This window comes from Chrysemys picta, chromosome 21, assembly GCF_011386835.1.
Source record: "Chrysemys picta bellii isolate R12L10 chromosome 21, ASM1138683v2, whole genome shotgun sequence".
NCBI lineage: Eukaryota > Metazoa > Chordata > Testudines > Emydidae > Chrysemys > Chrysemys picta.
In genome coordinates this window covers 13,143,967-13,287,380 of record NC_088811.1, presented here as the reverse complement: position 1 = coordinate 13,287,380, position 143,414 = coordinate 13,143,967, and the positions used below count along the sequence as shown (strand labels likewise).

General features: G+C 44.2%; 5 protein-coding genes across 5 annotated transcripts; 1 reads left to right on the top strand and 4 right to left on the bottom strand.

Moving 5' to 3' along the window:
• Nucleotides 1-16,388: 16,388 nt before the first annotated feature.
• On the top strand, nucleotides 16,389-42,249 carry LRRC38 (leucine rich repeat containing 38). Its single transcript, XM_005292791.4, has 2 exons — nucleotides 16,389-17,288; nucleotides 41,862-42,249. Exons 1-2 carry the CDS (start codon nucleotides 16,526-16,528, stop codon nucleotides 42,110-42,112), a joined length of 1,014 nt encoding a protein of 337 aa, XP_005292848.3. The 5' UTR covers nucleotides 16,389-16,525; the 3' UTR covers nucleotides 42,113-42,249.
• A 49,717-nt stretch (nucleotides 42,250-91,966) lies between these two features.
• Nucleotides 91,967-99,990, bottom strand: CFAP107 (cilia and flagella associated protein 107). Its single transcript, XM_042852932.2, has 4 exons — nucleotides 99,718-99,990; nucleotides 97,170-97,283; nucleotides 95,236-95,413; nucleotides 91,967-94,147 (listed from the first exon to the last, which is right to left on the bottom strand). The coding sequence occupies exons 1-4, from the start codon at nucleotides 99,826-99,828 to the stop codon at nucleotides 93,906-93,908; spliced, it is 645 nt and encodes a 214-aa protein (XP_042708866.2). The 5' UTR covers nucleotides 99,829-99,990; the 3' UTR covers nucleotides 91,967-93,905.
• Nucleotides 99,991-100,775: 785 nt separating this feature from the next.
• LOC101940544 (arylacetamide deacetylase-like 4) lies at nucleotides 100,776-110,511 on the bottom strand. Its single transcript, XM_005292792.4, has 4 exons — nucleotides 110,132-110,511; nucleotides 103,646-103,862; nucleotides 103,159-103,222; nucleotides 100,776-101,832 (listed from the first exon to the last, which is right to left on the bottom strand). The coding sequence occupies exons 1-4, from the start codon at nucleotides 110,306-110,308 to the stop codon at nucleotides 101,058-101,060; spliced, it is 1,233 nt and encodes a 410-aa protein (XP_005292849.2). The 5' UTR covers nucleotides 110,309-110,511; the 3' UTR covers nucleotides 100,776-101,057.
• Nucleotides 110,512-119,808: 9,297 nt separating this feature from the next.
• On the bottom strand, nucleotides 119,809-133,999 carry LOC101948681 (arylacetamide deacetylase-like 4). Its single transcript, XM_005293015.2, has 4 exons — nucleotides 133,823-133,999; nucleotides 127,974-128,190; nucleotides 125,168-125,231; nucleotides 119,809-120,583 (listed from the first exon to the last, which is right to left on the bottom strand). The coding sequence occupies exons 1-4, from the start codon at nucleotides 133,997-133,999 to the stop codon at nucleotides 119,809-119,811; spliced, it is 1,233 nt and encodes a 410-aa protein (XP_005293072.2).
• Nucleotides 134,000-138,274: 4,275 nt separating this feature from the next.
• On the bottom strand, nucleotides 138,275-142,440 carry LOC101948960 (arylacetamide deacetylase-like 4). Its single transcript, XM_005293016.3, has 4 exons — nucleotides 142,258-142,440; nucleotides 140,698-140,917; nucleotides 139,547-139,610; nucleotides 138,275-139,168 (listed from the first exon to the last, which is right to left on the bottom strand). The coding sequence occupies exons 1-4, from the start codon at nucleotides 142,438-142,440 to the stop codon at nucleotides 138,388-138,390; spliced, it is 1,248 nt and encodes a 415-aa protein (XP_005293073.2). The 3' UTR covers nucleotides 138,275-138,387.
• Between the last annotated feature and the right edge of the window lie 974 nt (nucleotides 142,441-143,414).

Genomic DNA, 143,414 nt, shown 5'->3' with positions numbered 1-143,414 from the left:
CATTTTGCGTGTCTCCATGAGACACCTTAAAAGATGCCTCACTTTCAGAGGGTGTTTCCCATTCAGCACCCAAAAATGGAGACATCCAACATCACTAGTTGATTTAGAAATTGTAGGCCTAAGCATACATGTTTCAGAGCATTCCAGGATTGCCACTTTTTTCTTACAAAGACCACAAATAATAATTCCCTGCCACCATTAGTTATGATCTTGTCAAATCTGACCAGCCAAATGGGTTCAGGCAGAGTCAGTACTTGGATGGAGGCTGTCAAGAAACGCCAAGGAGAAGTGGTGTTCATTTATCAGTAGATAGCATTCTATCTGGGTCAGTATGCCCCAGTCTGGTGCTAGTGCCCACTGTGCTGTTGGAGATGCTCCCTTTAAGCATGCAGAGCTGAAAGCAGGACTCATAGTAGGAATGGGGTATGTCTCAAGTTTGTGCAGAGTACAGGATGCTTTAGAAGGACACATACATGAGTGTGGCTTCAATGCGGCTTTGTCCAGGTACAGGGAACTTCCTGGGGAGTGTCAAATGCAGGACAAGGACCTAAGTAACTGAGTGTTGCAGTGTTGTTGTAGCTGTGCTGGTCCCAGGATAGGAGAGAGACAAGATAGGTGAGGTAATATCTTTTAATGGACCAAAAACAAAAAAGCTCCATACTTGTGAGAGGATCCCAGAAAGACCATGATGGTACCTGAAAACTATACGGTAGAAACTGCCAATCCAGGAGAAAGATCTTTAATTTCATCAATTTTCTGCAGGGCGGAAATTTGGAGTTTTGCCATTTTGGGTGAATACTTTGCCATTTGAAAAGATAGTCACCTGCAGCAATATCTGCCCCTCCTTTAAAAAAACCAAGGCAACAATAAAAAGACTTAAAAGGAGTTAATCCAGATATGAGTAAAGACATATAGACAAACATCCTATTACACTCCCTAGAATCTACTGGTTTTCGTAATGTATACTTGTATGATACCACCAAGTACTAACAAAATACTACTAGTGAGTTCTAGTATAATACCACAAAATACTAATATAGTACTACTGAGTAATGGTACAGTAACACCAAGTAGATTAATATAGTACTTCTGACAAATATTAGAGTAGCGCTACTAACAAGTGCTAATTTAGTGTCACCAAGTGCACGTGTAATATTACTGTAGAGGACATTGTGTAAAATCACTGAGTACAAGGGTGGCACCACTGATTACTAGATATTGGGATAAGAACTTTCTGTAACAATTATGAAAACTGGTAATTGTAACAGTTAGGAATGGGTAACAAATTGTTTTAAAAAGCAAATCCAGAGAAAGTATTAGAACTCCAAATGTTCCCCTTTGGGGGATTGCTGCACTCACTGATTTAATTTCTCCTGACATTTCACCCATCTTATTAAGAAGGCGAGTGAAATGTCAGAAAACATTAAGTCAAAATATGTTGCATTCCCTGAGGGGTGCAATATTTTTGTGGAGCCAGAGAAACTTGTTCAGAGGATCTTCTTTGTGTGAACATACTTGAGTGACCGGTGCAGCATGCCATGCACAGCACTGCAGATACATTTCAAACTAACCCAGAGAATCGTAACTGAACTAATTAATCAATATGGTCCCCACCCAGCAAACACTCAGGTCCCTGTCCCTATACTGGCTAGAGTCCAATTGGCTTCCATAAGACTCTACTCCTGTGAGTAAAGGCTGTTTGTGTGACTATGGATTTATAGGAGCAGGTCCTATGCAAAGCTAAGTGAATAATTAATTTTTTGGTTTGGTGGCACACAAAAATTTGGTTTGTTTCAAAGTGAAACTGATTTCCCCCCTGTTTTTTCTAACTGAAATAAAAAACTGAAAGTTTTGTTCGGTTCAAACGAATCATCGTTTTAAAATGAAATGTAGATTCAAAACGACACTTTGAAACAAAACAGATCGTTCCGAAACAAAATGTCAAAACGGTTCATTTCCAAAAAAGTCAAAACAAACCATTTTGACTTTTTGGAAGTTTTTCCCTACTTTTTACTTGGCTAAAGTTATTTGCTGAAGTCAGCCTGAATTAGCAAATAGTTTCAGTTGCCCTGAAACTCCATTTTTCAATTAAGTTGACTATTTTTTCAAAAATTTACTTCCAACTCTTGTCCTATGAGTGATCCATCACTCAAAAATTTGGGCATTCCTAGGCCCCTGAAGTGTGGTGCTGGAGGAAATGATGCAAAGACAAGGGAGTGTTGAAAAAGAAGTGATCCTGTAAGTTCCCCTCAGGTTGGCAGTCCCAGATCCTCTGATCAAATCAATCCAGCCTTAATTCACCATGGGGGGAAATATGGTCCCTTTGTGAATGCACAGGCCTAGCCATCACTTAACTCCCACTAGCATTGTAAAAAAACAGGCTTTTTGCACAGGGTTGAATTTCACCCACTGACCCCAAGATCTTTATGCAGCCATTTTGTTTTGGTCTCTGATCGTTGTGTGGGTGTGAAAGAACAGAGGTTTGACAAGTTTACAAAAGTCTTTAGTAAAACTTCAGGGAGGGTATATTTTTTAGAATTTTGTAAGTAGCATTAAAGAGTTTGAAGGGTCAGATGATAGAAAGGGCTCCTTATACTTAGTGGACAAAACACTTAGGCCCAGATTTTTAAAGGCATTTATGGGTTGTGGTGCTCAGCATTGCAACCGCCCACTGATTTAAAATCCTAAATCTCATTTTCCATAGGGATTTAGGAGCCAGAATCCCATTGACAGTCCTTTGGTTTGTTTATTAGAAATAGATTGCTATTTAATCCATGATAACCTGTGAACATTAAGAATAAAGCCACTTCACTCTTCCTCTCAGGGTCTTGGATTATAGCAACATTTTCAACTATTGGGCAACCTTCATGGAATTTCCCCCCTTTCTTTCATGTGCCTGCAGTTCTTGCGATTCTTTCCTTCACTCACTTTTGATTAAGTGTTTAAATTCTAGTTTGTTTAAGGGGCTAGGTCAACTTGTTTGTGTTTAATAGCATTTTTTGTCTCTTTATCTATCAGTTCATTGCCAGCTATCCCTGCATGCGACGGGATCCGTGCTATTACGACGGCCACATTCAATTGCGCAAATTCGGTTATTGGCAGTAATATTTCCTTAAGTATATTGTTTCTGCTGTTAGACTTACCATTGCACAGTGCCTGCAGCTCTGATAAGAAATCAGGCAGGATGGCCGTAGCAGCTGGCCGCAAATCTAAGTCCCAAGTTAGTGCCAGCAATATCCCTGTTAGCTCAACTGTGAAGGTGGCGATAAAGTTAGATAGTCTTTCAGCTTTCTTGAGTCCGAATGAGGGCACAGAGAAAGTTGTTCCCACTCTACCTGTTCCTTCCTCTTTGGAGCTTTCAGTATACTTTTGGTAATAGCACCCCCGCTTGTCATAGATATATTGAGTTGCTATATTCTTCTTGTAGATATATTCTTCTTCTCCTTTTGTTTATTTTATTATATAATTCCATGTCTGTCTCGGGGGGAGAGGGGATGGTTTTCAAGTGATAAAGTGCTTTCCCTCTTTTAAGCCTTTCTTTTCATTGAGATCCTTAATCCACTTCTGTGTCCTAATTTCATGAGGAATTTTGAGATTTTGTCCTACTTCCACTTAATTTCCAACAATCAGTCTATATTAGCGCAGTGTTAGCATCTTCACTATTACCTAGTACTTTGGCCCAAAAAGTTAAGTCTAAGTCTCGGAGGGTCATTCTAAGAGTGACAGGCATTTCTCTGGCTAGTGTCCACATTACAGACAGGGGCACAGTAATGAAGGCACCACATGCAATATGCAATGCCTGTACGTGGATACCGTCTAGTTTTGTCACACTTGTTTTCAATACTGACCTAAGAGCCTGGCAGCCATACTCAATAAAAGATCTGATTAGTACGCTGTATAAATCATCATTTCTTCAAATCATTGCCCAGGAATGGGCAAAAGATTTGGCCCGAGGGCCCCATCTGGGAATAAAAATTGTCTGGCTGGCCATGAATACTCACAAAATTGGGGTTGGGGTGTGGGGCCAGAAATGAGGAGTTCAGGATGTGGGAGGGGCTCTGGGCTGGGGCAGGGGGTTAGGGTGCAGGAAGGGGTGCAGGCTCCGGCTGGGGGTGCGGGCTCTGGGGTGGGGCTGGGGATGAGAGGTTTGGACTGCAGGAGGGTGCTCTGGGCTGGGATTGAGGGGTTTGGAGGGCGGGAGGGGTATCAGGGCTGGGGCAGGGGGTTGGGGAGTGAGGAGAGACTCAGGGGCGCAGGATCTGAGCGGCGCTTACCTCAAGTAGCTCCCAGAAGTAGTGGCATGTCCCTTCTCCGGCTCCTATGCAGAGGTACGGCCAGGCAGCTCTGCACGCTGCCCTGTCCACAGGCACCACCCCCGTCCCTAGGAGGTTCCAGATATAGTCTTAAGTAAGACAATTCTTCCTTTGCACTTATCTATAATATTTTCAATTTGGTCCCTCCAGGTGAGCTTGTTATCAAACAGCATACCTAAGAATTTGTACTTTTTCACTATACTTATCTGCTGTTCATATGTAGATCTGTAGGTATATAGATAGTTTTCCCTCTTCTTCCGTGTTGTGAAGATCATTCCCTTCGTTTTGTCAATGGAGAACTTGAAGCTCCACCTGTTTCCCCGTTCTGTACTCTTCTGAAGTGATTGTTCTAGATGGCCCGAAAGCAGAAACCTTGAAAGTGCCAACAAAAGAATCATTAGCAAATAACGTGGTGCCTGTTGCACTCATCTCCTCTGGAAGCTTATTTCATGATGATGTTAAAAATGGTTGGGCTAAGGCCATACACTCGGGAGTTCCATTTGTAGTGGAATATATGGTGGAAAAGGCTTTCCCTACCCTTTTGCCTAGGACATCCCTTATCCATCTGCACATTCTTCCTACAATATCCATGGTTGCCACTTACATAATGGACCCTTTCTCCATAGCACATCATAGGCGTTTGCTATGTCCAGGAAGACTACTGTCATGTGTTCTTTGGCTGTCAAGCTTTTTTGTGCTTGTGTCTCTACATATGCAACGTGGTCAGGTCAGTCACACTCCTGCCTCTTCTGAACCCACTTTGTGTTCCATCTATGAGCTGTTTCTTTTCAAGTGTGCTACTAACTTCTCTGTCACCAGGTTTTCCATAGTTTTACCTAAACATGCTGTGAGGGCAATTGGTCTGTATGCCTCAGGTCTAGAGTGAATCTTGCCTGGTTTCCTCCCTGGGACAATAATCACATGTTTCCAGTCCTTAGGCATTTCCCCTTTTCTCCATATGCTATTGTAGAAGTTTAGTATGACCCTCAGGCTTTTGGCACCTAGGTGTCTGAGCATTTCAGAGCTTATTTCATCTTTGTCTGACGGCTTATTATCACTATTTGGAGTTCTCTTATACTGAAGAGCAGCCCCCTTCTGCTCGCAGCTTTCCTCTGTTTATTGTCCTGTTCCAGAGCCTCCCTCCTGAGCTTCGTCCTCAGTCAACCTTGGCTCCCCCTCCAGGTGCAGACTGGTATATTAATTGGCCTCTTAGGCCAATATTAACTCTTTTGGAGCCCGTTTGTGGAATATACTCCACACACTGCTCTAAATTATTATGCAGTGTCACTTTGCACCATTAAACAGCTGCTGTGTTCCACCTCAGATGGCAGATGCACATCAGGGAACTGTACGCCTGCCTTACCGGTGTATGCCAACTGATGAGGGTGCAATCCTGCGGGTGTAATTTCAGAGACCAAGTTTGAAAATGTGGCCTGTCATTTTGATACTCTCTTAGGCCTGGTCTACACCTAAAACTTCAGCCCTCCTAGCTGCATTGCGCAGGGGTGTAAAAAAATCACATTGCGGGAGACTGAGTTAAGCCACCCTAAGTCCCGGTATAGACATTGCTACCGAAGAATTGTTCTGTTGAATAAGCTACCCCCTTTTGAGAGGGTGCATTTACCACAAGTACAGAAAAAAAACATCTGTCGCTGTAGGTAGTGTCTATACTACACCAGCGTAGGTGAAGCACTGCAGCTGTGTCTCTGTAGCACTTGTAGTGTAGACACAGCCTTAGTGAAGCTTGTAACGCACCTCTGGGTGAAAGACACTGGAGAAACGCAAGATGATTATTCGCATTACATCTCTCGCTCATCTCGTGCGTGGAATCCCCATTGACACAAACAGGCAGTATGCACATGGAGTCAGTGAAGAGTATGCAATAGTAAGCCGTATGGTGGATGGGAGAAGAGACTCCAGCTCACGGATTGCTGTGTTTGTTTCTATTTACTGGAAGAACCAAGCTGTTTTCTTCCATTGTGATTAGGATGTATCACATCAAATAAGGTGATTTAACACAGCAAAATGTGGTGGCTCAGAACGTCTTATGTTAAATAAGCCCCTTTCTTGCAGTAGAGAGAAGTGCCCAGGAACAGCTATAAAGACCTTGGCTACCCATTAATTTCCCTGTGTCCTCATTTACCCGCAAAGAATTTTTTTTTCTAGCTGGGTATATAATGTGGCACACAGTTGCACAAAGCCACTACCATAGTGCACGATCTCCTTCAGTCTCCAAAAAACATTTCAGTCCATTAAAATTACAGCATTAATGGCAAAGTGAATTCAAGCCCTTCGGAAATAAACGGGAGCTTCTCTCTTAGTGCTCTGCTGACTTAAAGGGCTGTGCGTCCTTGGTGATCGCAAAGTATAAAGGACGTGCATGTAACCCCAGCAATCACAACATCCACAATCCGCACGCAACTCAGGGTCGGGGAAGGGGGCTGCACTGCACCCATTTTGCATTCCTCCTCCCTTTGTCATTGATGCAGGGTGTCATTTGGGTGACTGGATCTGCATAATTGTGGATCCACTAGCCACTCGCTGGTCTGCCTCCAGCATTATCCTCTCTGAAGGCCTTTTCAGAGCCAGGAAGAAGCCCACCTTGCATGCTCAGGAGGTGAACAGAGCTTCCCATGGGGGTGCACTGCCCACCACAGCCCCCTCTTCAGAGGTCAAGATTTGTTAACTTCTGGATACGCTGCAAGTCCCATCTTTCCCCCTAGGCATGTGTGGAGGGGGCGGTGGGCACTGGAGAAGTTTATTTTCTATGGGGAGCTCTAGGGTGGGAAGGGTTAGCTGCTTCATGGAATGAGCAGCCTGTTCTTTTCCTGTTTGTGGATGAGGCTGAATGATCCTGTTCAATGTTAAAGAGACAAGGTGGGTGAGGTAATCTCTTTTATTGGACCAACTTCTGTTGGAGAGAGAGAGAGACAAGCTTTTGATCTACACAGAGCTCTTCCTCAGGTCTGGGGAAGGCATTCAGGCCATGTCTACACGACAAAGTTATGTCAACCTAACTTACCTCAGCATCCAGCCACCGCAGTTATTAAATTGTTTGTGCATGTGCACATTTGGCTCCTCGTGTCAGCGGTGTTGCATCCTCACCAGGAGCTCTTGTATCAATTGTAGTGTCAGTGTGGGGCATTGTGGGATGGCTCCTGGAGGTCAGTAACAGTTAATAAGGCAGTGTCTACACTGACACTACGTTGACCTAATTACATCAACTGCGACTCTACGCCGCTTGTGGAGTGGTGTTACTAAATCAGCATACAGAGAGACTTATGTTGGCGGGAGCCAGATTTAAGCGAAGACACTTCCACACCCAGGTCACTGCAAGGTAGCTTACGTTGACCTAACCATGTAGTGTAGACCGGGCCTCAGTGTCATAGCTAAATCCAAGGTCGAACAGTTTAGCATAAGTAGTTAGCACATATTTAAGATGAAGTGGTCCATTAACACCCCTGTTGTCATGGGACAAAAAGGAACGTTAGTGGGTTAGAGATTGTCGTAATAAACCATAAATCCCATGTCTTTATTAAGACAATGATTTTTAGTGTCTAGCAAAGTTATGAATTTAAGCTCCCAGGCTTGTCTCAGGTGACAGGGTGGTTTTTGTCTCATTTTCCTGTGTGAATTCATTTGCGAGCATAGTGATTGCCTGGTTTCACCCACATAGTTGTCATTGGGGATGTTCAAGGTTGTCCCACAGCATGAGATGGGTGCCTGTTAGCAGAAAAACACCTTTCCATAAATCAAAATAAATAAATCCCATTGCTCATCTTCTTATGTATTTCAGTCTGGGTTGGGCTTAGTCACCATGGAGTCAGGGCACAGGGGCCTATCCAGAATGTTTCATAAATTGCTCAGAAAGGTAATAAAAATGAGATATCATCCCCTTGAACAACACAAATTCATCTCCCGATTTTTCCAGATTAAGTTCTTGTTTTCCCTTTTCCAAGAGCTTTTTTGCTCCTTCTGCTTCCCAGAACATATACAATTTGTCATACTCTATGACTCTCAGCTTAGCCAGATCGCAGAGTGACACGGTCAGACTCTGAATGCTTCTATAAAGTATTTGGAGATTGCTGTTTCCAGAAAGGTTAAGTAGAATGAATGTGGAGGGTAGGGGTTACACTTGGAAAAAATCAATTGCACAAAGTCCTTAGAATCATGTTATTTGGAGCAAACACGACATCTTTATATTGGCAACAGTGGGTTCAGATCATCTTTCATGTAACTTTTAACTAAAGCTGCAAGAAACTCGGTGGTTTCAATTCCTAGAGGTTCAGTCAATTTTTTTTTTCCATTTTGCTTCTCATGAGCTCTCTCCACTTGAGTTTCCCTTTGAGTTTCCGGTTCAAACAAGCCTCAAAGCAACACTCAACCCAAGCTGCTGTTTAAAAACCAGTGAGATCCATGTGTTTTCCAGTGAAAATAATAATGTCACATAAGGTTTACTGAAAAATTTATCTCCAGATTGCGGAGCAAGCTCAGACCCCAGGTTTGCTCCAGATTTTTCAAATCTTTATGAGCCTTTCAATGAACGTGGCTAGAGATTTGGGGGTTGTGAAGGAACCTAAAACCAGATTGTCTACGTTGCACACAGCTCTGTTTTTAACTTAAACAGCAGAAGAGAGAACTGATGCTTAGTTGCAAGCTATTTTTTAGATTGTCAACCCTTTGAGATAGTGTCAGGACAGTCTTCTCTTCTATGTACAGCACAATGGGGCCTGTTTCTGGGTGGGGTCTTTAGGTGCGACTGCACTATAAAATATAATAATGGAAATTCACTTGAAACAAACAGGGAGATTTATCCATATGCATACACTTCACAGATGAATGTAACGGAGATGTTTGAAGTTAAACATTTGTTAACAGTGAACAGAAAAATGTCATTTGTTGCTTTAAAAGAAGCTAAAACATGTTGAAAACAGCTATCTCTGTAAGGCACTTGGACATCTTTAGATAGAAATCAGCTGGAATAGGCAGAGAGCGGAGTTATAAACTGACCCATCCTTAGAGCTCTTGCAACTTGTCTGCAGATGTACGGTGACTGAGTGTATTATCCTGGACGAAAGTGAGGTAGATTTGCCTTATAATGGGTCAACTTTAAGTTGGAGAAATTGGGTAAGGCAAAATAGAACTTCCTTTCCATTCTAACCTTTCCGCTGTTTTGAGAACTGAGCCCAAAGGTAAACCTTTCTGAAGGTTCTAAAATATTTAATCTTTTGTCTCCTCCTGTCCCATTATGTTGAATAGTTGTGCTTCTCTGCATGTCCAGGACGACACTGGGATGCACCATGATCCTCCAAGAAATGCTCTTCTTGTCATATTTCCAGCTTGACCAGATGCAGTGTGCTGCAAATCTCATGAGAAGGCCTGTTCTTGTGAGAAGTCCTGGCCAATTATGCAGACTCCAGACATGGTCCAAACTGCTTATCCGAACCAATCCTGGAGGTGAGCAATCCTTTTAAAGCAGGAATTCTCATTTTTTCTCATAGTGGGGAGCACCTTTTAATGGAGACAGAATGTCGCATAGATACCTCCCTTCCAGGGGTGCTGGAACAATTTGTATAATGGGGGTGCAGAGAGCCATTGAACCAAACTGTAAACCCTGTATATGATGGAAAACATTTCAAGCTAGGGGGTAAGACAGCATCCCTAGTTCCAGCACCTATGCTCCCCTCTCACTTGGTACCATGCGGGTCCTGTCCTCTTTCTGTCACAGTTGCATAACATCTCTGTAGCAATTACATAGAAAAGTAACTGTAGGGAAGTATTTAATGTATTTTTAGCTGTCTTCTAATGCAGTTGAGTAGCTGGATATAAGAAAGAAAGCCCGTCAGCTTTCTCCAACCACTGGTCCACAGACCACATTTTGAGAACTAGTACTTTAAAATTCATGCAATGTTTGGGGGCCCCATGCCAGGTTTTTCATTAAGCCATGGGCATGCCAGGACTGGACTTTGGAAGCTTAGGTAGTGCTGTACGGATACCTGTGTAGAACATCATGAGCCATAATACTCATAATCCTGTACGTCACTGACTTAATGAACTCCCAGTAACCAGAGACACAACAGTTCACTCATCAAAGTGCAATGAGGACACACATTCATTCCTGTTAGATAACAAGACAGTGTTTCCCATGAGTTGGCAAGTTGCCACGTTTAGTTGCCTTTAATTCCCCTTGAAACCCTGGTAATACTGGGCCAGCATGTCCAATTACCTGCTACTGCATGTGACAGAGGCTGGGCATCTAACTACATGTTGGTAGTTGTGTACCAACCCCTTTTTGGGGTAGGGAAACAGAACTTACAGGGTTCTTTGGTCCATGAATGGTTGTGTTGTATTTAAAGGACTTGCTAATAACATAGTCACCACATGCCTGTCTAACCCACGTTCCCTGTGGAGCAAATGATGGAATCATTCTGATGTAGATTGCTGGACTCGTTTGGCTGCTGAACTGCGGTGTCTAAAGTTTTCAAATTCAATCATTGCCACTGTGAAGTTGATTAATTCTGAGATGTTTTGTCTCCCAGTGGAGCAGCAGTAGCAGCAATGAACGATTCGGAGCAGGTATAACACAAGCTTCAGTTCCATTCGCAGTTCCCGACATTCCTTAGGAGTTAAACAAGACAAAGAAGTTTCCCTTTTCTCCCTTTTTTTCTTTTGATCTTACATCTAAGAAAGAGTGAAAGAAAAACTGTCCAGTGGTGTTCATCTGAGCATCAATCATCCCTGCCCAGAACGGTTGCAAATATTTGTCATCAGAAGGAACAATCTGCATCAAAATGTTAGGCAACTAAATAAGAGATTTTCAGAGATGTCGAGCACTTACAAATACCATTCATTTCAGTGTTTAATTAATTAATTGGTTTAAGTTAGGTTCTTAACTTTGCCCATCCAAGTTTGAACATTTGGGCCCCGGCACACATTGCTGATGGATGATAATGAAGAGGGAGGGAGATGGTGATCATCAAATGCACCTAGTACAGCAGCCCCAGGGCATGACCCATACCTTAGCCCAATAAAGCGTAAGCCTGGAATAACAACATCCTTTAAAAAGATTGCTCCGTTAACTTTTCATGGACTTCAGTTAGGATGGGCAGCTCCCCGCTTCAGTCTGTTATACGTAATGGTCTCTTGGTTGAAATATCTGTGTCCCTCAGGCATTTCCGAGAGATGGCTGCACCTGCTCTTCTCGTTACTGAGTTACTGAAATTGGCTGGGGTTATCCTGTACCTTTAAGGCATAGTCAGTTGTTGTAGGCAGTGAAGCAGGGGGAACACAGAAATTGTGCCACCTTCCCCAAGGGTGCAGAATACACCCTCACTCTCTCTGGTGGCCAGTGAAGAAAGGGTGTAACATTAGCAGTATCCAGATGGCTATTTTGCTATTGATTTTATGTGGGAGGCACTGAGATACTACAGTGATGGTGATGGACGGGAGTATAAAACTCCAAGACAGACCAACAGATGGATGGCCTCACCCCACCCTGGTTCAGTTTGGGATAGGCTGCTGCTGACAGTCCCTTGCACGGAAAGCAGATTTGCACTCAGGTCCTTGTACAAGGTCTGCCATTGTGCCCAGCCAGTGCAAGTAGGTGGTGAGGGGAGCTCCTTATGCCTTCTTTTTGTCCACACAGGGGCTAAGCACAATAACCCCCTTCATTATTTTGGAATACTTGCAATGCTGGTTTATCATAGGTTGGTGTGCTTTACAATGATGAGTTATATGATAGTAGTGCTTAGAGGTCCCAATCAGGGATCATTGTGCTCAGTGTTGTACAAATGGGTAAAACAGACAATCCCTGGCTTGGAGAACTAAAAATATAGGACATTGACAAGGAATTTGTGACTGTGGTAACCTTCCAGGCACACTGCAAAGCCCGTCTTTCCCCCTTGGCCTTCAGGGAGCTTGGAAGTGGGTGTTAAGGCTGGATGTTGAAAGATGATTTGGGGCAGGAGGTGTCTCACCATGTGCTTGAGTGGAGCAGCTTTGGTTCTTGCATGACATGTACCTGATTGGAAAAGTTGTGGTTTTTCAAAATTGGATTAATGTAAGTTTGCCCCTAGAAATTTTCGATTCCTAGGGGTGTGGCTTTACCTGTTGGGAGGTGCTGGATGGACACGAGAGAAATGGAAAATATAACGGAACCCTGTATACTCTGAAAAACCGTGGAATATTCATGGAGCAATTTTATTTTCTAGCTCCTTGGCCTCTGGGGCCAAAGGAAAAGTGCTGAGGTTTTGCTTTACCCAGCATCAGATGCTTCTACATTGACTTGAAAGCTCCAGATCTGCCAGATGACGTTCAAAACCTAAGCCCACCGGTTCTAATTCCTGGAAGAAATGCCCAAGAGAATTATTGAACTACCCACAGTGGGCCAAACTGAGATCTAGTGTGATTCCAACTCCACTAGCTTCAGCGACTGGAGTTGCATTGTTTTGCCATGTGCTTGAATTTTGGCTCCTTGTACTTAGAGGCAGGGCTGCTGGCAGGGAAATAGAAGCTGTAGTATAGAGGAGAACTTTATTCACCCATTCTGCACAAGTCTGTAACTGTGATCTGGCCAGTGCATAGGCCACAGAGCTGGAAGAATTACCTATGGGCAGCATAGTTATTTCAATCTATGCCTCTGTCTGATTATAGTGCCTCAAAAATAGCCAGTTGAAAGGGAGACAGCATGAATTAAATCCTGTTGTTTCATTTTGTAGCGTGTTTTTGGAAGGAAGGGAGGAAGAAACGGAGCTCAGAATATAAACTGCACATTAGAATCGGTAATAGGTGTAATATAGTGATAGAATTAACTATATAATGGCCACTGACATGTAGGTCACAAGAGGGTGCTATATACTTAGCAGAAAACTGGCTATGTAAATAGAACAGGGCAACTATGTCTGTGTGATACAAATAAAGGACCAGACCAGTCACTGTAGTAACTGTGTCTTACTGGATTATTAGTTAGATAATTCTGCTGCAGCTCTGTCCCCATAGCAGGAGTCCTGGAAACGTTTTGAACGTTTAAAATATTAACGATGAAGGAAGTTTCAAAAGGAGGAGAGAGAGGCTTTCGATTCTGAGGGAGACGGGTGAGAAACCCAAACAAGCAAAAGTCAAGGAAATTGCTGAGCAAAGCCGCAAAACAAAGAGACACAGAAATGTCAGACAGATTAAAAAACAAGTCAGGAGGAAAAAGCGGAAATCACGGATAGTACAGGAGAGGTAGCAGGGTGAGGGCTCAAGAAACACAACAGCTGCTATTGTACAACCAAAGCGTAACATTGTGATACACAACCATCATCTGTTAAACTTTGTTTGGTTTGGCTGTAAACTGGTTGGGACAGGGCCTGCGTGCTATATGTTTGCACCACACAAGAACAGGCGTTCTCCTGTCTGCTAGCGCCCCACAATGGGATACAAAGCTCGATTGCAGTCTCTAGGTTCCTGCCTTGCTCTGCATATGGAATGTCTCGGACATGAAGTCTGCCTTCAGGCCACATGGAAATCTCAGACCACATTGATGTGCGTGAGGTACAAAATGACAAGCTAAGGAAATCTGCTTTCGCCACAGGCAGCATCTTCTATGCTAGGTAAAGGAAGTTTCTGATTTAATACCAAAGGGGAAGTTTCTTTAGGGAAGAGGACTGTGGTGGGACCTAGGAGTCAGGAGAACTCAGTTCTGTTCTTGCCCCTACTAATACAGTGACCTTTGGCAAATCAGGGGTTAATGTCTCTAAGCTTAATTTCCCCTGTGTAAAATAGGACTAATGAAAAGCATTATGGTCCTGATTCTGAACTGTACAAGTCAATATTAACATCAATGAGCATAGGAACATGCCCTATGTAAATGAAAGAAATTAATTATTATTATTATTTATTTTATTATTGCTTACAGGGACGACATGACCAGGTATGGTGACAGCTCTGTCTTTTGTACCTGAAGATAACAGGAACAGCACCAGCTCTGACCTAAAACACACGTGTTAGGCTAAATATAGAGAGGTACCTGTAACTCCCAAAGGGACTACTTCCTGGTTAGCAGTTGTTTGCAAGACTGGGCCTTTCAAGGTTAAAAGCCTGTAATTCTGCATAAGAAATATCAGTTGTAGTTCCTTTCTGATGCTGATTTGTGGAGGAATTCCAGGCCAGAAGGGACGTGCATTTTGTGGCAAGTTAACAGCTGTTCATTCGCGTTTTAATTTGGTTATGGAATTTTTTAAATCACAGTTGTAACAGTTTGTTGGACTTTTCTCTATCCTAGTGATATTTAAAGAGCTAACTGTGCCCACTTAACTCTGGGTGGCTTTATAAAGGAAATTCTAAGGGTAAGACCTGAGGGATGGAATAGCATAGGGGCGCTACACTAGCAGAGGGGCCTAGGGTGACCAGATAGCAAGTGTGAAAAATCGGGACAGAGGGTGAGGGGTAATAGGAGCCCATATTAAAAAAAGCCCCAAATATCGGGACTGTCCCTATAAAATCGGGACATCTGGTCACCCTAGAGGGGCCTAGCAAGTGCAGTAATAGAGGACATTGCAGGACAAGGTAGCAGTGTTCACGGCACCTTGCCCCTCCTTTGTCTCCTCTTCCTACTTGCAGTTCTGTCTCTTTCCATACGACCCCTTACATCTGAACAGCCTTTCCCATCCCCTCTGCCCTGAGCGGGGACAGCCTGACTGTGCTGGTGCTGAGCCCAAGGAGGGGGAGTGACTTGCGCCTTCCATTTCCTGGGGCCGCTGGCAGCCAATATGGCCCCTAGTGCGGGCTAGAGCAGCCCAGAGGGATGCCCTAACTTGTGCCCTAGGTGTAATATCGACTGGGCTGTTCGCAATCAGGGAATAGCCAGTGTTGGGATGTCCGACTAATGCCTCCTCCCTCTCACAGCCCACTCTTTCCTGCCCCCAACACACCTCCTGCATGGGTGCAGGTGGGGATTGGTGCAGAGCTGCCTGAATTGTCTTTAAACCACGATTTGAGGACTTCAGTAACTCAGACATAGGTTAGGGGTTTGTTACGTTAGTGTAGACAAAGCTTTAGAGGGAAGGGCACGTGGGCAGCCTGTGTTGGGTAACAGTGACTCTAAACACGTTTCTCTCGTGTGATAATAAACCATCATGGCCAGCTCCCCTGGAGGTTTAGGGAAAGGCAAAACTGGCATTTAGGTGCCCAATTCCAATCGCTCTTCCATGGGAGTTAGGCGTCTAAAGATCAATTGTGCTTTTGGAATATCTCCCCCTTAGCCCTTAAACTGCTGATCTAGTCTGCCTCCTTGTAGGACACGCTCAGCTCCCTGCAGCCAAAGGGGAGGGTATGTCCTTGGGGCAGTGATACTTGGGATAGTGTCCGAAAGACACACATGCTTCTCTGCAAAGGCATGTCTGTTGGGGGTGGGAATGGGGAGAATGTCAGATATTCCAAAACCCCTGAGGCCAAATTTTCAGCCGATGTCAATCTGTGTCGCTCCACTGCCTTCAGTTGACTCCATCTGGCCCATAAGACATGTTTGTACCTGGCCTCCTGGTGACGTGGCAAGGGCAACATTAAAAAGTAGCAGCTGTGGATCATAAAAAAGGGGCCATATAAATGCCTAACAGATCGAGTGCCCCTTCGTGCTATTATGGGTTCTATCCCCTTCGTGGAAGGTAGGTCGACTCGTATTTAACTGAGGTTACACTTGATCAGAACCAAAAGAAGCCAGTACTTTCAGGAAGAGCAGTGAGATAAAACATAAGTCAGTGTTCCCTGCCCCAGCTGGTCTTTGCCCCCCTGTTTGCAAATGGAAAAGAAAGAGACTTTAGCAGCAGTCCAGGCTGGTTCCCTCCCCTCCCCCTGCCTGGCTGTCTTTAGAGCTAGGAACACAGCCCGGTGAGGAAAGAAATAAAATAACTGACTTCATCAGGTTTCATCACATTCACAGCTAGTTAACCATGAACTGGTGACTGGTTAACTGCTGCTCGCAGAGCCACGGGAGAGAGTCTGATTTCCCTTTTGCTGGAATAAGCAGCAAACACGCAGACAGGCTCCCTGCTTCCTTTAACCTGCAAAAACAAGGGAGTCCTTCAAAGATCATCCATCCACTCAGTCCTCTCTCTCTTCCCTACAGTCTAAATCCCTGATAGTGTAAATCCTCACATTTGCTTCCCTCCCTCTCTCCCTCAGTCACACACACACTCTCTCCCCCTCCTCCCTAGTCGGCTGCTATCTGATCTATGATGATATGTGATCTCTTGGATACAACCACACACACACGCACACACACACAAACCACCAGGCATTGCTGCTACCCAGCTGAGCAAAATGTCTTTCTCCTAGCAGCGGTGCTCATCATAGCTTTCAAATCCTTGACGATGTGGCCATGCTTTTCCCTCTGCCTTCTACTTTCTCTCTGTTTCTGCCTGCTCTTCCTGCCCTTGGGGCATCTTTGCCCTCCTCTCTGTAGCTGTATGGACTCCCACACTATAGACTGCAGGGATCAAGGACTCCCCAGGGTTCCTAATCTGTTTCCACTGGACGTACGGAAACTTCTCATAGCTGACAACAACATTCAGGCGATACCGGCTGATTTCTTTATATTTTATGGAGATCTAGTCTACTTGGACTTCAGGAATAACTCAATCACCTCCTTAGAAGAGGGCACTTTCAGCAGTTCCACCAAGCTGGTGTTTTTAGACCTAAGCTACAATAATTTAACGCAGCTTGATGCTGGGATATTCAAGTCGGCAGAGAAGCTGATAAAATTAAGCCTTGGGAACAATAACCTAGTGGATGTGGACGAGGCTGCTTTTGAGAGCCTGGAACAGCTCCAAGTGTTAGAACTGAATGACAATAACTTGCAGAGCCTCAACGTGGCTGCCCTGGATGCACTTCCGTCCCTTCGGACTATACGTCTAGAGGGCAACCCATGGGTCTGTGACTGTGACTTTGCCAACCTCTTCAGCTGGATACAAGAGAATGCATCCAAGCTTCAGAAAGGTAAAGCTAAATGACTTGCAAGGCAGCTAGTGCGTGTGTGTGTGTGTGTTTGTGTGTGTGTGCGCGCTCACGCTGTTCCTGCTGGTCAGCTTGTCTGTCTGGGTGTATTGCCTGCAGTGATCCAACCTGTGAATTCTGCTCCTACCACAATTACACATTTGAACCAGCGAGTCCCTTAAAATGAAGCTGGTTTCCTTTAGTAACAACATCCCCTCCCAGTAAATGTGATATTTTGGTCCTGAGACTAAAACCTATCCAAGTTGAGAAGGAGCCTTTTCAATTAGGGTAACCCAGCACTGATTCTCTTCCAGGCTTTGGTTTCTATTAAGTAAATAAATATATTTCCCTTAATAAGCCCTTTGAATGGCTGAATATTTGTGCCAGCACATGGGGGAACCTGATCTTACCCTGCCTAGATTTTCTGTGAAGCAGCACAGGATAGTTCAGTCCGTGCATCCTATTTTATACCACTGTGGTTGTTGACCCTCTCCTGGAATTAGTTGCTTTTGATTGCCTGCATTAGGATCTCAAATTCCAGCTTGGTTGTTGCTGGTTTTCATACAAATAACATAGCTTTTAGTTTTGGAAGCCAATTTACACGAGAGCGCAAGCTGCAAAATTTGGAACGGCATCCAGGTTTGGATCTGGAACCACACCTCAAATGGCGTTCTGGGGTTTTGGCCAGTTATTTTTCAGATGTGTATTGAAATAATATTAAAGCAGCCATGTGCAGGAATCCAGACTCTCCCTGCCCAAAGCTCTTCTTAATCTTGCAAGCCTTAGCTAGAGATCAACCACAGTTCATGGTTCCCAACAAGCACCGGGTCATAAACTCATGCCACCAGCCCCCAAGATGCACGTGAAAGACAAACTGCTAGGAGCGTAGGTGCTAACAGTGTTACTGGGGGTCCACAAAGTAACACCCTTAATGAGATCACGGCTGCCTAGTCTGCTTCTGAGCAGAACTATGTTTGACTGGGGAGGAATGGGGGGCGGGGTGATAAAAGGTTGAGGCTTGAGAGCCAGGGAGAATGGGAGGAGATGGAGAAAGAGGGAGAATCCATCCTCTAAAGAGCATCTCTGTGTATTTCATGGAGTGTCAGAGGCAGAGGGAGAAAAACACAGAATGAGCCAAGAAAATGATTTCAATAGCTTTTCCCCTCCTCTTCGTTACCAGAGAGGCTGTAAGCACTTATGTGAGCTCTCCCTGTGCTCGTGACCTTGGGTGGCATTTTTGATACATTAATCTTGTTTGCCCTAGTTGCTCAAGGATGTAATGGAACCAGCTCCTATTAGAGATGAATGAAGTGATTTGGGGAGAAAAAAGGGTTGATCTCCCCACCCCCGCCGGGCGTGAGCCGAATCTCGACCTACTTCCCCCACGATGCCTGGGGCCAGCTTTGGTCTGTCTCTGAGCGGAGCGTTGGCAGGATCTGAGCCAAACCCTGGCCCATCTCTTCCCTGTATCCAAGCCAAACCTTCATCCATCTGCCCCTCTGTGTCCCAACGGAACCTTCACCCATTCCCCCCAACTCCTTGTCTCAATGGCATTTTAATTTTTGTCCCCGAACCTTTAACTGAGCAAAAGCTGTGATCATTTCCCCCCCACCCACCTCCTTACCTGAGCCAGCATTATCCCTCATTCCACCCCTTTTTCTTAGCAAATCTTTCTCCCATCCCCCCCAAACCACCCCAATCTGTTCCACCTTCAAAAATATTCAAATAATAAGAACATAAGAACATAAGAAAGGCCGTACCGGGTCAGACCAAAGGTCCATCTAGCCCAGTATCCTGTCTACCGACAGTGGCCAATGCCAGGTGCCCCAGAGAGAGTGAATAATGAGACCCTCCCCTCCCCAATCTGCCTCCCTTCCCAGAATACCTTCCTCCCCCCCTCCACTTTCACCCTCCCATTGGTCTTATGCCTGTTCCTAAGTTTACCTGTGGTTCTTTAGCCTGGAAATCCCTAGAGATCAAGTATCAGAGGGGTAGCCGTGTTAGTCTGAATCTGTAAAAAGCAACAGAGGGTCCTGTGGCACCTTTGAGACTAACAGAAGTACTGGGAGCATAAGCTTATGCTCCCAGTACTTCTGTTAGTCTCAAAGGTGCTAGAGATCAAGTTTTCTTACAGGATTTCCCGTGCTTCCTGGGGTCATCGAGGCTAAAAACACTTTGTCACAATGTTTTGTCTCAGCCATTTCCAACCCCAGATGAACCTAAAAATATCTATATATTTGTTCTGAGCTCCAGAAGGAGGTGAGAGATGGAATCTCCATCCTTAGAGGTTTTTAAGGACCGGCTTGACAAAGCCCTGGCTGGGATGATTTAGTTGGTGTTGGTCCTGCTTTGAGCAGGGGGTTGGACTAGATGACCTCCCGAAGTCTCTTCCAACCCTAATCTTCTATGATTCTATGAGAGGAAGACCACTTGGAAGTCTCTTGATAAAGATAAAAGAGGTAAATAACAGGGGTAACATCATGGTAGTGGTCTACTATAGACCGCCAAATCAGGACGAGGAGGTGGATGAGGCATTTCTAGAACAAATAACAGAGATATCCAAAACACAAGACCTGGAAGTAATGGGGGACTTTAGCTATCCAGAGATCTGTTGGAAAAGTAATACAGTAAAACAAAAAATTTCCAGTAAGTTGTTGGAATGTGTTGGGGACAATTTTTTTGTTTCAGAAAGTGAAGGAAGTAACCACGGGGCAGCCATTTTAGACTTGATTCTCACCAACAGGGAGGAATTGGTAGCGAATCTGAAGGTGGAAGGAATTTTGGGTGAAAGTGATCATGGAATGATAGATTTCATTATTCTAAGGAAAGGAAGGAGTGAGATCATCAGAATAAGGATAATGGTCTTTGGAAAAGCAGACTTTAACAAACTAAGAGAACTGGGAAGTAAGATCCCATGGGAAGAAAATCTAAGGGAAAATGGAGTTCAGGAGACCTGGCAGTTTCTCAAGGAGTTGATATTAAAGGCAAAACTGCCAACTATTCCAATGTGAAGGAACGATAGGAAGAATATAAAAGAATATGGCTCCCTCTTTAATGGCCTGTAAATCAAGAAGGAATTCTACAAAAAGTGGAAACATGGACAAATTGCTAGTAAAAAAGAATAGCACAAGCATGTAGGGACAAAATTAGAAAGGCTAAGGCACAAAGTGAGTTACACCTAGCAAGGGACATAAAAGACAATAAGAAGAGGTTCTATGAATACATTAGGAGCAAGAGAAGGACAAAGGAAAGTATAGTTCCTCTACTTAATGGGGAAGAAAAGCTAATAACTGATGACATCAAGAGGGCTGGGGTATTTTAATGCCTATTTTGCTCCAGTTTTCACTAAAATGGTAAATTGTGACCAGATACTTAACGTAATTAATATTAACAACAAGGGGGAAGGAACAAAGCCAAAATAGGAAAAGAACAGGATAAAGAATATGTTAGATATACTCAAGTCAGCAGGGACTGATGAAATTCATCGTAGGGTACTTAAGGAACTAGCTGAAGCAAGCTTGAAACCATTAGCAAGTATCTTTGAGAACTCAGGGACTATGGGTGAAGTCCCAGATGACTGGAAGAGGACAAACATAGTATCTATCTTAAAAAAGGAGAACAAAGAGAACCTGGGGAATTATAGACCAGCCAGTTTAATGTCAATATGTGGAAAGATACTGGAACAAATGATTAAACAATCAATTTGTAAGCTCCTAGAGAATAATAGGGTTGTAAGGAATAGCCAGCATGGATTTGTTAAGAACAAATCATGCCAAATCACCCTAGTTTCCTTCTTCGATGGGGTTACTGACCTAGAGGATAAGGGAGAAGCTGCAGATGTGATATATCTTGATTTTGGTAAGGTTTTGGACCACAAATAGAATACGAGTCAACAATGTTATGCAAATGCGAAAAAGGCTAATACCATTCTGAGGTGTATTAACGTGAGTGTTGTATGTAAGATCCGGGAGGTAATTGTCTCACTCTCCTTGGCGCTGGTGAGGCCTCACCTCAGCTGGAGTACTGTGTCCAATTCTGGGCACCACACTTTAGGAAACATGGACAAATCACTCTTCTCTGGACTCTCTTCAACAAAAGTGATAAAAGGTTTAGAACACCCGTCCTATGAGGAAAAGTTAAAAAAACTGGGCATGTTTAGTCTTGAGAAAAGACAACTGAGGGGGAATCTGATAACAGTCTTCAAATATGTTAAGGTCTGTTATAAAGAGGATACTGATCGATTGTTCTCCAAATCTGCTGAAAGTAGGACAAGAAGTAATGGGCTTAATCTACAGCAAGAAAGATTTAGATTAGATATTAGGAAAAATTTTCTAATTATAAGGGTGGTTAAGCACTGGAATAGGCTTCCAAGGAAGGTTGTGGAATAGCCATCACTGGAGGTTTTTAAGAACAGGTTGGACAAACTCGTGTCAGGGATGGTCTAGTTTACTTGGTCCTGCCTGAGCACAGGGAGCTGGACTTAATAACTTCTCAAGGTCCCTCCCAGTCCTACATTTCTGTGATTCCACGATTCTATGAATCAACAGAGCAGAGGAGCTCATCAACTTACCGAAAAAAATTCACTAAACTTTTTCAAGCTTTCAGAAGATTGAGTTTGCAGCAAAGGTTTGGGCAGGTTCTTATTTTATCTGAAATGGTCTCCCTGTCCCTATTCCCCAATCCTGTGAACACCTGCTTAACTTGCCTGACAGGGCAGTGCCATTGACTTCACAGGGACAGTTCACATGAGTGAATTTAAGTACATACATTCAGAAGGGGTTGGAGCCCTAGTTCACATTGCCTCATCGAAGCTACTGCTGTTAAAAGGCAGGCTGTCTATTTCATTAAACTTAGGAAAGTATTACTCAAGGCGGTGAGGGCAAACCCAAGCCACAAAGGGCAAGATTTTCTCAACAATACTTTAAAATCATTGGGCTCCCTGCCCTCACTCTGCCCCAGGCCCTACCCCTACCCCACTTCTTCCCCAAGACCCCATCCCTGCCCCACCTCTTCCTGTCCCCCGCTCTGCCCCTGCCTGACCTCTTCCTGCCCAGTTCTGCCCTCTCCCCCGAGTGCGCCCCGTCCCTGCTCCTCCCTCTCCCCCTGCCGCTAAACAGCTGATCATGGTGGGCGGGAGGTGCTGGGAGGGAAGGGAAGGAGTTGATCGGTGGAAAGGAGGTACTGGGGGGAAGGGGAGGAGCTGGCTGCCTGGGGATGCTAAGCATCCACTAATTTTTTCTGTGGGTGCTCTCAGCCCTGGAGCACCCACGGAGTCGGTGCCTATGCAAACAGCAATCCACCTGGACATTTGGCGATCCGACTAACTGAATTCCCTGATGTGCTGCTGCAAGTTTGGAGTCACAGAGGCGTGTTCTTGCTGTCAGCACATCAAGATAAGTAGGGCAGCCAGCGTTATGCCTGGAAACAGTTTAGAAAGGAAAGCCAGAGACAAATTGTGCAAGTTTCAAGATAAAGGTCTGAATTCAGCACCATGCTTTTCCTTTTCACTTCTAGAGCAATTCCAGTGTTTGAATATCACAGTACACGCTAATGGGGAAAGCTGAGATGTGGCGAACTGGCTGGTGATTATCTCCACTTGAGATTGTTTAGGTATATGGTGGGATTAACAACACAGATTGTCCAGGGACTGAGCTGTAAAGTTATTGAGCCTGGGAATCTCATATGCCTTTCATTCAACAATACTGAGTTCCTGTTTAAAAAGAAAAGAAAAGAAAGACACCCCCTCCTGAAATACAGGTGGAAATTTAAGGGGGGAGGGACTGATTCATCAGTGCCCTATGCCTCTTTGCACCAGCTATAATGCCGCATCCATTTCAGTGGACCTCCTTGGCAGGCTCAAAGCTGGTTCAGGGCATCGGGGTGGATTGGAGGAGGAGAAAGCATGCCAGAAGAGACAGGAAGTACACGTCTGCTATTCTGTGGCTGCTATAACAACCATAAGGATATTTTTAACCTGCACTAAGGACTGAACTGGGGCTCAGGACTGCAGCTTTCAGATACTACTGTGAAATATGGCCCCTGTAAGGATCAGAGACAGGTGGAAAGAAACAGAAACTAAGTGGCTGGGGGAGAGAAACTTCAGGATAGTCGGATGCTGTAAAATTACTCTTGATTGTGAGCTTAAAATAAGACTGTTGAAAATGCAGTTTAATGTGCCCTGCCTCTCCAGTATAGCAGAGAATGACACAAACTGGAACGGTGTATCGAGACCACCAACTACCCCACCCCTGAAATTTGGGCATTTCGTTAAAATGGGATCCTGATCCAGGTGGGGCTCTAGCTTTTTTGCCGTCCCAAGCACGGCAGGCGGGTTGCCTTCGGCAGCCCGCCTGCGGGAGGTCCCCGGTCCCGCAGCTTCGGTATACCCGCCGCCGAATTGCCACCGAACCGGCGGACTCCTACAGGCATGCCACTGAAGGCTGCCTGACTGCTGCCCTCGCAGGGGGACTGGCAGGGCGCCCCCCGCGGCTTGCCGCCCCAGGCACGCGCTTGGAGCGCTGGTGCCTGGAGCCGCTACTGTCCTGATCCAAAAGTGCCTTGGGTTTGGGTTTTGCAAAATAGACACCCAGCTGATGAAGTTCAACCCCTAGTTCATGAGGTTTGAAAAACATTCAAACCACTTTGCAGTGTAGCCCATCTGAATAGAAATTCCATTCTGCTGCAGCAGATATGGGCCAAACCCCAGAACAATTCATCCCAAACACCCTCCTTCCCCCTACACCCCAAATGTTTGGATAAATCGGTGACCTGGATATGAACCACAATTCAACCCATGACATTTTGCAAAACCTACATCCATTGTGCCTGATTTCTAATTAGCTTGGCAAGTGCTGGAAAAGGCCTCTGAAGTTACTTTTTCTGCTGATCTGTCTTCAACTGTTTGACCAGAAAGTCTCTTCCCAGCTATGCTGCTCCTGCCTATCTGGCTCTGTTGCTTCGCACAAACAGCTGACATTTGATTCCTTTTATAGATCTCAGCCTTTATGCACCTAACCTTTATTTCTAAATAAAGCATTACTCAGCAAAAAGTGCTTCTTCTCACACCCTAAATTGCAGGCAGACTTGTGACAGGAGCTGCATAAAATGTTTTGCACTCAAAACAAATGGCTGCTGATCACTTTGCCAATTTTATGGAAGGCAAGTACTTTTTTTTTTAATGTAAAATGTTGAATTTTCATCACAATCCAGAACAAAGGGCAATTTCCCCCCATCTAAATGGTTCCACGTTTAGTGAAGACAACTTGTGCAATGCATTAAACTGTCAAAAGAAGTGAAGGTCAATGTAATAATAATATTTGGATTGTATATAGCAGCTTTTATCTGAAAGGATCCAAAAATTGCTTTCCAAACTATGGAAGAAATTCAACCTGAGGTTTAAAACTGGTGCTGGCTCGATGCACGGGGGATGAATTTCATTGGATATACATGTGGCACCATTGAATCGCAGCAACCAGTTAGATGACGGGTGCACAGAATGCTAAGAATAATGAGGGAGAAAACCAGGGCAAATGTCTGCTCTTAAGAAATCCTCCATCAGATCTGTAGAGTCTATGCAGAGAAGACAGGGTCTCTTCCATTAAAGGTCTCGTTTGGATCAAGGGCTGAGCTGGCTTTGCCAGGATTTGCCTCTGTTGGTTGAGGGAGTCAAGGGAAGTGCACATTTGAGGCTTATACCATTATAGCATCCTCTCTGCTTCATTCTATTGGCTCCATAACACATTTCATTTTTTGCTTGCTGGGTTTTACCAGAGGTGATTGACAAGGTCCAGATTCACCAGAGTGGAAACTTTAAGAGGGAAGGAGCTCACCTGGGCTCCTTTAAGGAACCTGATAGAAGTGGGGTAAGAAATGTGCTATTAAAAAAGCGAGAACTGATGCAGGGCATTTGGAGGGTTGGTGTGAATAACTTTCAGAGGCCGATTCAAACCACCCAAGTCTGCTGGGTCTGCAGAGCTGGTCTAGGGAGATCTTGGGACTATTGGGTGAAATCTTGACCCAACTGAAGTCAAAGGAAATTTTGCCCTTGACTTCTGTAAGGCCAGGATTTCATCCATAGTCTGATGAGATTTCTGGTATTTGCTGCTTCATGTAGAATGAAGCAATGCCATGAAAATACAACCCTGCTGCTCCTGCTATCTGTAACAACCTTCCTGTATCTCTGGACCTCATCTGCTCTCTCTCTCTCTCTCTCTCATGTCCCATCTCAGCTGAAAAGGCCTAAACTTCTTAATTTCACTCTTCTAATGTTATTATTTACTACTGCAGGCCCTGATGCTTTGCTGCTTGCAGGTGCGCCATGAACTGCAGGATTGGGGCCTAACTCTGCCATTTCATCATTTAAACCTATAAAACCTTCTGGGCACACGGCTTGGAAGGAAGATGCCATTTTAAAAATTAAATGCTGTAAAAGGAACCCGTTGATTCTCCCCACTTGCATGCAAAAGTTGGGTTCCGATGAAATGCAGGTCCCTGAAGGGAATTCAAGTAGCCTGGGGTGCCCATATTTAATTAGTGCTTTGTAGAGGTCTCTATTGCTATTTTATACCTTGCATGGACATGTCTTGGGTAGCTGTGAGTGTGACCTTGTTTACTAATGGCTAATGCATTTTTAACATGACTTTTAATTAGAGTTTAAATAGTCCTTGAAGTGTGACTGTGGTGTCTCCTTTCTGTCATCTTGCCCTCTTTTTTTTTTTTTTTTTTTTTCCCTTTCAGTGTCTTAGGAAAAAGCCTTTTCAGGAAGGGCGAGGAAGCTGGTGTGCTGCATTGGTCTTGCAAAGAGCAGCCACTGTGCCACTAAACCTAGTGTCAATAGTACAGGCATTCTCATCTTGTTGCTATTTAATGCATATCCCACTTAACTCCCCCCTACATTTTATAGGAACAAAAGGCGTTGATGGTCTTATATGCTAAAACTATATATGCTAGGGGGAGGGATAGCTCAGTGGTTTGAGCGGTGGCCTGTTAAACCCAGGGATGTGAGCTCAATCCTTGAGGGGATCATTTAGGGATATGAGGCAAAAATCTGTTGGATGATTTCATTGGGGATTGGTCCTGCTTTGAGCAGGGGGTTGGACTAGATGATCTCCTGAGGTCCCTTCCAACCCTGATGTTCTATGAAAATGCTGCAGCTGTAGAACTATGTCAACGATTTGCATCAATTTAAGCAGAAGGTAGAGACTGTGAATGACGACTATCAAACCAATATGGTCTGGTATAATCCCTGTGATGCACCACTTCCTTTTCTAGAGTAAGATGCCTGCTGTGTTGGCCACTCACAAACTCCCTAACCGATTTTCAGTGGTTATAAATGTAGGAAATCAACGGTCCCAACAGAGGGCGCTGTAGTGCAGCTAGGGAACTGGTTTTCATTGGTGCACTATTTACCACTGCGCTGAACGTGGTTAGCTGACACAGTAGTTTAAATGACAATGCTGTCTACACTAGTGCTTCTATCAATGGTCCCACCAGTGAGAGAGCAACAGTGGGAGATTGCCCATCTAAGCCTAGTAGAGTCACCGCCACATCTCCTGTGCTGAAGTAACAGCGGAATCAGAGCTCTCTGGTTCCCTTTGAAAATTGTTGGAAGGGACCCCACTGGTGGCAGGAAATCACACGTGAAAATACAAAGGCCCCATGTCATTCTCTTGTTTGCCAGGCATTCTTTTGATCAGCTGTTGCTCCGTTTTAGAAAACTGTGTGCACAAGAGTCACATATGACCTTAGGAGAGCCAAAGGGCATTGGCTTCATATCACAGCTGACGTACATCCTGCTGTGCTACTGCAATGAGCAGTTTTGTAGTCAGCCACCTCCCCGATATAGACCGCTTAGAGATGAGCTGCACAACAGAACTGGGAAGCAGGCTAGGGCTGAGTGAGGGAGTAGGAGAAAATGGGAGCCGTGAAACACAGTAGGTGGAGATGAGATTATGGGCAAGTTTTCCGGAGTGAGGAAGTGGAGGTTGAATTGAACAAGAAACCAATGTGGGATTCCAAGGGTGGAGCAATGGAAAAGAACAACTTTAGTAACAGTGGGTTTTTTGTAGAATGGAGTGGGGTGAGATTAGAGGGAAAGGTTACAATGGATGAGAGTCAAGAGATGACCAAGTCATGGTATGTAGTCCAAAACAGTGTGCTTCAATTTATCTGCACTCCTGATGTAGGTTCTTGCTGCCACCAGCCAGATCCTGGCCACGTTGACATCAGTGGCCCTAATGGACTCAATGAAAATGGTAAATGTTAATTTCAAATGGTGCCCTATATGTAAAGGCACAAGTTTTATTTAAATTTCTAGTCAAGTGGAAAGTCAATGAAACTACTGACCTTTTTGTCACTCCTGTCTTCCTGCCAGTAGTTCCTGTACCTGTTTCTCTGCTATACACACAAGGCTGCCTTTACACTGCATGCTAGTGTAGAATTAGATCAAGCTTCCACCGAAAAGGCAGGAGACTACAGTCCATTTCCACAGCACAGCGTTTCATCGGGTATCAATGCATATACTAACACATCAGTAGCTTAGTACATAACATCCAAGGCCAGGAATGGAATTAAAAGCTCCGAGACATCTCACACATTCAGCAGCTTTTAGTCTATTCATGCAGAATCCCCTAACAGAAATAAGATTCCTCCACAAGCACCGTGCATGGGTTTTTATTTATACACTGAATCCTGCTCCGTTGCAGTAAAACGATCGGTTACTGGCTTCTTTTGTTCTGTTCCTCATTCCTTAGGATTTTCAGGAGAATTTTGGTCATTCCTATTTTGCAAATTCGCTCTGGCCAAAAGTTTCGGGCTCAATCTACATTTAGGATCCAAAACAAATAGTCTTAGGCTTGGTCTACACTACCCCCCTAATTCGAACTAAGGTACGCAACTTCAGCTACGTGAATAACGTAGCTGAAGTCGAAGTACCTTAGTTCGAACTTACCTTGGTCCACACTCGGCAGGCAGGCTCCCCCGTAGACTCCGCGGTACTCCTCTCGCCGAGCTGGAGTACTGCAGTCGACGGCGAGCACTTCCGGGTTCGACTTATCGCGTCCAGACTAGACGCGATAAGTCGAACCCAGAAGTTCGATTGCCAGCCGCCGAACTAGCGGGTAAGTGTAGCCAAGGCCTGATTTTCAAAGGTGATGAGCAGTCAGCTCTAACTGAAGGTAAATTGAAGTCAGTAGGAAGTGTGGGCACTCGCCTCCTTTAAAAAATGTAGGCTATTTATAGGTCTCTAAATGTGGAATTAGGTGCCTAACTATAAACACCCAGATTTGAATTTTTTTGCCTTTCTTTTTTGGTAGCCATAGGCAGGAACCGAGTGGCAGTTCAAATCTCTTCAGAGCAGAAGTCTCTCTCAGTACTTATTACTACAACTAAGACATTAGTGACAGTGTTAAAGTAGAAGAAAGGGATCTATAACTAGAGGCAAAATACAATATAAGGAATAAAATGCCACATTTAAGCATTTCAAGGCTTTGTAATCTCAGTAACATCAGCAAACAGCTACAATTTTACCCAAAATGACAAATATCAATTTTACTTTTTTGCTAGGAAAGTTGGGAGGGATAGCTCAGTGGTTTGAGCATTGGCCTCCTAAACCCAGGATTGAGAGTTCAGTCCTTGAGAGGGCTGCTTAAGGATCTGGGGCAAAAATCAGTACTTGGTCCTGCCTCCTGAAGACAGGGGACTGGACTTGATGACCTTTCAGGGTCCCTTCCAGTTCTATGAGATCAGTATATCTCCATATATTTTTTTTTTAATTCAAATGCTCTTGCAATAATCTTCAGTAACTCACTCATGCAGATTAAAATAGAGTTGAGGAAAATATTTGCAGTAACCAATAAAGTTTTAGTCCCTCTTTCTGCTGGCTAATTGCCTGCCAACATATGTTGGTTTTTACAAATTTATCAATTATTCAATGGATAGTTTACATGTAATATTAACTAAGGCAACAGTAAGTTTCTGGTATTAGGGAATTATAATGATTAGTAGAAGAAGCAGTAAATATTTATAGTATGGTAGCACCCAAAGGGCCCAATTGGGATTTGTGTAGGGTGCTGTATAAAGAAAAGGGGCAATCCCAGCCCTAAAGGGAAAACAGACTAAAGCAGCGGTATTGCAATACTAATGGGCTTCAAAATATTCCGTATAAAAGGTATAACTAATACAAATATTTCCTACAACATCCTAAGTATTAGGAATAACCAAGGACAGAGCATGTACTCAGAAGGTCTTTTAAAGCAGAGTCAAGTTACCCTGAGGCCAGTTATGCTATTTGCTGCTTATCTCGAGCCAGAGGAACATAAATCCAAATCAGAAGTTACCGGACAAAATAACATCAATCGTTGCAGACGTCTGGGGAAATATTCCCATCAGATCCCAGAGCAGACAATTTCAAAGCAATCAGTGGGCCAGCTGGTGTGTAGCTAGAAACTTGTTTGGCTCACCAGCACCAGTGACAAACATGATTGAATCATGGATATTGAATGTTGCCGATTTCCTACACAGCTTAACTGTATCTGGGTGTTTTGTGTGCTGTTAGGATCGGGTAGGACGGCAGGGTCACATCTCTTTGCGTGGCACAGTGTTCTAACAGAGCTGTTTTTAAAAAGAGAAACAATTTTTTGCTGAAACCGTCTTCCATTTTTTATCCAAAAAAAAAAAAAAAAAGTGTGTGTATGGGGGGAGAATATAGATCCATTTTCCAGATTGTATCCATTTTCAAAGCACTTAAGCAGATGCATAGTCCTCCTGCCCCCCTCTACATTTAGACAGGAATTAGCTGCAGTTTGAGTGCCTTCACCTGATTGTTGGGGCTTTACCCCATTGGAGGCAGAACAACCAGCAAGACTCCTTAACACTTCCCCCTCTGTCGTGTGACAATAGTAAAGCATCCCTGAGTCCCGTTCTTCGAACACTGAACAAGGAATTGTATTAAAATAAGCAGAGCTTCTGCCTAGAACCTTCCCTCAGCACTATCCTTCCTCACTTTCTGCTATTTAAAGAAACAGTACACATATCCTGACGTGCCTCAGAACACACCTCCTTTCAAAATATGGTCTAGAGCTCCATCAGTCCCAAGCTTCCAACTTTATTTAGCCTGTCAGCTCTTTAAGACACATCCACCTTGTTGTCATGTGTACATAAAGGCCCTAGTGCAATGCCTAGCTGCTGCCCAGCGCCTGATCTCTGCCTGGGGTTCTAAGTGTTCCCATAATAACAAGAATGAGAAACAATAGACTGCTTGCAACATGAATACATCTGTCTCTGCAAATGACACACCAGAAAGATACAGAACGTACGACCTTGTCCTTGGGACAGCTGGAGTTTACAAGATAAAGGGTGACCCTGACCAAAATAACATACGTGACATATTTATAACACTTGTTATTTCATTTACAGATTTGTGTTTGGTATGAAGAAACGGCTCTTCTCTACACTGGGTGGGAGCAAGTTGATTTATATATAGAGTGACCAGATGTCCCGATTTTATAGGGGCAGTCCCGCTTTTGGGGGCTTTTTCTTATATAGGCTCCTATTACCCCCCATCCCCGTCCCGATTTTTTACACTTGCTGTCTTGTCACCCTACTTATATAACTGTCATCTTTATTAGCTCCAGCTAATTTTTCAACTTCAAACTTCCACAGCCCCCATGAGACACCTTTTATGGGAACGCCTGGTAGAATTTTAAAAGGGGTGAAATCAACAGGGTTCTATAGAAGTTACTCTCAAAACCTATGGAAATGAACAGTGAATGAGATCCTCGCTCCGGTTATTTTAGCCGTTTTATAGAATTGTGTAGGAGGTGGGTGGGTTGTTCAGGGTCTTCATCACAGTCCTGAAAGTTGCCATTCAGATCTCACTCACTTTCCCACTGGATCCCCATTGCTAGTGCGGCTGGACATAGTGCTGGCCACATCATGCCCATGTGTGCTGCTGGCCATGAAAACGAATGTGCCTTTGTCACGTCAGCCCATGGCTCGGGGGGACCTTATAGAATTGTGTAGCCAGGATAGAATTCTCTATTAAACTGAATAGGACAGTTCAAAAACCTCTAGAAAAGGTAACATTCCTATTACATCCTATAGAACTTTTCTTGAAGGGACTGTGGACTTACAGAAAGGAACCGTTCAACTGCTAGGTTTTTACATTTTCTCCCATTAACTGAGGTTTTATCTCCAAAGGGCTGGATAACTTGGGCACTTGTTCTTGGACCAAATTCTAGTGCTGCACTAGTAAAATCACTAAAATCTTGGACAGGCCAGCATCTGAGATTGGTGACCGTGTAGGGTGACCAGATAGCAAGTGTGAAAAATCGGGACAGAGGTGGGGGGTAATTGGCACCTATATAAGAAAAAGCCCCAAATATTGGGACTGTCCCTATAAAATCAGAACATCTGGTTGCCCTATGACCATGTAGTCTATTGATGTACCCAACTATGGGTTTACTATTCGTGTCAAGCAGCATAACATAAATAAGCCCCGTTCTTTGTCAGGTTTTAGACAGCAGTGGAGGATTGCAGTGGGGCAAGTTCTCTAGGGCTCCAGAACACAACTGATACTCTGTTGAGCATCTCTGCACACATTTTGCCCACTTCTGTACAGTTTGTCTTCTGGCAAGGTTGTTATAATTTGTTAGGAGGCTCAAAAGGATTTTTATTACTCACCAGGGAAGATCTTATCTCCCATCTGGTGGCGGAAAGGCCTAGTCTAAACGATCCGTATGTAAAACTGGAGCTTCATATTATGCAAGCACATAAGTAATGCTAGCTGTGCATGTCTTGATCTTCTGTTATCTAATGTCCTGTTTTCAGACCTCTCTGTTGCACCAGGAATCACGCATAGGAAACAGTGCAGTCTAGGTGTTTGGGCTTGAACTGTGGCTTTAAGTCCTATGCCATGGTGGGGACGGTGTGCAGGCACACGACACCAATGGCCTCCTCCTAGAGAACATGACCGTGGCACCACTCTTTGACCTGAGTGACTCTACTGTCTGTTTCAGGAGCCAACTCCTCCCCAATCACTTTGGGGAACCTAGGGGAGTCCTTGGGGTAGATTTGTGCTGGTGCCTAAGGCGCAGAAGGGAGTCAGCTTGCCACCTTCCACATTCAGAGGGCGAAGCATCTGGTATCGGCTGGGGCAGTCCTAACTTGTATCGCTGTTGTAATGACCCCTGTCTTCAACCATTGCAACAGGAGTGAAGAATCACAGGGGCTCAGGTCTATACTGACCATGCCCACTCTCTCTTTCAGCCCACTCACACCATGCCTCATGTGCAGGGAGATGGGATCAGCACAGAGCCGGTGGAGGTGACTCTATTGTGGGAGGCTGCTGCACTCAGCGGGAATTCATTGGGGGCACAAGCAAATAACTTCTCATGCTGTCGCCCCGCCCCCCCTTGCACACCCACGTTGCGCCAGGCACAGCCGGCCCTACCTGGTGGTGCATGGCCTCTCTTTCCTTCCTTTCACTCTGTGCTTGCATTCCAGTCAACGTGCTGAATTCCCACTGAGTTATTTTTTTAGGCCTTCAGAATGGTGACTGGTTTCAGAGTGAGACCAGTGTCGGTCTGTATCAGCAAAAGCAACGAGGGGTCCTTGTGGCACCCTAGAGACTAACACATTTATTAGGGCATAAGCTTTCGTGGGCTAGAACCAACTTCATCAGATGCATGGAGTGGAAAATACAGTAGTCAGGTATAAATATACAGCACATGGAAAGATGGGAGTTGCCTTACCGAGTGTGTGGGGGGGTCAGTGCTAACGAGCCCAATTCAATTAGGGTGGATGTGGCCCATTCCCAACAGTTGACAAGAAGGGGTGAGTATCAACAGATTCAGACATGTTTGCATGGTGTGTCCGCAATCCTGATTGGAGCTCTGGGTTCTGTTGGTAAACAAATTTTAAACACGACGATTAAAGAAAAGTCGCGGGGGTTCTCAGTCAAGACGAGGACACTTTGCAGTCCTTATTTTCAACAGCTTGTTATTGCAGCCCCTGGGATTTGCACACATTTAAGTGACAAAAGGATTATCTAAAAAAAAGTCCCAAATCCTTATGCACTGTGTATTTATGCCTTTGCTAGAGTGGCTCAGTAGGTTAATACCTGTGCGACCCATTGCTGGAAAGTATCTCAGTGCTTCTCTATTATGGTATAATAGATCAGTAAGGGTTAGATCATCCCTGCTGATTTTCACGGCAGAGAGGAAGAAAGAAGCAATAAATGGTAGACAAATGGACAATACATCTGTCAGAAGATGACGAGCTGAGCTTAAATGTCATCATTCTTCTGGCCCTCTGACCCAGGTGGGTGGAGAGGATACGGACTAGGTGGGGAAGCCACTCTGTGCAGCCGCCTCCCTGTCGGGAAATAACCATTGTAATTAATGCTGACCACTTTGCAGCAGGCTGTCTTGCCCTTCCTTCCTGCACAGAACCCCCAGGATCACTTGTGGGAGGGAGTTCCATGTGCAGAGGAGACAGACCAGTGGATTTAAGATCCACCACGTGGATCTGTTGCTAGATATGAGATAGGACCTCTTCTCGAATGCAGAACATCTGTACTTCTGAAATAATGGACTCAAGTTTCATGATGCTGAAGACAACTCACATTTAAATAGCATGAAGGGTATGATACCAAGCTATGAAAGGCAAGAAAGGAATCGTTATGGTCCACATATCTTACTAAATTCATCATGTGTGGCCCAGGTATGTAGCACTTCCAGTCGGCAATCGGTAGATATGATGCAATTGTATTGTAGTAGTTTTCAACCCGTGGTCCGGGTTGAAAGCAGTCTGCACGTCCATTCAAAATGTTTTAGGGGTCCGCAAGTGAAAATGTTGAAAACCACTGGTGTCCTGCCTTATCTTGGACTCCATGCGCAGTTGGAGACGTTGCTATTGTTATCACTCCTGTTACAAATAAAGGACCTGATCCAAAACCCCTTGAAGTCAACAGGAAAACCCCCATACTTTAGTGGGCTTTGGAACAGCCTCACCAAGTTAATTCACCCATTTGAATGGAACAATACATGGTCTCTCTCTCTCCCACCCCCACCGACTCCAGCTCCCAATGAGTAATGCAGTCACGTTAGGTTATTCCCAAAAAAGCTTTAGCGTTTTGTTTCCCCCCGCCCCGCCCCTGGTCTCAACCAGAAGGCACATACACAGTGTGGGTGAGCCATAGCTGGGAGCTAGCGAGGCCTCTTTTGTCTCAGGCCGAGCTTTGCCCGTGGCATTTATTAGTTTCCATGACTAAGAACTCTGTGAAAACTCCAGGCTAAACTAGCATGTCGGAGAGTGTGAGACTAAAGCAAGTAGAAAATTCCAATCTAATCTGGTTTGTTTGAGAGCGTGACCTAGATTCCAGGACCCACAGCTACACAAAGAGGAGCACTTTGTATGTGTGTGTGTGTGTGTGTGTGTGTGTGTGTGTGTTTTGTTTTATAATCAGGCTTTCCATCACTGCAGCACACTCTAGTCTAGTTCACACACAGCAGGAAATATTCCCCCAGGGCTCAGTACAATACAAACGCTCTTTGATTTGGATGCTTTACATCCTGATGTAAGGTGAAGACGGGAAATGTCATACGGGGCAAGGAACAGAGCTGACATATTCCCTCTGGGCTCAATCCTGCTCCCACTGAGGTCATCAATAAAACTACTATTGACCTCAATTGTGCAGGATTGGGCCCCAATCTTTCCCGGTACCACACAAAGAAAATCTGCCTCTTAGATACTGGACCCATCACCATGCTGAGTTATTCCCAGGCTCCAGGAGGTGATGCACCTAGAAACAATGTCTCTTTCTCCTGTTTCTCTCAATTTCTTTTTCTCTCAAGAAAATACAGTGTCTATCTTGGCTCCAATACGCCTGTGCATGGATGCTGCTTTGTGCCACTCCAGCACACAACACAGCCCTAATGCTGGTGGATCCAGACCGTGAAGGATTCCTCCTTTATAGAAACTGCTACATGCTGGGTCGGGGGAACAGCCAGGATGTACTTATGCCAGGGTGATCTCTGGTTGCTGGAACAGTGCGTCCAAGAACATAGGCAGACAGTATAAATTAGGCTGTTCTAAGTTAAATAGTTAAATTGAGGACCAGGTCAGTACCCCCACTGAACCCCAGGATTAGTGGGCACAAAGGTGGCTTAAAACTACCTACTGCGCCCCTCCTCTAGACTTGTGCTGACTACAACTCAGATGTACCAGAAAATAGGAGCCTTCTTTATTACAGTGCCACTTACCATAACACTATATCTCCATACCCCTATTTTTTTGCCTGTTTGCTCTGTGTAACTGTAATAGGAAAGGAAAGCTTCCACTCTGTTTACTGTGCGCTGTCCCCTTAAATGGATTGGAGTTCCCTTGCCTACTGTACGGGGTAGCTGCTGTTTTGAATTTTAGTCCAGATGCTGAATGTTACAGAGGCCAGGGCTGTGTTCTGTCTTTCCTTAGGATTTTAGAGTTGTTCTTTCTTTCATTCTTTCTTTTGTTCTTTGTCTGCAATCAATGTTGTCTGTGTAATAAGGGCGTGACAGACAGGCGTGTTGGCAACAAACAGGAGTCCAATAGCTACTGTGGCAATCTACGCCGAGAAATACATGCCTTGAATTTTGTGTATGGGAAAACCTGGCCATTTGGAACTAGTTTCTCCGAACGGTATTCACAAGCTAACTATCGCTGTGGAAGCTGATAGATGGTCAGCCCAAACTCGAACATCGGATCTGACCACCTTTGAAGAAGTTTGGCTCTAGCGATGCATCCCAACTTTATGATTTTCCTAGGTGTGTGCATATGCCTAGAATTATAATTACAACGCCACCCATTTCATGGCACCAGACATAGTGCTCTTGATAAGGCTGTATCTGTAAAACGAAAACAGGAAAAGCAGGCGTACACATTTCAGAATAACACACTATTAACTAGTTTTGACCTAAGAGGTCATATCGGGCCTTGACTCTCACCGCTGGCTTCAGTGGGACTGCAAAGATGTTCGATTGTATGCTCTTTGGGGCAGGGACTTTGACTTTTATTCCATTTTTGTACCATGTCTAGCACATTGAGTCCCTGATTCAGGGCCTCTGGGCACTTCTGGAATACCACTAATAATGTCAGTGAGTCAGTGCAGAATTTTATTCTATGGATGAAATTCAGCCCGGGCAGAGCCCCAGCTCAAAGCTTATCAGTTACTTAAATTGCATTTAAGTCCCGTGGAATTTAAGTGGTGCATAGGCCTGGTCCTTGTGTAATTCCGACAGACCCCAGTCAGCATTGGGTGGGATTGAACCTGGGACCTCAAGAGCTTATGTATGAGTCTCTACTGAATGAGCTAAAAGCCACTTGCCTCTTAGCTTCGGCTGTACAGACTCATCAATCCTAGAGGTCTAGGTGTTACTAGAGAGTGACGGAGCACCACACCAAGCAGGCATGGGTTACATTTGCCCTCTGAATTTGGGGTGAGTTTCAGCCTGAGTGAATATTCAGGCACTTGAGCTAAACAATAGGTTGCTCACGAGTATTCACGCTAGTAAAGCCCAAAGGGTCACAACCACATTCAAACTGAAATTGGCTTTCACATCTGACTGACTATTTGCAGATTCTCTCCCCTCTCCCGCCCTCCCCCCATTATCTCTGTGTACTTAACTGAAACCTTCCTATGTCCCCTTGGAGCAGACTTTTCTGTCACAGCATGGCACTGATCTCCTCCCCATAGCAAACTCTTCCTGTTCATTCTAATTTGCAATATGTTACCCTGATTCGCTTCTGGCTGCTCCCTACTTATGTTCCAACGTGGTTTAACCGTTAAAATATAATTAGTGTTTGAGAAGCAAAGAGCAGCTAGATTTCATTATTTCTAGTGTACAAATTGTATTCAATAAATCATAAGGAAACTGGATGTTTCTGGGGAGTTGCATATGTAGCTTTGCTGTCTTGGTCTCTGTTTCAACTCCAGTCTATATAAAAAGTATCCACACGTTTTTATTATTTTGATGGACTCTATGTGATGAGCTGATGGTCTCAGACCAATCCCTGAGTTATAGGAGTAACTCCAGTATCTGGGAGCAGTAGTTGGGGAGCTCCTGCTAATTTTAACAGCAGAAGGGGAGCTATGCTTCCCACCCTGCTGCTCCCCATTACTTTAACCCTCTGCAGTCCCAGCAGAGAGGCCCAGGAGTAAAAATCAGTCTTGCAAATTGAGGGCACTGAGCACCCTGCAAGATGACACCCTCATAAACGGATCCAGAGACTGAATGGCTAAAACTGAGGGACTCATGGGAAAAGAATATCTGTGAATATTAATTCAAATTACTAAGTGAATTGGGATTCAGCCATCTGCCAGGAACCTGAGCTTCCCCAACCAAGAGTTTCGATCAGCGAGGGTTCAGAGAACCAGCATGTGAATGAGGCCGCAGTTTTGGGATCGTACATGCTCTCTGCTCTGAAAATGGTCCCATTTTGGCAGGATAATTTAATGGAATCAGGACTAACTTTCAATTTGCAATGAAATGCATAATGGCTCAAACTCCTAGCCTTCCAAATGATTTGCCATTGATTTGCTACAGCACCCATTATGAGCTTTCAGTGCTGTTCAAAGAAGTTCTCTTGCAGCATTCTCCAACATCCCTTTCAGAAAGTTTCTTCCTCTCCCTTTGTTATTTCCTGGCCATATCGCCTCATGATTCGTGACTTGACTCTTTCGACCCAGTGTGACGCATCAGCCAAGAAATTTTAAAAGACAGGATTTTTCTCAAAGGTTCAGATGATGAAAGTCTGATTTTTTTCAGCACAGTTAGCCAGTCAGGTCCTTTTATGTTACAAAATGTGATTGTAACAGCCTGACATGAAGCATTTTTCAGGATACAACCGAACAGCAAGGAAATTTCTCAGAAGCAGGAGGAAAGAAATTGTCCCTTTTCTTTGAGAGAATAAAACTGAACTTATAACATATGAGGCTTTCTCTGCAAACTACCAGTGCAGCGGACAATTCATTTCTAGGTGCAAATGTATGCAAAGGTTTTGCAGGGTTCAGGGCCACTGGCATCTATTTCTTGTCTACCATTGACACACTGGAGGTGGTGTGCTCTTTAAAGCTTGGTGCCTCAGTTTACCCATATATTAAAAGGGAATAATACATGCCTAACAAGGGTATTAGGGAGTTTAATAATTTAGGTTAGATTTTCAAAAGCACTTAAGCAATTTAGGAGCACAAGGCCCTTTGAAAGTCATTGGGAAATGTGGTCCTAAATCACTTACGAGCTTTTGAAAATCACAGCATTAATATTTGTAAAACATATTAAGATGCTTGCATAACATTAAATCTATTTTAGGGTTTTCTAGGTTGGACTTCACTGGCAGACTTTCAAAACAGCCCAGGGCTAGATTTTCATGTGTTCATCATCCAAAATTGGGGTCTGATTTTCAGTCATGTTCAGAACCCTATACACAAGGCACTTTTGAAAATTTGGCCCTGTATTAGCTAAGCATATAGGTAAATTAGGTTAGTATAAATCATAGCAGACTTCTGCTCTTCTCCTTTCCCAGATTTTAGGAAGCCTGTTTGGAGTATACAGGTGCATTTGTTTATTTGCAATATAGAAAAAACCTTTCCAGTTCCACTAGAAAAGCTTACGCAAAAAACTGTGCCTGGCCACATGTTCTAAATGTGGCCAAATTTTGGCATAGTCTAATCCCCTCTGGTAGCTCATTCCATAGCCAAACCTTCTTCTCCAAGAATGCTTTGTGTCCAGCTCTCATGCGCTTCATCAGGGCCTTTTTTAGCTGCATTGTCCCAGAGAACTAGGTGACTCTTGCATGGAGATGAGGCTTACATACATTATGTTATTGGTAGTAATTATTGTATCGTTCTGAGTACAACTAAAATTCTTACTTGTGACAATCTGGTGAGAAGAATGTAAATCAATAGCTGTGTGTGCAAATTGCAATGAGTTATTTTATAACTGTTCACGGCTTTAACGTCTGATAGAATTGAGAGAGAGAGAGAGAGATCTAGGTCCTATGGCTTAGCCTCCCTTGCTAAGACCTCTACATTTTCTCTTCACCCTGGTTTCTTTCCCAGGGATCTTGGAAGGGGAGGGGCTTCTGTTCCCATCTTATTTTGCTTTTTGCCCTTTTTGTTACCACTGGATAAATAGAATCATAGAATCATAGATTAGAATGGCTATCCCAAGTGCAAATGCTAGCGAGACCCAGTCCAAAGCTCCAGCGAACAGGCCGTGTACTGGAAAGATCTGCAGAGGCGCCTGGAGCGTACAGAAAACACCCCTGCAAGCTATGGAGTAGCAGTTCCTTCTCTCCTACTTCCTCCAGCTGCCCCTACTAGTCACAGACATTATAATTAAATTGTACCCTCTTCCCACTAGCTGAGTGCACCGATCCATCCCCCGGCCTGCTCAAAGTCTAGGGAACATTTATGGACCTATTTAAATACAGGGCAGCCCCAATTTGCTGAAGGTCTCAGAGGACATTTGAAACCTTTGGCTTCTGCAGCTTCATAGGAGGCTGGCTAGCGATGCAGACAGGATGGTTTCAAAAGGTCCACATAGCCAACCCGTCTGCGTGGCTGTCCGGCACACATTTCCACTGCCCTCCAAGCTTAGCACATGCAGCTCGTGCTCCAGGTGGCAATTTGTCATGTGGAAACCGCTCAGTAGCATCCTCTGCCACCCAGCCTTGGGCACGCAGACTGGTGTCCTCTTTTGCTAGCTTGCTTTGGAGAAGCTGGTGGGCAGCTGCGTATTGTGCTATGGGTAAGAGGAACATGGGGCACAGTGAAGAGGATAGAACCTTGGGAGGATTAGCCAGGGTTGTGCCGAGAGGTTTAGGAGCCAGAATTTGGTAAACCAGGGTTGTAACATGAAAGAGTCAAAAAGACAGTGGAACAATGAGCCTAGGATGGACTTCAACCTAACCACATCCCAAATGAAGCAACTTATATGTAACAGCTAAGCCGGGTCCAGACTGTCTGTCACATCTAGATCACTAGCTTCAACCGTCTCAATCTGATAGTCGTAAACACCCCCATCCAGTCCTATTGTAACAACTCTCCATGTAATTGAAATGAAGTGGGAACTGTGTTCATGCAGTACTGCCCCAGAAACACACCTTGAACTGTGAGCACGCAATGATACAGGGTCAAAACCTGAGCGGCCAGGGGCCTTTCCAGCTATTCTGTGCTCACCAGCAGACAAAGGGAAGAATGTATCAAATAGACCAGTAGCGGCTCCCAGGCCATTAATACACATTTCTCGTATTTCCCCTTTACATTCCTATCCTCAATAGCCAAGTAGAGTCCATCATGCTAACGACCCCTGAAGAGTTCACTCACTTTACCCATCAGTCCATCAAAGCACTTCCTTGGCACCATTAGAAATACTCTCTCCAGTCTGCTTGCTCTGCAAGGAGGAGATTACTTTTACTAGTGTCCTCGCTGTCCGTATCAAGCTACATTCATACTCGTTTCTGAATTTGGATTTCCTAATTTCATCATAAAGAAACCAAACTATTGCGCAGCTCTAGGCATTCCTCAATAATGCATGGAGGAATAATATCTTATAACAAAGTGTAAAGGAGAAGTTGAAAGCAGATCACAGAATTAATCAAGCATCGGTTAAGCCCAAGCTGTTATCTTGATCCAAAGGAAAAACATCACTATAGTTTTAGCCATAGGAAGCGGGTGGTGGGGGGGGGAGGCCAAAGTTCACAACATCAGCACCAAGTGCAGTCGACCTGGGTATCTCTCTGCACGTCCTTTGGCTTAAAGGAACAATGATCTGTTTCAAACAAGATAATTACAAAGGGTAAAATTTACCCTCATGCGAAGGGCAGCACAAGACCTAGGCATTAGTCAAGTCTCACTTTAGCCCTCAAAATCAAGTGTAATTGGGATTTAGATGGTGCATAACATGGCTCACCCTTTGTGCAGAGGGGAATTTTACCCAAAGTGACCTCCTGGTTGTTTTTTGTTGCTGCACGCAGCGGGGAAAAATCCCACAGAAGAATGCACAGGTATTATAGGGTCGTATATGAAAATAATACTATGATGTGGAGGCTTATATTTAAGAATGTGTTTTATTTTCATAGGTGACTGTAGCACACAAGAAACATACCCAAAACAGACAGCCCTGAAGACTGAAGTCCTGTTGTTATTTACAGAACATGCATCTTGCATGCTTTCCCACCCTGACTCACTAATATATCAAACCTGGCCTGAAGGGGTAAAGAGACGTGCATAACTCCGCCTTCATGGTCCATTCCATCCTTGCCTTCTTTGCTGAGGTCAACACTAATGTTCTATTTTGGGGATGTGGACACTTGTCTAGATACTCCCAAAGCTTATTTTGCACGGGCTGTGTAACAACAGCCATCAGATGATGTCAGCTTTTAGTCACTTCCTTCCTGCACTCACTGAATACAAACTTAGAAACCTAAAGGTGATCCCCATACAAATCTCCCCAGCTATCCGGCTCCCAGCTTGAATCAAGTAAACGATCGGCCAATGCGCTTCTCATCTCCTCCCTCTTTTATTTTTTTTCTTTGCAGGTCTACACGAACTCCAGTGTTCCCTGCCTGTGGAAAACAGAAGAATCTTTCTGGATGAATTATCTGAGGTCAGCTTCAGTGAATGCAAATTTAGTTTGTCGTTAACGGATCTGTTGATCATCATCTTCTCTGGAGTTGCGGTCTCCATTGCCGCCATTCTGTCAAGCTTCCTCTTGGCGGCGCTGGTGCATTGCTTCCAGAGATGCGCTCCCAGCAAAGATGACGATGACGAAGAAGACAGCGAGGACTGAACCGTTCCTGTATTTAAATATCCCTCGTTTATAAGTTACTGGATCAACAGCCAATGTTGAAGAAGAAGAAGAAAGAAAGAAAGAAAAGCGAAACTAGATCTCTTGACGCTGGATCTGTTTCTGTGGAGTTCAATCAAACATTGCTTTTAAACTCAGGGTGGGGCTAGGGGAGGAAGAAAGAGGGGAATGAATCCAAAAGAAGTCCCGGTGTTTGGAAAAGATTGTCCTCATGATAGCATATGTACTTAATAGATTGTTCTAATTGCACCCTGAAAAGGGCCCACTATATGTAGCATAAATACAGAGCTTTCAGTTGGAAATACAGAAGCAATTTCATATCGGCTCCTCCCTCTACCTGGGGAGGGGGAGAGTCAGGTAAACTTCCCCAACTTCCCAAATGACCAAATTCAATTAAATTGGTTCATAGAGTTGTATAAACCATTATAGGAAGTTTGACGTTTTCTTTATACACAGTGTCTCTGCTAAGATTGTCCCACAAGTTAGTGCTCCGAGTTATGGGCCTCATTCAAGTATTTTAAATAAGCCAATAGTGTTCTAGGTCTCAACAACAACAAAAACCCTCAAGCATTAGCAGCAGTTAAGCGGCTGCCCAGCATATCTTTGGCCAGGGTATAAATAATGATAGATTTCCTTTTGGGTTTGGGGGGCAATGACGCAAAGACAACCCTTTAGCCCTGCAATACTAGGGACCAGGATCTTTATCCTAATGTATCACTCAAATCCTGGAACAACACTGAGTGTCATTAGCCACTTGAACAACTTCACTATAATCAGCAGAGGGATACTCTAACTGGAATTGCAGTCTGCATACAGCAATGTACTGAAATACTCTGGTGCATTCGTTCTCCTTCATTATAAATAGAGCTTCATTAGACCCAAGTTCATGACCATGAGACCTGAGCATGAAGCAGAACACTGGTTTTGAACATCCCCAAAGATTGAGAGGTTTCTTCTGAGTTTGCATTTTAAAATTGGTTCCCTCAGTTGAACTGGAAAAGCCCCAGTCTTGGGCAGGGCCGGCTCTGGCTTTTTTGCCACCGTAGGCAAAAAAGCCACCCGCCGCCCCTCCCCAGCGTGGCAGGGGAGGGCGCCGAGCCCGGCCGGGGCTCTCCGCTCTCCCCGGCGCTCTGGCCGCCAGGAGCAAGGTGGAGAGCCCCCGGCGGCCAGAGCGCCGGGGGGAGGGCGGCGAGCCCGGCCGGGGCTCTCCACTCGCCCTGACCGGCCGGAGCACCGGGAGCAGGGCGGAGAGCCCCCGGTGGCCAGAGCGCCGGGGGGAGGGCGGCGAGCCCGGCCGGGGCTCTCCACTCGCCCTGACCGGCCGGAGCACCGGGAGCAGGGCGGAGAGCCCCCGGTGGCCAGAGCGCCGGGGGGAGGGCGGCGAGCCCGGCTGGGGCCCTGCTGCGCCGCTCCCCTCCAGGCGCCGCCCCAAGCACATGCTTGGTGGGCTGGTGCCTGGAGCCGGCCCTGGTCTTGGGGTATTTGCAATCTGGGTCAGATCTGTCTCTGACTTTTGAATCTCAAGGCCAGGCCTAGCTAGAAGTGGGTTCCAAGTTTGAGTATACGAAGTTCCCATTATTAAATACAAAACAAACCATTAAAACATTAGTGCAATGGTTAACTCTGGAAAGTTGAGAAATCACTGGATCTGGATTGAGAATACCCACAATATTGGAGAGTTTGGCATGGAGGTTTTCGCTTGGCCCAACACTGAGATGAGGCCAAGGGTAAAACGAGGCTGTGGATCGTGGTTCAGAATACAAATCCCCATCCACATTTAGATACTGATTCAGTGCAGGATTTAAATATGTGCTGAAGCCCCAATGATCTCAGTAGGATTGAAGCACGTGATTAAGTGTTGTCCTGAATAAGGATGCTTTGATGAATCAGGGTCTTAGGAGGTACTCTCATAGCAGAGATGGCTTCTCCCCCCTCTCTGTCACAGTCATCCCAACAGCCTTGTCACTGGATAGAAGGATTATGTTATGTTTCCACGAGGCAGGGATCACCAGGGAGTTTGTTCAGGAAGGGGGTTGGCATTTATCAAAGAATGTTTTAAATCATTTATTTCTTCAGTGAGTCAATATTGGATAAATAGACATGATGAAAAATTATGTTTGTAATGCATGGAACTGGGGTGAGCGATTAGAAGAACTGGGGATCTTCTCCAGGGCCGGCTCCAGGGTTTTGGCCACCCCAAGCAGCCAAAAAAAAAAAAAAAAAGCCACGATCACGATCTGTGGCGGCAATTCGGCGGGTGATCCTTTGCTCCCAGCGGGAGTGAGGGACCGTCCGCCGAATTGCCTCTGAATACCTGGACGTGCCGCCCCTCTCCGGAGCGGCCGCCCCAAGCACCTGCTTGCCAGGCTGGTGCCTGGAGCCGGCCCTGATCTTCTCCTACTTTTGCTCTGGCAGCATGACATAATCAGTGAAAATTATTGGCCAATAAGGCCCTGATCTTGCAAGCAGATCCAGGCGGGCCGATCCTGGCATTCACACACCCCTTATTGACTTCAGTTGGACTTCAAGCAGGAGCAAGGGTCTGCTTGCAGCATCTGGCTCTAAATTATTGTTTTGAAATACTAAAGGCTATGTTCTGCTCACAGTTGCACTGGTATAAATCCAGAATAACACCAGTGAAATCAATGGAGTTAATCCAGATTGGCACCAATGCAAACAAGAGCAGAATCTGGCTCTAGGATACATCAATTCTGACTGTATTATAGGTCTTGTCAAAACTTGATTTAATCTATAAAAGGGCAGATATTTTTGTTAAAAAGATAAATGAACATTTGTTAAAGGAGATTTTTGGAATTGCAATGGACAGCTTTTTTGGACAAGTATATTTTTAAAAAATTTGTCATGGAAATATTTTTTTAAAAATGTACATACTGAAAATATTATTTAGAAAAGCTACGAAGACTGAAAATAGTACAAAAAACCAAAAACAAACAAACAAAAATAAGTAAAAGCAAGCCAAGAACTATACGCTGTTGTAGAAGACTCAGATGTGACCATAAGTAGCATCTAACTACTGTAAAAACTGGTATTGTTTCTGGAAAACATTTTTTTGCTATGATTTTGCCTTGCACAATTCATGCGGATTGATTTTTATGGCAATCATCCAAATCCCTTGTATCTATATTGTGTGCTAATTGCTCAAACAGATGGGAGTGAAATTTAATTTGCCTATTTGACAGGTCGTGTGGGTCAGTGGATAGGGAACAAGACTGGGACTCAAGAGACCTGTGTTCGGTTTCCAACTCTACCATTGGCCTGCTGTGTGACTTTTGACAGGTCACGTTCCGTCTCCGTGCCTCAGTTTCCCTATCTGTACAAGGGGGATTAATACTTATTTATCTTTACAAAGTGCTTTGAGATCCGTGGGTGAAAAGCACTATATCGGGCTATGTATTATTATTACATAAGCTAGGCTGGAGCACAAGATATACAGTAAGTCTAATTCTGATCTTACACCAGTATAATTCCATTGATCTCGATGGAGTTACTTCTCATGTACACCAGGGTGAGATCAGAATCAAACCTAGTGTAATTCAGTTTCTCATTCCGCCCTATCTCTCCAGCTTCTTCAACTTGATGTAATGTTACAGTTATAGTCATAAGACTATTCTTTCTGGAAATACACTGAAACAAAATTAAGTGGTCCAGTCAAAGGATATGCTGCATCAATTCTCTCTTACTCTCTTCTTGCTCTTTCAAGAAAATGAAATGACATGATTTTCACTATGTAGTGCCATGGTTACAAATTACACAAATATATTTCTAATGAATATATTGCTGTTGTTGTTTATTTGTATATGAGAATGACCCCTCCCCCCCAACAAGCACCTGATTCTGTTCTTATTAAAAAGACACTTTGCACAACATGAGTGGAAATACACAACTCCTTTGCCCTACTCGCTCAATTAATGAAAAAAGCGCCATTTGCAGCATACACAGATATGTTAGCAACAGTTTTATAATTAGAGCTGTGCCAACAGCTTTTAGTGACACATGAACCAAGGTGACACTTTTCTGCTTTCAAGTTTTATTATGGCTCCAAAACTTGGTCCGGATTCACCAAATGTTTTGTTTTGCCGAATTTTCAAGTGAACCTTCACTACGTTGGGGATCAACTTTTTTTCTGTTTGTACCGTGCTTACCTCTGCAGGATTCTTGCCCACGATGAGGGCTCATAGATGCTACGATACTGCAAATAATAAATAATAGTCATAAAACCATTCAAGGGAGGGATTTATGTCTTGTGAAACTCAGCAATTTTGTGTGCTTTTTGACCCAAACTAGGCAAAACTTTGGCCATTTTGACGGGGTTTTAATTTGAATTTCCAGATTCATTTTAACTTGTTAGACTTGCTTCGCAAAACTAAGATTTGGACTGAGAATGCTCCCAGGTTTAAGCCTGTTGGCATTTGAAGATTTTGGTTCAACCCACTGTGAAGATAGAAGTCTTGTGAAACACTGGTTTTGGTTAGGGCCTAAGCGCCACTTGAAACTCAGGGGATGAGAACCAAGCCAGGCTGAAACCCAAAATAGTTTGTAAACCCATTGCCAACTGAATGGCAGAGTTTAGCAAAGCTCTGTTTATAACACTGTCACTGTTTCATGTTAAAGTGACTTTTGCAAAAATGTTATTTTCAAGGTAAGAGCATTTCATAACATCATACACGACTGAATAATATGTAATACGTCGGTATTATACTCAACTGTTTGGAATCATTTTTGCATTGTGAACATCATAGAATCACAGAATCATAGAATATCAGGGTTGGAAGGAACCTCAGGAGGTCATCTAGTCCAACCCCCTGCTCAAAGCAGGACCCCATCCCAGCCAGGGCTTTGTCAAGCCTGACCTTAAAAACCTCTAAGGAAGCAGATTCCACCACCTCCCTAGGTAACCCATTCCAGTGCTTCACCACCCTCCTAGTGAAAAAGTTTTTCCTAATATCCAACCTAAACCTCCCCAACTGCAACTTGAGACCATTACTCCTTGTTCTGTCATCAGGTACCACTGAGAACAGTCTAGATCCATCCTCTTCGGAACCCCCTTTCAAGTAGTTGAAAGCAGCTATCAAATCCCCCCTCGTTCTTCTCTTCTGCAGACTAAACAATCCCAGTTCCCTCAGCCTCTCCTCATAAGTCATGTGTTCCTGCCCCCTAATCATTTTTGTTGCCCTCCGCTGGACTCTTTCCAATTTTTCCACATCCTTCTTGTAGCATGGGCCCCAAAACTGGACACCGTACTCCAGATGAGGCTTCACCAATGTCGAATAGAGGGGAACGATCACGTCCCTTGATCTGCTGGCAATGCCCCTACTTATACAGGCCAAAATGCCGTTAGCCTTCTTGGCAACAAGGGCACACTGTTGACTCATATCCAGCTTCTCGTCCACTGTAACCCCTAGGTCCTTTTCTGCAGAACTGCTTCCTAGCCATTCAGTCCCTAGTCTGTAACAGTGCATGGGATTCTTCCGTCCTAAGTGCAGGACTCTGCACTTGTCCTTGTTGAACCTCATCAGGTTTCTTTTGGTCCAATCCTCTAATTTGTCTAGGTCCCTCTGTATCCTATCCCTACCCTCCAGTGTATCTACCACTCCTCCCAGTTTACTGTCATCTGCAAACTTGCTGAGAGTGCAATCCATGCCATCCTCCAGATCATTAATGAACATATTGAACAAAACCGGCCCCAGGACCGACCCCTGGGGCACTCCACTTGAAACCGGCTGCCAACTAGACATGGAGCCGTTGATCACTACCCATTGAGCCCAACGATCTAGCCAGCTTTCTATCCACCTTATAGTCCATTCATCCAGCCCATACTTCTTGAACTTGCTGGCAAGAATACTGTGGGAGACTGTATCAAAAGCTTTGCTAAAGTCAAGGAATAATACATCCACTGCTTTCCCTTCATCCACAGAGTCAGTTATCTCCTCATAGAAGGCAATTAGGTTAGTCAGGCATGACTTGCCCTTGGTGAATCCATGCTGGCTGTTCCTGATCACTTTCCTCTCCTCTAAGTGCTTCAGAATTGATTCCTTGAGGACCTGCTCCATGATTTTTCCAGGGACTGAGGTGAGGCTGACTGGCTTGTAGTTCCCCGGATCCTCCTCCTTCCCTTTTTTAAAGATGGGCACTACATTAGCCTTTTTCCAGTCATTCGGGACCTCCCACAATCGCCATGAGTTTTCAAAGATAAACACACTCAAAGATAAACATATGCACTCACATGCCATTAACATGGGTTTCACATATTTTTACTTGCTATTCAATGTGTCAGAACTTGGACTTAGTTCTCACTGGGTTTTTATTATTATTATTTAATATCTATATTGAAAGGAATGGTGGATTGGAGCTAAAGCTCAGGGCTGGAACAGAGAAGTCCTGGGTTCAGTTCTGCCACAGACTTGACTGTGAGCAAGTCAATTAATCTCTCTGTGCCTCTGTTCCCCATTTGTAAAATGTACGTAATCAAATTTCCTTGGTTGATCTTGTCTGTGTAGATTATAAACTTCTTGGGTGGGACTGTCTATTAGTGTGTGTTTGTACAGTGCCTGGCATGTTGGGGGCCCTATTTCAGTTGGGTGCCTGGGTGCTGCTGTAATATAAATAATAATAATAATAATAATTAATAATACTCCATTCTCACTGGTGAGGTCCAAATTAAAAGAGGAAATTTTCAAAGGCATCCCTTATCACCAATGCCGTTTGTTGTAGCAATGATGCTGCTGGCATGGATGCTATGTGAGACCAATTGTGGTTACCATATCAGCAAAGGGCAACCACCAGTTAACTATTTGCTATACATGGATGATCTGAAACTATATAGACTATCAGAAAAGGAGATACAGAAATCGATGATGTGATAGATACATTTGCTGAAGATATAAAGCTACAAGTTGACTTGGCTAAACATGCATCCGGATCCGTAAAGAAGGACAAACTAGTACAGACAGCTGGCATACAAGTTAACAAAGGTGCTATTCAAGATATCTCTCAGCATAGCCCCTACAAATACCTTGGAATCAGGGAACTGTGAGCGTTATAACATAAGGAAGTCAATGAAGAGGGGCGGAAAGAATAGTACAGACAAATAAGACCTATTCTAAGGACAAGACTCAACTAGAAGACTTTGAGCTGAGCTATTAATATGTGGGTGATACCAGTAGTACAGTACACTGTGGGGGTGATCAAGTGGAATCAAGGGGAGATGAAAAAATTTGGCATCTAAACAAGAAAGCTCCAGGAGATGCATAGAGTAATGAATATCAATCAAGATGTTGACAGGATGTACACCCGACTTCTTCTTCTTCTTCATATGACTGATGTAAGAATAGAGCAACAACTAAAATTTTACATTGAGCTTCATGGGAAATCGAAACCACGGATTGACTGCATCAGGTCTTTCACAAGGTGTTTATTTATGACTTCTTGTGAAGTCCATTTGGCTTTCCAAGCTGCCTCAAGGTTGAAGTTGCATTGCTGAAGGTTAAATGCATGGGTCCAATGCTTGTGACTACAAACGGTGGTGAGGGACGTTGTTAAGGTCCTGGTGGATGGGAAGACGTTCATTTCCCACAATCCTCTAGAGTTCCTAAAGGGTTGTGGCATTGCAGCAAATGGATGGGGGAACAATGTACAACAGCACTGGCAGCCAAGGTGTTGGGGTCCGACCATATGATGGAAGAAAAGGTCTGCTATCTGTGGAGGAAGCATCTGACAATATAAAGTATAAGATTAAATTATATTACGAGCCAGCCAGAGTAAAAGATCATCTGTTCATGATAACAAGTGATGACTGACTGTGCATCCAAGCCCAAGAAAGCATAAAAGAAAGAAGAAAGCAAATAGCCAAAGAGAGACTCAAAAGATGTACACAGAAATCAGGATACGGACAGTGGTGGAGAGAGCTCAAACTTCTTAGTGATCAAAAACTAACATGCTCCTGGCTTGTTGAAGGATGCCTCAAAAGAGAGTCAGGGAACCTCATTATGAGCGCACAAGAGCAGATCTTCAGGCTTAATTATGTTCGAAGCAAAACTAACCGACAGCACTGCTCCCTGAACTGCAGAATGTGTTCCAGAAAGGAAGAGATGGTGGAACATGTGCCGAGCGCCTGTCGGAGCCTGGCTGGGAGAGAATATATGAACAGACACAATGAGGTCACCAAGTGTCTGCACTGGAGCCTCTGTGGCAAATATGGATTTAAACAAACCGTGCAGTATTATGATCACCTAATTGAAACTGCTCTAGAGAACGAGGAGGCCAAGATTTTATGGGATCTGGCAATTGTCACAGACTGAATGGTGCTGTCAAACAGGCCGGACATCATTGTTGTAGAAAAGAAGACAAAAAAGATGGTGTTTGTTGATGTTGCGATCCCAGCAGACAGACACATAGAAAAAGAAACAAAAGGAGACGATAGTGAAGTATGAAGAACTCTGCCACCAAGTGGAATGATTATGGAAAACTAGAATAAAGACAATCCCAGTGACTGTTGGAGCAATTGGAGCAATCCCTAAGGATACGGATGAGCAGCTCAAGAACTAATTGGGAGTGCAAGACATCAGGATCAGTGACCTCTGGAAGACAGTGCACTTAGACACTGTGAGGATTTTAAGGAAAGTCAAGGAGAACGAATGCATGTGAGCCCCTAAAATGCAAGAATTCTGTGGGGGGTTTAACAAAACTCCTGACTACTCAAACCTACAGGGCCAGTTCATGATCAGGATTTATCAGTGACTCATGGGGATACATTTTAGTCAGCAGAGATCCCCTTTTTAAGCTTAAAGATCTTGTACATTGTGAAGGCTATTTGTTTAAAAAACGCCCATAATGTAATATGGAAGGATAACATTAATAATAATATTGCCAAAGCACACAGTCCCATTCAGAACCGGGCCTTGTTGTGCTAGGTGTTAAATAAACATATACGAAGACATGGTCCCTGCCCCAAAGATCTTATGAGGATAAGGAGCAGGTGGAGAGAGAGGGTTACAATCAAATATGTACAGTTGGGCATATGTATGTGTAACATATATATTAACTAGCTGGTAAAATATGTGAAAAACACATGAAACCCATGTTAATGTCATGGAAATGCATATACCCACAATGAAAATGTGTGTGTGTGTGTGTGTGTGTGTGCACCTGGAAGGGACGATGTATGAGACAGTGGCACAGCTGGAACTCGGAGTCTGTCCTTAGCTCTTCACAGACTTGCAGTGGGAACTTGGACAAATCACTAAGCCTCCCTATTCCTCAGTTTCCCCACCTGCATACTGGGGTGAGGAATACTTCCCTACTTCAAAGGGAGGTTGTGAGATGTAACAAAATGTTTGTAAATCACTTTAAAATTCTTGGATGCAAGGTGCCGTGGAAGTCCAAAGCATTCCATTCTTACGACCATCACTCACTTTTTCAGAACCATTTGTGCTGTACTAATTGCCAACCAATTACTCTGATTTATTGCCCATAATTGAAATGACTGATTATCCTCTCTATGACTTACTAAAAAAAAAAGCATGGAGTAGTGGCTTATTAATCAGTGGAGACTGGTGGCATTTGAGAGTGGATAGGAAAATTGTCATGCAGAAGTGCACTGAGAGACGTGCTATGGCCGCAGGTAAAGATAATGGGGCATATTCTACTGTTAGTGACTCCAGTGTAAACCCAGAGTGACTCCATTGACCGTGGTGGGTGTAGTATTCTCGAGGATCAGGGAGCCTCGGGTGTCAGGGAGAGGCTTCAGCATCGATGCAGAGAACCCCCAAGCTCTGTCTGTCTGCATGTCTCTCTCTAGCCTATTTCCTCTTCGATACCCATAGGAGCCACTGTGGAGATTCTCTGATTTACACCAGTGACAATGAAAGGAGGCTCTGACTCCATAGGCCCAGATTTTGGGTTTGAGCCCCAATTCTCACCCTGCAGAGCCGGCCACCAAATCATGTCGGTCTTCTGGGCTCTGTGTAGATACGGGGATCAGAAAGAGGCCAGGCCCACCTGATCCTATGCCTCTGCTCTGGCACTTGGCGCTCCTTCCCGTCCCTTTCCTGGTAGTACAGCTGCAAGGGAGTCCCACAACTAGAAGAGGCCATGGGGGGCCACCCCCTCTTTAAGAGAGAATCCCACCATGAAGAGAGTGACCATGATTAAAGAGCTTATATTATCTTTTTGATCCCTAGCTCTGTACGGCTGGTAGGGTCTGGCTAATCCCTTTCCTTCTGTGCAGAGAGGGATATTTACCTGTGGAGGGGGTCTGATTGGGCCCTCTCTTCTCAGTTACACTGCTGTTAATCTAGAGCGAAACCCTATTAAAATAAGCATGTCACCAATACAATCGAGAGCGTTAACTTTAATTCCCTATGCAACCAATTCAAAACAACGCACAAGAAGCTTTATCGGTAGCTTATTACAAAACACTTGTGTAATAACGGAGCAGGTGCATCCTAATTTACAATTTCCCTTGTAAAAATGGCTTTTAGTTCGCAGTAATGTCTCCCGCTGTCACCCTGAAATGAGCAAATGTTTTACCTGCTTCAAGGGAAGAAGAGAGACTTCACGTGACCCAGATAAAATGTTGCAAGCTGAAAGAGCCAGGAAGCAGCTGTTAAATTGCCTGAGGATATATCTCCTTGACGAAATGCTGGAGCATCATGGGGCTGTACATTAAGGTCCAAAATATTGTGCAGGGAAGCATAGCTGTGCGATGAAATTGTGAGAAATGGGCACTGACTTTTTAGAAATATACACATTGACTAAAAAAGATGGTTCAACATAGAGAATATTTAAGTAACATATCACCTGGAGTGACTATATGAGCCCAGCGTTTTATTCTTAATCAGCCAAGGTGTTTTGAGTTGACTTTCTCCCTGCTTTGGAGCATAGTCAATTATGGATAAGAATTTCTGGAGCAACATAAACATGTCTTGGGAAAGCAAGTCGAGGGGATGGTCCTGAGAACTGGTAAATGGCAATGTAAAGGCCAAATCTTGCTTGCCTCTCACAGAAGTATAGTTTAATTGAAGCCAACGGCAGGTAGGTTCTAGGCTGCTAATTTGCATCCTGCTCAGGACACACCTAATAATAACAAAAACTTGTTACCCACTGTGAGGTTTCCTATGTGCAACAGACTGCGTGGCCTTAGTTAACTTGCCAATGGCATAACTGTCCACACAAAATGCCACCACACACGATTCTGATCAGTGCTGAGTTGATCCTCCAATTTGGCTCTCCCACAATTCTGTGAATTTTGTCATTGGTCCAGTCCATGTGCAAATTGCCTTCACAATGGCTGGTATTTGTGCTCAAGCAAAACCCCATGTCTGTGTTGCATAAATGCAAATTCCCATCAATTGTGGCTGGCTGAGAAATTCCGGCATTACCTGTGAGTTCACTTGAGTTTGCAGGATCCCACATTACTGAATCTGATCTTGTGCACCTTTCCCAGAGAGACACAGCAAATGAAAATCGAATAAACTAACGAACAGAGTTGCTTGGTAGGAACTGCAGCATTATTAAGCTGGTCTTCTCCATAGCAGAATACCACTGAAAATAACGCAGGTCACATTTGTGTAGTAGGTCAAATTTCAATAATGAGACCCACAGTGAAAAATGGATCTATGCTACCCCCATGCAAAGACTTTTCTTTTCCTATCATGGAATAGCTGATACAATCCGCATTTGTATCTACACAAATACAAAAGGTTGTGCATATGTGTGTGTTTCAGTGCACTTATGAAGCACAGAGAGAGTGCAAAAATTATAACCTGTACATTAGCTAGTAAAATGTTAGTGCATTGAAGCTTTTGCCACCCCCCCCATTCTGTTCATGAGTAATACACAGAGTCTTGGTCTGATGGCAAAAGAGAAATCGCAGATACTAGTAAAACAGATTACAAACCTGGGAGGTGCAGTGTTTATGGCAAGGCAAATATAAAGTAAAAATAAGACAGTTCCCAGAGGGATTAATGAAGCCATTAAATGTACTAGGCTCCTACCTGATGGAATCAAACAGACCCAAGTGCTAGGATTAAAAGAAAATGTTTTTTCCCTCATTTTTCCATCTGGATTAGAGAACTCAAATACAATGCAGCCTCTGAAAAAAATCCTAACAATGCTATAGACCCGTTACTAGGTAGAGATGATACAATTGTGAATAATGATGCAGAAAAGGCTGAAGTGTTCATGGGCGGTATTACTCATGGGCAGTATTTGGAAAGAAGTATGATGATGTACTTATATCACAGGAGGAGGATGAAGTACTTTCCAATCCACTAGAACTAAAGAGGATGTTAAACAGCATCTACTAGGGATAAACATTTTAAAATCAGCCAGCGTGGATAACTTGCACCTTGGCTGGAAGAGATCTCTTGCCTGCGGACGTTAATTTTTAATAAATCCTGGAATATGGGGGAAACTCCCGAAGCCTCCTTCTGTGCTAATGTCATGTCAATATTCAAACAAGTCCAGCAGGATAACCTGGGTAATGACAGGTTGGTTAGTGGGACATCAATTCTGGAAAATATAATTGAATAATGATATGGAAAAATAATTTCCAGAAAAAATAATGGACTAATAATCCCATGATGATATGGGATTCAATCAATCAAGGATTCAAGTATGGGAGTCTAACTGGTGCCATTCAACATGGATTTATGAAACAAATTTATGGATTTGCAAGTTTGGTTGACAAAGGGAACTATGTAGATGTAATACATTTAGACCTCTGTACGGCATTTGACTTAGTACAACATGACATTCTGATTAAAAAATTATAACTGTACAATATCAGTAAAGAACATGTTACATTGATTAAGAACTGGCTAACGGACTGAGCTCAAGAAGTATTTGTCAATGGGAAATCATCCCTGGATGGAGGTATTCCCAGGGCCGCCGAGAGCGGGTTCGGGCCCTGGTGAAAATTTTTTTTCGGGCCTCCCAGCAAGGGCGGACTGGCTAAACAGGGCTGACGACGTGGGGGGGGGATCTGGGGAAGCCGGGCCCCGGGCCCCCTCCCGGAATTTTTTCGGGCCCCCTGAAAGGGCGAACCGGCTAAACAGGGCCGACGAGAGGGGGGGGAAGCCAGGCCCTGGGCCCCCTTCCCAACCGCCGGGCTCTGGTAATTTGTACCGGCTTCCACCCCCTCTCGTCGGCCCTGGGTATTCCTAGCGGGGTTCCCCAGGGATCAGTACTAGGCCCAGCACTATTCAATATTTGTATCCATGGTCTGGAAGTAAATATGAAATCAATACTGATCAAATTTTCAGATGACACAAAGATTGGCAGCGTGGTAAGTAATGATGAGGACAGGGCAGTCATACAGAGCGATGTGGATTGCTTGGTAAGATGGTCCCATTCAAACAAAATATGTTGTAATACAGTCAGATGTAAGATCCTACATTGGGACAGAAAGAATGCAGGCCAGGCCTACAGAAGGACTGCCTACTGGAAAGCAGTGACCCTGAAAGGGATTTGGGATCATGGCGGACAAGCAACTGACCATGAGCTCCCAGTGCAATGCTGGAACAAAGAGGGCCAGTGTGATCCTGGGAGTACAGAGTCTGAGGTGATTTTACCTCTATTTACAGCACTGGTGAGACTGCTACTAGAAAACTACATCCAGTTCTGGTGGCCACATGTTAAAAAGGATGTTGAAAAATTGGAGTGCAGAAAAGCCACAAAAAATATTCACAGGCTAGAGAAAATGCCCTACGGGGAGAGACTTAAAGAGATCGATCTGTTCAGTTTACCAAAGAGGAGATTGAGAGGTGTTTTGACTACAGTGTATAAGTACCTTCCTGGGGAGAAAATACTTGGTAACAAATTGCTCTTCAGTCTAGCAGAGAAAGGCAGAACAAGAACCGAAGGCTGGAAGTTGAAGTCAGATAAATTCAAATTAGAACTAGGCCTAAATTTAAAATCTGCCTAAATTTTAAACAGGGAGGGTGAGGAACCACTGGAACAAACTACCCAGGGAAATGGTGGATTTTCAATCTCTTCTCGTCAAATCAAGATTGGATGCCTTTCTGGAAGATTTACTTTAGTCAAACACTAGTTATTGGGCTCAATGCAGGGGTAACTAGGGGAAATTTTATGGCCTGTGTAATACAGGAGGTCTGACTACATGATCTAAAGGTCTCTTCTGGCCTTAACATCTATGAATCTCTATTGAGACAACCAATTATCAGACAACAAATCAGGAACACAGCAAAAATACCATGTGATGTATCCCAACAAACTAGGCATGAATGCAAAGTGCCCTGTGAACAGTAGCCCGGGAAAGTCTGGAGGTATGCACAATAGCTTTCAAAATTTACAAGACCCCCAAAGTCTTTCCAAGAAAACTTGTAGACTTGAAAATGGAGCAAAGTGCTGCTGGTTTGCAGGCACAACCCTATGTTGGGGCTAAAAAAATGATATCAGCAGTTGGCAGAGAACTTCCTCTAATTATCCCCCTTGTAGTCTGTCTCAGTAGAACGGCTGAAGAGTGAATGGGCCATGGGGGCTGAAATGACCATTCATGCCTCCAGACAAGGATCCAAGCATATTGGCAGAGCCAGATGGGGAAGTTTACCATGCTCTCTACCTGCAGTCTACCGTTAGTCTCCAAGGCTGCCAGTCTGGCATATTTCTTGAGCACTAAATTCACCTGCCTACAAATAAAGGAAAAGAACACAGACGTTTATTTCCGTGTTAAATCTGAATTTGTCTGACATCCCTGGCAAGAGTTCTCACTGAGTAAAAATGTTATGACTTGTCCTGGAACCTGTTTTTAGTGACCTCTAGTGGCAATAGAAGTGCTTTACTAGGGAGTTAGAGTGATGTGGTTCATAGTAGTGTTTTTAGATTGACATGTTGAATGCTGATACCCCCTTTCCAAAGAGAAAGCTAAACCAATAAAATTGCTTGTGGAACAGGAAGTGCCATGGGCTCTGTGTGTCAGGCACTTTGTAATGACCATAAGCCATCAAAGGCCTCCTGGTTCTATGTCTCACCTGAACTTCTATCAAGTGTGTAAAGAAAAGGATGGGTTTGTGCTCCAAGCACAAGAATATTGTGACACAAGAGCTGGGTTCTATTTCAGTCTCAGATACAGACTGGATTAATGCAAAGCATTATTTACTTACGTATTTGTGTAATTACCTTCCAGTGTGTCCAGTTGCCCGGACTTTTAACATGCTGTGACATAGTGCAGAGGCACACATGAAAGTCAGCCTGCAGGGTGGGAATTTCCCACCTTTCTGTAGTCCAGTTTGACTGCTTTAGTCAGAGGCGCCCTACTAACCGGGAAGAGGAAAGGACTGGGGTTACAGATCACAGGTTGTGATTACTGTGATCACTGCTACTGATCAACTACAGATTGTGCATACCGCTAACTTGTGCTGAAACATCCTATTTTAGTTCCCACATCCTCTCTCCCTTTGCTCACTTGTTTGCTTTACCTACCTGTTGTGTCTTATCGGTCAATCTGTAAGGTCTTTGCATCTGGGACTGTTGTTTACTATACTTTTGTACAGTACCCAGTACAGTGGGGTCCCAACCGGGTTAAAAACTCTGAATGCTACAGTGATATAAATGATCAATCAAACAGAATAGTATCATTAACCAGAAGACTAAGGCAAGCTCCCCCATAAAGCAGGATGTTGTTTATACTGAATGACTGCCCATGTACTGATGCCTTCAAAGAGTTTGGAGGAAAACCCCATTGGATTTCAAGCTTTCCGACAGTGCAAGCCTGCAAGAAAGCCCTCCTGTTGCAATGCTGAATGTTTGAATTGCGTCTGGAGTCTGCACTTCCAGCACTTTCGCTCCCCGCCACCCGCCCTGTGAAGCCACGTGGAAATGTGTAACATTGGGTTAGCAGCGCATAATGTGCTTTTTTCTCAGGCTGTCAAAAAACATGAGTAAACACTGCAGAACAAGCTTTAGTTTTAGCATCTTGGGAAGAGGAAAGTTTGCAGGAACGAACAGCAAACGGGCTGAACGGGACTAGTTGGGCGGCTGCTGTTTGGTAGATTCAAGGTTGTCTCACAGGCAGCGTTTTGCTTGATTGGTGAGCGCCTTTCCTTACACCGTCTGCTACAAAATGTGAATCCTGAAGGTTAGACCAGCCACATCTGGGTAGGCCAGGTAGAAATGCACCTGAATTAAAATCTCAGCTTTACACAGCTCTGAACTGAAACACCTGCCAACTTCAGGAATGTTTGAATTGGGAACTGAAATGGGCCATGCTACCTCTGTAATGGGCTGTACCAAAACCCCAGATCTGAGCAACCCAGAAATGAAAGAGTCCAAATCCCCACCCAGAATATGAGACCGGAAGGCTGCTCTAAGTTGCATCAGTGGTCTCTGGGCCCCACGGGTCATTCTGCCAACCAGGAATCCCTGAGGTATGAAGATACCTCAACCACACCTCCTTTTTCCTGGTCACACCCCCTGGCTCCGTTGCCAGGAGTGGGGATGGTAACATAGGAACTGCTAGGGCAGCTGGACATCACCCAAAGATTCTTCTGTGCAGGAGGGAACTTCCATTGGCCCGCTAAGCTTGTGCACAGAACAAAACTGCCCAATTGTATGAGAGCTTACAGGCAATTGGTCTCTTACAATTGGATACAGACAATACAGTTCAGGTACATCTGGCACTCAGCTAGCGGGTTCATTAGTGTTGCAATGCAGGGTTTGGGGTGTTTTCTGCCTTTTTAGTGGATCATTGTTGAAAAGCTTTGCAAAAGAAATGTGGTTTCGTCCTCAAAGCCTTTAATAGGGAATGAAATGACTCTGTGCAGTTTGGCAATCTATTTTTGCCTACTAATTTCCCCCCAAATTGAGTAACTCTGTCGTTCTCTCAAGAGTAGATTAGGTCGCACAATCTGCGGCGGGTTAAAGTATTACCCTTTATCCTTCGAAGATCTGGCTTCAAACATGGATTTAGGTCACAGAAGAAAATGATCAGAAAAAAATCCCTTAAGGTCATTTCGATCAGCTGGGCAAACACATTTGAGACCTTTATTAAAAATGTACACGCTGTACCTGCCGGGCTGGGGAGCTCCTTCGTAACCTGTTCAGTCTCTCATATAAATATGGACTCAGATGGTTTTTGAAAATACCTGTGTTACTTAACGGCTGAACCAACCTTCTGAGTCATCGATCTGTCCAAAGAGGTGTAGAATTTTCCCATTTACTTGAAGTGGTGCATTGGGGGACAGAGTCAGCAAATTAGCTGCATATTTAAAATCCATAAGGAAAGTCATTTAAAAAGTTTAAATACTATTCTTTATTTCTGGTGGTGCTCACAATGTACTGGGGCATTGAACAAGCAGGTTCGAAATCATGGCCCCCACCCCATGGAGTTTACAGTCTATTTCTATTACCTTGTCTGATTCCACTTTTAAGCAATTATGTCTTAATTTGTTTCCATGAAAGGCTATAATAATATTCATTTTCAAATTATCTAGTTTCTTATTCATTCATTATTTATACTGGAGGCAAGAGAAACATAATAGAATGTTTTGATTTCTGTATTAAATGTCATATTTTACACCTAAATCCATGTCTATAAAAGCCAGGTGGTCTATTTTTCTTATACATTATTATTATTATTATTTCATTAAGGGTATACAACAACACTTAGCCCTTAGCACACCTATAGGGCTTTCCATCCATAGATCTCAAGCACTTTACAAAGGCAGGTACCATACGCATTATTATCTCCATTTTACAGATGGGAAAACTGAGGTGCAAAGAGATTAAGGCCAACATTTTCAAACCTGGCTGGTCTTTTTGAGTGGCTTGATTTTGGGGTGCATCTCAGCTTGGGTATGCAAATATTAAAACCTCCAGAATCAGAGGCCACTTCTGAAAAATTGGACCAAAGTGATTTCTCCAAAGTCACATGTGAAGGCAGAGGCAGAGCTGGGATTAGAACTCAAGTGTCTTGACTCCTAATCCTAAACTGTCCACCTGTCCGTGCTGTTCCCGCTCAATAGGTGATTCTTTCAGTGTAATTCATCCTTCAGTTTTCATGATCATTACACTCACAACTTTTGTTTTTAAAATGTGCATTGCATCTTTAAAAAGGAAGGGAGGGTGTGTTACTTTGCAGTGAACTGGATTAATTGTTTTCTTCTTGCGGCAAATCCTAAGTGTCATTCTACTTTTTGACCTTGGCTAACAGCTCATTTGGCAAATGTGACAAGAAAAGTGATATCTAAAACATAGTGCCAGAAATGTTTTAGCATCATATAACGTGGTGTTGGAAATTCTCACAATCCAATTGCCGGACAAAATTTCAAGGCTGAAGTTATGTTAGAGAGTGTCCAAACTTAACCAACATTGTTCATAACTGTACAAAATAATCTTTAAAACAGACCTGCAAGAAAAAGCTTTTGTTGAGATGATTCAGTCTGGAATGGCCTTTTTTTTTTTAAGCAGTAGAATGAAAATACACCCTGAGAGGTTGGTTTATAAATGAAAGGGTTTAAACCATCGTCTGATGAACACAAAACTATGATATGACAAGAAAATGACTAAAAAATTTAACATGGTCTAATTAATATCATCCCCTAAGAGCGCAGTACACTTTGAGATGAGAGCTTTTTACTGTTTCCAGAAGAAAATATACCATGGGGACTGATTTCTTTGTAATTTTGCAGAGTGCACATTACTTACTGATGTTTGAATGTGTGTGCGTGTATTTGTGTGTACGTGTGTGCACGCCTGTGTGTGTGTGACTGGGGGTGAGAAAGAAAAAGAACAATTGATTGGTTTCTATTAAATTTCAAATAGGACTTTTTAAAAATGCCTGAAGACCAATATCCCTTGTATGGCCTCACACTAAAATACAGGACCAATTCTTCAGCTGATATAAACAAACGTGGATCTGTTGACTTCAGTGGCACAGAGCTATGCTGGTTTACCCCGATGAGGACATAGGCTGGAAAATGTAAATCCTTATGGAGCTTAGGAGCCTTTGTATGTTTATTGCCCTCTGCACATTTTGTTGCAGGAAGGAAACGAATGGCCCATAGCATGCACATTTTACAACGATGAACTATACATCTGTCATTTCCATACTGCCGTGAACATCTGATTCTGAACTGAGGCGTGGTTGTGCCTTCTTGTTTATAATGTCAAATAGCACTGCTTAGACGGTCCCGTTGCTGCACAAACATGGGACTCACTTCTCCACACAGATGCTCAACGGGCTTAAAATGAATTCAGTGGAGTCACCCCAGGGAAAATGAAAGCCGGATCAGGCCCTGTTCATCTAAACTTGACCACAGTCCTGTCTTAGTTGTGAACAAATCCTTGAGTCATTGCCATTCCAAGCACATGCTCCACATCTCATCATCATTGTACCTCTATGTACTGTGTCCTCGTTTGCCGATGGATTTATTCTGAGCGTCTTTAACCTCAGCCTCACCCAGCTATCTGCTCTGCCAGGCAGACTGACACATCGAGATCCATTTCTTGTTTCAAGGTGTCTTCTTGTGGTCTGACAAAACAAGCACTGAATCATGGTCTTCCCCGGCATAGGGCAAGATTGTGACCTTCCCAAGTGTGGGTGCCCAATAGAGGAGACAGGATGCAAGGAGCAGCCAGGCTCCTGACAGCTAATAGCTCCGCTGTAGCTTGCGTCTCATCAAGGACAGTAAGGGGATGGGCCTGGGGTAAGCCTCACGCTCCTCACTGCACCAGCCAGGCTTGCAAGGGGTCATTTGATGCATGTTCTTCGGGGTGGCATGGGGGCTGCACGGTGGGACTCTGCGAGGTCTTTCGATTTGCATCCCTGATTGTGAAGGGATCCAAACTTATGTTTCAATGGAATCTAGATATTTCCTCGACTTAAGAGGCCTTCTGTAGGTGTTTGTTGTAGAAATGAGCAAAGCAGCGAGTCATATTGATGTTGCAAAATACGTATTAGAGAGGCGCCCAAAACAAAGCTTGGTGGGGAGGGGACGTTCAGATTCTGAATCCCGATCTCACGTTTGAGCCCCATCTTTATCCTCTGATCCAAACCTCCAACTCTGAACTTCATGACATTCAGAATCTGGGGCCACATGAGGATTTTACATCTTAGGCCCATCTCTAACCAAGTCCATAACTGTGGGGTGAGTCAGATACTTTGGGGGTGGAGGCCATGTAAGCAAATAGAAGGGTAGCAAGACTGCAGGAAAGGCCTGATCTAAAGCCCACTGACATCTATGGAAAGCCTCCCAAGCTTTACAAGGTTGTAGCTAGCTAGATCTTTTCTCTGAGCCCCTCCAATGTAGTGTGCAGAGAGGGAAAGTGGATAACTGTTTCCAGTTTTGCTCCCATTCTCTTTTACTGCAAATTCCCTGGGATGTGTATTACTGAACATATGCCCCAAACTTTAGCATGACTGGGTCTCAGCCAAGTCACAGACAGACGACACATTAATCCTGCCACGGGACGCATTAGGTTATGGGATTGTCCAACGTCTGTGACGTATGAAAGGGAGGGATGTTCCTGTGGGGGGTTGATCTCGGATTAAATCAAAAAGCAGAAGATAATTGTTTTGTCTGGCCTAATCTCTCTGAGGAGCAGCTTTGGTTTAATTTATTATTTCTCAGAATGTCGCACCAGAGGGATTTTTTGATTGATTTTTTTAAGGACCTTTCATTTGATAGATGGATGTGGAAATGGTTTGTAGCTAAAATGCCATTGCTGTGATCTCGTTTTCAGCCAGGCACCCTCACTGAGTTCCGGGGAGGTGAGGTGGCTGTCAGAAAACACCAACTGGCCTGAGGTTGTTTTGTGGGGGTGAGGGGTTAGTACAATGCCCTGTGTAGGTCTTTATAAAATGATTTTTTCATTATCATGTATGCTTTGAATGGACAAAACACTTTTCATCTCAGGGTCTCAATATAATTTGCAAACTTAGGAGCAAATCTTGCTCCTTTCACTCACACAAATGGCTTCATGTGTGGGAGGAAGGAAGGTCTGGCCCTAGCTAGGAAAGCTTTACAATACTCCTATGAAGCAGGCAAATATCACTCTCAACATTTTAGAAATAAGAACAGTGAAGCACAAAGCTATGCGTGAGTCCCGCCCAAGGTCACTGTCACGGGGGGCACTCCCCACACTAGCCCAGCAAGAGCTGCAAACAGGGGCTGCAAACAGGGGAGCTTTAGGTTGGAAGCAGCTAATTAGGAACAGGCGGGACCTGTATAAAGCCAGGTAGCTGGCTGCAGTGCAGACAGAGGGCTGCTGCTGGGGAAGACTGCAGGGAAATAGACCGCAGCCGCTCCCTGAGTGGAGTGAGTTGAGAGGCTGGCAAACCCAGAGAGGGTAGGAGCCAGTGATGTGGGAAGAAGCCCAGGGAAACAGTAGCAAGGGGTAGGATAGTGCAGAGACTTTGGCTGCTTGTTATAGGGTCCCTGGGCTGGAACCCTGTGTGGAGGGTGGGCCTAGGTTCCCCTACCTGCCACTGGAAAGTGATGGAGTGTTGGAGCTGCCAGCAGGTTTGGGAGGACTTTGAATTCCCCAGAAGGGGAGGACTGTAATGACCTGGCTAGAGGGCAAAGCCACGAAGAGGAGATTGCAGTCCCTGGAGTGAGAGGGGCTGCAGAGCGAGACAGCACGGGGGAAGACGCTGCTGGAGCATGCGTGCAATGCCTGGCATTGCTAATTCCGAGGATGGCCAGCAGGAGGTGCTGCTAGTGGTGAGTGAACCCAATGCCAGTCACCCAGCAAGGCCGTGACACAGCTGGGAATAAGTCTGGGAGTCCTGACTTCCATTTTCTCTGTTTGGATTGCTTGGCCACCATTCCCTCCTTTAGGGCCAATTCCAAAGCTTGTTGAGATCTATGGCGAGACCCCTATTCACTTCAAGGGATGTTGGACCAGGAACTCAGTTGTTAGTGTCTTGGGATCCTTCTAAGGAGATGTGAGTTATTAATATCTCGTTTATTCGTGTGGGGGAAGTCTGCTGCTCTGTTGCCATATCTGTGCTCTGGGTGGATGCAAGCAGAAGTTCCATCTCCAGGGCTGTCATTCTAGCCCTGTGCACTGAGGCCCCCAACACCTCTTCCCTTCTGCAGCAAGGAGGAGATCCTAGCACATGCCTACCTGCAGTGTAGCAGATTGGAGCCCCTTTCCTCATGCACTTCTCCCTGCACCTGCTTCTCTATGCACTCCCCATTCCTTGCCCCACAAAGTCCCAAGCCCTCCTCATCAATCTCCTCGCAGCATCGGTTAAGAGGACCATTTATCGGTCCTGGCAGGACAAAGTTGGGTGGAGGTGGGGGGTTCTCTGCAACTGTGGGGCCTTTCCCCAATCCCTTGTCCGTGCTCACATCCAGGCAGAGTTCCTTTGGGCAGCAACCACTGACTTCTTGGACTCCCTAGGGTGCTGTCTGGAGCTCTCCGCTTGGTGTCCCCTTGCTTTGACCCTGTGACCTGCACCCAGTCCTTGTTTTTTGCTTTCACTGTATCCTCTTATTTTGTTGAGTTCTGGGCTCTGTGGCCCCTCCCTTGTCTGAAGGGGTGGATTATTCATGTCGTTTTGGTGGACTTTACCCACTGTCTCGGGATTCCAATAGGCTGGCACCTTTCTGCAGCACTAAACTCACACCGGTTGTGTTTGTCGGTTTGCTTTGTTTTTAATACAAATAAGAGAATGATGTATGCTAATGTACAGCTGAGATCCAGAACTACCCCCATCCCCATTGCTGCTGCTGCTATTGTAACACCGACAGACCCCGGTCGTCGTCGGGTGGGATCAAACCCGGGACCTCTGGAGTTTAGCTCATGCGGTAGAGATTCATGCACTAAAAGCTAACTGGCTTTTAGCCAAGGGTGTAGAGCAGTCTCATTTTCTCTCTCTTTAAGTGGTCTTGGTGCCACTGGATGGGACAGAAGGTGTGTGGGTTACACTATCACTGATAGAGCAAACAGGGGTTTGTCTTAGGTTTTTTTCTACGACTGTGCTGGAGAAATAGGCAAGTCACAATGTTAAATGGAAAAGGAAAAAATGTTTCAGCTCAATGAGTGCTCCTAGCATTGTGTAAAACTGCCATGATGCTTTTTTTGGGTAGCCTTTACAAAATTATTTCCCTGCCTGCTGCACTCCAGATGAATGTGATTTAAAATGGCCAAGATAGGAAACCTTCAAAATAAGGGTTTATCATATAATGCTGTCAGAACTTTAATGGCAGCAGCTACTTACCAGAATTCCACATCCAGAGACCGGGTTTCCTGGGTGTGTGGCCTGCCCTCTAACCAGGACCACAGCCTAGGCCACGTCTACACTCCAGACCTATATCGATAGAACTACGTCGCTCGGGGATGTGAAAAATCCACCTCCCAGAACGATGTGGTTATACCGACCTAACACTCGGGGCAGAAAGTGCTATACTGGCAGGATGGCTTCTCCTTTTGACATAGCTACTGCTTCTTGGGGAGGCAGATTAACGACGCCAGCCGGAGACACTCTCCTGTCGGCATAGTAGTGTATTCACTAAAGCACTACAGCGGCAACGCTATACGTGAAGACAAGCCCCTAGTCTAGAACTGTAGTCTGTAGATGGCAGCTCTATCAGGGGAACTGAGGAAAGGGAAGTCTCCTTCTGAGTGAGACAATACGGTACACGCTGCTGCTGAGCTTGTCTGAGCTGGAAATCGCTCCCTGAGATCCCAAATCGACAGCATGTGCTTAAGTGCTTTGCTGAATAGAGATGAACTTAAGTACAGCTTCAAGTTGTGTGTGTTCTTAAGGGCTTTGCTGCATTGCGGTCTGGATCAGGGGTAGGCAACCTATGGCACGCGTGCCAAAGGCGGCACGCGAGCTGATTTTCAGTGGCACGCACACTGCCTGGGTCCAGGCCACCGGTCCCGGGGGGGTCTGCATTTTAATTTCATTTTAAATGAAGCTTCTTAAACATTTTAAAAACCTTATTTACTTTTACATACAACAATAGTTTAGTTCTATATTATAGACTTAGAGAAAGAGACCTTCTAAAAACGTTAAAATCTATTACTGGCATGCGAAATCTTAAATTAGAGTGAATAAATGAAGACTCGGCACACCACTTCTGAAAGGTTGCCGACCCCTGGTCTGGATGGTTTACAGCAATACCAACAAGCAGGAACTTTTGAAATCTATCTTCAAAGATTCCAGATTGACAGCTGTGAGGGGAGAAGTCCTCTTTCTATCCACAGCATTGGTATATTGCAGACAAAGAATAAGGACTCATGCTCACTACTGATTTAGGCCAGTTTCCAGTCCCAAGAGTTATCCTGTCCACTTACCAATAACCATCAATGGTGAAATGCACCACCTCCAAAAACCAGTCCCCTGAATCATTTTCACGGGACAACAGAGTCACTCTCATTCTCTATTGCAGTCTAATAATCATAGCAGTGAGTAGAGGCCAGAATTCCTGGGCTCTTTTCCCAGCATTGCAGCTGACTTCTTGTATGACTTTGGGCACATCATTTAACCTTTCTATGCTGCATTTTAACCATCTGTACAATGGATATGAGACCACTTACCTACCTGGCATGGGTGTAGTGAGGCTTAATTGTTAATTAAACTCTGTAAGGCACTTTGAGCTGCCAGTGTAAAAGATGCTCTTTTGCTGTGGTGCAAAATAGTTTCGCTGTCCTCTCTTTAGCACCACAGATAGTGCAACCTTTCTTTGTTCACTTCTACATTCTTCCTTTCCCTGTGTAATATACTAAGCCCTGTCCACATTCTAAGAAACAACATAGAAGAGAAAAGAAGGTATAGGGAAGAAAGATGTGCTGGGATGGAGGCTGAGCTCTCTGACAGTCTAGGGTTCCTTCCTCTCTATTAATTATACATGTGGAGCAACTTGTTAATGCAATTCTAAAAACATGTTGGCACAACCTAAGACCTCTGTCCTGGCACGCATTCCTTTGAATTAATTTAACCCTAGGATCAGCAGGAACTGGACAACCTAGTTGAAGGCATCTCTATAACAACCGTAGGAGGCTGCCCTTCGCAACACAGACTTCCTGTGTCAGTGAGAGGGAACAGGAAGTAATGTTACACCTTAACAGAGAGCTCATTATGAATAATTTCTGTGAAAGGGCTTGGAGTTACATTTCAGGCTGATTGTTCATGTAACACGACCAGCAACCATCCTGGGTGTTGTTTTTCCCCCAAAGAAATTAGAATTGGATTGTAACTGTATTTAATTGTACTAATAAAGTAATTGATTCAGTGCTGGAATTATGTTTAGGGTCAAATATTATTGCTTAAATGTAATAGCCAAGAAGCCAGAGAATGAGTTATGGCCAAATTGCCAGTGATATGTAATATGCTGTTCAAAGCTTGCCTAATGTCATTAAACAAACTTGACAACGTCTGTGCTTTGGCATCCACAATTATGTATAAAATGACTGCGTCTAGAGCACAGTGTAATGTTTGAAGTGCAGTTTCCCTATGACAAGCGACTGCACTACTAGGGTTGTGAAGTTTTGTCTTTATCGCCTCTCAAACCTCCTACCAACTGTGCTCTGTTTACGTGTATTTTTTTTACAAGCTGACAACTCTGCAAACTCAGCCTGGGATCAGAGGGTGAAGCTGTGTTTTCCGCCCCACCCCCTTGCCCCATCATCAGCAGAACAGAGAAGTTCCGCACGCCAAATTAAGCCCTCAGTTATGCACCTGCTACCCTTTTGTCTTCAAAGCAGTCAAACTACAACTATATTTTTATTATTATATTGCATAAGTGCTCAGGGAGCATTGTGCTAGGTGCAGTACAGTGGAAGACTCTGTCCCTGACCAACCAGTTTGTCATGGATATTATCACTAGACACAGCAGGTCTGACTGAGCGTGGAACCGCAAATTATTATGTCGCCCCCTAGTGTCCATACTGCGTTTAGCAGGAAAGTGGAAGTTCCTTTAAACCAGTGGTTCCCAAACTTGTTCCACCGCTTGTGCAGGGAAAGGCCCTTGTGGGCCGGGCCGGTCTGTGTACCTGCTGCGTCCGCAGGTTCGGCCGATCGCGGCTCCCAGTGGCCGCGGTTCGCTGCTTCAGGCCAATGGGAGCTGCTGGAAGCACCGGCCAGTAAGTCCCTCGGCCCGCGCTAATGTTCAAGTGGGACCCTGGCCGCTGCTCTTGGGAGCCCCCTTAAAGACGAGGACTCTGCAGGATGGAGGGAGCGCTGCACAGAAGTAAGTCAAGTTAATCAAAATGGACTTTTTATATAATTTTTTTTTTACCAAGGTCAATATCAAAACAAAACGTTCAATTGACCCAAAATGTCTATTCTCCCCCATCCCCTCCCGAATTTTGTTTTGTGAAAATTTTCAAAAACGTTGGCTTTTTGGGACAAATCATTTTGAGCAATCTCCATCTTTTTTGTGGGGCGGAAAAAGCCACTTTCCAAGCAGCTGTACTTGGTGTATTCCCAGGCTCACCTGAGAACTGTTCTGAGGTTACAGGGGAGGCAGTCATGGAAGCAGCGCCCCCTGCTGTCTCCCTGCACTGACGGTGCTGATTCGCTTCTGCGTAAAAAGCCCAGGGAGTGGCTCGGGCAGCACATCTTCACTTAATACTCGACGGCATGTTTTCCTCTTAACACAGTCACCCTTGAGGACCAGGGGGACTGGACTAGATGACCTCTCGAGGTCCCTTCCAGTCCTATGGTTCTATGACCACAGTTCAGAGCTTGGAGGGCCACGCATGGTGAGACACCCCTACTCTGGGAGCCAGCCAGGCATTCAGTATTGGCAGACTACATGCTAGATATAACAAAAAAATCCTCTTAATGCAGTGAAACCACAATAGTCAATTCAGGTTAGGGTGACCAGACAGCAAGTGAAAAATCAGGACACTTTTTTTCCCCTCTCCCCAGGAGGGTGGCATAGTTGTGTATATAAAACAAAGCCCCTAACACCAGGGCGTTTGGTCACCTTATTTGAGGTAGGGGCCCCGAGAGGGGTCTTGCTAGCTGTGTCTGAAGGAGGAAGGAGTCCTGGCCCTTTCAAAGACAGAGTTAATGTCCTTTAACTCTCCCTTTCACGCACACAGGCTCTGAGCTCTAACTTTCCTCTGAAGGGCACAACAGACGGGACTGATGCTCACATGATCCCAATGACAGCAGCAGGATAAGCCTGTTTCTGAGTGTGGCAAATTACTATTCTGAAAGCCCAGGACATTTGATTGCGGAGTGACTTTCAGGAGAGATTGTGCATCTCAAGCGTAGGAGGAGACTCAATGTCAGCGGCGGTAATGCTTACTCATCGGAACAGACTATCAAGAGCTCTTTACTCCAGAAAGCTTGGGAGCTTCCCAATTTATAAAACACCTTAGTGGGCCTAAATCCCAAAGGCGGCAGGCGAGCTGATTTTCAGTGGCACTTCCACTGCCTGGGTCCTGGCCACCGGTCCGGGGGGCTCTGCATTTTCATTTAATTTTAAATTAAACTTCTTAAACGTTTTAAAAACCTTATTTACTTTACATACAACAATAGTTTAGTTAGATATTATAGACTTCTAGAAAGAGACCTTCTAAAAACATTAAAATGTATGACTGGCACGCGAAACCTGAAATTAGAGTGAATAAATGAAGACTCGGCACACCACTGCTGAAAGTTTTGCTGACCCCTGCTATAGAATATAGAACTGGGAAGACACAGTCCCTGTCCCCAAGATTTCAGTCTCCTTTTTAGATGTGATGCAACAAGTGAAAGTAACAAACAGCAGGGAGGGGCAGGGTAAGATCACACCGTTGTTCATTAGGCGTGTGTATAGCGTCCTGGCACAGGGTGTGTTTATATAATAAAATATAAAACCTAGTTCTAATAATTGCCTCCTTCTAGGCACCACTGCTTTTCACTTGTGATAACTCCGGGTAAATCCCCAGACTGGAGTTTCTTGCCTAAGCAAATACATTCATACTCTCCCACCATCTCTTAGATGAGACATATAAGCAATGTCCAGAGCGCTTGCAGTAATTAAAGAGCTTGTAGTACTTTACCTAAGAGCTGGGGTATTGGTTAGCTCTAGCCTGGCTAAATTCCAGTGAAGACTAGTATATTCTGCCTTCCTAGATCTCTGGATACGGCAGTCAGATAGTGGCGAGTGCTGTTAAACAGTTGCTATGATCCACCCAAAAGTGATACAGAAAATGTGTCCGGTGTAAATATGAGTTTATAACCCACTTTGGGTTACTGCAGTGTAAAAGGTGCGCTCGAATTGTCAAACACTATTATTATTCTCTGACCTCTCTGATCCTGGCTCTTTCAAGTCCTGGGTTATTAATTCAGGTGAGTTTGGTGGTGGACGTGGTCATTTGTAGTGGACAAGTAATAAGCACCTGCAGAGCTCTCAGCTCCTCTGCTGCTCACTGAATGCAGCTGCTAAGTATCTGCTACTTTACTCCATTAGCCTCTTCCACCTTTGTTTAAGCAAACATGTTGGGTTACAGCAGGTCATGGCAGGTAGGGTTGCACTGTGTGACAAATTCCAAAGAAAGCCTCTTCGGTATTTCCTAGTAGTGCATATCAGCTGCATTCAAACACCTGCTCTGCCATCACATGTACAGACACCGTTGTTCAGATGTAGCCCTGCTACCTGTGGGTGTGTTCGTTCGTCAAGCCTCAGAATACTAGCAGAAGTAACAGGTGCTGATGTAGATTTGGCATTTTGCAACCTGAATGGTGCCTGGCCCACCTGATTCTGAAGTCTGTAAATGGCCTTTGTTTCTCCTCCACCTCTCCTCCCAAAACACACAACACAATTCTGCAGTCAGACCCCTCCAGTGCTTTGTACTGAATTTTACGCTCTTACAATTTACTAATCTTCCATTTTGTCTGAACTTCTCCGTGCCCATTTGAGGGTATGAAGCCCAGATAATTGCACCCCCTCATTTCCCTCATAAAACCATGGTGGTGGCCAGCTCTATTTTTCAATTAAAGATATTTGTCTCTTGTGAACATGCAATGTCCACTGCACATTGCCACAACGGTACAGGGTGCCTGCTTGGGGAAAAGGGGCTTGAATCTGCATTTTGCCCAAACACTCTGCAATGAGCATCTCTGTTCAGAGTGAACATTTCCCATCTATGGGTTATTTTTAATGTCACTGAACTGAGACAATCTTATGTAAACCATCTGTGCCAGATAACCAAGGTTCCCCAAAACAAGGCGCATCATTTCTTTTGGCCAAACACCATTGCTTTGGGAGGCCTCCGTGAAATGAGTTGATGTGTTCCACCTAGTTCCTAGTGTACAATTGTCCACATCACAAAAAGCAACATCATAGTGAGTATTGGTTAGCAACCGGTCAGTAATCTCAGCATTGATCAGGGGCCATATTCAAAACTCAGTCTAGGGAAAGGTTCTATTTGTACGACTCACTTCTTCCACTTGGTGATTCTGAACCCTATTCAGGAAAGCACTTAGAATCATAGAATCTCAGGTTTGGAAGCGACCTCAGGAGGTCATCTGGTCCAACCCCCTGCTGAAAGCAGGACCAATCCCTAGACAGATTTTTGCCCCAGATCCCTAAATGGCCTCCTCAAGGATTGAACTCACAACTCTGGGTTTAGGAGGCTAATACTCAAACCACTGAGCTATCTGTCACTTAAGCACACACTTAACTGTAAGCATCTGTTTAAGCCCCATTGACTTCCATGACCAGGTATCCTGAATTGGGATAGTTTGCTAAATTGTGACCTCTGTGATTTTTCATGCCCAGAAACTCATCTATTTTGAAGATGTCCTTCACACTCCTGGGTGTTGCTGTGCAAGGTGAGGGGAGACTCCATTATTTTCCTGTGCTTCACAAGAATAGATTTTCCTACAAAGCTTCACTATAGAAACCCCACTTCCTACTCCCATTTTTCACCGAAGAGGGAAGAATTATCAACAAGTGAATTCAGAGACTCGCTCTTACCCCATGTATTTTATTTTTCAGTGTGGTGTTGGTTCTGAAACTTATTGTATGCAAGCGGTAGAGCGTCACCTCATGGTAGCAGGGAAGGTGCTGTACAGGCAGATCATGTCCCCTCTGTATTATTATTTCAAAAGCTATGTCATGTCACAGTGGAATCAGAACACGTTTGGACACGTACTGCATAGCTTCGCTCAACTGCGACCTCATGGTGCTATGCAAATATGAATTCGTAAGCCTTACAACACCTACAGTTGCACGAGTTACTCTAGGTTGCCTAGTGTATCCAAGGGATAACCAGAGGAGAACCCAAGAGTCTTAACCATCAACCCCCTCATCTAACTGTTGAGAAACTCCTGTGGCACATGTAACCTCATTTTTTGGCTTCCTTAACAAAAGACAACACAGTGAGGGACTGATTTTTCAATGGTGCTGAGCACCCACAGCTTCCACTGATTTCAACAGGAGCTGTGAGTTCTCAGCACTTCAAAAAATCAGGACCAACAGCCTCTGTCTTTGCATTGGATATATTGCCTGCTGTTAAAGTGATATATAAGGCAACATTCTCTCTCTCTCTCTCTCTCTCGCTTCCCCTCCCCCAGATAGCTTCATTTTCCTGGCCCCGTACTCAGGTATTGCATTTGCAGAGAACAGGATTTCCATTTTGGTGACGTATTGTTTAGTGTATGGGTTCACGGGGTGTGGGCTGGGAAGGCTACCTATGCATCACCATCTGGTTTTATATGTTTAAATTACAGGTCATTTCTTAACAGAAATAAAACAGTCTTGAATCCCTAAGACCATGTGGGAGTGATGGCTGAGTGCATCATGGTGGCTGATTTTTTCCCCCCTTACAGACTCGCTCTTCTACATTTAACTCTGCTTTGAAAAGCACTTTGGGATACTGTAATGGGGCATACAAAGCCCCCACAAGGAAGGAAAGGGTTAATGGGCTACAGGAAGCCCTATCAGCCCTCCAACATCTGGGGCAGGAGGTAGGCTTCCAGGGAGAAGCTAAAAGGAAAAGCTCCTGCTCTGTTGGGGAGGGGTATGAAAGGAAAATACATGGGGAGTGTGCATTGTAGGGAAGAAGGCTCTTGCTGATTGGGTCTGCCAGAGGAAGGGAAGCGTTTATTTTGGGCTTTGGGATGGGTAGAGCTGTCAGTGACCCAGCTGGAGGGCTATGACACTCTACCCAGAAGACACTGGAAGCTGGGTGGAGCAGTGGAAGACCAACAGGCGGACTAAGTCTGAGCGACTGTTGCACAGCCCAGTGCTGCCAAGGAGGTGTTCGGGTAAGGATGTGCTATTCCAGAGGGTGCTATCAAAATCTACGGCGGTGCTCTGCACAAGCAAGCCTGAACACTTCTGTCTGTCCCCTGAAATGCTCAGAAGCAGAGAGTCCTCTGGTCATGCTGATGAACTTGCCAGCATCCCCCGTTCCTTTGGCTTCGTGACTCCCGTGCACTTCGGCAAGGAGCTCTCTGGGGGGATACTTCAGCACAATTTACCTGGCCCTGTTTGTTTTGCTAGCTGGGGCTAGGGATAGCCTTCAGCCTGCGTAAGAGGATGTCTTGCTGCTATTCCTGCGTGGGGGGGAGCACCCAATGCTGCAGTTTCACTTGCATGTAGCGGGCAGCACGCTGCCCCTTAGTCTAGCCTCTTCAAGTGTCATTAGGCTTTAAATGCGGCAATGCCATTGGAAGCTGTGATCTGAGCAAGTCTCGCTCGCTACGCTGGGCCTGGCTTCATCTTTATTGGGATAAGAAACCTAAGGAAAATGCAGCACGCTGCAGGTAGTGGGGGAGTCAGTAGGGGGGTGCTCTTCCATCTGCTTCGGTACTTACCCAGGCTGTTGTATAAATGGCATTCTCCCATTTACCATGTGAGTAAGAGGTGCTACCTCTTGGCACCGGACTAGTGAGATTCTGATCAGCTGTGGATCTGAAAGCACCATTGTGCTCTCTGCAAGAGGCTGGCGATTAGTAGTGTGCAGCCAGGTGCCAATTCGGGTAACACCTAATTCACTCCATTCCCTCGGCAGTTTCAACTGAATCTAATATTCTTTCTTACTACCTGGCGTGTTGTTGCTGCTCACTGTCTTAAAAAAAATAACCATGTTCCACCCCAGAGGAGGCTGCATTTCTAAAAGATTGTGAAGTACTTGGCAATGCTGGGGATGAAAGGTACCATACAAATGTGGTGTGTTGTTGTTGTTAGTGTTTATTGCTACTACAGTGTGGCCTGGGAACCTCCATCACGGAGCAAAGGACCTTATGTGCTGCACAGACAAATAACGGTGCCCACTGAGCACACAATGGCAGTAACACACTTGTTGGCAAGCTACTACGAATGGGTCTTGCCTGCCTTGGACTGTCCCTTTCTCTGTGAGTGGGCCCCTGGAAATCAATAAGGTACTATGAAAGGTGGCAGAATTGAGCCCGAAATAAACTGCAATATAGTTCTGTAAACAGGAATAACATTTCGCATTTCCAGGCAGAGATCAACTGTGCTTTTCGCATGGGCTACTTAACCCTTTCATCACCCCACGCCACATGTGCCGGAGGTATTATTGTGCCCCTATCGGTATGCCTGCTCAGTGGAGGGAGGATTGGGCCCTTTATCAATGGTTAAACTAAGGACACATCTACTTCGAGCTGGCGGCGTGATTCCCAGCTTGAGGAGACATACCCGCGCTAGCTCTGTCTGAGCTCGTGCGCTAAAAATAGAGCAGAGCTGCGGGGGTGGGGGGCAGGGGCTAGCTGCCTGAGTATACTCCTCTCCAAGATGCTAGACATGTATTTGGGGCTGCTAGTGGCTACCCTTACTTTTAGCACACAAGCTCGATCAGAGCGTATGTCTGCTTGAGGGGAAATCACCCCCCCAGCTCGCAGTGTAGACATACCCTGAGGCACAGAGTCAAGGTGATTTTTCCAAAAGCAAACCAGGAGCAGAGCTCTGATGACAAGTCCCACTCTTCAACCACTTGACCAAATTCTGCTTTGCACAAAATGTTGGCATATCATAAATGATTCTGCTTGGTTCTTTAGACAGCCTCGTCAGCCTGCGCCTGTTAGCCTGATTAACAGGCTTCTTTTTTCTGCACGTTGGTCACTCTGCAAACAGGGCTCGCTATTTTCTATTTATAGGGGAAGACTTGCAAAGGCACCTCAGTCAGCAGCCCGCACATCCCGCGATCAGGAAACTGCTACAGGCGAAAATATGTTCTAATTAATAGCAAAGGCGAGACACGTTATTTTTCTCTTTCACAGCTGCTAATGAGCAAAATCAAAATAGCATCTCCCAGAATGCTGGTGGCAGCTCCAAGGTGTTAAAAGTTCAAGCTTAGAACAAAACAAACACAAAAATATCAGCCCTCTTTGCAGGGAGAAATATCAAAAAGGCCTGGGAGGCTTGAGATGGCCTTTTTTTAAAATTGCAGAGCGTTGGCACCATGAAACTAAAATAACAGGCCTTCACGCTGCCAAGTTGGAATAAGTGCTCGTGCTCCACTTTTTTTTTAAAGTGAAGGTAGCACTGGTTTATGGCTTTCATTTGACATGAGTGATGTGGAGAAAGTAGATAAGGAAAAGTTATTTACTTATTCCCATAATACAAGAACTAGGGGCCACCAAATGAAATTAATGGGCAGCAGGTTTAAAACAAATAAAAGGAAGTTCTTCTTCACACAGCGCACAGTCAACTTGTGAAACTCCTTGCCTGAGGAGGTTGTGAAGGCTAGGACTATAACAGCGTTTAAAAGAGAACTGGATAAATTCGTGGAGGTTAAGTCCATTAATGGCTATTAGCCCGGATGGGTAAGGAATGGTGTCCCTAGCCTCTGTTTGTCAGAGGGTGGAGATGGATGGCAGGAGAGAGATCACGTGATCATTACCTGTTAGGTTCACTCCCTCTTGGGCACCTGGCATTGGCCACTGTCAGTAGACAGGATACCGGGCTAGATGGACCTTTGGTCTGACCCTGTACGGCCGTTCTTATGTTCTTATGTTATGTTTTTAACTGTGGAGACCAGAGTCATCTGCTTCTGCCCTGAGCTAGGACATTAGGCGTGGATGCATGGCAAGTGTATTCGGAATGTTCCAAGTTTATTAGAATGCAAGACCATGTATCTGTCTAGATGGAGGGCAAGCAGAGCAGCTTTTCAATTAATTCCTTTTATCATGGCTGTGCTCTGAGACCAGTGTGACTTGCCCTGTAGGGAACTAACGTGAAACGACTCGCCAGCTGCAAAGTCAAGTTAACGCTGCTGCCGTTCTTCCTTCCTACAAGGCTGTGTGGCAGGTCCTCCTTGCCTTGTAAATGCCATGGGTCCCCACTGCACATGGTGGAACAAGGAGAGATTGGCCAATAGGAGCCCCGTACACTGAGAGGAATACCGCACCTCTCTCCAGCAGAGCCACCCTCACACACTTTGCTTTCCCTTCAAGACTGTCAAACGAAGACCAGTTCCCTCTCTTAGTTAATGGTGTTTCTCTTATGTCCGGGGTTCCACAAGCTACTGACGCGAAATAGAGTACACCTCCTTGTGTTGCAAGCCTTCCCTCACCACTGCCACACATGGCTCTAATGAGCTCAAAGCAAGGAGCTCAGAGCCCCCTAGAAACCTATCAATATTTGTGATCTATACCCATTAACCTGTTGGTGCTTTGTCCTCACTCCTGGTGGTTTAGTTGCTGCTGTCTGTCTGTCTGTCTGTCTGCCCCCATCCTCCTCCTAAGCTTTACTTCTGCTCCGTTTCCCCTCTTGCTCATTACACCTCGTTCTCCACATTATCTGTTGACCTACCAAGGCTACTTCGTGCTATAGTGTTCTAGGTCTAACTGTCCTCGAGTCTTTGTGCTGGGTGGCACTTCATCTGTCATCTCTCCTCTGTTGCACTGCTTGAGATGGACTGCATGGGCTAAACGTGTTAACCAACCCACTCGCTGGCCAATGTTAAACAAGGCTCAAAGTTTGGTGTACAGAGACCTGCTTAGGTCAACACACCATTCAAAAATCTTTTAAATCCTTTTATTAAAGATAAAGAAAAGAAGGGAAAACAATTAAAGCATTTGGGGATGTAGAGTATTAAATAAGGCTTTCATTTTAACAACATCCCTCGTTCCCTGTCCCTTTAGCTAGAGAGAGATTTTTGAAAAGAAAACCCCTCTGGTTTGACAGTCTTTTTGCTGGTAATAACTGTTCTTTTGAGGTAAAGAGGGCTGGAGCATGGTTGTAGTTAAGGTCTGATCCCGTTTCCTAAGAAGACAAACACATGAAAGGGAAGCGAGAAGAACACCAAAGAGAGAAAATGCACCTTCTGACTCTGGTGTTAATATTGACTTGCAGTCTCACTGGTGGAAAAACACAGGCACGGCATTCCGAGACCTGGCAAATGTGTATCCGCATCGGTCTGTTGAGGGCATTGCTTTTAGCTGCCTCTTTCTGGTCATAGGACTACAGATGTGCTGCAAAATATGCAGCCTTGGTTGGCTAAGCTAGACTCTTATTAGACAGAAGGAAAAAGGAAAGGGATGGGAAAGAGAAGAAATAAGGCGGGGAAGGAAAAGGGAACATGGTGTGGGGGGAGTGGTGTCCCAGGTGGTGGTCAGGTTTCACCCAGTGGCGGTGGAGATGTCATCTGGCTCCCTGTCTTCGGTCAGGACGACTTTCAGGACTGGGATGAATGAGGCCTAGGAGAGGGCAGGGCTGGCAGAATTATATCCGTGAGACTTTTTGTTTGTACTAATCCAGTCTTTCGTCTCCCTTTTGTACCTTTTCCCATTACCAGTTGTTGTTCTAGGTTATTGTGACATCTTATGAACTTACACTCACTTCTTAAAGTTGAGCTCACATTAAGGTAAAATTGTAGGCCCAGTTGTCACAACAATCCCACCTCAAATACTCCTGTTGCTAGGCTACGACAGGGTACTTTCTGCACCAGCCTTACAAAAAGACAGTCCTGAAGTAAGACGTACATTTAAAAGGTTGGGCCTCACATGGGGTTTAAATCCATGAGCTGGGGGTAGTTTTGAGGTTTGGCAATCGCTGTTAGCAGCAATCCCTACGAGGCCTGCGCTGGGGTAGATTGTTTGTGGCCTGCTCAAGTTGACCCTCATCAACTCTGAAAACGGCTGATAATGAGAACTGCTATTCTGTATTTCTGAGCCCATGTCTCCCTTCAGGTAAAAGCAGTGTTTTCCCCGCTTCGGTCACTATTGTGTAGGTGGAACTGGGCCCTAAACCAAAATGCCTGATCCCACTCACCATGGCGGTAGAGCTAGGAATCCAACCCAGGAATTCTGTCTTACAAACTGCTGGTCTAACCACTAGACAGCGTTCCCCAGAAAGGGTGCTATTAGGTGGTATGAGCATGATAACACAAACTGTAACAAAGAACATAATGAGGTGTTGTCCCCCCGGGAAATTAAAAAATGCACAGCATGGTATATGTGAGGTTGCACCTCTTTTACCAAAGCCCACTGAAAGCAATGGAAAGACTCCTATTGACTCTAATGTGCTTTGAAATCAATGGGAAGTAGGTAGCTAATTACCCTTGAGGAGCTGGACCTAAATGCCTGCCTACTCCATGGCATTGCCCAGCCATGCTTAGAGTTACAGATGGTTCCACTTATGCATTAGGAAAAATTCCCCTCTTTTGTGGCCTCCTTACATCCATTCATGCCTCAAGATCTATCTTTGGGAGTTCCAGACCCTAGGCCCTATATTCCCATTAGAAGATCCTGAGAGAACGCTGCTAGCTGCCAACATGGAGTTTGGTTTTCTCCTCTGCTTCTGTAAGAGAAGTCTCTGTCAGCAACTCTATTTATGAACGCTAGATCCCCTCAATGTCCCCTTGTCCTCCAGAGGCTGGGGCTTTTCCATCAATTCTGCTGGTGTCCCTGTGAGGGCACACTGTGCTTTTGCAGAGGCAGCAGCAACAGATACTGAGTGCGGTGCATCTCTGTGGTTAAATCATCACCTGTAGTGACTCATTCGTAATCCTCCAATCTTTGGCCTGAGGTTGGATGCTGAAATAAATGTAGGGTTGGTGAGAAAAGGGAAAACTGTTCTTGCATTGTTTAAGAGCTTTCTCTTCAGTGTCTCCTGCACTGATGTTGACATAGATCTAGTCATTGCAAAGATCACCAAGTGTCACTGCAGCTTAGAGAAAAGGACCATTGCTTATATTGAGAGAGACATTGGCTCCATTTCCAAGGTCAGCATTTCTCTTTTCCCAATAATCTGCATGAAATCCTGGCCCCACAGAAGTCAATGACAAAGGAGGAAGGCCTATTACTGCCCTTACTTACAAGGTTGAAACTCTCACAGGTTTCAAAATGCTGTTTCACCCACACATGAGAAGGCAAAAATTGATCCTAGTACGTTTTGGGAGTCTCAGAAATGCCCTGCAGTTTAATCTTTCTCCTCATTCTCCAGTTTGTTTGTGAGACCAACATCCTATGTCAATCATCTCTTCACCTTTCCCAAGACATCGTTAGGGAGGGTAATATCTATATCCCCGCGTCCACCCTGAGGCTTTTGCCAGCACAAAGCTGATTGCAGAAATGAGTGATCTGCACTTGCAGCCTTCTGGCAGAATAGAACACGGGTTTCCGAAAGGCTTTTCAATCACTCATACTGCACCATAGCACAGAGCTATCACCTAGGGCAGTGTTTCTCAAACTGGGGGCCCACGGACCCCTAGAGGTCTGTGAGGGGGGTCCATGGGCCCCACTGATCAACTCCTCCCCCTTCCTCCCTTAACTCCTCTCCCTGCCTCCCAGTGCCTCCTGCATGCCGGGGAACAGCTGTTCCGCAGCCTGCAGGAGGTGCTGGGAGTGGGAGGAGGAGCGGGGATGGGGCGCACTTGGGGGAGGGGTGAACAGAGGCGGAGAAGAGAAGGGGCGGTGGGAGCTTTGGGGGAAGGAGTGGAGTGAGGGCGGGGCCTGGAGCTGAGCAAGGGGCTTGCGGGTTCTTGGGTTGTTAAAGTTTGAGAACGGCTACCCTATGGTACATAAATACCCAGAACAGGTGCTTCAAACGATACCCTTTCAAAGATAAACAGGAGTACTTGTGGCACCTTAGAGACTAACAAATTTATTAGAGCATAAGCTTTCGTGGACTACAGCCCACTTCTTCGGATGCATATAGAATGGAACATATATTGAGGAGATATATATACACACATACAGAGAGCATAAACAGGTGGGAGTTGTCTTACCAACTCTGAGAGGCCAATTAATTAAGAGAAAAAAAACTTTTGAAGTGATAATCAAGCTAGCCCAGTACAGACAGTTTGATAAGAAGTGTGAGAATACTTACAAGGGGAGATAGATTCAATGTTTGTAATGGCTCAGCCATTCCCAGTCCTTATTCAAACCGGAGTTGATTGTGTCTAGTTTGCATATCAATTCTAGCTCAGCAGTCTCTCGTTGGAGTCTGTTTTTGAAGTTTTTCTGTTGTAATATAGCCACCCACAGGTCTGTCACTGAATGACCAGACAGGTTAAAGTGTTCTCCCACTGGTTTTTGAGTATTTTGATTCCTGATGTCAGATTTGTGTCCATTAATTCTTTTGCGTAGAGACTGTCCGGTTTGGCCAATGTACATGGCAGAGGGGCATTGCTGGCACATGATGGCATATATCACATTGGTAGATGTGCAGGTGAACGAGCCCCTGATGCTCTCTGTATGTGTGTATATATATCTCCTCAATATATGTTCCATTCTATATGCATCCGAAGAAGTGGGCTGTAGTCCACGAAAGCTTATGCTCTAATAAATTTGTTAGTCTCTAAGGTGCCACAAGTACTCCTGTTCTTCTTTTTGCGGATACAGACTAACACAGCTGCTACTCTGAAACCTTTCAAAGATGCGGCTGCTGATGTGCATCTGATCACAGCCTGAACCTAGGGCAATCTGTGACAGTCTGTCATCAGCTAGCCACGTACAGGTGGAATGGAGACCAGGATGCAAAAAAAATCCCACAAGTCTCCAACTGCTAAGCTGAAGGAGCAGCAGTTCCCCTAGCTCAGCTAGTAGAGGGAGTCTGTAACAGGCCAGTAGCAATCAGGGATAAACAGTACTGCATCAGCCCCTTAGCTTAGGGGCAGTCACCGTCTGACAAGGGAGTACAGGTTCTGCACTAATCAAGCAGCAACGCTGGTCTTCCTAAAGCAGGCGCATTGGGGAGGGTGGGGCCATGAGCCTCCGTGCCAGCTAGGAGAACTGCATGAGTGTTGGAAGGGCTTCTCCTGCAATGAGTGAACGGGTGTCGGCTGCCCCAGGAGAACGCAAGCAGTATCCCTCTTGGGGACCCATTACACATCCCCCAGCCCAAATGTGGCCAATGACTTAAAAGCTACAGTCTGCTCCATGTTATCTTTAAATCAAGCCCTTACTAAATCGGCCGTCAAAGATGCACAGCTTGTAATATTTACCTGACAGGCATCCAGACCCACTCGACCAAATATGCAGCCCCTTAAATTAGACCCAAATATCGTCTGAGGCACCAGCCTAAATTACATATTTACCCAAGAACAGCTCTGAGGCAGAAGAGTACATGTTTATGCAGCCAGTCCACGCTTCTTATTTGAGAGACGGGGCTGGCTTGTCCAAACATGTTTTTCAAACACTGTCAGTGTATTTAGGCCCCCCAGACTGGGAGCTTTCTGGCCCAGAGACTGCCTTTGTGGTATTTGCACACTGCCTCGCACAATGAGGGTGGGGACCGTAGGTGCGACTGCAATAGAAATAGTAAAAATAAATGAACAATAAAGAGCAGTTCCCCTATATGGTGAATACACCTAGCGAATTTTCTTCACAGCAAATAATATTGGCTTTAACCAGCCAGGATGTTACTTATATCTATCAACCACCCCCCATACCCTGGGTCATTGGAAGATAGAACCTAGGATCTTCAGCATCAAAATCACAAGCCTCTACTGCATGAGCTGAAGGAATAACTCCACTACGTAGTGTAAGTAGTGGGCTCTAATGCTACATGTGGACTAGACCAGATGTGATCACACTTGCCCAGCATGTTATGTATAGAAATACGTATATATTTTAAAGGATTGTTCTACATCAAATCCTCAATGCTCCCCACCACCCCCGCAAGTTGTTCCTTTGTGATATGTTTTCCATGCACTTATCCTTTTCAGATTGTGTGGCTCTTGTATTCGATTGAGGGGAAACAAGAAAGAACAAAAGTAAAGCCTCAATGAGCGAGAGAGCACAGTGTGTCTCTCCTTTGTAACATGCAGCATCAACTCCGTCTCACAAAATGGCAGCTACCTCTGCAAACGTTTCAAATTTACTCTTTGAAAAGTAAATTTACAGTATAGGTTAAACAAATTGAGTGTTTACACCCTACATTTTGGGTTAGATTGTACAACTCTTGAGTTGGTAAGCAGTTATTCACTCAAGTAGTCCCATTGATTTAAAGGGGGCTAGTTGTGTGAGTGCTCACCCATTTCAGTAAAGGTTGAACAATGAGTTTAGGGTGCGTGTTATGTTTACTAAAAGCCTTTAAGGGAGCTTAGTTGTGAAGAGATATTGTGAAGGGGTAATATCCAATACATGAGGTCCAAAAACTAACTCCTATTTAAACAAACAAACAAAAAGTTAGAGGGGAATGACAAAATGAGTCACTGCAGTGATGGAATCCCAGCTCACAACAGCACTGCCTCAGACCTGCCACCTCCCCGTGCATGGATTGTACTGATGTACCACCAGTCAAAGTGACCAGAAACCCAGTGAAACTGATCAGGCTGGTTGGACTGTCCACCCCTCTTGAAATACAAAAGCATCAATGGGAAAAGAAAAAATAGTTTTAAAAATACTCTTTCCATGTTAATGATTTCAGTTTTTCAGTAAGAAGGAGAACATTGTATTTATTTAAATATATAGGGCAACGTTGTCAAACACGGGGTGCCTAAATTTAGGCATCTAAATCCATCAAAATAAGTGGCCTTATTTTTCAGGCATCCTGAAAACAAAGAAATCTTTGCGATTGCCCTGGTGGGTGCCGCTTCGGGCTCACTGGGTGCATGTGCTGGGCGGTATTGCTCAGACACAAGTCAGCGGGAGTTCCATGTGCCCTTTTTGAGGGCAGAATCTGGCTGTGTCCCCTAATAAGGTGGTGGCAATGCTCAGACTAGAGACACTGTTTAATAGCAAATACGCCTTTGGATGCTCTTTTCAGAGACTTACAAGGAATATTTATAGCTTCCAAAAGGAGACTTCCTGGCCATACTAACAACCTCCTGTCAACTGCCTGTTTCTCTTTGGGCTTCTCCCTGAAATCCTTTCCTTTTTCTCCGTAACCACCTTAACCTCCCAGCTGGCATGCACAATCCCTGCTAGTGCTGAGCCAGCCAGCCTGCATCACGGTTCCTTGGTCAGCCCCCACCCTCCAAAGAATTCAGCGTCTTGTTTGCACAGCTCATCTGGGCTGACACCGGTCTCTTTCGAGGCAAGAAATGGGCTGGCTTTGAGAGGCGTGTATCAATCCTAGCTATCTGCATGTCTCTCTGGTGTCACCGAGATTCACGTGGGGGCCGGATTTCACTGTGCAAAACTCCATTGTCCTTCTGTAAGGAGGAATGGCATTCCAAAGGGAGACGGACTTACCAGGGAAAGACACCTACTGATGCTGTTATAAAATAAATGGGGGGGGGGGGCACCGCTATAACCCAGATTGTAGCCAGTTCTTGTGCACAGGATGCAAAGAGCCCTTCCCTCCTGTATACCAGTTGCATCCGTTATGTCTGTTGACAGCCTCTCCTCCTGCTCCTTTAGGGGAGGTTATGTCCCCACCCTGCATCAGCACTACATGCTGCTCCCAGCTAAGACGGCCCAGAGGCTGTGCTCCCCAAGAACTCAGGGAAGCCTCTTGCCTTCTCTTTCCCACTCAGGACTGTGCATTACTAGCCCGATCTGGCCCTATGCATCTTTATTATTATTGTTGTAATTTACTTTTCTTTTTAATGCTCCCAATTAAATATACAGCAGCACCCTGCAGGAGTGGCCCGGATGCAACAGTCCGATTATTGCATATCTGCGGTTCTTTGATCTTTCCTGAATAAAGCTATTGTCTGTTTTTCCAATGTCTGCCTAAGCTGCATGAAACTAGCCCCTTTCCACCTTATCTCTGGGGAGTGGGGATGCAGCTGTGGTTTGTTGCGGGGGTGAGGAGGCAGGTAAGTGGAGTAGCAATGAGGCCTCTGTAGCCCAAGAAGGGGGAAGAGGAGGCATTTTTCCTAACAGACTTTAAATCTAACATTCAAACCATCCTGAAAGAATTAGTTCCCTTCTAGCCTTTGTGAACCAAAGAGCAGGGGGCGTTTTTCAAGCCCCACAATGATCCGAAGAATCCTACGGGGTTCAGCCCTGATCTTTTGCATTTCCCCTCTAGCTGCGAGCTTCCATGTCTTAATAAGTTCACTCTCCCAGGTTTTTCTTCGATAGTCCCCGTGAGAGACCACTCAGTGCACTGAGGCTGCCCTCAAAAATAGAAATCAAATAGAAATCATCGCCCGTGTTTTCATTTGATAAATTCCTCCCTCTCCCCGTTGCCCTCAGATACAGCTTGGCGAAGCTGCCATAGATATTTACCAGCCCAGACCGCCCGTTTACACTCCCTATGGGGGATGATTGTTGATAATGACATAAACAGAAGATATTCGTACTTTATTTTAGATGCTTTCTCTGGCTGCAATCTGCAGTCAGGCTCACACTTGAATCAAGCAGGCAAAACTGATGCCCAAGGTGAGCTCGGAGCCAAATTACAGCGGCTGTAAGGATCGTACCATATCTGGCTCAAAAGAGAGTAGACAAAGCTTAGCCTGAGGAGGTCTGGGCCTGAGAAAGTTCAGGCTGTACCAATGTGTACATTTTCATTCCACGGTGGAACAAAACCAAAACCTTTTGAATGTTTTCACAGAAGGGAATTGTGTGAAATGTTCATTTTCTGCTTGGGAAGATCAGAGTTCTGGTTCTGATTTCTCTCTCTCTCTCTCTGGACAGAAGTGACCAGAGGGCCCTGAACCTAAAAGACCTCTTGACAAAAGCTTTGTTGAACCTGACACAGCTCAGTGAAACATTCTGGCTTTGAAACAGTTTATTTTGACTATATGGAATTTCACTGACAATAGATTCAGAGACTTTAAAGTCAGAAGGGGCCATCATGATCATTTATTCTGACTTCCTGCACTTTGCAGGACACAGACCTCACCTACCTTCTCCTGTAATAGACCCATAACCTCTGGAGCGCCATAATATTCTGACCAGCTCAAATAAAATTATTATTATTATTGATTATTCTATTTATTAATAATAGTTTGCATTATATAGAGATTTCTGTTCAAGTACCTCAAGGTGATTTTCACACATTAATAATTTCACACGTCACCCTAGTGAGATAGGATAAATACTACGACCTCATTTAATAGTGATGAGTTCAGGCTGCAAAACTTGGATCTGCTTTTCAGAGACCTAAGAATTCAGGGGTATTTGGCTCCAGGAACCTGTTTTGAGCCCATCTCTATTTGTAGACTTTCTATTCTTGTCTTTTTTCTTTCCGAAAAATTTGGGGACTTTTTAGTTGTAAAAGATTTTTCTTCCTGCCAAGTTCAAATCCTCATTGTGAGAAGAATGGGAGTTTGTGCTGTGTATTTTTCTTTAGTTAACCCTGCAAATGAGTGAATGTCTCTATGTTCATATATTTGTCTGTAAAGGTAAGCTACAAAGGTTATCCTGTCACCCTCATCTCCCACTGAATTCATTGCTCTAGGAAGGCAGATAAAAATATAAGAACATAGGAATGGCCATACTGGGTCAGACCAAAGGGCCATCTAGCCCAGTATCCTGTCTTCCAACAGTGGCCAATGCCAGGTGCCCCAGAGGGAACAAACAGAACAGGCAATCATCAAGTGATCCATCCCCCTGTCGCCCGGTCCCAGCTTCTGGCAAACAGAGGCTAGGGACACCATCCTGGCTAATAGCCATTGATGGAACCTATCCTCCATGAATTTATGTAGTTCTTTTTTGAACCCTGTTATAGTCTTGGCCTTCACAACATCCTCTGGCAAGGAGTTCCACAGGTTGACTGTGTGTTATATGAAAAAATACTTCCTTTTGTTAGTTTTAAACCTGCTGCCTATTAATTTCATTTGGTGACCCCTAGTTCTTGTGTTATGATAAGGGGTAAATAACACTTCCTTATTTACTTTCTCCACACCAGTCATGATTTTATAGACCTCTATCATATCCCCCCTTAGTTGTCTCTTTTCCAAGCTGAAAAGTCCCAGTCTTATTAATCTCGCCTCATACAGAAGCCGTTCCATACCTCTAATCATTTTTGTTGCGCTTTTCTGAACCTTTTCCAATTCCAATACATGTATATCCTTTCTTGAGATGGGGCGACCACATCTGCAAGCAGTATTCAAGATGTGGGCATACCATATATAAATGGATTTATATAGAGGCAATATGATATTTTCTGTCTTTTTATCTATCCCTTTCTTAATGATGCCCAACATTTGTTCGCTTTTTTGACTGCCGCTGCACACTGAGTGGATGACTCAGTGAACTATCCACAATGACTCCAAGATCTCTTTCTTGAGCGGTAATGGCTTATTTAGATCCCATTGTTTTATATGTATAGTTGGGATTATATCTTCCAATGTGTATTACTTTGCATTTATCAACATTGAATTTCATCTGCCATTTTGTTGCCCAGTCACCTACTTTTGTAAGATCCTTTTGTAACTCTTCGCAGTCTGCTTGGGACTTAACTATCCTTAATTATCTCAAGCAAATGCTATTCAAACCAGAATCAATTCCATTATCTCTAATATTATCTCCAGACTGTCCATTCCGTTTACACATAGAATGCCTTGTAATTCCTTTTTCAAAAGTTTATGATGAAATTTCTTATTTCTCCCTTTTTTTCCATGTCATTTGTCAAATATTAGCTGCGTTACCTGCTGAAAGATCAATGATGAAATTACATCATCTGTAACTTTTTTCTGTTGAATGAATATAGGCTTTTTAATTTCTGGAAGGGTGGGAGTGAGGTGGTTGTGAGTAAGGTGAGGACATGTGTTTCATGATGTCTTAAATGTTTTGCTTTCCAACAGCACAGTAACTGAAAGCAAGTACATACACTATCCCTGTTTGCCCCATAGCATGAAAGATGAGGATATGATCATTAGAGGGTTAAGATTCCATGACATCTTTTATATGTGCCTATCCTACCTCAGCACATTGATTACAGCTGTAATATAAGACCCTGGCCTTGCAAACTCTTATGCACATACTTAACTTCGCTCGTGTGTCCAGAACGACTCACAGCTAATCAGAGTTAGCAGGATCTAGGCCTAAAATTGCAACAGAACTGTACTGAACCCAGGGGCAAAGGAGAAAGAGGGAAAGGTACAGCGCTGACAGATGCTGGCAGCAGCCCTGTGGTCAGCTGGGAATCACCTTCATGTACTTTGGAAGTGCCTGGAATTGTCTCGATATTGGTCACTCATTCTGTATCACAGCCAAAAACAAGTCACTGGATTATCAGTGCCGTGTTCTCTGGAATATTGCATCGTAGATTATTTGAACTCTGAGGAATGCGACTGAGTTCATTCAATGTTGGCTGCGGGCTGCTTGATCACGGCCTGATTCTGCCACTCTTGCTGACATTGGGTAGCATCAGAGGGCCTGATTCAAAGCCCAGTGAAGCCAATGGGAATCTTGCCCACTGCAATCATCACGACTGAGGATAGAAAAATCCTGGCTCTGCCGCTTTCACGGAATGAGTTCAACACAGGCCTGGAATCCTGAGGGTTTATACCAAGCCACCGTTCAACAGCAGTGGCACATGGATGCTGTTTGCATTGTTAAAGTGAAAAGAAAATGGCTGAAAATTTACAGTGAATTTACATTGTAAAAGCAAATACTTTGCTATTGGCTAGTCCCAACTGCCACTAGCACCTCCTGGAAGTTTTTTTGCATATTTCATTTGTAAGCAGATTATTTTGAAGAGATGTCATGTCCAGTCCTCCAGCATGATATGATTCTTTGGGGTTTTCTGGTTATACACTCTAATTTTACTCAGTCATTGCATTAGCTCAGACCTGTGCAGCCCTCTTTACTCACAGGTTTGGAATGAATTTCTTCATGCAAGTTTCATAGGGCTCTACTTGTGTGTTTTGATGATTCCCAAGCTGGGCATCTCTCCCCACGTGTAAGCTTTGGTTTTATACGTACTGCAGATCATAATCATCAATGTTTCATTCATCATAAATGTTTAATATTTATAAATGATTGATGTCCAGGTTTCCAAGCAAATAGATAGGACAGTGCTAATGAAGAATACATTTGCATGCATGTCTAACCTGCATTTGGAATATATGGGTTCAGTTTTGCTGTTGAGATGCACACCTATCGTACCATCATTAACAGGAGTTACACATGTGTGACCTATAGTGCGCATTATTGAGTTACAGGTCAAAATGTGGTTGTGGGTATAGGAATCCCAGACGTGACGTGTTTCATTCTTTTGAAGGGAACTAGCTTATCCTGGATTCCTTTTAACGTTGCTTTTATAGTGCTTTTATGATGCAGCATGTTGCTGGATGTGCTTCAGTGACCCCCTGCAATCTCACTCATATATATTAATTCTCATTCTTTAAAATTGTCCTGGTTTGATAGTCTTGGGACTCAAAAGCAAAGTAGGACGCTTAATGCTTCGTGTATTTATCAAGACTCTTCAAGCTCAGCGGGATTTCATTAACAATGCTGCTGTCTGATCCCTGGATGCATGACTTGTGCTGAGCACGCTTGTCTTGTGTTTGGCTCTGCAATACCATGGTATGCTCACATCGATTAGCCAATATGCACTTTACCAATAGATGGCACCATTGCTCTACACCGATGGCACTAAAACATCAAGGTGTCAGTCGTTCAGTTGGCTCAGAAAGTGATCTGAGTTTGAAATCATGTGCAACCTGAAAAAACAAAACTCTATATTATAATGGGCAAAAGTCAGCACTTTGCAGAGGCCCAGTCCAGATCTCAGCACCACTCCTGTTGTCCAAAGGCCTTGATCCTGCAAAGACTTGGGCACATGCTTAACTTTAAGCACATGAATACTTTTTTGAGCCCTTGGGGGGAGGGATAGCTCAGTGGTTTGAGCACTGGCCTGCTAAACCCAGCATTGTGAGTTCAATCCTTGAGGGGGCCACTTAGGGATCTGGGGCAAAATCAGTACTTGGTCCTGCTAGTGAAAGCAGGGGGCTGGACTCAATGACCTTTCAAAGTCCCTTCCAGTTCTAGGAGATGGGATATCTCCATTAATTATTTTCAAGCTTTTTTTGCCAGAAAAATAAGGGCTAGAAACTTAATATTTTTTCAAATAAAAGCTCAGACTATCATGTGGCCACGTGACTCCAAGAGCTGAGGCTTTAAGGAAAAATACCAAATATCATAAGACTCACAATACAATTGCAAGAATTGGTTATACACCTCTACCCTGATATAACGCGACACGATATAACACGAATTCAGATATAACGCGGTAAAGCAGCGCTCCGGGGGGACAGGGCTGCGCACTCCGGTGGATCAAAGCAAGTTCGATATAACGCGGTTTCACCTATAACGCAGTAAGATTTTTTGGCTCCCGAGGACAGCGTTGTATCGAGGTAGAGATGTACTGTGTTTCATGGGACTACTCCTGCATCTTGGAAGGGGATTAGACTAGATGACACCTGAGGTCTCTTCTAACCCTAAGGTTCTAGGATTCTACTCATGTGATTAAAGTCATGCACATATATGTCTGCAAGATCGGGCCTTATTGTGATACAGAAGATTAAAATAAGTTTTTAAGTAAGTAGAATGTGTTGCAACTTATCTCTTTTATCAGACACATGGGCTCATTTAAGTACAAGAGGAGTAGCCAGGACTCCTGGATTCCCACCCTGACTGATTGTGTGTACTTGGGCAAGTTACTTGTGGCTTAGTGTTCCTACCTGAAAACTGAGTATAATTCTAACCTGCGTGACATGGTTTTGTGCGAAATTATGAATGTGTGTAAAGTGCTGCGAGAGCCTTGCCTGAAAAGGTGCAAAACCCTGTTAATTATCGGTATTGGTACCCATAACGAGAATCCCAGTCTCTTCATCAGCTCATGGTAGGTCAAGCAAGATAGAGACAATTGTCTCATGTCGGGCTATCAGTTCAAACCTGATGCTGAAATTCAAAGGGAAGTTATGAGGCACACATATATATTTTAAATAAAACAAAGCAGGCAGGGGTGGTGGACAGGTGCTATTCTCCTTAACATTGTCACACAGCTGTATCTGCCCTGTGTTTGTCTTACACAACCCGCTAAGACTGATGGCTCCATGCACATCATATGGAGTGAGGTTTTAGCAGTGCTAGCCACAATCACCACTGATGTCTATGTGACGACCCAGGGAAAGTAGTACACTATTCACTACCAGGCCAGGTTTAATAGAGAAAATGGTTGAAATCCGTTCAGTCATTTTTAGTTACTGCTACTGTATTTAAAGTATGTTAGTGCACAGTAAACCTCCCCAGTGGGCTATCTGACTTTTACAATGTGTGATAGCAATGGCAAAAAAACCCACTGCGATAAATTAGATCCTCCAGGGAAAGGATACCCTAGCATGGAAGGATGGGTAAATAATTGATTGGCAACCCTAATGTGCAGGTTCAAGACAGGTATTTGGCATTATTTCAAAGCTTATTCTAGCATTTCATTATTTCACCTGCTAATGCATTGGTGGGTCCCGGCTAGTATGGGAGGACAAACCTCAGTATGGCCTAAGTTCTGTCCTCAGGGGCAAGTGTGATTTCAATGTACATCTGTGGAATGACAGAGTTTGGATTGCATCATTAGTCTGTCTGCAACTCATTCGCAGACTTACCGGCAACTGAAAACAGCAGCAAGGTGCCATGTGCAGCAGCATAGAGGCGCTTCCTGTTATGTCTTCTAGGTTTACAGTGTTTGGTAACTTAAGGCCGGGCAGCATGACTTACTCTGCAAATGTCATGAGACATTTAGTAAGCTAAAGCCAAGGGCAAAAGAAGGTTTGCTTGCATATTGGATTGAGAGCAACCTTGGTTCACCTTGTATCCAGCCGTCTCACGTGTTTATACATATTTTCAGGTTGGGGGGGGGTTGAGAAAAAGCAGATTTCTGGCCAGTTTCTCAGAAGTGAGACCAATAGAATTTTGAGAAAAAGAAAAGGCAAGTCAGGGGAGACACACATCCTTCCAGGGTCACACCCATACTGCACAGTGCGTTTCTATTGCAGCCACACCAATAACTGGTCTGGAGACTGTGGCACAGTGTTTATACGCTAAATGTGCTTTCTTGGTGGGAGCTTAGGTAATGGGTCTGTGCCAGACCCAGGATCTGAACACCTCTGAACTTCAGGGGACTTCAGATGTGGTGGCTTGAGCCCATCTCTTGTAGTATCCTGCTGGAACCCTCCCTTTCTGTGCACCACTCGTGCTCAGGGAAGAAATGGTAATAGGAGAGCTTGGGGCCTTTTCACTCATCTCCTTGTGCCCTTCCAAAACCAATAACTATTATTTAACCATGACACCCTCCCCGCTCCAGAAATGTAAACTCCAAAACCCCAAATTTGATCATCCCCAAACAAAGGGAGAAGGAGTTGGATCCCAAACCTGGACCCTGATCCTAATGTTGCAGCTGACCTTCCTTTTCTATAAGGTGCTGATCTGATATCACTGAACTTTGAGGTTTCAAAATCTGGAGTAGGATTTTTCTGTATGGGCCTATCTCTAAGGAAAGGTAAAAATTAAATGCAGAATAACATGCACGCACACAGAGAGACCCGCTTTAAAAAATTAGGTCAGTAAAACGAAACAGCCTTGTATTATTTCTTTGTTTGTTTATTAATTTAATATTTATATCGCAATCTGTAACAGCCTGTCCCATAATCTGAAATGAGCAGTAGTGAGAAATGGTCACACTGTATAAAACTATTACCATTGTGAAACCTGTCCTAAATAGAGATGCCTGACTTTATAATGACACCTGTATAACTTATCATGACAATAAAATTGTTGATATTGAAATGGCCATATATTCAATGACAAAAACCTGTTTAAATCAACACCTTTTAAAGAGGGCTCCCCCTCCCTCTCTGGTTTTCTCCTTATTGTGAAGTTTGTTTTTGTAGGATTGCCCATGAGAACTGAACTGGAGGCATTGATTTATTTCTGCTTTTAAAAATGGACTGAATTTGTTTTTAAATAAAACAAACAAACAAACAAAAACCCCACATGCACACAATTATATGAACTTTGTAAATCAGTTTAGGGAAACAAAGTTAGTTTGTGTGTTCTGCCCAGTTTGAAGGCTCGTCTAAACAGACAGTTTTTCTGCAACAACTTTCTCCCTTTAGAAGTTATTATTATACTTGAGTGCAAAATGCAAGTGAAAACTGAGAGACAGATTCTGCACCCTTTATTTGACATATCACCTTACTCGGCAATGGGATGATTGGCATGACTTCGTATTAGGGTTTGATTGTTCCAGGCTTACTCACGTTGGCAAGCACTTACACAAGTAGTTCCGTAGCTGTGAGTTTGGATGGGACAATCTGGCTGTAAGGGATCAGGTTGAATTCACAGTGTAAGGGGCTGTACAAAATGTAATCAACACAGGTCTAAGAGTTAGTCAAATCCCATTTATCGTGAAAGACTAAATGGTATTCACCCAAATCATTTAACTCCACCACTAAGCACTTAGAATTTCTACTAAGCATCAATCAAACTCATTACAAATTGCAAACTAATTCAATCGCAATCAAATGCCCCAACTTCTTCCTAGCCTGAACAGGGCTGTGCTGATTCATTTATTTTGATCTTTTTGCACGTATGTAATAGTACCTTCCAGGCTGATGATCTCAAAGCACTTCATAATCATTATTCACCCACCCCTCACACGGACAGCCATGAAGTAGGCAAAGATCCTCACACCATTTTACAAATGCTCAGGTAAAACAAAACTATGCAAAACAGGCAGATGCCATGGAAGCAGCATATGTTTTACCCATTGCACTCATGAGAGATCCTGTATTGACTCTAATATAAGTGGCCCCGTCATATATGTCAGTCCTCGTGTGTAATGTGTATAAATACACCTCTACCTCGATATAACGCTGTCCTCGGGAGCCAAGAAATCTTACCGCGTTATAGGTGAAACCGCGTTATATCGAACTTGCTTTGATCCACTGGAGTACGCAGCCCCGCCGCCCCGGAGCACTGCTTTACCGCGTTATATCCGAATTCGTGTTATATCGGGTCGTGTTATATCTGGGTAGAGGTGTATATAGGGTAATCTCCCTATATATGGAATATATATCCTACTGCTTCTTTCCACAAGGGAGAGGCACAGAAGGCCCACCCCTAAATTGAATACGGTCACTTGCTCAGTAGAGGCAGTGGGTGATGGTGACTTTTGTCAGTGAGACGGCAAAGCTGATGCACAAAGGTGAACTCAGAGCCATTCACAGCAACACATAAAGATCATGCAGATGTCTGATTCAAGTGAGGGAAACAAAATCCACCCTGAGGAGTTGCCACTGGTCAAAGGCAGAGCTGGGAATGTAACGCAGTCACCCTACATTCCAGTGCTCTGCTCCAACCAGTAGACACCACTCCATCTTTATAGCCTAATTCCTATTTCTGCCAATAGCACATGAACCAGAATAGTCTTAGTGTTTGGGCAAGATGCTGTATTTGAATAGCAGTTATAGTATTGCAATAAGCACTCTACAGTGTGGCGCCAATGGCGGTCGTGTCTCTGACCGGCTACCCAGGAGCTTGAAGGCATTTTGGTGCGCCGTCACACTCCAGACTTGCACTGAGGTTGTGGGGAAGATGCTGCCCATCGCGGGGGGACCGGTAATTTGTGACCGGACGTCGGCGAACGGCAAAAGCAGAAACAGGCGGCATCTCATAAGAAACAGTGTAGACACTGTTCATCACTCCAGCCTCTTGGTGGGTCCATTTTTTCATTAGTTGCTCAAAAAGGCCATAGTTGGTGGGTGGTTCTGGAACAAATAATGATGAAATGTCATAGTAATAGAAACAAATTCATGGCCACTAGGGTTTCCATAACACAGGGCACATGGGGTTAATTCAGAACTTTGTGACAATAGCGAGGACAGAATTCAGACCCTCTTCCTCCACGACCAGAGACCTTTACTCCTCAAGTGGAAGGAGAAGCACTGCAAGCTGTTGACAGTGGAGGAGCTATGACACACAGGCGAGCAGTTCCAAGTCCATCCAGTCGAGAACAGTGGTATATAAGCACACCCTCTGGTGCACAGAAAAGTTAGTGGAATTACATTTAATGTTTTAGTTCACAATTTTTCCTGAATAACTGAACCAAATTACTAGAATACGGGTAAAATTTTCTAAAGCACCTAAATGACTTAGGAGCCAAAGTGACTTAGACACTTGACGAGACTTACACTTCTAAGGCCCAGATCCTCAAAGGTATTTAGCCACTTAATTCCCATTCCTACATCAAAATGGGACTTAAGTTCCTAAGTCACTTAGGGACTTTTCTAAATTTTGCCCTGAAACCACAAGTGTATTAAGCAGATGCCCATTCAACCATACGCATTTAAACTCAGAATGAAGCTTGGGGTACTTCAACCTCCAAATTCAGAAGTTCCCGGCTTTAACCACTAGACAAGACATTAATGACTTTGTGCTTATGCAATGGGAAACTAACAGAGAGTTTACCCTGTCTGTTCATAACACTTAGCACTCAGTCTAAGGCACTTTTAAGCTTCAAAGAATTTTACAACCAATCGGCCAAATTCTTCTAGCAGTTATACCAGCATTATTATCATTGGGAGTTGCACATGGGAGGAAAGTTTGGTCCATTAACTAAACTTCACTCCTCTCCTCTGTGGTGGAGAAGCATTATTAATTATGATTATTTATATTTTATAGATGGAAAAGCTAAGGCGCAGAGTGGGGAAGTGACTGGCCTAAGGGATACAGCAAGCCATTTGGAGACGAAAGGTTCGAATTTAGAGGTCTCTGGTTCCTGAGGCTTGAATGCTGACCACTAGACCAGACTGCTTCTCTGCCTGTGAGCAACTACCAGGATAACACTCAAAAGTACCGAAAATGGGGAAATCTGATTTCTCCGGGAGCCAGGCTAGCTTTTGTCCATTCCATCTGCGGAGCGGAGGCAACACAGGATTGTAGCCATGTCTGTTGTAATGATCATCGTACTGAGTTACTAAATTGCGGTTGCTCGGTTCTTCATGTTGCGTAAACAGATGCTGCTTTGGCAGGCCCTGTAAAGAGAGGTGCATGAAACCATATTGCTTGTACGGGCAGAGCATTTAAAAGGTGCTGGAGACTATTAGGTCAGATTGTGCCCCAGGTGATCTGGCAAATATGAGTCAGAACCCAATCCCCAACCAACCCCTGCTTTTGCGCTTGCAAAACAGGTACATATTTTGCAGCTTTGCCCACACACACACACACACACACACACACACACACACACAGTCAGGCATTTGCAGGTGCAGTGAGGTATGCAATTGAAAAACTATGTTACTAAAGTATTGTGAGGCATTAAAACACACATACAGTACAGGTATCTGGAGGAAATAATCAAGGTGTCTGGGGATGAGGGCATTTTGCAGGAAGAGACGTAGAGGGTGGTGTTTGGGAAGAACTCTAACATTCTGGAGGATCTGGGCCCCATTGAGTGCAAATTCCTTTCCTGTTACATGGGGGTGCATTGGTGAGAAGAGGGACAAGGAGCCTCTTCCATGTTCACATCTGTGTTGCAGCAGTACAGGATCCGCTCCAGGCACCCTGCTGCGGGATGCCTTTCCTTAGGAAACATGTCCTATTCCCCCAGGGCCGGCTCCAAGTTTTTTGCCGCCCCAAGCAAAAAAAATGTCCCGTGCCGCCCTGGCCCCGCCCCAACTCCGCCCCTTCCCCACCCGATTCCAACCCCTTTCCCAAATCCCTGGCCCCGCCTCCTCCCCTGGGCACGCCGCATTTCCCCTCCTACCCCTCCCTCCCATCCCAGGCAAGCGGCGATGGGCTCGGGGGAGCAGGCGGCAGTGGATCAGAGGTGAGCTGGGGGGGGAGCGGTTCCTCGCCCCCCCCCCAGGGTTACTTCCTGCAGCCCTCCCCGCGCCCCCCACCGCCGCAACTCACCTCCGCTCCTCCTGCTCTCCTGAGCACGCTGCCACTGCTCCGCTTCTCCCCTGTCCCTCCCAGGCTTGCAGCAAAACAGCTGATTCGCGCGGCAAGCCTGGGGTGGGGGGAGAAGCGGAGCAGCGGCAGCGGGCTCGGGGGAGCAGGCGGCAGTGGAGCGGAGGTGAGCTGCGGGGGGGAGCAGTTCCTCTGCCCCCCCCAGGGTTACTTCCTGCGGCCCTCCCCGTGCACCCCACCGCCGCAGCTCACCTCAGGGCTGGCTCCTGGCTTTTTGCGCCCCACGGGGAAAAAAAAAAGGAGCCGGAGTGCCGCCCCTTGTTACGTGCCGCCCCAAGCACATGCTTGGAGTGCTGGTGCCTAGAGCCGGCCCTGTATTCCCCCTGCACACATGTAGGGGTTAACAACAGGAACTGGGGGGAGCTGCAAGAAGCCTTGTGAGATTTGTATTCTCCCTCTTCCGCAAGCCGTCCTGCCCTGAAGCAGCATGCGGGATGGCTCTGGGGGCCTTAACTTGCCCACTAGCATTCTGTTCCTTCTCCGGATACATACACACACACACACACATTTGGGCAGGATTTTAATCTTAAATGTAATACATGCCTGTTTTGAATGCTGACATTTACAATCTTAACTCAGAGGTCTTGTCTCCATGGCCATGTAGTGCACGGCAAGCCGGGGGTAAATCTAGAGCCCTCCAGGCTGCAGTTTCAAACCGCAGTAGATCAAAGCGTACTACGGAACTTTTAACACATGGTAGCAAAGTCCATGTGGCCATTCAGCTCCCCGTAGGCTGGTGCACTGTAGATTCACATTCCAGCTTGCCGGGTACTAAATCTCTGAATAGTCAAGCCCTGAGACCCCTATTTTTTTACTTACATCAAGTTTCTTCATAATGGTTCTCCTCACTGTTTGATCTATTCTGTGGTCAGGGAAGCGAATAAAGTCAGTCCCATAGATGCTGTTGCTGGGTTTCCCAGTGTCTTTTATAAACTAAAAGAGATCCAAAAGGAGACACTCGCTATGTAGCGATTATTCACACTGAAACAACTGCTCGTTGGGAGAGATTGTCAAAGGCTCAACGTGCAATTAGGTGTCTTTTGTACAGGGACCACTCACGGTAAGCAAACACACTCTGCTTACAGTACTGCAGGTAAAAACCATTCTGCTTCATTCAGCTATCTACAAACAGAATGGGGGAAAACACACACGAACTAAACAGGAGCATGGCTCCAACCCATAGTACTCTGGTAACCCAGTTAATCCCTTAATGACCACTTTACTAGAGTGTCAAACTCCCATTGAGTTGGGTGACTCCCATGTGCCCTCGACAATGTCCCCCTTCGGCCTTCTGAAGATCAATGGAACAACTGAATTAAAATGAACAGATCTGGCAGATTTGCCCAGGGGCTCTCATTACAAAGGACCCCAAAGCCCTGACGCTAATGACTTCCTGGCTGCACTTGGGAGACACTTTTTGCTTGCAAAGGCCTACTCTGAAGACCTTGGCTCAGATGTTGCAATCAACCAGTAAAACCGGCCATTGTAAAAAGCCTGGGATGGTTCTTATGTGTAGACATTACAAGCTCACCAATGGCTCATTACCACACTTTTTCACCTAGTGTAGGCTTAGCTACTGGAAGGAAAGGATCAACTTTTATTTTGATCAACTTTCATTTTGATCCTTGGTCCATCTACCACCCAGTGCAGGATTGTTCCCTACAGTATATCTTCTGGGATTTTGTCCAGTCTAGTTTTTAAAATCTCAAGTGGTGGGACCTCTTCCACTTCTCTTGGGAGATTATTTCATGGTCTAATACATCTCACTATCAGGAAGTGTTTCCTGATCTGCAACCTACATTTTCCCTTTTTCATTTCCTCCTATTTTATACCGCCAGGCAACACCCTAAATAATTCCTCTCCCTATATAATGTCTACACCCTTCAAATATCTCTTCCCATTGTGATCCCGTCAGATCTCATAAGATAAGTGGTGTCAGGCTGAGTGAGAGTTTGGCTGCGATTCCAGGAAATAGTGGGGGGCTACCAGAAGGAGTTTGAGTGATTTTAAAAGGAGGCAGTTCTCTCTGAATCAATACTGAACCAACATCCAGAACAACTGTGGTCATTCCAGTCCCCATGGCACTTTTTATAAGGAGATCAGGCTGCTACTTGGAGCAGTTCGTTGAGGGAGAAGGGTAATCAGGTCTTTGTTGAACAGCGTTGTTGTGTGCTATTAAACAGCTGCGTGTTCCCACTCTGAGGTGGCTGCAGTTTAGTGGTGGGTATATATTCTTTGTATGTATTACAGTGGTGCGTTGGGACCACAGCCAAGATTAGGATCCCATTTTGCTATGTCCTCTACAAGCATAGAGTAAAGATAGTCCTGGTCTCAAAGAGCTTACAATGTAGGCTCTCTCTATATATATATAATTTGTTCCATCTATAAATTAATTTGACATAAATTGATATAAAAGGTGCCACTTAAATATAAGATCATTTCTACAGACCATATGTGTGGAAAGAGAGAGGCTGACTGTGAAGAACATAAACGATGCTAGTATGCTAAAGTAAAAGATCTAAAGTTTAAAAAAAAAAGGGGGTCTGAGGCAGTAAAACTTGAACGTATTTATTTTCTTTATTTAAAATAGGGTATTGCTTCACCCCCAGAAAGAACATGTCTGACGTGTCATTATGAAATAAGCTGTTTTCCTTATCAAAGAAAAGAGATTGCAGGGTTGGCTGCCTCGCTGTGAGAAACAGAGCTATGCTAAAGCAGAATTCAATAAAAATGAATAATACAAATCCTGAAATGAACATTATAAGGCATCTTTTACCCAATGACCGCATGGCACTTGACAGATTTTAGTAGCTGGTTACAAAATGTATGTGCTAGTACAGGGTTGTCTGCACCCACCACTGAAATACAGCTGCCGCTGACTGGGATGCCTTTATACAGAACCTAATAACAGTGCAAGCCAAAGAGACAAAGAATCTCCTATCCACCTGAAAGCACTGGGGATGGGGAATCAGAGGTAGACAGAACTTAATTACACAACTGGAAGTGAACCAGAAAACTGGAGTGAACATACCTGGTCTTGGGAGAAGTGCCATGGGATCTTTAATGGCCCAAAGTTGTCAGGGCCACAACTTTATGTGTTGTCTGTAAGAACCTCTCCATCTACATCACATCCATCATGCTTGGGCATTGCTTTAGTAGTGGCTCAGTGGGAAGAGTACTCCCTCCTGACTAGAAATGGAAGCAGGCCAGTGAACTTTGTGGTCAAGGCACCCAAGGTTCTGCCTTTGTTCCTCTTTTGAGACGGGCCTGGATCCAAACTTCCCTAAGTCTGGTGGTTGATCATCTCCAGAGCATCAGGTCTGACCCTCTCTGTTCCCATTCTCCCTTTTCTTTTATCCCTTCTTACCCTTTTCCTCTCTTCCAACCAGTTTCCAATGAGCACTTTCGTGGAATACTCTGGTTTTATTTTCCAGCTGGGAAGGTACCATTCCTGCACATCCCTCTGAGACGTAAGCATGCTTCTTTAGTCTCAGCAGTACCCTTTCCCGTCCACTCCTGTAGTATCAATGGTTCCTCTGCCCTTCCCCTTCTGGGAGGTGAATGGTGGTTCTGTGTTCATGCAGCGGAGATCAGGCAGAACGGGATCTATGCTTCTCTCTGCTTGTGTGCAGGGTGAGCTAGTTAATGTGTGGAACTCCCCTGCCTTGGAATCTTTATTGTTTGCTGTCTCCATGGTGATCGTCAATGGATGCAAACACTCTCCAAGCAACAGCGGATCCTACTCCTAAGAGAGAGAGGCTCCTGCCACATTGAAGATAAATGGAGTTTTGTTTCTGACTTCAATGGGAGCAGGGTTGGATCTTTACACTGTGCATAAGGTAATTTAAAAACAAAGTAGCCCAACAGTGCTGTACATTACAAAGACGGAGTACAAAGGACATAATTACTGGAGTTGAAATTTGGACAGGGCAATGGGTCTAGCTTTAAGGAATGCTTATAGAATTTAGTAGGGATACAGCAATAAGATTACTACAGAAATTAAGCAGGTTTTTGTAGAAATTACTCTAAACCTAAACCTAAAAAAAAAAAAAAAATCAAACATGTTATCCTTTCTACAGACACTGGGCAAAATAAAAAGAGGTAATCATAAAATGTTTGGCTAATCTTTGTGTAATGCAGTATAAGTAATATTCTGCACTGAGATGAAAAATATTCCATGGTCCATAATGAACCCTTAAATTTGCAGAAGACAAAGGACCAAGGGTTTCACTACTGCAGCTGCATGTAAGTTGGATGCTGGTACCGCTCTCCAAAAGTACTGCAGTGCATAGACTTTGCATCATAATGTTGTGATGTAGGTGGCATGTACTTTTACTTACACACATAAGCACACACGCACCATATCTCTCCATGGAAGGATTAACAGTCAGGCCATAATTGAATCAAATGGGTCAAACCAGAAAATCAATTACAAATCTTCTTTAATATTTACTGATATTTATAAAGACAATAGCTTGCAGCATGATGCAAAGAAATCATTTAAAATATGTAAGTGTGTAATCAACATTCCACCCAGTAACAGAAGGGACTTCACACAAGCCTGTGAACTTCATCACCAACGGAAACCAGGTCATGGCAGCTCATCATGTGATATAAGATACTGTTCCTATAGATCTCTTCCCAGACTTTGGGGGCATATATGAAGACCAGAGGAAATATAAGACCCAATATTTGAGAAGATTGTTTTTATAAGCTTCTGAGAAAGTTTACAATGTTGTCCAGTCCCTTTTTTCCAGCGGGAAATGACAACCTGCCATTATCAAACAGGCTTATGATTCCATGGAATCCATTCTCAATGTGGTACCAGGTCACTGGCACACCGCCGTCCTCTAATCGCTTCTTGTATAACAGGGCGTCATCCCTTAGCACGTCATGCTCACAAGTCAAGATGAACGACTCAGGGAGCTGATGAACAACAGCATCTTCAGCGAGAAGTGGGGAAAAGGCTGGCTCACAAAAATTTCTAACTGCCTCATAAACTTCATTTGAGCATTCGATGGGCACCTTTGGTTTGTACCCTCTGACCTTAAATTCCTTAGGGATATTGTCTGCACTTAGCCATTTTCTAAACTTCAATTTTACATCTACAGGCATATGGGAACCCTCCAGGACATCTTCCAAAAATGACGTGTCCCCCTTGAGGTAGTGCAGAACATAAAAAGCCGTACGTTCCCTGAACAAGATGGGGACTGCACAGTTTTGCTGATATGAGGGCAAATTGAAGTCTATTGCCTGGAGGCATGGATAGATCAAGACCTGAGCATGCACCTTTGGAAGGTCTGATCTACTCACTAGTGTTTGGCAAACAGCAGCAGCAAGATTGCCCCCAGCACTGTCCCCACTAATGATAATACAGGCAGGATTCACTCCATAGTCTTCTGCAGTCTTCATAAAGTGTGTGGTAGCAGTGAGACAGTCCTCGTACTGTGCTGGGTACGTGTGCTCTGGCGCCAGACGATACCTAATATATCAACGAGTCAGTGATTATAAAAATGGAAAACAATCATTATTATTTGTTGGACGTTTATTTGCTACAAACTCCTCCACTTTCAGCCCTCCTGTTGTTGTGCAGCCATGGACACCAATATTACCTCATAAACGTGCACCCGCCCTCCAAACGATCATTCCTATATTTGCAGATCACAGATAAACTATGACCAGCAGGGCCAAATGCTGAGGATTGTCTTCTGGTTAAGGCATTAGACTGAAACTCAGGAGAGCCGCGTTTGATTCCCAGCTGTGCCACCGACTCCTTGAGGGACCTTGGCTTAGTCATTTAATCTCTTTTTTTAATCCTCCGTTTCCCATCCGTACAATGGGGATTAATTATACTTGTTTTGTCCGTGTTATCTATTTAGATTGTCCCCATCCCAAAGACCTCACAGTCTCTTACTGTCTTTATATTGGGATCAGCATCATGCGACCCCAGTTTTGGTTGACGCCTATAATCATAATACTTAGCTCTTATAAGTGCTACTATTATACAACAACAACATTTTTTACTGTTGGTGCTATGGAAATACAAATATTTCTTGTTTATTTCTTATTCAGGCAAAATTCCCATTTACCTCAAGGTCTCAATGGGAGTTTGCGGACTTAAGATGAAGATTTGGCTCAATATCTGACAACTTTATGCTAACTGCTGGGTGCAAGATAGATTTGCTTTTTATTAAAATGGTCTGATAACTTCTTTCCAGTTTTTTTCTTCCCCATCAGATGAAAAAAGGTGCTCATATACAGCAATCTTATTCCTGGTCTGTTCTGTTGAGCTCAGCACAAAAGCAGTGAAAAGCTGCAAAGTCAATTTGAGCATCTTGCTGAACCGCCTGGATTCTTGAAAATATAGTCCTTTGAGAAGGGGGGCACCCTAGAACAGTGCAGCTAGTGGCCATCACAATACAGAGTAACTAGTTCCTAGATCAGTGTTTCCCAAACTTGGGACGCCACTTGTGTAGGGAAAGCCCCTGGCGGGCCGGGACAATTTGTTTACCTGCCGCGTCCACAGGTCCGGCTGATCGCGGCTCCCACTGGCCTTGGTTCGCTGTTCTCAGCCAATGGGAGCTGCCGGAAGCGGCGGCCAGTATGTCCCTTGGTCCGCGTCGCTTCCAGCAGCTCCCATTGGCCTGGAGCAGCAAACCACGGCCAGTGGGAGCCGCGATTGGCCGGACCTGCGGCTGGGGCAGGTAAACAAACGGGCCCAGCCCACCAGGGGCTTTCCCTAAACAAGTGGCGTCCCAAGTTTGGGAAACACTGTCCTAGATAATAGAAGTGAACCAGGCTCACTTACTCAACAGACACGACCACCGATTCACTTTCTCTGGCGATGTAGCGGCATACGGGTTCATAGGAATCTGGAAAACAAATGTTTTCATTGGTGCCTTGCTAGCGCTCTAAGGAGTAGCAGCTCTATACCCTGTTAGCTCTCTGATGCATTTAAGGGAAATGACAATTCTCTCCTTTCCCTCATCTAAGTCCTGCTCTTCCCCACCCTTTACGCACTACCCCGGCTTCATTTCTCAATGTCCCCTTTGCTCATCATGATATCACACCTCTTTCCAAGCTGCCCCGCTGTCTGGAACAGCCATGTAATGTTCACCAAGTCTTCTCTTCTTGCAGCCAACATCTGCCAGAGTATGTGTGTCTTTGTTGGTGAAGAGTCAAACCTCAAACCTTCTCCCAAATCTCAGGCCCAAACCAACTTCCCTTTGATGTTTGTAAAAACGGAGTGACTTTTTATCTTTATCCAACATATTTTTTTCTGTTAAATATCTTACCAATGCTTCCAAACATCCAGCCTCCTCCATGAAAGTAGATGACCCCTCTCCTCCGGCCAGCAGAAGGCGTTCTAGGCTGGTAAATCCTCACTGGCACCTTCCCAAACTGCAGGTCCTTGATGAAGAGCTTTGGGTCCTCCCCTAATTTCTTTCCCCGTCGCATATAGCGGGTGAAGCGAAGTTGACTGCACAGACCCAGCTTCTCCAAAATCTTCCCCTGTTTAGCGTGAAAGAGACCAGGGATTCGCATAAAGAAACTCCATTCTCCTCAATAGGCATACGCTGTGCTCTCTTTGGAGAAACTAAGGCAGGATCAAAAGTCTGGAGCTCATACAGAAAAAAAATAATGAATGTAGAGTTCCAGGCACTAGCACAATACGGATAAATACAATAAAAATAACAACAGCAGCAGCACCACAGAGAAATGAAGTGCCGGCAATGTCTATGCAGCCATCTCCACACACTGCGTTATCACTGGTCCTCTGCCCTTTACTGGAGAGTTTGGTCTCTTTAGGTTATTCAGTCCTTAGTTATTCTGCTAAGAGTGCCACCAAGGGAGCAGATAAGTAACAACTGTAGCGGTGGTTTTCTTGATATGGACACTCATCCACAAGGACTGAGAGAAGAGGTCACCAACCAGAATTCAGGCAACAATGATTTTTCATTATACCAGCAATTAGAAGCAAAGGATTCTACCATGTACCCCATTACCAATCACCTGGTCCGCCCTTAAACAAAAAAGCAGGCTGAAAATCAAGCTGGCCCACAGAGTAATTTGCCATCCAAATGGTAGGTAAAAATAAGGAATGGATTCTAGTCTCTGTAACCAGTGTAGGAAATTAATGTTCCCAATGTAACAACCCTCACTGCACACTCACTCACTCACTTACAGGCTGTAAAAGAGATGGTCTATCCCCTATCCAAATCCATAGCCATGCTGAAATCACTTTAGAAATCTGACACAACTGATTGGCCCTACTGATCTGCACGCACGTTGTCAGTAATGTCTAGTCAGACGTCAGTCTGGCTTTTTCCTCCTTGTGGTTCAGTTTCTAGTTGATAACAGCAATAAAGTAATGCACATAGTTACTGTGACAGACTGTATCCCAATGTTCACCACTTTTACAAGACCATGATAAATTTTGTACAAAATATGCCTTGTGAGGTATCATTTGAAAACTCATAATCTGCTGAACCTTATTGTCCTGGTAAAATATGTGAATCAACATTGTATGTAAAGTTATAAGATTCTACTTTATAACATTGCTGTAACATGCTCCAAGTTTAGAACAGCAGGCACAAACCAGTTCCTCAGAAACAAAAGACAAAGCAACATCAGGTGTTAACAAAGTCAAGTGGACCATCACCTAGCTAAGCAGCCATTCTTTGGCAGGAAGAAGGGCGTGTGCGAGAATTTTACCTGTTGACAATGGAACAACTGGGGGTTTCCATGTAAACAGACTGGCTGTCACCTGAACTCCAGCTGGAGATAATCCTCAAAGAGGGGAGAATGGCATAAGAAGAGACAACACACACAACACAAATTACCTCTCCTCTCTCTCCTCCATTCCTCTCTGCTCACAGCAGTAACAATGCCTGAAGAAACACTGAAGTGGGGGAGGAGTACTTGTCTGGAGGCTTCCAGCCAGTAAAGACTGTATAGAGCATATGGTGAGAAAAAACTTTTCTTTAACTCCGTTTAGCTTGCTAACTTAGGTATTAGTTTGTGCCTTATCTTTTTATTTTCTTTGTAACCAGTTCTGACTTTTCTGCCTCATGACTGGTAATTACTTAAAATCTATCTTTCTGTAGTTAATAAATTTGTTTTATTGTTTTTTAGCTAAAGCAGTATGGTGGGATTGAAGAGTTTGGGAACCTCCACATGAGATAACAGGGCTGGTGCATATCATTTCCCACGGATGAAATGACGGACTTTCTATGAGCTTGTATTGTCCAGGGGGGTGCTGGGCAGTACAAGATGCACATTTCTGGGGGACAAGGCTGGGGCTGAGGATTTGCTGGTGTCACCTGGTGTCACTCCACAATACAATTCATGAGTGGCTGGCCAGAGCATTCATGAAATTCACCTGGGAGTAATTTATATGCTAGACACTGTGTGGGAGCAGAACCACCAGTCATGGGTGGTGGGTGGAGCCTCCTTTCAGAGAGGCTAGCCTCTGGCTCCACCCCTTCTGCCTGTGCCCCCACCATGGCTGAAGCCACAAGCCCCGCCCCCCTGCAGCCATAGCCACAAGCCTCCCCCCACCCAGAGAAGCCCAGAGCAGTCCTCCTCCATCCAGAGGAGTCCTGGGCTGACCAGAGGAGCCCCAGGCTGGCCGAAGCCCCGAGCCCCCACCTCACCTGCCCAGAGATGCCCCAAGCCCCCCCCCCACACACACACACACACCTGGAGAAGCCCCAGGGCAGGCCTCCCCTTCCCAGACCCCAAGCCGCCCTGGGGAAAAGCGTCTCTTCCTGATGTTTTTGATATGCCCTATGCAGGTTCTGGGGCAGCTGAGGAGGCGATATTTGCTACTCAGCTTCCTGGGTTCCTCAGCAATCTCTCTGGAGTCCGAAGAGATTACTGATGAACCTGGGAAGCTGCATACCACATATCGCCTCCTCAGCCACCCCGGAAGGAACCTTCCTGGGGCATGCTAAAGCAAAAACTTTGCTGCCAAACTCCGCAAGAGCCTCCCATGGCCTATTATACCCACCCCCCCACACACACACCAGTAGTTGTTTCTTTCACAGCAAACTTTGAATTTGCTACATAAACGACACCCAAATTGGAGCACTGAGGGGACACAGTTGTTCAGCCATCCAGATTATACGCTGGGGAATGTCACAGTTACATTAATAAAGAATGAGGAGAACATGAAACTCTCTGGGTTTGTGTACCCTTACTAATGAGGCATGTTGTGTAAGTTATTTATTGTTTCTTATTTGCATCATGCCCAAAAAATTTTCTAGTCAGCTCACAGACCAGCGCTCACAATCTAGAATTGAAACATGACATAATGAGCGAACAAACAGGAAGTGGAGGACAGTTGGAATGGATGAAGTGAAGTAGTTTGGGCACCCTTAATGACCAACCAACTGCTCCAAAGGCGAGTACAGTCAATGAGAGTCTTCCACGGACTTTGGATTGGGCTCCAAGTTTGTTTGCTTTTGTAAATTCCATTTTAATCATTTCACTTCCTGCGGGCTTCGCAAGCTTTAAGGCTTTAAGAGGGACTTAGATGAGGCAAGAGTGGTGGTTTGGTGGATACGTTTGGAATGGGCATCAAAGAGACCTGGAGATGTGTGGGTGAGAAGCAGACAAAGGAGGTGTCCAGTTCTGGATGCCACACTAGAGGAAGGTTGTGGATAAATAGGGGAGTAAAGAGGAGAGCAATAGAAATGATGTAAGCGTTAAAAAATCTGACCTATGAAGAAAAGTATATTTAATCTTGAGAAAAGAAGACTGACGGGGGGCCTGATAACAGTCTTCGGATATGTTAAGGGCTGTTATAAAGAAGAGGGTGATCAATTATTCTCCAAATCTACTGAAGGTAGTACAAGAAGTAATGGGCTTAATCTGCAGCAAAGGAGATTGTTTGGTTCTCTGGCCAAACCAAGAAATCAAATAAAAATCATTGTGGGTTGCCCCAAAACAAAAAGTTTTGTTTTTTTAAAAATTGTCTGTTTTGGGTCCAACAAAATATTTTGTTTCAGTGCTGAGTTTTTTTAAATCCTGTTTAAAAAAACAAATTTAGGCAAATTTGGATGCAAAAGTCATTTTGAAATGAAAATATCGAGACGGTTTGTTTTGAAAATGTTGAAATGTGGTATTTTGACTTTTTCAGTTTAATTTATTTGGCCAAAACTATTCCGCAAATTTGTCACAGATTCGCGAACGTGATTCAAAATGGCATTATTCAGCAAATACCATATTTGTCTGAAATTTTTTTGACTAGCTCTAGTTATGGGTAGAGTGATGGTATGAGCAAAGAAGTTAAAGGAGATCAGTCAGGAGAGGTATTGATGGAAAGAATTGAAAGCAAGGGAAGAAGAAAACTTTGAATTTGCTACATAAAGGCATGAGGAATTAGCAGAGCCCTAATGCACTGTCTACAAGAATCAACAAGGGGTATAAGATGTAAGGGAAAATACCCTGAATGAATGTGACTGTGAGCCCAGTTCACTGGGTGATTGTCTAATCTAGACCTAATGGGACTTTGTACCACAGATAATGTTAGCAGTGGGCAGTTATATCAGTGCAATTGTCCTTGAGCCTGGCAAGGTGACTTCTTCTGGGAGTGAGAGTGACATTAGCAGGCTAATGACACCAGAACAGTTTAATATTCAGTAACGTTAAGCTCTCAATATGAGGCTCATGGTTATGGTCCAAATGTGCTATATGGTATTGTTGACTCAAAACCATAACATATTATTTGGAATTTTATTGAAACCATAACCCATTAAATTTGTTTCTTCCAAAAAAATGTAACATGTCATGGTTTACTCCCTCTATGCCACTCTCAGACCCTATCATACATCTCAGGCACTTCAGAGCAATCATCTTCTGTCCTGTCCTCTTTTTTCCCTTTTCTTCTGATGCAAACTGCCTCACTTGATAACATCTGGGTATTTGTCACTTGCCTCTTGAGTCAGAAGATTATTAGCTCAGGATTTGGGCTCATTTCCACTACTAACACCACAGTGTGTTAATTGAAATCAGAATTAGTTTAATAGGCAGCAGGTTTAAAACAAACAAAAAGTATGTCTCCACACAATGCCCAGGCAACCTGTGGAACTCATTGTCACAGGATGTTGTGAAGGCCAAAAGTATAACTGGATTAAAAAAAGTATTAGATAAGTTCATGGAGGAGAGGTCCATCAATGGCTGTCTTTTTCTGGACCATCTTCTGTTGGTGAAAGAGACAAGTTAGTGAGCTTACACAGAGCTCTTCTTCAGGTCTGGGCAAAGAGCTGTGTGTAATCTCGCAAGCTTGTCTCTTTCACCAACAGAAGTTGGTCCAATAAAAGATATAACCTCACCCAGCTTGTCTTTCTAATATCCTGGGGATAACACAGCTACAAAACTGCAAACTGCATGACTATCTCTCAGTAAAGTACTTACCTATGAAAGGCATTTTATTAAACTGGTAGTGAATTTGCTTGTAAATAAATATGTTCCCTACACTTGACACTGAAGATAACCAAACTAAGCAGACTCTGTAGAGTAGTGATTTAAGTTCTGTAAGGCTCTGGTAACTTTAAAGAAGCTAATACTCGTGGTTTTGATTATATATAAACATTGGGTGACTTGATTTGTACAGTTGTATTTTCTAGATATCAAAACAATTGAAATAAAGCAACTGCAAATAATATTGTTGCCTCAGTATATGCATTTTTTTTTAAATTATTCCCAGTTTAAAAATGTTCTAAACCCAGTCACTTATATTGCAGTATGTAAAGCCGACTTCTTATAAAGCAGCCAATGTATGGTTAATAAGAGAGACAGGAGAACTGGATTTTCTGGTTTGGGAAGCTGGAAAATCCAGGACCCGGTTGTTAAAAATTCAGAACGACTCATTACATTCTTGTTGTGAACTGTAAGCACGCATTGTGTTACAGAATTCCACGCTATGTGGGCTATTACAACTGTAGATATTCCCAGCTGAGAAACAAGTATGTCTTTGTTTTGTTTTGCTTTTATTTTTAAATAATCTGAAGAGTTTATTTGTGGGGTGCATTTTACCCCTCTCCACACGACTGGCCAGCTAATAGAGGGGGCAGAGACATGGCTCTGGTCCCCACCTGTCCCCTTTGGTGAGCCACATGCCCTTGGGAGAGTAGGGCTGGAGGTGACCCTGCACTCCCCAGAATGCTGGGGCTGCACTTCTGCCTGGCCCTGCGGCAGGCTCTGCATGTGGTGTGGAGCAAGGAAAGGTTCCTCACCGTGGGGTGCTGCCAAATGTCATGATTGTATCATGACTCTCACAACACAAGGTGTTTTGCTCAGCGCCCCTGCTCCTGAGATTCTGTGATTTCATGAGAATCTCAGCCTTTATTCAAAAACAAAGTTTCTAGCCCTCATGGTTGCAGAGAGAGTTGTAAACATGACCCGAGTGCAGCCTTAAAGGGTCTGGAACTGGGGGAGGGAATAAAAGCAGCCCAACATTTATCATCTTTTTAAAAAAAGGAAAAACTCATGATTTTTAGGGCCTGATTCATGATTTTTGAATCCTTTGGGGTGCACCCCACTAGGTACCACCTTACGAGCCAAGCAGAATCTGTTTGTACATGCACTACAAAGGTAAAGAGTCTAGCTTTAGAGACTGCTTCCTAAGTACAGCCAAAAAGCATAAAAGTAGCATCCTACCTTCACCGCAAGTAAATGCATCTAGCAGGATTCCTATTTCTGGCATTTGCATTATGCTTAGAGTGACATTTAAACACTCACCTAAGCACCCCACCTGTCAGAATCGGTAAACTCACCAGAACCGCTGTGCCAATCAAAATACTATGAACGATTCGGAGCCTTACAGGCTGGTCCACTCCAAGAGGGATTTCTGAGTTGGAGAGATCAAAATAAATTGTCCCCACGACTAACAATATGAAAGCAGCAACGAAAACTGCCAGTACTAACACCAGCAGTGCATAAACAAACTCCATTTCATGCAACGAGGCCGGACGTAGCCAGGAATCTGACTTTCGCTTGACTCCTGCGTTCTTTGATTTGTTACTTCCTGTTTCTGGAGCACCTCTGCCTGTAATCAGGCTGCACTAGGATGAATTTTTCCCCTTCTCAGTTACAGGTCGTGCAAAGGTCTCTCGGTTAGTTAGCAAATGCTGCGGAGTCCTCAAGGTCTGGAACTGTAATATGTCAATGATTCTCACAGCTGTGCATATGCCAGCAGCTCTGCCAATGAGGTGTTAGACACTCCAAAATGCTGTACAAGCTGCCAGCTATTCATACACTGAGACTGCATTTAACCTTGCAGTGGGAAGGAGAAAGGGTGTGAACCATGGTAATCTATGTCTATAGTTCAGTCTCATGTCTCCATGATGGCATATGAGACTGTTCGTAGGTGATATTTATCTAGGACTGCGTAAAGAACCTGAAGTTCAAGTTTGTGGTATGCAGATACATTTACCAGTAGAGAGAGAAAAGGCTGTACTGTATATTGCATGTGATCTGCATCCATAATTTATTCATCTCAGAGTGCACTGGGATTATGCCATTATTTAAAAAAAAAAAATCAGAATGGGACCTTTAGAAAGGCATTAGCTAAACAACAAGCCACTTTTACCGAAAAAAGAGAGAAAGCAATCCCATTTTAAAGTTTGAGTTCAGATAAGCATCCCAAATTTTAGACATGCAGCAGATAATAGGAACTCTGAACATTTTGGAGGTGCTTACATCATGCCTGCATTTGCGGTAGCTCTCAGCCGTGCAATCCAGTGTTCCCGACTCTCATGGTTCTATCACAAGCATCTCATGATTGGGGGCGGGGGCATTCTTCAAGGCCCAGCTCTGGGAATGATGGAATTACATCAGTATCTCAGCTTCCATTTTTAAAAAAGTAAATTTCTAACCCTTGTGGTTGCAGAGAGAAGATTGAAAATGTGACCCCCAAGGGCTCAGAAGCCAGAAAGCAAAGAAAATGTACCTGAGTTTTATTTTTGTAACATGTCATGATTTGTAATGATTTTTGGAGGCCCGATTCATCATTTTTGGCGTGGGATTGGCCACTCTGCATATCCCTGCACTTTCCCCAAATATTCACTGGCAAGGATAATCTTGCCACCAGTAATAGGATATATATGGAGATATACCTATCTCATAGAAATGGAAGGAACCCTGAAAGGTCATCAAGTCTAGCCCCCTGCCTTCACTAGCAGGACCAAGTACTGATTTTGCCCCAGATCCCTAAGTGGCCCCCTCAAGAATTGAACTCACAACCCTGGGTATAGCAGGCCAATGCTCAAATGGGGTGCAATCAGATGCAAAGATGAGGGAGCAGTCTGTTTGACTCCCCACTCAAAGCCCAAGACACAGAACTGTTGAAAGAACCCCACATTCATTCCAAAGGCTATTGCATTGTTTTACATCACTGGTGTTTGGAAATTGGTTCTGGAAGGCCAGCAATCGTGGTTTACATTTTCTAATGTCATGTGGTTAATCAGTTAGCGTACACAACCCCTTTGCACTGGATGAAGTATGGTAGGTATAAGGCCCTCTCGGCAGGAAACCTTGATTCAATTCCCCATTCTGCCTGATGAGGAGAAAGGATTTGAACAGGAACCTCTCCTGTCTCAGGTGAGTGCTTTAAGATATTCTAAGGGTTGGTTCCAGTGGTTAGGATTCTCACTTGGGAGGTAAAAGACCCCTGTTCAAATCCCTTCTTCCCCAACAGGTAGAGGGGATAATTGAACTACGATATCCCAGGAGAGCACTCTAACCACTGGGCTAGAGGTTATGAGGGATTCTCTAGATAATCTTAGGTACCCAAATCATTCTCATAAGAAACAGTTTAGGCCCCAAACTGCCTACCTCCAGGAGAGGTGTTCCCAGCTGTGGATTGCAAGCAAAGATAGGTGCCTCCCTGCAGCCTGGACTTAAGCACCTAACTGTGCGAGAAGGGGGCTTAGGACACATCCTTCTTGTCAACATCTCCCATTGGCTGGCTTAGGCAGCTCCTCGCCTCATATGCTGGCTTTTGTGGCTCCTGTTCTGAGGTGCCTATCTGTTCCCATTCATTGTCCAGAGAGCCTGGGTGCCAAATTCAAGCCATGTGGATCACAGTAAGGTTCCAGTGATTTTCCAGGCACCTAAATGTTAGGTGATGCGATGCTGCCCCATTGCAACACCTAACTCCCTTTGCGGTTCTGGGCCTTCATCTCCTCCTGCCTTGATTATTGCATCGCTATTCTCTAAAGCGTCCTCCAATCCCAGTCCTCCAGCCCACTGCCTGTACAGAATGCTCTTTTCACATAACTACTGTAGTATCATGTTATGCTCTGGCAGCTTTGGATAGGGCAGTGTTTCTCAAAACTGGGGTCGCCGCTTGTGTAGGGAAAGCCCCTGGCAGGCCAGGCCGGTTTGTTTACCTGCCCTGTCTGCAGGCCCGGCTGATCGCGGCTCCCACTGGCCGCGGTTCGCCACTGCAGGCCAATGGGAGTGGCTGGAAGCGGCGGCCAGTATGTCCCTTGGCCCACGCTGCTTCCAGCAGCCCTCGTTGGCCCGGAACAGTGAACCGCGGCCAGTGGGAGCCGTGATTGGCCGGACCTGTGGACGGGGCAGGTAAACAAACTGGCCCGGCCCGCCAGGGGCTTTCCCTACACAAGCGGCGACCCCAGTTTGAGAAACACTGGGATAGGGTGACACGCTAGGTCTGTGTCTGACTTTAATTACCACCATAGTGCCCTGTTATTTCATATTTATTTCATGGCATCATAATAATGGCAACTTTTCAGAGTTAGAGCCTGATTTTGCAAGTTCCCACTGAAGTCAAGGGGGCCTTGTGCATAGAACAACTTGCGGCATCAAGGACATTATTCTTTCTTTGTTCATATGCTTTCAAACTGTTATGAAGTTACTACAAATAATGATCTTCTACATGGCAATATCTTACTAGTTCCTATGGAAATGTAATCATAGCCAGCATTCCGGACAGAGAAAAATATTTTTGATCAAATCAGTCTTTTTTTTTTTTTTTTATAACAGCAAAATATTCAGCTTTATTTAAAATGCTCACCGTGCAAATGCATTTGATTACAAGGTCATTTACTTGCTTTAGTAAAACATTGTCACAGACAATGCTGTAATTTTGGCTTCAGTATATTAAGTCCAGTATTAATTTACTGAGCCATAATAGAAAAGCTCCCTGACATTTTAAGGTAGAAGTGGATGCAAAAAAAGGGTCCAATTTAAGAGTCTAATTAGGCCTCCAACCAGAACCAAGGTATGGAAGAGAAAAGGGGACATAGCAGTATGAATAAGTGGAACGTTCCGAACGTCCAGAGAGCAAATCCTTTATTCGGCAATACTGTGTCATAGCACATAGAACTGGGATGGTTATGAGAGAGAAAGAAAAGCAGCCCTCTTGCCTAAAGGAACCTGTTGAGATGCAGCCCTGGAGGCTTACTGTCTTACAGGAGTTATTACCCTTTTCTGATGCAAGAGGCTCATCAAAGTAGCCCTCAAGATGTTCCAGCTGGGAGCAGAAACTGATGATGGAGTCTGGTATTTTATTTAATGTCATCTTGCTTATTTGCAAGGAATGTACAAAGGGGGGAACCGAAAGCAAAAGGAGTGCTTCTTTTCAGCCAGCACCCTGACCTAGGCCCTCTTTCTAGGATCCTGGGCCACGCTGTGCTTACAGGCTTCTACTCAGATTTTTTCCAGTTGTCTCTGTCAGCCAGTTCCTCAAAGGTACCTTAGGTGCCTATCTCCTACTGAAATTATTGGGAACTACAAGCCTAAATACCTTTGAGAATCTGGGCCTGTGTGTCGGTCTTCTCTCACAGATAAACCCAGCCCCACCTGGTTACAATACACACTGGAATCCCTCTGCCCCCTTTGCCCTCGGGTCTCTAGTTTTCAAACAGACTCTATGAGACCTTGCTTTAGGTGTGGTCCCTTACCTGTCTCACAACTCTCTTAAGTAGAGAGCATGTTCATACATGAGTTTTTAATGAGAATTTAACTCAACCCATAACAAGGTTTAACCCAGCTCATAAAAAAAAAACCTTTCCCAGCATCCCTTTCTGGGATCTGTCCCTTTAAATTTGGCAGAGACAAGCTGCCATAGCCTTAAAGTGGCAGTTTTGCAAATGGCTGCTGCTTGCTTCATTTCCCTTTTTTCCAGCTGGTAAGTATTGTTGTTCATTTCTATTATGTTTTAATCTGGTTTTCCTGTTTGTTTGGCTTCTTTCTCCCTAAAGATACAATTAATTCTTGTAAACAGATACATAAATATGCACCCAGGACCTGCTCCAGGCATATGAGTTAGTACTAGCAGTGCCGCTGAGAGATGTGAAAACAGAATGTGGTCCTATAGTCTGATTTAATAATTACAGGTGTTAATATACTAATAAAACCTCTGTGCAAGAGAACCAGTGCATAGCTTTACTCTTGCACTTATCTGAAATAATGTAGCTTTCAGATAAATGTACCATTTGCAGTGTCCATCATGTCATCTGAAGAAAAAGGTAGTTTTATTATGTTGTCTACTTTTAATATGTAGTTTTCAGGCTAAAAACTGCGGCACTGACCTTACTGTAGTATAAATCTGCTGCACTTACATTGTAAGAGTCACGGTACAAATGTTTTTTCTGGCTGTTTGGTTCAAAGGTTATGTGCTGGCTGTGCTGGGCAGGCAAACAGCCAAGTGTGGTGTGGCTGGTCAGCTGTTCTGAACAGCAGCAGATGTGAGAATGGGAAACCTAAATGCCCGCTAACCAAGCATCAGCTGAAAATACCCTGTCGTATTCTGATACCAAACGTAGCTGATGTTTGTTTTTCTCGAGGAATTAATTATGAGACTCCTCCATCTCTAGGAGAGGGAGGAGGAGACCCTTTGTGGCTCTTTTCCCGTTCCCCAGGGGCAGGGGGAGTAAAGAGAGAGAAATGACCCAGGGACTTCTTGATGCCAACTTGCAGAGTATACAGGAGGTGCATAGGATTTTCCAAGGATCACATGGGTCAGATAGATGCATAATAATTCACTAAAGGGTGGCACATGAGGTATCTACCAAGAAACAGTAGCCCACTGGTCAACATAATCGCTGCAAAATGTATGTTCAGACAATATTTCAGGAGTTATGTGTCTATCCTGAAAATGTTGTTCTTAAGGCGGGTAACCAGGAAGTGACATTCTCAGACAGTTTCCTTTCAGGCAGGGGGTAACAGATGCTTATTTCCCATCTGGTCCGTGTGTATTGTGTGCCTCATAATGTATGCTTATTTGCATTTGATTTGATTTTCTATGTCACCATCTGTTTCCAATACTTCTACCTGCTCTGACTTGAATCTCTCTACTTTGTTAAATCAGCTTGTACTTGTCTGCACTATAAACGTACCTAGGAGCTGTGTGTGAAGCAGAACAATGACCTGAGGTGAAACTGGTTCGCTGGGGTGTCCTGCTTCTTTGGAAGCAGTGAATCTATGAATACTGTGAGTGTCCAGCGGACCGGGGCTGGGCACTCCAGGCAGATGCTTGGAGGACTTGGGGGTTGGAGCGTGCCTATTGCTGACCTGTAGAGAGAACAGGGCCTGCATAGGCCTAGAGGGGAATGCTTATATTGCCTGTGGCCTGTGGCTAAGGTTGCCAAGTGTCCGTTTTTTGACCAGAATGCCCAGTCGAAAAGAGACCCTGGCAGCTCCGGGCAGCACTGCTGACCAGGCTGTTAAAAATCCGATCAGCGGTGCTGCACAGCTAAGGCAGGCTAGTGCCTACCTGTCCTGGCACCACGCTGCACCCCAGAAGTGGCCAGCAGGTCTGGCTCCTAGGCAGGGGGTCCACCTCCTGCACCCCAGCCCCTTGCCTCAACCCGCAACCCCCTCCTGCAATCTGAATCCCTCAGCTCCACCCCCCAGCCTGGAGCCCCCTCCTACATCCTAAATCCCTCATCCCTGGCTCCAGCCCAGAGCCCGCACCCCCAGCCCAGAGCCCATACCCCCTCCCAAACCCCGCCTCAACCCACAGCCCTCTCCTGTACGCCGAATCCCTCCACTCCACCCCCCAGCCTGGAGCCCCCTCCTGCACCCCTCATCCCCAGCCCCACCCCAAAGCCCGCACCCCCAGCTAGAGCCCTCACCCCCTCCTCCACCCCAACTCCTTTCCCCAGCCCGGAGCCCCCTTCTGCACCCTGAACCCCTCATTTCTGTCCCCACCCCGGAGCCTGCACCCCCAATTAGAGCCCTCACCCCCTCCCAAGCCCCTGCCCCAGTCCAGTGAAAGTGAGTGAGGGTGGGGGAAAGCGAGCCATCGAGGGAGGAGGAATGTAGTGAGTGGGGGTGGGGCCTCAGGGAAGGGGCGGGGCTAGGGTGGAGTCAGAGAGCTAACCCTGGCAGGCACAGAGCAGGCTTCTCTACACTACGGGCAGGTGGTAGGGAGGCACCTCACAGCCCTGGGTACCTCCACAAGAGCCTCTTGTGGGACCTCTTGGAGTGAAATTAGAACCTTTCAGAGCCTTCCTGCAGAGAGTTTGGCTGTTGTTCATTTCATAAGTATCTGAGGGTCCTTCCATCCCCAAAGTCACAAAGACCCTAGTGGGCCTCCCCTACAAGGAGCTGAGCAGGATTTTCAGACGATGGTTGGGTGTGCTTTTCTATGTATTCTTGTAATGCTGAGGCTGCTTTACTGCATGCTTCTACATGCATTTTTGCATTGATGAGCCCTGTTTATTGCATAATTCTATATACTCTCCTAATACTCATTCTATAGACTTTTGCAGTCGTGAGGCTGGGATTTTATGAGTTCTGCGCGTTTGAGGCTAAATTTCTGTGCATGTCTTTTGCCATGTTGAGGACTAGAATTTACATGTTCTGATATGTATTTTTGTAAATCTGAAATTGCAGTAAAACATTCACCTATATGATAGGTGTGACACAGAAACCCCTTGGCAAAGGTCCCCTGTTCTTCGCAAACAGTCTTTGTCTCAAACCTAGCAAACTCACTATACCAAACACATGTCTTGCAAGGTATTTATATATAAAGGGTAACATGTAAGGTATCTACAGAAAGCTCATAACTTATCAAGATTCATAATCATTGTTAAACGTGTGTACGGGCAATATTTAAAGAATAACGTAACTAAGTTGAAAATCTGCTTTAAGGTCTTGGATGTAAAAATTTGTCATTAAGGGGTAATATGTCTCAGTGATGGCCCGTTCAAACAGGAGGGAGTGGTCACCCCTATCCAATTAGCCAATGATGTAATGTAAAGCTCAGTTGTCTAGCCTTGCTCAATCCCAAGACTATCAATGGAAAACCAGCAGGGACAACTGCAAACAATTGAAACTACTTGGAGGTAAAAAAAGAAACATTTCAAGAGGCAGGGGATCGCCCTGTGTATGAATAAAGACAAAAGACTTTTTTGGTATCATACAGAATGGGTAGAGGCACTCTAGATTCATTCACTGAGGAAACATTTTGTGGAGTGGGGAATGTCTCCACGAAAGCTTTGATCCTGGTTCCTGTAAAGCCAGCCAGCTCTGACTTTGGAGGAAAAACCTAGTTGATTAGGCAGGGAAGGCAACTGTTAACAAGTGTAGGCCCTAGTTCACATTCTATGATTTTGTTTTGTCTTGTAATCATTTGTTTTCACCACTCTCTCTTGTTCCAAGTTGAATCTCTATTATTTCTTAAAGAAACCTATGTTTGTTCTATTAAAAGTTGCTCATAAGTGCTGTGTGGTTTACAGGAGCAGTGGTTTAAGGTAAAACTAGTAAACTGGGCGTCAAGGCGCCTTCCCCACTCTGAACTTTAGGGTACAGATGTGGGGGCCTGCATGAAAACTTCTAAGCTTAACTACCAGCTTAGATCTGGTCCGCTGCCACCATTCCCAAGTGGATTCCCTTCCCTGGGAAGCCTTGAGAAACTCTTCCACCAACTCCCTGGTGAACACTGATCCAAAACCCCTTGGATCTTAAAACAAGGAGGAATTAATCATCCCCCCTCCCCCCTGCACCTTTCCTTTTCCCCCCACCAATTCCTGGTGAGTCCAGATCAATCCCCTTGGATTTTAGAACAAGGAAAAATCAATCCGATTCTTAAAAAGAAGGCTTTTAATTAAAGAAAAAGGTAAAAATTATCTCTGTAAAATCAAGGATGGAAAATAACTTTACAGGGTAATCAAACTTAAAGAGCCCAGAGGAACCCCCTCTAGCCTTAGGTTCAAAGTTACAGCAAACAGAGTACATTTACAAGTTGAGAAAACAAAGATAAAACTAACATGCCTTGCCTGGCTGTTCTTACAAGTTTAAAATATGAGAGACTTGTTCAAAAAGATTTGGAGAGCATGGATTGATGTCTGGTCCCTCTTAGTTCCAAGAGCGAACTTCCCCCAAAACAAAGAGCATAAACAAAAGCCTTCCCCCGCACCAAGATTTGAAAGTATCTTGTCCCCTTATTGGTCCTTTGGGTCAGGTGTCAGCCAGGTTACCTGAGCTTCTTAACCCTTTACAGGTAAAAGGATTTTGAAGTCTCTGGCCAGGAGGGATTTTATTGTACAGGAGGGCTGTTACCCTTCCCTTTATAGTTATGACACTGGGGTACACTGGTCCTTTCGGCAGCGGATCTGGGACTTCTGTGCATAGCCAGTGTAACGGGCTGGATATTCAAGGTGACTCGGAGACAGAGGTGCACCTACTGTGAACCTACAAGGCTGGCATAGCCCAAAGGGGAGTGCTTGAGTGGCTGAAAGGCTGATGGTGTTAGGGTGCTGACACCCAGTCACCAAGGGTAAGGCTACCTCTCACTAGAGGCAAGGATTCACAGCCCTGGGCACCCCGAGAACCATCACAATAGGTATCACACAGCAGTGGTGGAGCGACCAAAAAGTGGCTCTTATTCAAAGTGCATTTATTTATGGTACTGCTTTGCATTGTGTGTTTCTTTTTCTACTGTACTCCTGAAAGCATTGTTTAATTAGTTATTAAAATTGCTAATAATTTAAAAGGATAAAATAAATCATTACTCCAGTCTGGGAGTCAAAATTGAACAAAAGACAAATGTACAATACTCTGTATTCTCATAGAATGTGAACCCAATAAGCCTTAAAAGTAGACCTGTTTATTTTGTCCCTTCCCCTTCCCCACTCCCAATTAAAACACAAGAGCAGAATCAAAACCACAAACCCCTAATCCTGTCATAGTAATCTTTGATCCAGACTTCCGGAAACTTGGTATAAATATAGACTTTAAAATATATACAAACATTTAAAAACAGTATCAGAGGGGTAGCCGTGTTAGTCTGGATCTGTAAAAAACAACAGAGGGTCCTGTGGCACCTTTAAGACTAACAGAAGTATTGGGAGCATAAGCTTTCATGGGTAAGAACTTCTTGCATCTGAAGAAGTGAGGTTCTTACGAAAGCTTATGCTCCCAATACTTCTGTTAGTCTTAAAGGTGCCACAGGACCCTCTGTTGCATTTAAAAACAGTTTTCATAAGCTTTTTAAAAAGTTCACAATGTTATCCATTGCTTTTTTACCAGAGCGAAATGATAGAATCCCAAAATCAAATAGGCTTATCACTCCATGGAAGCCATCTTTAACGTGGTACCAAGTCACAGGGACGCCACTGTCTTCTAACCGTTTCTTGTAGAGCAGTCCATCATCCCGAAGCACGTCATATTCACAGGTTAAAATATAAGACAGGGGGAGTCGGCTGACAATGGAATCTTCAGCCAGAAGAGGTGAAAAAGTTGTCTCTAAAGCTGGTTTAGCCACCTCATAGACTTCATCTGAGTATGAAGTGGGCAAATGTGGTTTGTAGCTTCTAATCTTAAACTCCTCAGGGATATTGTCTGGATTTACCCATCTCCCATACTTCAGTTTCATGTCCAAAGGAACATGGGACCCCTCCATGACATTTTCCAATACTGAGACGTCCTTCTCCAGATACTTCAGACAACAGCTGATAACGTGCTCTCGGTACAGGAGGGGCACCGCACAATTTTGCTGATATGAAGGCAAATAAAAATCTATTGCCTGAAGGCCTGGATAGATCAAAATCTGAGCAAGTGGCTTTGGAAAATTCGATCTGCTCACTAATGCTTGGCAAACAGCAGCAGCAAGATTGCCTCCAACGCTGTCCCCACTAATGATAACACAGGCAGAATCCACCCCATAGTCTTCTGCCGTCTTCATAAAGTGTATGCTGGCAGTGAGACAGTCCCTAAATTGAGACGGATACTTGTGCTCAGGAGCCAAACGATACCTACAACATTGGAGACATTGATTATTGGAGAGGCAGCAGAGACTGGGGGTTGGGAGGGACAGTTCTATTCCTGGGCCTGTCGCTCACCTTGCAACAAGCTTCTTCACCTAACTGTGCCTCTGTTTCCCTCACGCGCTTTAACTGCTCTGTCTGTTCAGAGTGCCAGCTGAAATTTTTCAGACAAAACTTTTCTTCACCTAAAAATGCAGATTGTTTGTCCAAAACATTCCGCAAATTTGTACTGAATTTGCAAATCGTTTCAGGGGGTGAAAATAATCAAAATGTTTTTGTTTCAACGTTTTTTTAAAAAAAAAATTTGATTTTTCAATTCAAAATGATTTTTGTTTGAATTTTAAGTCAATTTTATTTTAAAAAAGGTGTGTGGGGGGGGTTAAAATACAAAAACCTAAACATTTGGTTTCGGGTCAAATGAAACATTTTGTTCAAACTGCAATGACATTTTTGAGGGTTTTTTTGTTTTTTTGGGGTTTTTTTGAGGATTCACCAGAAAATTTTTGTTTTGGGTGAAACCAAAACAGTTTTTTAAATCCTTTAGTTAAGCTACTGAACTGAAAAATCAGTTAGTCATATAGTTCTATCTATTTAGACTGGAGGCTCTGAAAAGCAGGGACTGCTCCTCACTGTGGGTTCTAGTACATCTACCACAATGCAGTGCAGATCTCAGCTAGGTTCACTAGGCACAACTGTAATCTACATAAGTCATAATAATTTAAAATTTTCTTTCAACATTCTTGGTGGTGGGATTTTCTTACAGAAAGAGCATCCTTTTTAGATGCCTCTAATATTCTGTTTGTTTTTAAATAAATAAATTTTAAATTATCTCCTAGAATGGACCTTGAAAGGTCATTAAGTCTAGTCCCCTGCCTTCATTAGCAGGGCCAAGTACTGATTTTGCCCCAGATCCTTAAGTAGTCCCCTCAAGGATTGAACTCACAACCGTGGGTTTAGCAGGCCAATGCTCAAACCACTGAGCTATCCCTCCCCCCGATTTGATACTTGCGACCCATGAGCAAGGAAAGACAATAATTGGGAGAGGAGGTTCAACACCAACTATTTTCTATTTATAGTCAATTTTTTTTCTTCTGCTCTTCCATCCCTCTACCCAGGGTCGGCTCCAGCTTTTTTGCCACCCCAAGCGGCGAAGCAGGGGAAAAAAAAAAAAAAAGATAAAGCCGATCGGTGGCACTTCGGCGGAAGCTCAATTGTGCCATTCCCTTCCTTCCTCTTCGGTAGCACTTTGGCGGCAGCTCTAAGAGGAAGAGAGGGACTGAGGCACCCACCACCGAAGACCCAGATGTGCCACCCCTTTCCATTGGCCGCCCCAAGCACCTGCTTCCTTCGCTGATGCCTGGATCCAGCCCTGCCTCTACCATTCCTCTCCCAGGGTGAACACTCTGGAAAATTTTTAATATCCTGACCTGGAAGGAGTTGGGGAAACCCTTCATAGTGAGTTTAATGTTGAGTGGAGCTTTGTCTTCACACAAAGCCTTACGGATGTGCTCTTCAAAATGGCTATTGGCATCTAAAAAGTACCCTGGCTTCGTCATTCTTTTGCATTTTTCTTCATTGAGCTGTACACAATTATTATTAAGTGTGCTATTTAGTAATAATAATTACTACTATTATGCCAAAAGATAAATAAGTCCTCTGTTGGCAGGAAGCATTTCCTTTATATAAGTTGCAATCTTATTGCAACTGTTCACATTTCAATAGAGAGTCTTCCCTCAGGAATGGGCTCCATTTAATAGCAGAAAACAATCAGAACTAAGACATGATCAGCTCTCTTTGAGACACAGACTCCTTCAGAGAAAGGACCAATCAATCAAGGATCCCAATATTAACCGTGAATATAGTAAATATTTTAAAATACATGGGGTCAAGATTTTAAAGGGGCCTTAATCTGCCTCTTGATAAACATTAATTTGGAGGCTGTGATTAAGTTATGAGTGGCATGAAAGAAGGTCACCAATGTGGGAGTGAAGGAGACAGGAAGTGTTAATAAAAGGTGGAGCATACCAAGTAGGAGGCATACAGGAGGTGACAAGTAGATACATTTTCTAACATTACTCTGGGGTACTGAAAATGCCAAGTATCTACCTCCCAACATGAGAAACTTCAGAGCGGGACATATGAGGAGAAAGAGGTAGACACTTCTCTTAACTCTGCTGCAATAGATTGGACAAGGAGAGATTTTTGACAGAAAAGGCAAATAAAGAATAAATAGTTCACTCATAATAAAATGGAGTGAGTCGTTCCTAAACAGGAAGCAATTACGTTAGCAGTTATGATACAAGAGAAAGAGGCTTTTCAGAGGGGCGTGCACCTTTTGTGTATTGTAAATAGGAAAATGATGCATGCTCTCTCTTAATTTAATGGTATACGTAATATAAGAACATATCCCAAACAAAGTAACCCTGAGGAAGAGTCTCCTATTGCAATGTCTGCTTTTCACAGGCTTGAAGCACATGCCCTCACAAAAAAGGGTAGAGGACATTAGATGTGTGTTCTGACACCCTCTTGTTCATTCTACAGCATAACCTTGTGTGACCGTCTCAATAATATTTCCATACCATGTGTAAACTATTTCTTGGGTCTGCAAAAACCATAGTAAATGTTGGATTAAATGCAAAGGAAAAAAATCTGTTTTCATGGCAGGAACCGTATCGGGGTTGGGGGTAGTGGGATGACTAGTTTGTGACACAGGGCAGGCCTGGCATCATCGCAGCATGGAGGAAAATGGGGTACAGTGCAGAATGTAAATCTGGGCCTTTTGGTGAGCTGTTTTCATGCTGGACAGGCAGTTGGCCAATAAAGGCATATTCCTGAAAGTTCAACGTGCCAGTTCTAAACTCTCTGTCACAGTTTCAGGGTGACTGCATTTGTATCCCACTTCCATGTTCTACTCCAGGACTGCCTATTCACGTCTCTACTTGTCATCTGTCCCTGGGCAAGGACCTGTGTCCCACTCCCTTCTGACCAGGAGTCTGACAAGGCTCCACAGCCCCCTGACATCACTGTGATCTCCCCAGCAAGCCAGTCCCGTGTGGCTTTTTCTCCAACGTCTACGACCAGTGTATACCAGCACTTATGAGTTACCACACAGCTCTTTCTCAGCAGAGAACATTTATTCTTAAGGTAAAAGCATCACAAAGAAAACCTATAATAAACCATAAACAGATTTAGACACGAAATGTACCCAAAATCATCCGTTGGTTTTACAGGGCTGTGGTAGGCCAATATAGCCTGGGGCCCTACTAAGACCAAAGATCCTGTCCATTTGCTGAATCAAGAGGAAGACCCTGTATCCGTTCAAGCTTAGCTTTTTATACCAAAAACCCTTTCTTTGTCTCTTGGTCTCTGGAAGATCCAGTTTCAACCAGAACTTTCAAACCAACCCAGAGGATGGTACCTCTTTGGAGTTGTTTACCATCTCAGCGACTTACCTCAAGCACCCCTGTGACAGACTGACAATTTCCTGAATATACTTTATTGAATTAGGTTGGACCTTGTTGAATTAGGTTTATCGTCTTTGGGGTCCATCGAATTAAAAATGCAATTGAGTGTGTGATATTGTGGAATTGTATGTATGTAACTTCTCTAGAAGACTGACTAATGCAATCCCTGGAAGATATTAAGAACTTCAAAGGGCTTTTTGGAACAATGCATGTGAAGTGTTTTTTCTAGAAAGTACCTGGGGGAATTCAAATGATCCACTTCAAAACCACCCTTTGGAAGTATGCCCTGTTTACTAATTACCTGCTCTTAGAAACTCCAGATTAAAGACCCTGACCTGTATAAAGGGTGGAGTAAAATGATATAAGTGTGCTAGTTCTGAGCTGATGCTGTTATGAAGTTAAAAGAATGAGGAGTACTTGTGGCACCTTAGAGACTAACAAATTTATTTGAGCATAAGCTTTCGTGGGCTAAAACCACTTCATCGGATGCATCCAGTGGAAAGTTGTGACCATACAAGAGTCCCCCTTTGTGGGGTTTTAAAGGATTGCTCCTGCTAGAGTCTATGTTAGAACTGGGTTGATGTCTAGTAAGCTTGTTAGTATGCGTGTAGGTTTTTATTGTTTTTAGTAGGTTTTCTCTGTAGTGCATTTACCAATAAAATAGGCTTGCATAAAAAGAGCTGTGATATATCTGTAACGATGGGCAGTCGCACTGTGAATCATCTCGGAAGAGAAAGCAAGCAGGTGTGCTTGGGCAGCCAGTCTATGCTGGGAATACCACAGTGAAGGCAGGGAGCTGGGTAGCCTAGAAATACCCCAGTCAGAAGGGAGGGAGAGGCAGGTCTCCACTCACAAAAGGCAGTGGAAGCCTGAGAATGGGTGCTCTCGCTGGACCATTGAGGGGAAATCCAGGTGCAGTTGATCTGATGTATGAAAACCCCCAATGTTCTTAGTTCCTGGAAGAGCTGTGGTAACCCTCCCACAGGAAGTAGAACACAATAATACATCAACACTGAATACAACGGTCCCCAAAAATACTGCACAAGGTTGCAATATTTGTCGTACCCACTCCTTGTACATAATCTCCATTTGTACTGGATTAACTCACCCAACAGACACCACCACTGATTCGCTTTCTCTGGCAATATAGCGGCACACTCTGTCATAGGAATCTGAAAACAAATGTTTCCAATGGCACTGAATTAGTGTCTTAAATTCAGATGAGTCCCAGCTGAACATTTGTTTCTTGATCCAGACCCGGATCCAAAATTTTCCATCCCAAATAGCGTGGGGTGAATCCATAGTTTGGGTTTGGGCCTATTTCTAGTCGTCTTGGGTTTATTTGTTTTTGCCAGTTAAATAGTTGTATTTGTTAGCTCATGAACTGCATTTTCACTTGTTTGCGGCACTGTTAAAGTGCAATGCTTTTCACCTTTCCCTTCACATGCATATTTCCAAGAAATTCAAGTATGGTATTTTCAGATTACCACTGCAACCAAATAACACATACCACCCATTCCTGATTTAACAGTAGGCGCAGGTTGGTTCTCTATACGCTAGGGAAGATTTCTACAAGTTTTCTACTGTTCAGCTCCGCCAGCGTTGGGAGCCTTAATCCAGATGGGCAATCAACATTTAACACCATATCATGTCACTCTGCTCTGAGGCGGTCCAATCAGTACTGATGTATGTTCTGTAACCCAGCTAATGGGCTTGTGCTAAATCTGCCTGGTACTTGTCTAACCTTTTTATTGTTCCGTGAAGGCAGTGGGGTTGAAAGGGAGAAACCGAGGGCAGAATTTGGTCTCTTGATCCTTTCTACGACAATAAATGGATAGTGATGGCTAAATTTTCTTGAAAAGGACCCTAAATTTGCACTCATGATATTAAGCCTGCAATTGAAAGTGTGTGCAAAATTGGAGACTGGCTTGAAGACCCGTCAAAAATCTGTTTGAGCTGGGCAAAATTTTCAGACGTCGTTTATTTGCCAAAAAATGCAGTTTTGTTTGACCTGAAACTATTTACTAATATGACAGAAATTCACCAAATAGTTTTGGCCAAAAAAAATGTGTGGGGGAGGGCTAGGTTTACAACTTGAGGGACAGCCGTGCTGCTGCCCATCTTACAACCTTTAGCTCAGTGGTTAGGGCACTCATCTGGATGTGGGAGATGAAGGTTTGAATCACTGCTCTGGAGCAGCAGTTTGAAACTAGGACTCTACCTTCTCCGCTGACTGCCCTAACCACTAGACTATGGGCTGTTCTAGGGTGGGGCACTCTCTCTCCTGTTGCAGCTGTTCTAGTTTATATACATAATTATTCCTTGGCACAAGGACTTTAACTTGGGTGTTCCCCCTGCTACATCCCCCTTAATCCCGGGCTATAGCGTCATTCTTGCTCTTGCTCTCTGGCCCAGTGACTATTCAAGTATTTTATACAAAGTGGAACAGCCATACTGGGAGAGATGGAAATAGACCCACCCCAGAATAGCCTATAGCCTGGAGGTTGACGCCCTTATTTAAGAGAAGAGAGATTTGACTTCAAATCCCTGTTCTTGGGTAGGGATCTGAGCCTGAGTCCGCCACATCTCAGGTCAATGTCCTAACCACTGGGCTGAAAATTATTAATGTGGATGGCAACAAAATGCACCACCACCATTTTTTCCCCACTCAGTTTGATCCAAACTGATGGCTTTAATTAATTAATTTGCGGAACCAAAAAAAATCAATTATTCATCCAGCTCTACCCCGAGTATTTTCAGTTTTCTAGAAAACAAGAGGCTAGTTTCCTTGTGGCAAAGATACCAGTGTTAGCCATCCAAGCAATTCGTGACAATCCACTTCCTAGAGAATCATAGAATATCAGGGTTGGAAGGGACCTCAGGAGGTCATCTAGTCCAACCCCATGCTCAAAGCAGGACCAATCCCCAACTAAATCATCCCAGCCAGGGCTTCGTCAAGCCTGACCTTAAAAACCTCTAAGGAAGGAGATTCCACCACCTCCCTAGGTAACCCATTCCAGTGCTTCACCACCCTCCCAGTGAAAAAGTTTTTCCTAATATCCAACCTAAACCTCCCCCACTGCAACTTGAGACCATTACTCCTTGTTCCGTCATCTGGTACCACTGAGAACAGTCTAGATCCATCCTCTTCGGAACCCCCTTTCAGGTAGCTGAAAGCAGCTATCAAATCTTCCCCTTCATTCTTCTCTTCTGCAGACTAAACAATCCCAGCTCCCTCAGCCTCTCCTCATAGGGGGTTCCAGCCCCCTAATCATTTTTGTTGCCCTCTGCTGGACTCTTTCCAATTTTTCCACATCCTTCTTGTAGTGTGGGGTCCAAAACTGGACACAGTACTCCAGATGAGGCCTCACCAATGCCAAATAGAGGGGAATGATCACGTTCCTCGATCTGCTGGCAATGCCCCTACTTATACAGCCCAATTTTCTTTCTTTGTTTCTTCCAATCGTAGTAGAAAAGCTTTGGGTGGCCTATGACAGGCAATCTTTTCTACCTAGTGTGAACTCTCCACCCACCCTCAAAAACCAAAACCCTCCATGTGACATTTTAACATCACACGGACACCCAAAATACCGGCACCAATAAACATTACAGACCTCAATCCTCCCCTCAGAGTTCAATGGAGTTGCACAAATTTAAATAAAAACAGGGTGTTAGGCCATCAGGCTTCAGAAGGTTGGATTTGAAAGCTGTTTTTACCAACCGCAACCAGTGTACGTTAATTTAGATACTAATATGGAAGCCACAACTCCATTTGGATACAATAAGAACTGGTCCAAAACTTCTCCTGAAGTGGGAAACAGACCTGGAACCTTTTCTGCGGTTCTAAACAGTTCAGATGAGTTATTTGTTTTAAATACCGTTAGTGTTTCTCCCCCGCCCCTTTAAAGACTTACTAATACTTCCAAACATCCAGCCTCCTCCATGCAAGTAGATGAGCCCTCTCCTTAGGCCCTCAGAAGGCGCTCTAGGCTGGTAAAGCCTCACAGGCACGTCCTCAAACTGCAGATCCTTGATGAAGAGTTTGGGGTCCTCCGGCAATTTTTTTCCATCTTGTGTGTAGCGGATGAAGTCAATCTCAGAGCAGAAACCCAGGCGCTCCAAAATCTTACCCTGTTTGGAACAAGGAAGGCCCGAAATTAATTGAAGATGGCCCAGATCTGGCCACTGTGCAGATAGTGCACAGGGCTTACTGGTTTGTTTTTTGCTACGGGCAACTAAAGATGTGGCTCTTTACTGTAGTGTTTTGAGCTCATAAAACAGGATTTCAAGTAAATGTAGTGATGGTCACCAGAACTGGGCAAATAACTGATTTTTTGGCCATTCTGAAAAACCAGGGGGTGGGGGACTGGTGCAGGTCGAACCAATTTTGAAAAATTAAAAATAAAGACGTTGGCAAACTGGAAAAAAATCCATTACAGGTCAAAAGAAACTTCTTGTTTGACTGAAACATTTTATTGGTGGCATTTTTAAAGGGTTCGATTCACAAAATGGCTGGAGAAGGAGGCAGTGCTGGTGCTCTTCTTATAACTTTTAGTCCAGTGGTTAAGGCACCTACCTGTATTCAGTTCTTCCCTCCATTTAATGTGGAGAAGGGATTTGACTTTGCATTCCTCCCAGTGCACAAAAGTACCCTCGCTACTGGGCAATGGGGCATTCTGGTGTGGGTCTCTCTGTCTCCATTGATGAAGCTGCTGAACAGTGTATAAATAATTAAATAGTCATTGGAACAGGGACTTGAATTTGGGTATCTCATACCACAGATGAATGAGTGGCTAACCACCTCTATAGAGTCAGCCTCTGTCCCTTGCCCAATGGCTATTCACGGTCATTCACAGCGGTACTCCACAGGCATTCATAATGTGGGAGACCCAAGTTCAAATCTCTTCTCCACATCAGACAGCAGGAGAAATTGGGCTACAAGGAGGACACCATCACCTGCTGCTGGTTGTGTGAATGGCAGCTAAATCTGGGGGGAATTGGCCAAAACTATTTGGTGAATTCGTGTCAAATTTGGGAATACTTTTGGTTTACCCAAAACTGCCATTTTTTTTTGGTGAATATACTATTCGTGTGAAAATTTTCCCCCAGCTCTGATGGTAAAAGTTGCCTTGTTGATAGGTCTGGAGATGGAAGTCCTCTGTTTTTCCTCCGAATAAATACCTCATTGGTAGTGGCTGTGCAAGGTACCCCTACATCTCCCAGTTTTTATGCCTCAAAATAGAGGGTGCTTTAGCTCTCCTGGCCTGTTAAGTCCTTTGCCTTTGCCAAGAATGCTAACAAAAGTTCCAGTCCATGCCAATAGTGGTCATTGGTCCACTAGGAAGTGAACTAAGATCATCAACTCTTTCAACATAGATAACCAAATAGCCTTCAGATTATTGTGAATTGTGGTTGCCACAACAGGTTAATTTGAACAGTTGACCTAGAGGTAAAAGGCTTTGTATTCCCTCACCAATCCCCAGGAGCCATCTAATCCCCATTGTTAAAACGTTGTCCTCTAAAACTAGCTTTCAGACAGAGAAATTTGGTAATGCAGTTGTGCATCAGATACAGGAAACTGATTATCGTTTCTGTAACCAAGAAATAAAATAATCATCTCCTCCTTACACAAGCACTAGAATTGTGTGACGTGTTCAACTTGGATCTCAAAAATTGTCAAAATTAGACTTTGTCCATTCACGGCCATTTGCTAAGCCATTGGAGTTTTAGACAATAAGAACATTAATAACTGTAGGTGAGCCGGGAGGGCAAAAAGTTTACATCTTTCCAGCTTACGGAACAATCAAAACACACCAACTTACTGCAAACATCTGAGGCTGCTATTAGCTTGTGAGTTTCATTCCCATACATAGTTCTGAACATATACAAATCTGCATGAACATGCAAGAGCATATCAGACCTAAACCTTGCGTTGTGGGCTCACAACAATCCAACTAAGCTATGGAAAGGCAACCTCTTTTTGAACATGAAGGCATGCTAGCCCATACAAACCAGTTTAAAAAAAAACATTTCAGTTTTGCAAGCAGTTTTTACTGAGTTATGTTTCACGGAAATATTTCACCCAGTGAGATTTATATATTTGGTGGAAAGCCGGGTGTTGCTTCTTAATGGTATGCATTGCATGAATTTCCTTGCAGATCCCAGAGGATTTGTGAACGCTCTACCCTAAGTATTTCCACAAGGATGGAGCAGCAAGGAAAGGAAACCTCTGTGTCAGGCCAGCTGCTGTTCTACAGGTGTTTGTTGCAGCCTTGAGGACAGTAGCTGCTGTTGCCCTAAGACACCCCTTCCCTGAAGGGCCGGGGTAGCAGAGGATGTACGTAGCAGCAGATTTCCAGCCCCCTCAGTCCCAGACCTGATCTCAGCTGGTCCCTGGACAGTGGAATTCAGAGTTGAATTCTCTGCCACATTGATTTAGTTAGGAATTGGTCCTGCTTTGAGCAGGGGGTTGGACTAGGTGACCTCCTGAGGTCCCTTCCAACCCTGAGATTCTATGATTCTATCATTGACTTATGCATCAAATTCTGCTGGCAGGAGCATATCTGCACCCGCAGGAGAATGGAATTTGCTCCATAACTCAAATTCAGCCTTTCTTCTTATCTTAAATACTTGTCCCATCTCTCCTAGTTTCTGTCTCAGCAGAGCACACCACATTTCAACAAAAGAGGGTCCTGTGGCACCTTTAAGACTAACAGAAGTATTGGGAGCATACGCTTTCGTGGGTAAGAACCTCACTTCTTCGGATGTAAGTAATGGAAATCTCCAGAGGCAGGTATAAATCAGTATCGAGATAATGAGGTTAGTTCAATCAGGGAGGGTGAGGTGCTCTGCTAGCAGTTGAGATATGAACACCAAGGGAGGAGAAGCTGCTTCTGTAGTTGGATAGGCATTCACAGTCTTTGTTTAATCCTGATCTGATGGTGTCAAATTTGCAAATGAACTGGAGCTCAGCAGTTTCTCTTTGGAGTCTGGTCCTGAAGTTTTTTTGCTGTAAGATGGCTATCTTTACATCTGCTATTGTGTGGCCAGGGAGGTTGAAGTGTTCTCCTACAGGTTTTTGTATGTTACCATTCCTGATATCTGACTTGTGTCCATTTATCCTCTTGCGTAGTGACTGTCCAGTTTGGCCAATGTACATAGCAGAGGGGCATTGCTGGCATATGATGGCATATATAACATTGGTGGACGTGCAGGTGAATGAGCCAGTGATGTTGTAGCTGATCTGGTTAGGTCCTGTGATGGTGTTGCTGGTGTAGATATGTGGGCAGAGTTGGCATCGAGGTTTGTTGCATGGGTTGGTTCCTGAGTTAGAGTTGTTATGGTGCGGTGCGTGGTTGCTGGTGAAAATATGCTTAAGGTTGGCAGGTTGTCTGTGGGCGAGGACTGGCCTGCCTCCGAAGGTCTGTGAAAGTGAGGGATCATTGTCCAGGATGGGTTGTAGATCACTGATGATGCGTTGGAGAGGTTTAAGCTGAGGACTGTAGGTGATGGCCAGTGGAGTTCTGTTGGTTTCTTTTTTGGGCCTGTCTTGTAGCAGGAGGCTTCTGGGTACACATCTGGCTCTGTTGATTTGTTTCTTTATTTCCTTGTGTGGGTATCTTAGTTTTGAGAATGCTTCGTGAAGATCTTGTAGGTGTTGGTCTCTGTCTGAGGGGTTGGAGCAGATGCGATTGTACCTCAGTGCTTGGCTGTAGACGATGGATCGTGTGGTGTGACCGGGGTGGAAGCTGGAGGCATGAAGGTAGGTGTAGCGGTCAGTGGGTTTTCGGTATAGGGTGGTGTTAATGTGGCCATCGCTTATTTGTACGGTGGGGTCTAGGAAGTGGACCTCCCGTGTAGATTGGTCCAGGCTGAGGTTGATGGTGGGGTGGAAGCTGTTGAAATCATGGTGGAATTCTTCCAGGGTCTCCTTCCCACGGGTCCAGATGATGAAGATGTCCTCAATATAGCGTAGGTAGAGAAGGGGCATGAGTGGACGAGAGCTGAGGAAGCGTTGTTCCAGGTCAGCCATAAAAATGTTGGCATATTTGTAGTATTTGGTCCTGCCATGTGGGCAGGGGACTGGACTCGATGACCTCTCGAGGTCCCTTTCAGTCCTAGAATCTATGAATCTATGAATATTGTGGGGCCATGCGGGTGCCCATAGTGGTGCCACTGGTTTGGGGGTATATATTGTCATCAAATTTGAAATAATTGTGCGTGAGGATAAAGTCACAGAGCTCAGCAATAAGTTGTGCTGTGTCATCATCAGGGATACTGTTCCTGACAGCTTGTATTCCATCTGTGTGGGGGATGTTTGTGTAGAAAGCCTCTACATCCATGGTGGCTAGGATGGTGTTTTCTGGGAGGTCACCAATGCATTGTAGTTTTCTCAGGAAATCTGTGGTGTCACGGAGATAGCTGGGAGTGCTGGTGGCGTAGGGTCTAAGTAGGGAGTCCACATATCCAGACAGTCCTTCAGTGAGAGTGCCAATGCCCGAGATGATGGGGCATCCAGGATTTCCAGGTTTGTGGATCTTAGGTAGTAGATAGAATAACCCCAGTCGGGGCTCTAAGGGTATGTTGATTTGTTCCTGTGTTAGTGTAGGGAGTGTCCTGAGTAGATGGTGCAGTTTCTTAGTGTATTCCTCAGTGGGATCTGAGGAAAGTGGCCTGTAGAATTGGGTATTGGAGAGTTGTCTGGCAGCCTCCTTCTGGTAGTCAGACCTGTTCATGATGACAACAGCACCTCCTTTATCAGCCTCTTTGATGATAATGTCAGGGTGGTTTCTGAGGCTGTGGATGGCATTGTGTTCTGCACAACTTAGGTTATGAGGCAAGCGATGTTGTTTTTCCACAATTTCTGCCTGTGCACATCGGCGGAAACATTTTATGTATAGGTCCAGACTGTCATTTCGACCCTCAGGAGGAGTCCATGTGGAGTTCTTCTTCCTGTGTTGTTGGTGGGAGGGTATCTGTGTATCCGTGCGCTGTTCAGTGTTATCTTGAAAGTATTCTTTGAGTCGGAGGCGGCGAAAGTAGGCTTCCAGATCACCGCAGAACTGTGTCATGTTCGTGGGGGTGCTGGGGCAAAAAGAGAGTCCCTGAGATAGGACAGACTCTTCTGCTGGGTTGTGTGTGTAGCTGGATAAATTGACGATATTGCTGGGTGAGTTAGGGGTACCCCTGTTGTGGCCCCATGTACATCTACATTACACACTTCACCTCTCTACAAAGGAAAAAGGACCGTAAGCTGTCTAAAATCCTACCGGCCACATGGGGCCACAACAGGGGATACTCACTACACAAGAGGATAAATGGACACAAGTCAGATATCAGGAATGGTAACGTATAAAAACCTGTAGGAGAACACTTCAACCTCCCTGGCCACACAATAGCAGATGTAAAGGTAGCCATCTTACCGCAAAAAAACTTCAGGACCAGACTCCAAAGAGAAACTGCTGAGCTCCAGTTCATTTGCAAATTTGACACCATCAGATCAGGATTAAACAAAGACTGTGAATGGCTATCCAACTACAGAAGCAGCTTCTCCTCCCTTGGTGTTCACACCTCACCCTCCCTGATTGAACTAACCTCAGGACCCTCTGTTGCTTTTTACAGATTCAGACTAACACGGCTACCCCTCTGATACTTGACACATTTCAACATTTACTTTTAAAATTTTCCCCCTGCTTCCCCTCCAACCCTCCCATGTCAATCAAAAAACAAAATGAAAATGCAGTTCCAAGCCAGGTCAACTCACCAGAACACATGAAATAATCAACAGGCAGTGAAGGATGCGAAGCTTTCCAGGTTGCTCGACTCCAGGAGGGATTTTGGAATAGGTGAGCTCATAATAAATTGCCCATGCTGCCACCAGAGTAAAAGAAACAATCAATATTTCTGCTGCAGTCGTGAACAAGGAGTAAGCAAGCTCCATGTCTAGTCAGAGAATTGACTTTGACTTGATGTTCCTTCCAGTGTCTGAAGTGTCTTGGTTATGTAACTAAGTTATTACATCCACAAAAGAATGTGGGTTGTAGTCCCAAGCTGAAACAACAATGGAGAATGTTTTTATGGCACCCAACATTTCACCACAGCACTGTTGACGCCTGTAAAGGATTTCATAACAATTTGGGCAAGTGTTGCAGATAAATACTAGTTAGAGGATCACATTGAACATTGTGCAAAAATGAGATTGTATGTGCCTGCACTGCAGCTGGCTGGATTCAGGAGTTTAACCTAGGCTTTCTCATGCACAGCAGTATAAAATTCTGCTAGCGACTCTCTTGGCAAGTGAGCCCATCCTGACAGCCACACAAGTGATGTGCAGATTTGGTCATGGAGAGACAGAGCCGGCCAAACTACAGTAGCTAAACCTAAACTGTACATGTACAAAGTTAACACTGCTACAGGTAGTCAGCAGGACAGTTCTTATCTACAGTGTATTCCTCCCAAGGGACATGGGACTTATGCATTTAATTTTTGATGCGGCTGGTAATTGTAGACCTTCTTAGGCATCCCACTATTTTCAGAGGGTAAAGGAGGGGGAGGAAGTTGAAGATGAACTCCAAACTATGTTAAATGGGCCAGATTGCCAGCAGGTGTAAATTGGTATCTCTTCATTGAATTCAAATGGAGCTACATCAATTTGTACCAAATTGCTTTAGCCCTTGGTGTTTGGAAGCAATTCTGACAGCAGGGAACAATTCTTAGTTCATGTCTTGCCACCCTTCCCAACTTCATTCCAATTTGAGGTTCTGCCAGCATTTGTAAGTGACTGTGTGCACTACTTCTTCTTCTAGCAGTAAGTTGGTTCCACCTTTTCCCAAAATCCTCATCAGCCTTTGTAACGCCTCCCATTTGGCTTCCCTTAGTTCCCAGCTCTTTGAATTGCAGCATTTACAGAATGCTGCCTACTGCCTCCTAACATGCACAGAAAAGTCAGTCCCACACCTCAGTCCCACTTCCAAGCAACTTCCATGGCCCCTTCCCGTAAGGACCCAATTTAATTTTATTCTTTTAATTCCCAAAGCCCTCTATGGTCTTGCTATGGCCTGTCTTGTGGCTTTGGTCACTCTCTCTTCCTCTTTTACACTCCCTATTTTTTCCTAATGTTCTCCTTCCTGTACCACTGTAGGAACAAGAGCTATCATTTCTGCAGCTCCTGACATCTTGACCAGCCTTCCTGCATTTCTTTGCCTCAATAACGCTCTATCTCATTTGGAAACTCAGCTGAAAAAATATAGTTTCCTTCTTAGCAACATTTCCCCCGGGCCCTGATATTATTTAGCTCTGTAACTGCGCCGTTTATGGAAACTCTAAAGTATTTTAGGGCACACAGTCTGTAAAATACCATGCAGTTCATTTCTGCCTTCATCTGCAAAAATAATAATTATGGTTACCCACCTTGGCTGAAGTGCTTTGAGATCTGTAGATTAAAACTATGGATATAATTATAGACATGCCCTTGACCTGAATATTTTAGAATCTGATCAGATCAAAACAGACAACAAAAGACAATGGCCAACATCTCCTTTGAGGGAGGCAGTGGGGAATATTAATGTTTAGAAGAGGGATTTCTGGAAGACATGGGTTTGAAAGAAGGAGAAAAGAGGAGTACTTGTGGCACCTTAGAGACTAACAAATTTATTAGAGCATAAGCTTTTGTGGGCTCTAATAAATTTGTTAGTCTCTAAGGTGCCACAAGTACTCCTGTTCTTTTTGCGGATACCGACTAACACGGCTGCTACTCTGAAACCGGAGAAAAGAGGGTGATTCGTAGGCGAGAAAAGGGGCATTATTCCAGCAGCAAGAGGATGGAACAGCATGATGGAAGTATTGTGCAAGTCTGTTATGGGAGAAGCAGGAAGGTGTCAGGTTTGCAAAAGAACAATGGGAACAGGGATGGGGGAATGAGAGCAGAGATGCGGGGGAGGAGCATGACAATGGAGCTAGGTCTGAGAACAATGCCCCTGATTCTTGACCTCTCAACTAAGCTCTATTCAGTGCAGGACCTGGGAAGACCAAAAATAGCTTTTTGCCATATTTATGCCCCTTATTGCTGGCTAGGAGCCAATTCAACCATTGACACAAGTTAGAATAGCCTACAGACTGCTGTGACTTGCATGGGCAGGCAGTGTCCCCCCAGGGGCTGTTATACCATTCAAGCATCATTGGCACACAGAAGCATTATGATCAATGCAGGGTAGAAAGACACCTGTGACTTAAAAAAAAACCCTAGTTTCCTGTATATCCCAATATTCTGAGCTTCAGTATTATGGTAAATAATTGCTTAGTTCATTAGTAGCCAAGAGGGTTGCAAAAATACTCAGCAGGCTACCTATAAAGGGATGTTCTTTATCTCTTTGTATCTACTGAGATAGTGCAAAGAAAGAGAGTCTGATCTGGGTGATGATGTCCTTTTAACAGCAGGTGTGGAATGTTGCCATCAAAAGGTTCTGGAAGGTTGCCTGGCAGGTTGAATGAGGCTGCTGGGTGTCACGAGGCTTGACGCAAGGCTATTGGGAGGAACGTTTTCAATTGGGATTGGTGGGAGGGTCAGTTTGAAATGGGTCCATTTGACCTGAGGTTGGTGAAAGGGGCAGTTTTGGTTGGTAGCTGGAACAGGGCAGTTGAGAGCGATGTTGAATTGTGCAAAGGTGGAAGCCAGGAAGAAATGGAAGCCAAGTGGCTATTATCTAATCTCCGTCAACCAACTCTGAATTCAAGAGTAACCAAGACTAGACTCTGACTGGCCCAGTGTAGTCCCCCTCCATCTCGAGGATGAAGGAGACAGAACAACGGGGGAAGGTAAGGGTGGCAAAGTGTGAGAAAGGAAGAGGGCAAAAGACAAAACTAGGCAGGAACAGAATGTAGAAAAGGAGCCTGTGAAATCCATCTGGGAGGGGCAAGTGAACGCCTAGTTATCCTCTCTCATTACAGTGACGCTCTGAGGAGGCTTTGTATCACCATATGGCCCATTTGTTGTGTTGCTTTAGTAACAAAACCACAGGGAGAAAGCTATTCTCTCAGATGGTTTTTAGTTCTGGGACAGAATTGGGAGAGGGGGAAATAAAAGGCAGTGATACTAACGCTTCCCAAAAACTGAGATCTAATTTGTTCTGTACAGATTCTTATACTGCCCTCGTTACATAGGATCTGAGCACCTTCCAGCTGTGTGTTAAGCAACATGAGTGACATCTGTCACTCCGCGTATATGGGTCAGATCAGCAGTGACTACAGGGCTCTGGGAGCTAGGGGGAAAGGGTCAGGGATGCGGGTTTTGTTCTTGTCCATCCTCCTGGTTGAGGGAAAGGGCCCAGGCAGGGACACATGCATCCAGGAGATGAACACACAGCTGCACTAACGGTGTTGAGGGCGGACTTTGGCTTCCTCAACCATGGGATGCTATTCCAGGAAGAAGGTGTTCTGGGAAGAGATGGGGTCCACTTGGCCAAGAAGGGGGAAAAGCATCTTCACACACTAAATTGCCAACCTAGTGAGGAGAGTTTTAAATCAGGTTCAAAAGAGGCAGGTGACAAAAGCCGGCAGTATAAAACAGGCAATCTTAACAGTAACTTATGTTGGGGGTGGGGAGAATTACACTACGGTCATAGGAGCAACAAGAGGGACATCTCTGGGGGAAACTGCTCTACAACTTAGATGTCTATGCACAATTGCAAAAGTATGGTGAATAAACAGGAAGAACTGGAAGTATTAGGACATAAGCTAAATTATGACTTCATTGGCATCACAGAGACTTGGCCGGATAAGTCTCATGACTGGAATATTGGTTTAGAGGGGTATAGCTTGTTCAGGAAGGACAGGCAGAGTAAAAAGGGAAGTGGTGTTGCATTATACATCAAGAGACTCTCCCATCCTTGTGTTTCCCCAAACATCCTTCATGTTGATAAGGGGCAAGAGACAACAATGCTCCTCTTTTCCCCTCTTCTTGCATGTCCCCCCGCTTTCTGGAGGGGCTGGAGAATTGTCCCTGTTGCTTCTCTCAGGACCCTGACCTGTTGTACAATGACCTATGAGTTGCTGGAGGTCAGCTCGGGCGGAATGAATATTTCTGTTTCCCCCCCTTGTCTTGTTTTTATTGTGTGTTTTCAGTGGTGATACTGGCTTTACTGTGTGCTGCTGCTATCATTTCGATCTGATGGTCACAATTATGCAGGTGGAAACTGGAAAGTGTAAAATACTCCATATTTTAAAAAATGCAAACCTAAAACCTAAACAAAAAGTGCCTAATTTATTTGCATAAAGTATTTTGCGCTTGCTATTGGAAATACAGGACCTGCAGCATTTAAAAAAGAATATTTTTCACAATTTTTTAATAAAGTTCACAGTATTATCCAGTATCTTTTTTGCAGATGGAAATGAAAAAATTCCATAACCAAAAAGGGTTAATACTCCATGGAAACCATCCTCATTATGGTACCAGCTGACTCGAACACCATTGTCCTCTAATCGTTTCTTGTACAACAGTCCATCATCCCTAAGCACATCAAATTCACAGGTCAAAATATAAGATTCAGGAAGCTGGCTAACAATAGCATCTTCAGCTAAAAGTGGGGAAAACATTACCTCTAACATTTGTTTAATCACTTCATGAACGTCATGCTTATATTTATATGAAGGCGGTTTCTGTGGTGTATAGCCTCTGATCTTAAATTCCTCAGGAATATTGTCTGCACTTATCCATTTCTTATACTTCAGTTTCATATCCTCAGGAACGTGGGAACTCTTCAGGACATCTTCCACTATGGATGTGTCCTTACTGAGATAACGTAAACAAAAGTAGACAACGCGATCCCGGAACAAGATGGGAACTGAGCGGTTCTGCTGATATGAAGGCAAATAAAAGTCCAGCCCCTGGAGGCCTGGATAGATCAAAACCTGAGCACGTATTTTTGGGAGGTCTGTCCTGCTCACCAGGATTTGGCAAATAGCAGTAGCGAAATTAGCTCCACAACTGTCCCCACAAAGGATGATGCGGGCCGGATCCACCTGATAATCTTCCACTGTCCTCATAAAGTGTATGGTGGCATTGAGACAGTCCCAGTACTGGCTTGGATACAGATATTCAGGAGCCAGCCGATAACTAAATATCAAAGAAATGATGATTTTTAAAGTAATTACAAACATTTTGTTTCCGTCTTTTTATGCTTAATTGGTGAGGCATCGTCTCTTAAAAATGCCGTTCTAAATTTGCACAATTATAAAACCTATGTATTTTAATTAGTTCCATACAAATGTCCAAAATTTTAAATAATTTTATTTGAGTTACTCTAGTATGATTTGCCTAAAAATACATGCCTAAAATGAACAAATCCCTCAAATGAGAAATATAGGGCCCAAGCTAAAATAGCAAGGCCTGTTACATTTTCAGATCTCCGCATGTATCACAGAAGCATTACAATTGTAAACTGTCACACTGGGGAAAAACCCTATATAAAAACACTGGGCTGAGCTCACTTACCCAACGGACACAACCACTGCATCGGTTTCTCTGGCAATATAACGACACACTCTTTCAAAGGCATCTGAAAATAAAAATTTTCGAGAGTGACATATTTGAGTTCTAATACGTGTGAATGGAAGACAACCAAGGGGAAAACTGAAAACTCGGTACATGAACCAGATATCAGCAGACCTCAGAGACCAATCTGTGCGACAGCCTTTTGTACGATCATGAGTTTTGAAAGAAGGCTATAAAAGTCGCCAACCCCAAATAAGGAAGTGGCAAGGAAGAAGATGATATTTGAGTTCTTATATGTTCCATATTCTTTAGAAATAAGACTGAAACTCATGAAGAATTACGTAAAATCTAAGTACCAAATCCTACAGTCAATAGTTGCCTAGAAAATGTGTAAATATAAAAGGAAATAATAAGCACAGAACTATGGAAATTTATTTCTCTTGGTCTATAACAGAAGTAGTATTGTAATGGACCAAAATGTTAATTCATGCTTTAAGGTGGCTCATCTTAATTAATTAACCTCTTACAATTGGTATGGTTACTTCCACCTTTTCATGTTCTCTGTATGGATATATATATATCTTCTTACTATATGTTCCAGTCTATGCATCTGATGAAGTGGGCTGTAGCCCACGAAAACTTATACTCAAATAAATGTGTTAGTCTTTAAGGTGCCACAAGTACTCCTGTTCTTTATTCACAACAGTTGACAAGAAGTGAATAGGCCACTTCTACCTTAATTTAATTGGTTCGTTAGCACTGACCCCCCACTTGGTAAGGCAACTCCCATCTTTTCATGTGCTGTGTATTTCTACCTGCCTACTGTATTTTCCATGCATATGATGAAGTGGGTTTTAGCCCACAAAAGCTTATGCCCAAATAAATTTTAGTCTCTAAGGTGCCACAAGAACTCCTCATTGTTTTTGCTTTTTGTTTGTTTGTTTGTTTGTTTGTTTGTTTGTTTGTTTGTTTGTTTGTTTGTTGGATGGATGGATGGACCAAAACATTTTTAAAAAATTATTTCAGATCTGGCTTCAAGCCAGACACAAACCTTCTGAGATTCCAAAAATGTGTGGTGGGTTTTTTTTTTTTTTTTTTTTTTTAATTATCAATCATCATTTCCTGTTCATTTTAATCTTGATATTTCTTACTAATGCTTCCCAGAGTGCCAGCGCCTCCATGAAAGTAAAGGATGCCTCTCCTTTGGCCAACAGATGGTGCTTTTGCCTGGTAAACCCTCACTGGCACCTCAGCAAACTTCAGGTCTCTGATGAGGAGTTTTGAATCTCTCCATAGTGGTGGTATTCCATCCAGCATAAACCGGAGTAGGCTTATGTCCCTGCAGATCCCCAGCTTCTCCAAAATCCTTCCCTAGTAAAATGAAAGAGATCTGAAATTGGTTACTGCAAAGAGACCCAAATCTTTCAAATTACACAAAATGCATAGACTGTAGCTTGCTGTGACGTTGAATTTCAGGAAACAGAGGTGGCACTTTAGTGCCGAGTATGGTCACAAACCAAGAAATGGTCAAACTGTTTTTAAGTAAATTGAGCGGTGCTGAAAGTGGCCAGGTTGGCACTGCTGGAGACCTGTCATCTCTATCCACAGACAAGGAGCAATGGGGATATAGTGCAGTGCGGAGTTCCCTACACAGCCCCATTTCAAACAGAAAAGGGTCGCCTTGTGTTGTTGTTTGTGGTTGTGATCATTCATTTTTAGGGAGCCAAATAATCACAAAAACAGCTGATCTTAAAAATATAGGGAGAAAAGGAAAAATATGTGGCAGGTTTGGTATGGTATAAAAGTTTTATTGATACTCATCTGTGATTATCTGCATAACTCCACTCTTCTCTTCTCTTTGCCATTTGTGATTAAGCAACCGTCCCAAACTCAGAGTAATATAACTTGTAGCACATCTTTTTGTATTCCATCTGTGTGTGTGCATACATAATACATACAATATAAAAAAATATGGGTATAGTGTATATACAGTGCAAGCTGCATTAGTCTGATCTGTAGCTAAAGAGTACATCTATTACTTTCTGGGGTTGTTGCTTCACTGTAGTAAAATGTCTGTGAATTGTGAATGTACAATCTGTCTCAGTGAACGTACAAATGCAGGTATGTGCATTTAACTAGAGCTGGATGGGATTTTTTCAGTGAGATTTTCCTGTCAAAAAGTCGATTGGCCAAAACCGGAAAGTGTTTGTGGGAAAGGGTCAGTTTTGAGGAATTTCTCAACTCAAAAATAGTTGAAGAAAACGTTTCAAAATTATCAAAACAAAAAACGTTGGTTTCCCAGTTTGAAATGACTTTTCATTTTTTCTCTGACATATTTGACAAGAAAATGGGTTATGGAACTGGATGTATTAGAATTCTGTCAGGTTTGCTATTATGTGAGTATCTATCTATGGACAATTCAATAAGTATAATATAGATTTTTTTTTTAAACATTTTGTGTGAAGCAGTGTTCAAAATTATGAAGTGTCTAGAGTTTGAGAGAGGCACTGAAAAAAATCGAAATAAATAAACTCTAAAATCAGCCTCTAGTCTTTACCTTTAAGAATTATGGTAATTTAATCTGGTATAGTTCATATTCCAGATGTTTCTAGACTGTTTAAGAATTTTTTTTTTTTTACAGATCTTCCAACTCCCATCCCATTAGTCAAAAACAAAAGTTGAATCCCCTCTTTGAAGCCAAGTCAACTTACCAGAACAGCAGTCATAACTAATAGCGAGTGATAAAATCGAAGCTTTAGCGGCTGGTCAATTCCAGGAGGCAGCTCTGATTTGAAGAGATCATAACAAATTGCCCAAATGAACAATACCGGTAGCAAAAAGGGAGAAATCCAAATCACTCCTATTAATGTCAAAGGAGCACAAACAAACCCCATTTCACTTGAATGAGGATGATGTACTCAGAGAAATTATTCTAATTTGATTCTCCCAGTACTCGTTTCTGAAGTGTCCTTACAGGAGACTAAGCAATACAGGGCACCCTTCTGATACACAGCACAAAATACATAATCAGATTAAGATTGCAATTTTCTCCACCCTCCTCCCATGAATCATGATGATGGCTCCACCCACACACACAAGAAACTAGAATCTGACAATCGATCTCCGGCGTAATATTATTAATGATTTCTTATTAAACACAGGAGAAATGAACATTCAAAATGGGCCTAAAACTCTATTTATTCTGTATCTGGTTTCATTATGACTCAGTTCTGGGTGGACTTCCTGGTGGGACTGCAGAACTAACCCTTGGACATTCCAAAAGCCCGATATTTGCGTTGGCAATAGTGGTAGACGCTTCTCTAGAGCAGAATCAATTCCATGATTATTTTCATAAACTTTCTTTGTTTCATAGTCCTATTTGAAATTTTGAAATTAATGGAGATATCCCATCTCCTAGAACTGGAAGGGACCTTGAAAGGTCATTGAGTCCAGCCCCCTGCCTTCACTAGCAGGACCAAGTACTGATTTTGCCCCAGATCCCCAAGTGGCCCCCTCAAGGATTGAACTCACAATGCTGGGTTTAGCAGGCCAATGCTCAAACCACTGAGCTATCCCTCCCCCCAATTTGTCAGTCAATATGAGTAAAGTACAAAGGTATGTAATCAGATTTTATGTACCGTGCTATATACGTGTAAGAGCACAGTTACTCGGTGTGGTGTTTGTCATGTGCTTCTGTAAGATCTACCCACGGTATATTGTTACACCTATATGTCAGCACTTAGCTGATGTAAAGTTTTTATATATAGATATTCGCCTTTATGCTGGAATACATGGTGTTGTAAAATATGGGCTTCAATGTGAAAACTGTACACAGCTGGACCTGAAGTCTCTCAGATTTTCGTATTCT

What these genes read in the sequence shown, in the direction of transcription:
- LRRC38 (XM_005292791.4), top strand. Translation starts at nt 16,526, where the DNA reads ATGATGATATGTGATCTCTTGGATACAACCACACACACACGCACACAC. An exon ending in TGCATCCAAGCTTCAGAAAG is followed by an intron (nt 17,289 to 41,861) that starts GTAAAGCTAAAT and finishes TTTTCTTTGCAG; the next exon opens with GTCTACACGAACTCCAGTGT.
- LOC101940544 (XM_005292792.4), bottom strand. Translation starts at nt 110,308, where the DNA reads ATGGAGTTTGTTTATGCACTGCTGGTGTTAGTACTGGCAGTTTTCGTT. An exon ending in TGATTGGCACAGCGGTTCTG is followed by an intron (nt 103,863 to 110,131) that starts GTGAGTTTACCG and finishes CACGCTAAACAG; the next exon opens with GGGAAGATTTTGGAGAAGCT. An exon ending in TCGGTGGTCGTGTCTGTTGA is followed by an intron (nt 101,833 to 103,158) that starts GTAAGTGAGCCT and finishes TTGATATATTAG; the next exon opens with GTATCGTCTGGCGCCAGAGC.
- LOC101948960 (XM_005293016.3), bottom strand. Translation starts at nt 142,440, where the DNA reads ATGGGGTTTGTTTGTGCTCCTTTGACATTAATAGGAGTGATTTGGATT. An exon ending in TGGCACTCTGGGAAGCATTA is followed by an intron (nt 139,611 to 140,697) that starts GTAAGAAATATC and finishes TTTTATTTTCAG; the next exon opens with ATGCCTTTGAAAGAGTGTGT. An exon ending in GCAGTGGTTGTGTCCGTTGG is followed by an intron (nt 139,169 to 139,546) that starts GTAAGTGAGCTC and finishes TTTGATATTTAG; the next exon opens with TTATCGGCTGGCTCCTGAAT.
- CFAP107 (XM_042852932.2), bottom strand. Translation starts at nt 99,828, where the DNA reads ATGCTTACGTCTCAGAGGGATGTGCAGGAATGGTACCTTCCCAGCTGG. An exon ending in CCATTATGAAGAAACTTGAT is followed by an intron (nt 95,414 to 97,169) that starts GTAAGTAAAAAA and finishes CTCTCTTTACAG; the next exon opens with GGCCTGCCAAAGCAGCATCT. An exon ending in ATCAGATTTCCCCATTTTCG is followed by an intron (nt 94,148 to 95,235) that starts GTACTTTTGAGT and finishes TATTTGTTCCAG; the next exon opens with AACCACCCACCAACTATGGC.
- LOC101948681 (XM_005293015.2), bottom strand. Translation starts at nt 133,999, where the DNA reads ATGGAGCTTGCTTACTCCTTGTTCACGACTGCAGCAGAAATATTGATT. An exon ending in TGATTATTTCATGTGTTCTG is followed by an intron (nt 128,191 to 133,822) that starts GTGAGTTGACCT and finishes TGTTCCAAACAG; the next exon opens with GGTAAGATTTTGGAGCGCCT. An exon ending in CTGGATGTTTGGAAGTATTA is followed by an intron (nt 125,232 to 127,973) that starts GTAAGTCTTTAA and finishes ATTTGTTTTCAG; the next exon opens with ATTCCTATGACAGAGTGTGC.